At 40.8% G+C, this 144,179-nt stretch overlaps 1 protein-coding gene across 3 annotated transcripts; it reads right to left on the minus strand.

Annotated features, from left to right (window-relative positions):
• Positions 1-19,213: 19,213 nt before the first annotated feature.
• Positions 19,214-81,177, minus strand: pcdh17 (protocadherin 17). 3 transcript variants are annotated; one of them, XM_061741384.1, is made up of 5 exons: positions 80,434-81,177; positions 76,913-79,708; positions 54,720-54,778; positions 54,252-54,421; positions 19,214-23,200 (listed from the first exon to the last, which is right to left on the minus strand). In XM_061741384.1, exons 2-5 carry the CDS (start codon positions 79,406-79,408, stop codon positions 22,503-22,505), a joined length of 3,423 nt encoding a protein of 1,140 aa, XP_061597368.1. In that variant the 5' UTR covers positions 79,409-79,708; positions 80,434-81,177; the 3' UTR covers positions 19,214-22,502. The 3 variants fall into 3 exon arrangements, with proteins under 3 accessions (XP_061597368.1, XP_061597377.1, XP_061597360.1); XM_061741393.1 differs by having other exon boundaries at positions 54,252-54,424; positions 77,123-79,708; positions 80,434-81,176; XM_061741376.1 differs by having other exon boundaries at positions 54,252-54,424; positions 80,434-81,176.
• Between the last annotated feature and the right edge of the window lie 63,002 nt (positions 81,178-144,179).

A 144,179-nucleotide genomic window follows, 5' to 3' on the forward strand; every position in this document is an offset into this window, starting at 1 on the left:
ATCTATGATGAATTGAAGTAATCCAAGGATTAATTGCCAAGATTTTTGGTTTCATTTAAATATAAAGTAGGCTGGATTTTTTTTTATCATATTCTTATTGTGTTTTCAGATAATTTCATACATGTATAAAAATGATGAAATGGATAATAAATGTTGAGAGACAATGCAGCAGGGGAATTGTTATGGCCAGTGAAACAACAGAAACGGCACAGAGTCGGCTTCTGCTGCTTCTTGTCTTCTGACAGTGATAGTCAGAAGTGGTAAAACAACTCAAGGATACAGTAGCTTCAGGGCTGGATCTGTCTGAAATATGCTCATACTTAGATTCAAGAACAAAAAAGAAACCACTAGTAAACTATTGATGGCTAAAGTTTGCTCAAATGTAAATTTAGCCGCTTAAAGAGATGACAAACAAGAGAGTCTGCAGAGATGCAGAGCAAGAATGAGACAGCAAAACAGGGGGAAAAAGTCTAATTAGGGCAAATGAGTCTGAAAGACGGTGCCAGCTAACAGATTTGTGTTACAGGGGTGCTATACTTCAGCAATGAACGGACGGTTGGCAACAGAGGAAAAGCCATAATGATTGGGCTGTTGTGAAAGTATAAAACCCTGAGTGGGAGTCAGAATCTCCAGCTTTTAGCTGCCTGTGGAAGCTGTTACAGCAGCTCGTCTTGTTAAGTCAACATTACAAAAAAATCATGTGGAATAAAAAGACCCTCACAGCTGTACTTGGATAATATATTGTCGCTATGAATCCATAATTTGTTATTCTTAATGTCACCTTGACTGATTTTTTTCCCCTTTTTTCGTGTAACATAGTGAAAATGACATTAGATGTGAGCAGCCTACCGATTTACCTTCATTTTGCATCTTGAAAGTCACAGCGATGTGTTATTACAGTTTTGTCAGGCCGATGGAGGCGGGATTGATGGGGCCGCTGAGCTGTTGCAGAATGCGCATACGATAATAGAGGTTACAGTCTTTTTCTCATCAGCGGCTATGACACCCTGATGAGGGGATGCTTGTAGTTTTGACTGACAACTAAATGCGGAGGCCTGCCTCATACTTATATTTGGATAAGAGATGCAACGCGCAACTCTAATTTCAGGAACACATTACAAGTCATGAAGAAGAGCGAGTTGCAGTCGCAGAGTTGTACGAGGAGGGGAGATGTGAAGGAAGAAGGAAGGAGCAGAGCAGACTTGAGTGAGAAGTGAGCAAAACGGCTTCAAGATGAGAGGAGCAGAGATGAATAATAATTAAAAAATGGATGTAATAACCAGATTGAAGGAAAGTAGGATGAGCGTGGTGAATCACTTTATCAGCTTTGTAATGTTTAGTCGGCCTTATTTTGAACAAGAGTAGACAAAGGTCTTGAAAAAGCCAAATGAACTCTCAAATTGTGTAAGCCCGGCGTGGATACCCAACTGACTCAGATGAAAAGAGGTGAACAGTAACCGGTGCTGGAAAAGGTTTTGTTGGGAAGAAATGAGACATGATGACTGGCACAGTAGTGAGTGCCTGCTGGAAAATTGGACTTTCATGGCACAGCGCGTGCCTTGTTCCAGGTTAACATTAAATTATTACTTTTTCAGTTTTTCCTACTGAAGAGAACGAAAACATCCAATCTACAAATAAAGAAATAATATGCAGTAATCACTACACTGGTTGTTAGCCATGTTGGTCACAAAATGTTAGTGCCAGTTTTGCAGAGAGGCCAACGTAGCCTGACCCTTCTCAATGTCATATTGTTCATCTGTTCTAGCATCTGTTCATGGACAAAACAGCAAAGCCAGAAACAAGAATTAGGACTTTTGAGGCTGACTGGTTGACAATCTGCCCTCTCCCTCTCCCTGCCCTTCCAATTTGTTTACATGGGGGGCTTATGATGACCTCTGTGAGTGGTACAGTGAGCAGCATGACACCTTATCTAAAGGGGGGGTTACACCAGCATATGGACAACACGATCCTTTCACACATCTTAACCATGTAATCCGTTTCCCTATCCCTCAGTCAAGTTAAATCTTCATGCATGGGTGCCTGTTCTCCAGTCGCTTTTAAAGCAGACATCATCCTGTAGTTTATCTGACACCACAGCCCTCCTTCATCACAGCTCACCACCAGCTGTTACAGCAGACATCCATCCAGCCAGCACACTGAGGGTAGAAGAAATTCAGTCCAACAGAGTTTCTCGGGTACATCTGCAACACTTCAAGCCCTCCCAGGAAGCGGGGAAACAGAAGCAAAGGGAGCTTTGCCTCTCCCCTGTGGCTCACAGTGTGCAAAGATAGTTATTATCAGTGGGAGGAGGTGAGCGAGCACCTTATGAGGCAATGAGGTGTCGAATAAATGCATCTCTTTCTTCCAGCTCTTTCTTCTTTCTCTTTGTATCTACCCAACAGGGCTTCTCTCTTCCGATGCCGCTCTATTCACCTTTCCTCTCTTGGTGCCTCCTGCACTGCTTCTGTTGCACACAGCTGACACCAACACAGGTAATTCTGACTAATGTGACAAATAAACTCTTCTAATCTCAACAAAGCGGCTGTTGCTTCCTCCTGCATATTCGCCTGCGTTTAAATGAAAGGTTTTATGCAAATGCAGGTTTTTATGGAGTACTTTTCATCCAAATAAGCAGCTGTATCAGGTTGTAAGCTGGACAGGTTTGAATTTACGATGTAAACAAGTGTCAGGCTTCATGCTGAAATGCAAACTTCCCCAGCGTTTCCCTGTCAAGATGAGTATTTATTTATTTTTCAAAGTTACACCTTTTCTAACGAAGAAACACCTACCGCAGAGGTTTAAGGTTTTAATCAAGCGTGTGATTCACCTTTTTTTTTCTTAACCTTGAAGAGCTGACCTTAAAGAGCTTAGTAGACTTCACCACTTCCACCTCAAAGTCTTTCTGTATCTGCACAGCTTTATGCTGTCACCTATGCAAACTAGATAAATAATCTTAGTAAAGGCTAAGATGAGGGTTTAGCGCAAACTTCACGCGATGACGTGCCATATTTGCAGGGCTGTGGAGATGAATCGGTCATGTTCCAACTTCTGCCTCCCAAACTTTCAAACACCTTATTTTTCATTCCTACATCTCATCCTTGTGAGGAAGTACATTACTAGGCTTTGTATCGGCACGGCAGTAAAAGCATTTAAACATTAACAACAATACATCAGAATATATGGGGCCTGTCAGGCTGTGTGCTGTGTGTACGACTGGGAAGCACATTGCACAAAGCACAGCTGTCTTGTAAGTGAGGGTTAGGTTCAGTGCAGCAGAAAGACAAAGCGTCCCCCTGCAGTATTTATGAGCAGTTTTTAGGTGGTGGTGCTGAGTGCTCTCCTTTGTACTCACCAGTCTACACATCCTCTCCAACATAACCTATGTGTGACAACAAGCAGTCAGTCGAGTGCAGCCCGCTCTCCAAAGGAAAGTTGTTGTAGGTCCTTCTCTGTTTAATGTGCAAAACAAATGATTCATTGGTATACAGGTGCACAGAGAAAAGCTGCAGCTATTGTCAGTTCACCCATATCACAAATAAACATAATCCCCAGCATTGTAAAAGTATTATCTAACCATGCAGAGAGCTGGGATGTGTCAAGGTTCAGAGATCTCTGCCAATGAGAATTATGGTGCCAAGCCATTACAGAGGAGATCTGTGGAATTTGGTTGTGGTCTAAAAAAAAAAAAAGATAGCCTGCATGGCTTTCCAGATGTAAATTATTTTAGGTTGCAGGGTGTGTCATTGTATCTTCAGTTGTGGCTCACGTTATTTGCACATATAAGTAAAGGTAATCACTGTCATATCTGTTGGTTTTGCAGGCTTGGGCCGTTTCTTCAGTTTACCCTTTTCAGTCGTCATTGGGAATCATCGTGTGCCCCTGTGGTCCTAGATGATGCCATCAGGAATGGATGTGGTCTGTGTACCACACAGTCCTCTCAGTACCTGCCAGATGCAGCTATGCCACCCGTGGCACCATCTCAACCTTTGAAATTTAATGGTTCATGTACTTCAGGGCAGAACCATCTGGCTCTCTAAAGAGTTTTCGCCCGTCAAAATGACTTTGGAGATGATAAATGGACAATCCAAGAGGTGCAAAATATGCATTATTTACCACATGTATTTCTTGATCAAATTACTTTGCTGTATCATACATCTTTTAAACATTATACACTGTTGTATTATAGAACAGGCATGAGAGAAGAAACCTGCTGTCCCCGAAGTGTTGTGGTAATAGAGAACGAACAATCTCCTTTTTAAGTACGCTGTACCTCCACCCGTGTCATTGTGGTGACCTATTTTACATGAATAGTTCCTTTCACATCTTAATAATGTAAAACCTGCTACGTGATTTTCAGCCTCCATGAGGTGTGTTATCATTAATGCCAGTTTTACCCATATTTATCTTGTCATTAGAAAAAAACAACAGTTATGGTCTGATCTGCCGCCTCAATGATAACAATCTTCCTGCTCAGGGTACTTGTGGGCTTATGGGATAGATCGCTTTCATAGAGTTTATGTGTTAGGGACACAAAATAACAATGTCATGCTGATGCTCCTGTTTTTCTGGTCTCATTTTTAACAAATGTACATGCCTGTCCTTTGCCACTGAAATATTGATGTGTCTCGGTTGCAAATGTAGAATAGAACTTGGGTATATGATGCTGGTGTGAAAGAAATCAATACTTCTATCAATAGCGTAATCTGTTGAGCAGGTTATTGATTAGTGCATCGATTCATCAGTCAGTAAAGATTTACACAAGTTTTCAGGCGCAAAATAAGTGGTTTGACAGGATTAATTTGCCCAAGCTCATATCCTCCGTCGTACAACTTGACACGTCTTTGTTAACTGGTGACAGGTACATTGTGTCACACGGCAGATCTGAGACAGCAAGTCACCGTCCTTCTGCCGCTCGACAGACACTTGAAAGCAGAGTGTTCAGATGTGTGCTGGGCTGTGATCTGAGCTGTAACACTAGCTTGGATGCACAAAGCATGCAGAGTTTCTCACGTCACATGCTGATGGTCTAGGTGGTCCGAAGAAAGAGGGAGACAAAGAGAGGCAGAAAGAGCAGTATATCTGAACGGTGAAACATTAGAAGGGCATCTCTAATGTTTTCCATTAAGGTAACAGAGATGTGAGGGCTGGGATGTTTGACCAGATAAGAACAAGAGAAGACGTAGATGGAAATGTATCCCCGTTTTTGCTCCAGGATGACCCCAGACTAGTGGGATTTAAGTGTGACTTCAAGTGTTTATCTTGAGGCAGTACTTCAGAGTTAATCTTTCTCTCATTGTGAAGATGAATTACAGCCCAAATTCAGGCAAAATATGTGAATGCATTATGCATGGTATGGACAATATCCTCACTAAGTACCAGACCAGAACTGTGTTGTGGCGCATCAGGCAGAGACTATCGCTGCTGAGCCAAATTGGAGATTTCTTAAAGGTAATTTCACAGCAGTTGGTTAAGTAAATGTCAGATAGCATTCAAACAAGTCAAACATCCAAACCAGGGAATCTTTGTGTTATGTGGCACATATCTCTGGGGAGTGCCTGTTATTTACAACCTCTCATCCTTTCTAGGTTGACGCCGTGTGAAAGCATCACGTTCTCACTTTGTTGTAGATCAGCTTTAGACTGCTTTAACTGTCAGCTGCAGCCCTTTAAATCCCTTAAGGCCCATTTTACTTGCAGTAGCCATTAGCTGAGGAGAAGGCCTCTGTCTGTCTGTTACCCAGCTTATTTAGCAAGCCTTTGTTTGTTTTTCCCTTGCTGATTTGTTTGTGATGGTTCCGTTTCTCACTCGCCATTAAACCAGAATTCATTTTTTTCGCTTGCGTTTCATTGGATAATTTGTGGGAATTGTTGTTCAGGCAGGGGTGAGTGTATGGGTTCAAAAGCTTCAGAAACATGGTCTAATCATACGCAAACAAGCTGTCAGAGGTTTTAATCGCCTCTGTCAGCTGAGTTCAGAGAGAGCCCAACATCATTTCATGACACCCGCTGCTTTGCTCATAGAGGTCCATGAAGTTTGGATAACAAAGGGAAGAAGGCGAAGACTCCACGCTTTGATAGAGCCATAAGTTGCAAATTGCCATTGTTGCACATGCTATATCACCCTAAAGATCCCTAAAGCCATGGTTTAACCACAGCAGAGCCTTTGAAAATATACCAGCAGCCACATTTTTCCCTAATTTGCACTGGTCAACTGACTCTGAGGACCAAAGTCTCCAGTTCTAATAATATTTGAATAATTTCCAGAGGAAGATTAAATATTGCAATAGTATGTAAGTTAGTAGGTCAACGATCCTTACTGCGCATAGATGTATGGACAGCAACAAAACAGTGACGCGAAAGATTGATGAAATGCCAGCTGACAGCACACACTAAAGATGCACTGGAAAACAATGTGAAAGTAATCCAGGTGTGATAAGAAGTTGAATTTTGTGTCATTTGAGCTGTTCATACACAAAAAAATCAAAAACAAAAAACAATCAGATATGTGGGAATAAACCACACCCCAAAAACTGTGAAGTTGAAACATGCACAAGCACCTTTTCACACATTGCAGATTACACATATCTTTGCACATTTAAGTATTACACATTCCTTTCAAATTCAACTTGCTCTTTGTAATTATTGTAACTTTAATATTTTTGCTCTTCTCACTTTGCTTTTTAATTAAATTTTTCATATATATATATATATATATACTGTGTATATATATATATATATATATATATATATACTGTATATATACTGTGTATATATATATATATATATATATATATATATATATATATATATATATATATATATATATATATATATATATATATGATGAAAACAGTATTCTGCTTATTCAGTTACTTACAATACAAAATCAGAGAGGACTTCAATCATCACTGACATGTTTTCTGGCTAAAAGCATCCATCATACAAGCGGATTCTCAGACTCTTTTTTTTCCTTGCATTTTTTTTAAAGAGCAAGATTATCAATATATATCTATGGATTATCTATACTACTTTACACGCAGCATATTCTTGCTGATATCTCAACTTAAACGTTTTTTTTATTTAGATTTACAGTGAATTATAAAAGGGAAATAAAACTACTCATCTACGGTTATGTTATGTTATGTATGGAACCCTCTTTAATGCTGCGACCTCCACACACAACAGTTAACATAAGCTGTTTGAGGACACTGCTGATGAGAAGTGCTAAACAGACAGCCTGCACTCCTGGCATTGAATCTCAGCCAGTAATTGTTGGAAATGTCATTCGTGTTGTTATTTTAACAAAGTAAGCAACTATGGCAGATAAAGAGCACAAGCTATTACGATAAATGTAATAATTTGTCCCAGTAATTTATTTTTCCCAATCACTCTGATTTATTATGAAGCAAATATAATTGGAGAGTGCAAGGGTACTCTACTACGTCTACTTTTACTTTCACCTGCATATATGGAGCTCAGCATATATAGCAAACTTCATTGTCAAAATGACATTGTGGAAAAGCTCAGTTAATGATGGCATGACTAATTGATATTAGAGCAAAGGATCAATGGTGCGACTCTGTCAAAGGAGAAAAGCTTCAGCGGGAAGAACTTTGTCCCCAAAGTCATATTCTGTTACTGTAATATTGACCTTCCTGTTCACTCCTTCCATTCGGTTCAAAGCACATCCTGTTGTAATCGCCCCCCCATTAGGCTATCTGTCTTTTCTTTCATTCAATACATCCTTTCTGTGATGGCCTTCGTGGTGAGCTATCAACAAAGTCTAATAGGGAATTTTCATGCTCTATTGATTGTAAAAATAACTGATACGAAAATATAAGTTAGAAAAAAAAACTCTCATCAAGCTCTAGATTAACATGTTGGTCACGATGTGGTGAAAGAGGTTCCAAACACAGTAGCACACAGGAGGCAGCCAGATAAAGTACAAAAAAGAGACTTTCCTGCAAGAACAAAAGCTGAAGATGTTGTAAAGAATAAATGCACACAAACTAAGATGCAAAAAAACCCAACATAAACCAAGAAGCCTGAATGGACCTCAAATAAAACAAGTTACAATGATCTGCAAAGGACAAAGAAATCTGTGCAGCACGCATATGGAAGAAGGTAATCACTTGAAAGAAACCAATGAACAACAGGTGGAAACAATCAGGAAAGTGAAACCAAGAGAGAAGGGGTGGGAATCAAAACTCAGCTGAATTCACAGATAAGAGGCGGTTTCAAAATAAGGCAGGAAATAAGGCAAATCTAACACAGAGCAGGAGCTTTTGGAAAGCAATGTATGGAATAAGCCCAGAATGAATCGAACAAAACCGCGAGAACTCGGAATGCCGGAAAGACCACGGAAAAATATAGCATGGTATTTTTGCTTTTTACGTTTGGCTGTTTATGTATATTTAAAACTAAAACAAACTGATATATAATAAGCAACAATTACTTGTACAAAAATATCAAAGAAAATAACCTTGATAAATCTCTAGTGGCAAGAAACGCTGGAGATAACTCCCTTATCTCAAGCGTCATTAGAAATACCTAAAGATGAAAAAGATACCAATAACAAGAGCCAAAATAGTGCATGGAATAGTATTAAAAGTCCATGTGGCATTTAGTGAAAGGTCCCTTTAGCACTTGAGTGTCTTACACACAAGTCATTGGATATTTATGAATTGATTCAGCAATGTCAGTCAGTTCTGCACTTAGCCAGAGGCACTAATCCATGTGATGGAACTCATTCGTCTACTTCATATTAAGTTTCCTGTGCTGCTTATTGACCTTTTCATCTAACATTTTTTCCCCCACTGATGTTGAACTGGTCCTTTCACAGAAACTGTCTGGAGCCAAAATATGTGGTTGCTTTCCATTCTACTTCAGGTGAGAAACACCTGAATGCTCTCCACAAATGTGAATAGACATGAAAGAAAACTTACCAAGGTTTCTGGAGTGGTTGAATCTAATGAATATGAGCTCATTTTTGTTCAAACTCTTCATCACACCTTTAAGGTACAGTAATTATTTTCAGTTTCTCCGTAAGTATAAATAACAAATTGAACAATGGGAGGAAATATGATGAGAGGAAAGGTCAGACAGCGGTGCAGCTTCAGCTTTAAAAATGCTACATGGCTTTTAAAAATAAGATTTTATAAATAGAGTATACAAATGGTTTCCAGTTGGTCAATACCAAAACAAATTCAATAGGGCACAAAGAGCTTCACAATACAGCATCCTAAAAAGTAGTTTTTTCTTTTCTTTGATCAAGGCAATCCTTTTAAACACTCTTTGAGGCACTGCTAGCATAGATATATTTGTATTTCACAATTACCATGACCAAGAACCAAGAATTTAAGTTCCAAGTGGTGTATCCAAGTGGCAAAATAAATTAACCTGGGAAATGACTCACAACAACATGTAATGTTTTTCATTGTGACCGATGATATGTACCCTTCTTTCAGAGGATTTGAGAGGATAGGTTCCAGCCAGTTGCTGCTAATCATCATTGATGAACTGATGATCAGCAGGTCTGCAGACCTAAAACCAGAAATGTTAATGGTTTGCTGGTTTGAATATTCACAAGTGTGTTAACACAATGCCAAGAGGTAAGACTCAGGTAATGGTTTTCTATAAGCAACTGTTGCATGAAATCAGTTTGGAAGTGTTCAACAGTGAGAATGATTTATCACAAGTGATTAAACACAGTTCTCAGTCTAGGTGTGGGCATACCATCACATTCATAACCAGTCAGACCATGCAATATGAAGAAAGATCCCAGAGCTACATCTCAGATGCTTAGCCAGTCTTTGTCAAGGACAGTACAATAAGAAGCTGGAACAAGTATGGTTTATCGTGAAGGATTGTCATGAGAAAGCTGATTCCTTTTGAAAAGAACATGGAAACACAACTGATTGTAAACTGCATCTGAGTAAACCAAAAGCCTTCTGGAACGTTTTGTGGAAAAAAAAAAAAAAAATTGAATTTTTCAGCCTTAACGTCCAGTGCCATGTTTGGAAAAGGCCAAACAACATTTCAGCAGAAACCCCTGACCTACTGCCACAAATGGCAGTGGAGGAATGATGGTGTTGGGTTGTTGTTCAGCCACCCAGTCATCCCAGTCATCTTGCAGTCACTGATTCAACCATGACCTCTGCGTTATAGTCCAGGGGCAACAGCCAAATTCATCAATTAAAACTTGATTTAAATGTGGCCGTGCACCAAATAAAAATAATAAAATATAAAATTCACATCACACAGGCTGGGAAAAAAGAGATTTTGATGATTTGAGAAAAAAAAAAACCCTTGTAAAAGACTACACTTTGTCACAACTGAAATGTTGTGGCAGGATCTTAAGAGAGTTGGGGATAAAAGAAAAAAGAAAATGACAAAACATCTCAATGAAGTGATGTCATAAAGTTAAATGGTCTAAAATTCAACCCTAACCATGTGAGAAACTGACAAAGTCATTCAAGAAATGACTAAAATTATTGTGGAAAAGTGTAAAATAACCTGAGCAAGACAGCATTTATTTACATTTAAGAACAACCTTTTCTTAACCTTAGCAGAAATGAGTCTGCATGTTAACTGTGAGGGGCCTGCACGTTGCACACCTACCACCCAGCCCTGCCGCTGGTGGCTGACTCCACCAAACCACATTTATGTGCTTGAGAAAGCCTAATAGAGAAAGCAGTTTAGTTATATATGAACATAATTTATTTGGAGACAAGGTTGTGTTATTCGACTTGTGTTCATAATTCCATTAGCGCTCATCTTTCTTGCGCACACACGCATACACGCACACACTCAATGTCACAGTCACACTGCTTGTATCGTAATTTGCGGTACCCTCCTGAACACTATCACAAATGAAAGGAGGATCCTTGTCCTCTAACAATATGGTATAATGAATGTCTTGTCTCCCTCCCGTTGAAAAATCCTTTCTTAATTTGCACTTTTAGCCAGCTCAGTGCAGAGCAGTACTTGATTAGATCTCATCAGTACAGTATTTGGATCAAGGACCTTGATTATAATGAAAAAAATATGATTTTTCTAAAGAGAGTTGAGGTTCACTCTCATCAAAGATTAAACAACTAAATGAGGGATAGACTCACTTAGCTGTTTACACACCAAGCTTTATGCAAAATATTGCAAAAAAAATTTTTTTTACAAATAAACATGCATACTGTCTATGATGTTTTCATCATAATTACATCAGCTTTTTGTTATTTTTGTTTTCAATTGACCCTTTGTTAGCCTTCTGATTGGTCCCTGACTGACCAATCAGAAAAAATCATTCTCCTTGACTGACCAATCAGGAAAATCATTCTCCGTTGCTACTTCCGGGCAGAATATCCGGTTGGACAAAACAGCCGTCTCTCTCGTTCACAACAATGGAAAAAGCGTCGTTTTTACTTGCCTTGTATTCAAATCACTGGGAATATTTTTTTAAAACTTTGTATTAGGAACACTTCGGAGCACACTGCACACACAGGGACGGACTGGGACTAAAAAACGGCCCTGGAGTTTGACTAGGCCCAGCCCAAAGCAATCAGCGCGCGGAAACTCAACAAAAACAACATTAACGCCTGGCATGAGTGTCACAATACTTAATTCTGGCTCATGATACTATACAATCCAAATTATAGCAATAGCACTGATGTTGACTAGATGTGTTAAGAGCATAGTATTCTAGTTTAACTTGAATACTGTCACATAGAAATTAAGGTCTCACTGCAGTTATGATAAATCACAATGTAAAGAGGCTGTAAATATACAGTTTAACTTGAATACTCACATAGAAATGAAGGTTGAATACTAACCTATAAAAACAAACCAGCAATGTCATTTTTCTCAATGTTTAGGGATAAGGAGTTTCTTCAACAGGTCCCTTTTTTCTGCAACTCTGTCATTGTCAAGGGACATGAGGATGTCTTTCTCTGTGGTCATAAGCATGAATTCTTCCAGGTGTTCTTGTGACTGTGTGCTCCCCCCTCACAAAAGAAAAACAGAGAAACATATTTTCTCATCAACAAAACATGTTATTTAATTGTCTGAAAGATTTTTCAAATGTTATTTCATTGTCTGAAAAATGGTTCAAATGTTATTTTATTGTCCGAAAAATGGTTCAAATATGTTATTTTGTTACTTGGAAAATTTTAAATATGTTTTGTTGATGAGAAAATATGTTTCTCTATTTTTCTTATTTTTGTGAGGGGGGATAGACTATTGTTTTTTTTCAGCACTACCTTGTTCTCTATAGCTGATATTACATGAATTACTCCTATGTGGGATCAATAAAGCTCTTATTTTTGCCATCTGAGAAAATTAAATATATTATATTTGGTGCCTAACTGTTTCCCAAGTATATTAGTGCGTGTGTGAATGAATAAATGAGACGTAAAACTAGGGCTGAACGATTTTTGAAAATAATCTAATTGCGATTTTTTTCCTCAATATTGCGATTGCGATTTAATATGCTATTATTTTTTCAAGGCCCTGTTCTCATGTATTTTTCATCTAAACAAGCCACAAATCAATCTGTTTTATAATAAACAATGTCAGATTTATTTAAAGCACAGATTACAACAATAAAGAAAACAAATCTGTGGCTTTACCTCTTTAACACGTCTACACACGTCTGTACACACGAGTGTTATGGGTCGTTCTCTCTGAACCGAATCACACGACCCCAAACCGGGTTAAACTTTAGACAAAACGAGGCGTAGTTTAATAGAAAAACATAGAAAAACTCCCACAGGGAACTCAGAACTTCTTCACAAATAACTTAAAAATCACAGAGAGGAAAAAACACCAGCAAACTAACAAACAAACCAACAAAGCTCACAGAGTTAACAAAACGAGCAATGAACAACTGGCATCCCCATTCGTTAACTTCTCCTCCTGATAAACTGAAGGGCTGCAGGTGTGGTTTAAGGCTGATTTATAGTTCCGCATTAAATCGACGCAGAGCCTACGCCGTAGGGTACGCGGTACGCGCACCGTACGGCGCGCGTGGCCGCGTAACCTACGCCGTAGTTCTGCGTCGGTCCAACGCGGAACCATAAATCAAGCTTCACAGCGCGACTCACTGCCACCGGCGCGCGCCCGGCTCATGCTCGTCGCCGCGCAGCTTCTCGCCACGCCGACTCCACGCTCATATATTTAATACATGTATAAAGCCCATATATTTATAAAGCCCCGCCTGGCCGAGCCCTAACACTGAGGCCATGTTAGATAGGTACACAGCACGCGGACCGTCCTGGACTACCGGCCGTTCAGATCCAGATCACACAGATGGCCAGTCCGCCCCTGTGCACACAGTGTAGTGAGGATGCAGCGTATTTTTATCCCCAAACTGGCAGAAATCCGATCCGTACTGCCAAAACAAAGTCGGCTCGCAAGCAGGCTACAACCGAGAAAGCGTTTATTTATTTATCTTAAAATGGTTAAGCGGTGTGTTTGGGGCACTTGTAAAAGTGACACGTAAGCCAGAGAGAAAAACAGCAATACATTTCACCACAAAACCAACGGTAGATTACGACAAATGTCTGCTTTGGATAAAGCTATGTGAACGGCCGTGCTCGCAGTTCAACCCTTCCATCAGCTAAACTGATCAAAAGATCTTGTTTTCACCGAAAACCTAGGTTTTTTAAACTCACTACACGGTACCTGAAGTGTTCCTTTTTATTTATATCTAGTTGATGTTGATTTTCTTTGGTCCAATAATTAGAAAGTGATGTAAAACCCTGTGTTTACAATGGAAGTGTATGGGAGAGATGATAGTTTTGTCCGACCTAGCAACAGGGGCGGGGCTTGACAAAGAGTCAATTGACTGCATTTTCTGAAACGGGATGTGTTGCACGACACATGCAGTAGATCTATGCCCACCTATGCATCTATGTCTTACTGGTTTTGTTTTAAAGGGGACCTATTATGAAAAACAAGTTTTTTCTTGTTTTAACATATATAAAGTGGTCTCCCCTCACCCTGCCAACACAGGGGAGATGAAATCCCATGAATTTCTGCAGGGTCTGTATCCCCCGCCCGAATGAATCTTCCAGTGTCATGTGACTTTTTTGAGCCGTTCAGATTCTGCTCCCGTCGTTACGTAACGACGGGAGCAGATTTCCATAGGTCGGCCTCCGCTGCTGAAACCACGCCCACCACTCTCTCCGCCGGCTGGAGCTCCGCCATTGTTTAGAAGCGGTGGCTGTTTCCACAGCGAGGGAGAGTTAAAATGAGGTTTTGCATCGACATTTACTCTCATAAAAAGGATCAGTTCCCACAGTACGGACCCGGAAACTGCACACAAGTCAGCGGTAAGTGACGTTATTTTTTTATGTTATTTATATTTGTCTAAAAGTTTGTTTTTGCATGGGCTAAGTATTTAGCTTAGCTCCGGAGCACCGGGGCCGCTCACCGGTCCGGTTCGTGAGCAGCTCCGGAGCTGCCGGAGCTGCTCACGGACCGGACCGGTGAGGAGCCCCGGGCCCCGGCGGCTCCAGTGTTCCCCTAACGGAGCCACTCACTCGTTAGGTAAATTAGTAATACATTTTTTTTCTCTGTCTGGTTTCAGATCTTCCAAGCAATGCACCTGAAGCTGTTCAACGATACCTTCAGAAAACACACGGTCCTTCCTTGAGCCAGCAATAGTGCATAAATGTTATTTATATACAACTCATGTTTTATTTTTTTAACAATAAAGTTGCCATTTGTGAAAATTCAGTGTTGTGATTTCTTTACAGTTAACATGATTCATTTGTCTTGTAACAAAAGAAATGATGAGAAATCTTCCTGTGTGAAGACGAGGTGACTAAAGGCTGATTTATGGTTCCGCGTTACACCAACGCAGAGCCTACGGCGTAGGGTATGCGTCGATTTAACGCAGAACCGTAAATCAGGCTTTAAGATCCGTGTAACTGCATGAGAGCGTCCGACTATCATGTCGAGCTGCGTGACATCGGACGCTCTCTGTCCACACTGAAACCGTTAAACTCGCGGCCAGTTAGGACAGTCTAATACAAAAAAAAAAAAAGCCATGGAAATGATTTTGTCGCAGAAGCTTCTTGCATGGGAGACGTTTTGTGTACGCAGCCGCTACTCTTCTGCCCGGAGCGACGCTTATTCTCCTCCCCTCCTACACGTCATTCAAGCAGCCAATCAGCACAGAGCCTCATTATCATAGCCTCGCCTCCCCTCAGAATGAAGCACAGAAAAAGACTTCAGAAGCGGTAAAACTAGAGACATGGCCCACAGGCTGAATTTCTGATTTTCTGATGTAGAAAAAACAAGCTTTAGATTGTTTAAAATATACATTAAATGCCATAATATGTCCCTGTTAACTTAACTTGCTGCTACCTTGGACGCAGTCCTCTGCAGGGTAAATATTCCATGCATTTTTTGCAGTCTCAGTGGCAAGTTGTGTGATTTGTAAAGTTCTGCACTGAAGTTAATGGACATGAACAAAAAGATGGCCTGTTGTGTGCTTGAAGGTACGCTGCAAGTTTAAAGAAAACTGTCACCACTAGGCAAAACAAATTGACCCTGTAAGAACCTGCTGCAGTCCTAGAAGTGTTTTTTTTTCTGTGTGAGAGTGCATCGGCTATCTTTTTAATTAATATCTGCCTTGAGGCGACTTGTTACATACAGACAGATAAAAGCCTTGCTGCATACCAATGGTCTGTGTATCGAGTATGGTGTAAAAGATTCTCTGAAATTAAAATTAATTTGATTGAGTCTTCTTCAAATCATATATGATGCATGGATATTGTATCTTGATGTATTTGAATGAGATATTTCAGCAATAGATTTTTGTCCAAAAAACATTAGTTTGAATTAAAATGAATCTACCACCAACATTTTTTATCTATTCAAAACTAAGACAAATATGGTTGTATCATATATATACATTTACATATACATACATATACACACACACACATATATATATATATATATATATATATATATATATATATATATATATATAAAAAACATAGGTTCACTTCAACTATGAGAGACAGAATGGGGGGAAAGAATCCAGGAAATCACATTCATTCAGGCTGGGAAGACTGAATCTGCAATAGGTAAGCAGCTTGGTTGAAGAAATCAACTGTGAGAGCAATTATTATAAAATGGAAGACATACAAGACCACTGATAATCTCCCTCGATCTGGAGCTCCACTAAAGATCTCACCCCGTGGGGTAAAAATGATCACAAGAACGGTGATTAAAAATCCCAGAACCACACAGGGCTGTGAATGACCTGCAGAGAGCTGGGACCAAAGTAACAAAGGTACCATCAGTAACACACTACGCTCCCAGGGATTCAGATCCTGCTGTACCAGACGTGTCTCCCTGCTTAAGCCAGTACATGTCCAGGCCCGTCTGAAGTTTGCTAGAGAGCATTTGGATGATGCAGAAGAGGATTGGGAGAATGTTATATGGTCAGATGAAACCAAAAGAGAACTTTTTGGTAGAAACATAACTTGTCGTGTTTGGAGGAGAAAGAAAGCTGAGTTGCATCCAAAGAACACCATACCTACTGTGAAGCATGGCGGTGGACACATCATGCTTTGGGGACCCCCGGTCATCCCGTTGCTGCTTCCACCTGCCTGCTGTGTGCTGTTGACGTCCCCTACCCCCAGTCTGGCCCTCGGCAGGAGGGTCCCCCCTTATGAGCCTGGTCCTGCTCAAGGTTTCTTCCCTCCTATAGGGGAGTTTTTCCTTGCCACTGTTTGGCTTAAGGCTTTTCTCCCACTATGGGAGTTTTTACCTGCCATTGTTTATGTAATAATTTGCTCAGGGGTTTATGTTCTGGGTCTCTGGAAAACGTCTAGAGACAACTTTTGTTGTATTAGACGCTATATAAATAAAATTGATTTGAATTGAATGTTTTTCTGCAAAGGGACCTGGACGACTGATCAGTGTAAGGGAAAGAATGAACGGGCCCATGTATCGTGAGATTTTGAGTGAAAACCTCCTTCCATCAGCAAGGGCATTGAAGATGAAACGTGGGTCTTTCAGCATGACAATGATCCCAAACACATCACCCGGGCAACGAAGGAGTGGCTTCATAAGAAACATTTCAAGGTCCTGGAATGGCCTAGCCAGTCTCCAGATCTCAACCCCAAAGAAAATCTTTGGAGGGAGTTGAAAGTCTGTGTTGCCCAGCGACAGCCCCGAAACATCACTGCTCTAGAGGAGATCTGCATGGAGGAATGGGCCAAAATACCAGAAACAGTGTGTGAAAACCTTGTGAAGACTTACAGAAAACATTTGACCTCTGTCATTGCCAACAAAGGGTATGTAACAAAGTATTGAGCTGAACATTTGTTTTTCACCAAATACTTATTCTCCACTATAATTTGCAAATACATTCTTTAAAAATCAGACAATGTAATTTTTTTTTCATTTTGTGTCTAATAGTTGAGATATACCTGTGATGAAAATTACAGACCTCTCTTATCTTTTTAAGTGGGAGAACTTGCACAACTGGCATCTGATTAAATACTTTTTTGCCCCACTGTATATATATATATATGCATATGTATATTTCCCCGATCCTCAATTCTTTTCCCTATCAAAGGTTTTAAGCAATTAATGGCTGTTTGGAAGTGTGAAGATGGTCAAGGGTTTAAATGGCCAACAGTCTGGGAAATTATTAACTTTAATTCTTGGTAGATTGATGTGTGGAGTCACAAATTATCGTGCACCTGAACAATTAAGCAGATATGATGGAACCATTTTTCTTACATAAATGCAACACTGAAAATCAGACTAAGTTGTCATTTTGCATGATGAAATACCACACTAAACTATTACAAACCACTTTTAACACAATCACTCTTCAGGTTTGTGTCAGTTTTAACCTATTATCAGTTATAATTTAAGAAAACCAAATCTGACTGAGCAGACTGGAAGCGTCAGCCTGCCGAAGAGATTTCTTTTCGGCCTCCGAATGGTTCAAATGAAAAATCTGTTTTTGAGAAGCACTGGTTCGCATAATTTAAAGCCCCAATTTATTTGCCTCAGAGCAATTAGAGAAAAGGCATGGGCTGTAATCTTATGTGCAGCCAAAATGTAAACTAATATGATGTATGAAGAATAATTTGCCCAAAGCAAGTCGCTGTCCGGGTGTGTCTGTGTGAACGGGTGCACATGCATGTGTATGCAGGATCTCATTGGAGGTACTTGTACATATGCATTCAACTACAAATTAAAAATCAACAACTCTGTTTAATCATAGTGGAGGTATGCTGGAAACAAACATTGCAGTCCTGTTGGATGAGAAAAAATTGTCCGTTTAGCTGCTTGAGGGAAGAGAAAGTATGGGATGAGCTTATCTCTGAGGAGAAATCAAATCAGAACCATGACTAACCATTCTTCAACCAACTCATACAAGTACAAGAGAAAACATTATTAGCAATTGCCTTTTTATTAGATCTTTTGAGGGTTTTTTTGTTGGTTTTTTTTTCAGATAGATCACAATGAACACAGCCTTTAGACAATAGCAGTTGAAATAATCCATACAAATTAATGTCTCTGGTCTTTGCACCAGTTGCCCATTTTAGCGTTGATCCTATGCTATCAGCGTGGGCCTGGGGGTGAGGGGGGACAACACTGACAAACATCGGGTGCTTGTTTTGACTAACCAAAAAGGCATATTGCCTCTATGTGTGGATGAAGCAGTGACTGTCTGAGTCTGTGCACTTGCATCAGCGTGAGTAATAGACCAGAGGTGGTTAGTCGCATTCAACAAGGCCTTTCCTAATCACTTGGTAAAGCCAACAGTCTCAAGTGGGCAAAAAATATCCCACTCTAGACTTGAGTAATCCACTGCCAACAGTGTATGATGCCAGTATGTAATTAGACAATAATGAGAGGCCTCACATTATACTCAATCTCTAAACTTCTGAGGCCAAACCATGTGTGGTCTTAACAGCAGCCTCTGCTCTATTAAACAGCAAATAGCCTGAGAAAAAAGGCCATGGCTTTCGAGAATTCCTTCAGTCTGCTGGACCCGACTCATTTCCTTACCCTCAGATAGTGAGTGTAAGTGCGGCCGGGTCCAGGGAACACCATTAGAGGGGACAGCACTTTGAACTGTGACAGTGACTGTTTGTGGCAGCCAAGTTCTGAGTAAAACAACTGAATCTTGGGATGGCCTCTTCTCTTTGTGGTAATTAATGACAAAATAAGAGACACCATAGAAATAGAGGTTTAATGCGACTTGGAATTAAATCTGTGGGTAACAGAAATTGAAGAAGAAAGGAATTATTTATTAAAAACAAAGAGGACATGAAGGGGACTCAAACACACAAGCACACACACTCAGACACGTTTGTCTCAGTAACTTCGTGGGGACAATAAATTGATAGAATGAAGTAGAGTTTTGCCCTCTCTTTCAGCCTTTATTTTATTTTCACTGGTTATGAATTTAAATGAAAGGCAGTGTGTTGCTGAAATGCCTCAGTGTTTTTGTGAGTGTGTGCCACGGCACTTCTGTCTGGATCAAAGCTGAATGCGCACTTCGAGCAGCTTACTTTAAGTGTTTGTACTGTTTGTAGGATGTGAATGTGAGGCTTGGTTGATTCATCAAGATATCTAAAATGTAACAAAAAAATAAAAAAATCCCATTTTAAAAGAACCATAAATATTTTCCTACTAAGTCAAAGCCTCCAAGCCTTCTCTAAAAACAGCCTCTGCCATCTCCCAGGAAAAGAGCGAGGGTAAACCTAAACCAAATACTTTCCAGATGAAAGAGAGGAGAAAATCCAACAGTTACTTTTCCCCTTAGAGGCAAGAAAGTAAACAGTTGTACCAAAGAGAAGTTAGGAAATGACTAACAAAATACAAAAAAGAAGCCTATAAAATACAGAATGGAACACTGAAAGAAGATACCCCAAACATGCACCACAATAAGGAAAAAAGAAGCAGGAACTGAAATCTCAAATGACTCAGATATGATGAGTACGGGAGACAATGTGTTATATCTGCTGTCGAAATTCCAGTTCAGTCCAGTACGGATGCCACACAGACACCAGTCACTGTTCCCTCTCATGGCTGCGCGTTACATTTGGTGATTGTGGTCACATTTTCCAAAACACATCGAGTCTAGTATCCTACTTTTCTTTGTATTTTAATTGTCAGAGATCATTAGAAAAAAACACCTCCCGCTATTGTTTTCGAGAACGGCTGGAGCGTGCCAAAATTTTCAAAAATAAATGTCTGTATCTGTTTTTTTTTCTCTCATTTTAAGAAAGCCTGAATGCGAAGACACTTGGTCATGTAAACCGTGTATCTAAACAGCTAAGACATCAAATCCAAATAACTTCAGATAGGATTTGAGATGTCAAGTTTTCTCTGCAAAGTATGAGAATTTTAACATGTATTGAGAAGGAGTACATACATTAACAACACAGACTGCTGAAAAAAGAACCTGTATTGGTCCTTTATAGAAAATGCACATTCTGGTGGACCAGGGCTTTATAAGCAGTCACTAAGCTCCACAGATACAACAAGCTCTCTGCAGAGACAGTAAGGCAGTTTTATGATCACCAAGGAAATCAATCCACTTTTCATATGGCAGGTTTCTTTTTTTCCCTTTTTTGTCTTTTTTGGAAGGAAAGTAAAAACATTTGGAACAGAAAATACACAGACTAGTTATTGTTAAAGAAAATAGCTGCCCTGTAAAAATCTGCTCAGTAAAAATATTCAAATTGTTTGCTTGTGGTTGTTGCTTTTTGTTATTGGGTTGAATTGTATTCTAGATATCAGCTGGCTCATTAAGCTTTCAACAGTTATTGTATTTGATCCAGCTGGATCTCGTGGGGTAAAAGGAGGCGACATCTCAAAAGCACTGAAGCCAGCCTGCAGAGATGCATAATAGACATGAAAGAAGAAACACCAACAAAACCCAAACTAAAGCAAACTCACAGAGTTCGACAGCTACTAAGGCAACTTTTGCCAAATACAATATAAGCCCATGTATATTGCAACACAACAATATATTAATTTAATAAAATACACAATATAGCTTTTGTACACATAACAATTTGGCTCAAATGCACAGAAATTGCAGTAAAATCAATAAAAAATATGTCAGATTTTTGATGTAAACACATCTAAATTGAATACATATACACATATAATGATATTATGTATAGTGATAATGTGAAGGGACATTTTGTTTCTTCATATTTTTGGATATTGGTCTTTAAAACAATGGCAGTGTCCTTTTGCAGTTCTTTGAGTTAACACGCTGAACTTGGCCTCAACTCCAGGACACTTTTTTGCTGAGATTACTCATTTCTTTTCTTTTTTTTTCCTTATAAAATGTATGAATATTCTGTTTATATTTGGACACTATACACTGATTCATACATACAGTCATCCATATTATCATATAGATATCATTTTTTCACAGTCGATCAAAAATGTCCCTTTTTATACAACTTGTGATCGCCTTAAGGCATCGCCACACACATGATAACTCACTGTACACGAGGGACTAAAAGCTGATGATGTACATGTAGACGACAGTTCCACAGATAGAGAGTTGTGTGTGAGCACTCTCGTATGCGTTTTGTGTGTGTTTGCGTGTGGTGGGCCATAGGGGCAAGTGTGTGTCAGCTTCTGTATCCGCAAGGTGTAGTGCACCTGTGTAAAGTTGATGTGTGCGACGACATTACTCAGCAACATGGACGTTTAAATAGATGCGTGAGACAGACACAGCTTACACATGTTGTTACAAATGACAGATGAAACATGGTTACACTGTTAATATTTCTCCTTCAGTGGAGCAGTGAAGCAGCTCCAACTCCTGGCCGTACACAATAACCCCCCCACCCACCACCCACCCACCCTCCGGGAGTTACCAATCTCTTCTGGTACAGAATCCATTGCACGTTGAACACCTACAGTGTATTAAATTCAAAAAAAGAAAAGGTGTATTTCAGTCATTCACTGTCCCGGACACATTAGCATTCCATCTCTCTGTCACCGCATCGATTGTCGCGTCTGACCATAAATAGTCCCTTTCCAATTCGGTTTCAATGTCCATAACACGTAACAGAAATTCACCTACACACACGGAGATATGTAGGATTTCACGAAGGACCATGAACAACACACATATGAGCTGGTGGGCACTTAGATAAGAGCTTGCGAGGTGCCAGAGGTATTAAACCTATGCAATTTGCTTAAGAATTCAAAACAAAATGTCTATAAATTCAGTAGAAGTCAGATGTCAGTTTCTTTTTGTTGGTAGGGTTACTTAGCACCGAAACTGGTGCCATGTGACTGACATAAAGCAAATGTCTGATAGTCCAGTGTTGGTACTTTTCTACAACAAATACAGGGAAAAAGAGCCCCATTTATAAGAGCCATTTAACCTTTTAACTTTGTTTTGGTGACAGTTTTGGCATGAGAGTTTTTGGAGTAGAATCCTACCCCTCTCTCTACCTTCCTACTTCGTTATTCTTGCAGTCCTTTGTGTCACTTTCTCAGTGTGCCGCTGGCTTCCTTTCCTCTGCAGTCCTGTAAGAGTTTGTCGATGTCTCTCACCACCTGGTCAGCGTCCATTCCGTCCCGGCTTGCGTCTGGCTCCACCTGCTCCAGGACACACTCCATTTCACCGGCCGCCTCCTGACTGATCCGCGAGCGGGCCTCCGCGAGCACCTTGGCCACCGGGTCTGAGGGAGGCAAGGACGGGTAAATCCCCTGGTCTCTGGTTTGTTTGGTCGGGGACAGGTACTGACCATCAGGAGGCCCGTAGTGGCCAGAGCAGGAGGCAGGAGGAGGTTTGCCCTCAGCCCCGTCTGCTGGGCTTTTGACCGAGGAGCAGGGAGACATGGTGGAGCAGCCCTTGCTGGGACTGCTGGAGGCTGAAGGTACCTCTTGGAGCAGCGGGCTCAGGGCCCGTTTCGCTTTCAGGTAGGGCTTTACGTTGGCAACCAGGATGGTATGGTCACGTCTCTCTTTGCCAAAAGTGCAGAATGTTTTCTTGCCATTGGGGTTGACAGTCTCATAGGTCTCAGTCTCAGGAACAGTCTCCATCCCCGCTGGCACGAACATATTGTTGCGGTAGTCAATACCCTCTGCTTGGTTTCCACCCGCCGGGAACTGAGGCATCCAGCAGCGGTCAGAATGACCCAGCACTCTGCACTCTTCTGTGCAATTCACACAATCCTCATCTGCAGAAAAAAGGGAGGGGATGGATGGAGAAGAAAGTAATATTCATGTCAGTACTGTGCATGAAATAGAATAAAACCACACAGTGAGAGGGTAATTGAATCATACTGCTATTAATACACTGAACCAAACTGAAGGTGTCGAAGCCTTAAGCTATAGAAGTAGGCCATAGGCTAAAATACAACCTATAAAAAAAGGACAGCCTACTAAAGATGTCCCATTCTTAATAAAGCACATTTCAATATATGCAAGTTTACACATATAGATGTACAGAGCCTTCCAGGGTGAAACAGGGGGGCACCTGCTTGCATTTTCCAATGGTCTGATCAAGGGGATGGCAGAGTGTACAGAAAAGATGGGGAGAGAGGAAGAGAAAAACAACAACAGTTGAGGTTTGGCAAAGGCATAGTCCTGTTATCATAAATTCATGTCAGTGGGCTTTGAAGCCCTCCCTAGATAGAGAGGCTATGCCAAATGGCTTTTGCTTCTTCCCTGTGTGTCTGTGCCTGTTTTTTTTTTTTGTGTGGCCGCCTTAATGTTAGCGCGTGTGCTCATGTGTTTGAGTGGGTGTGTGTGTGTATCCTCCCCTTTCATCTCTATTCAGAAGGATGCACACTCTGGCTGATTATGGGAGTGTTCATGCCTGTGTCAAATAAATCCAGGACTTGGTTTGCAAAAAAAAAAGAAAAAGAAAAGTACTTTTTTTCTCCTCTTTTTGGATTTGAGCAGTTGTGGTAAAAAAAAACCCAAGTATTTAAATCAAAACAGGACATACAGAAAGACTGGATTCAGTAGTGACGATATGCAGGAGAATTGAACAATGCATTTCAGCCAGATCAAACAGGTTTACTATGCACAGGTTTCTAAAAAGAACTCTTCAAACATGATCTTTTCAGTTTATTTCAATGTAATGTAAACCTAAAGAGAAAAGGTTCAGTCCTAGTTAGATGAGTGTGATTTCTGTGTGGGTTGTCCAGAGTCAATACAGCATATCTCATCAAAATTTGACTTCATATAATCAAATCCATAAGATTTTCTAGAGCGCAGTAAAGCTTTTTGTCACTTCTTGTGCTTCTTGTGCTAAAGCTGATGATGAATTTTCATCTGTTTACACTCAAATGTGTGATCCTGGGGTGTAGTTTTGAGGGATTTGTTAACACAGGGCTTCAGTTGTTTTCTACAGCTTTGTTTTACTGGAAACTTTTAATGGAGAAAGAATGAGAAAACTCATAGTTGTGCAGCATTTCCACGATTATTCTCATCTAAATGCAGGTTGACAACATTACTGCTAATAGCTGTAAAGCGACCCCATCAGTTCCGTTATGCAATGCATGAACGTTCACAGCATGGTGAGAGTGCTGCTTTGAAGTCCACAAACTTGGGACTAATACAATCTTTCGCTGATCCGAGTGAGCAGGCAGAATGGATGTGCTTGAGTGCACTTGGCTTGGCCGTCTTCGGTGTGTTGCGGGTCAACAGCATAGATTCCTGAGAGACTGCCCTTCTAAGCTGTGGAGATGAGCCTAACACTTCACAAATGTTTGAAGAAGCCAAACAGCGCTAGCGAGGAGAACCTGACATTTCCCATGTCGAGGCAGTCATCTGAAGAGGAAATAAGGTGAGCTGGAAAGCAGAGGCTAGACCAATATGAAATAGACTACATTTAAATGGTGTAAGGGCCAGTAAATGTTTCTGCAAAGACTGTGGAGGGGTTTGTTCATCTTGTAAAAAAAAAAAAAAAAAAAGATATATATATATATATATATATATATATATATATATACATATATATAAAAATATATAAAAAAATTATATATATATATATATATATATATATATATATATATATATATATATATATATATATATATATATATACACATATATATATATATATATATATATATGTATAAAAATATAAATAATTTAAATGAATTAACATGTCAAAGCAAAATGATCGATGATTTTGTTGAAAGATTGTACAGGAAGAAATACAAACCTGAATACAATTTCCAACCAGAACACACTATTACTGTAATCCATCACCAAGGTTCAAAATGTGGAACCGAAATCTAACCACGCTTACCGGCAGACAACCGCTGCCTTTCACAAACCCAGCTTCCATGATTTCCACACATAAACAATTAACTTTGCCCCCACAACATCTTCATGCTCTCAGAGGCGATTGTCCATTCAGCATGTGCATATTAAAGCATAAATAATCCATGCAGACATATTTCCCTCTATTTAGTCGAAGGAAACCTCTGATAGATTATTCATGTCTCTGCTGCACGTACAACCTTGAGGCGTTCTCCTCATATCTATGGCTAACAATATGACATATGAGAGCAGGGGTGACATTCTTCTCCCTCTCTCGCGCTCTCTCTCTGTTTCTCCATCGTTGCTGCAGCAGCTCTCTGGGATGGGCAGTAGAGGCCTCAAACAAGGACACATTTGCGATTGTGATTATTTGGTTACCGAGCCCACTCCGACTCTCCCGCTGCAGTTTCTCTCATCATTGTGTGAGGTCCAAGATGAATTACACCGATATACACAATAAAATATGCAATCAGCTGTGATAATTTGATTCACCTCAAGGCCAATGATTTGGTTCAGTTCTGCAATAGATCTGGCAGCTAATGTGCATTATTTACTGTATTTTCAGGTCCCAGAAAATGATGGATAATAGAATCCCATTGCTATCTTGGTTTCAGGTGTATTGCTTTTTCTGCTGAAACGAACAGCAAAGAAAAGTTTTGAAAGTGGAGTCTTTAGGTCATTTCTTATTATTTTATTCTTATATAGTATATCTTTTATATAGTGTCACCGTGTGTGTAAGAAACCATAAAAACAAAACTGTGCATGTGCAAAGAGCTCATTCGTGCGACTCCTCTCTGCCGCTGAGTGAGAGCAGTGGCGGGGATATGTTTCGCTACATTTGTCACAGTGCGCTCCTTTTTATTTTTTTCTGAAAAAAGAGGTCTGAATAGACAAAGCCACTAAGTTGACAACAATAAGGGAACTGAAGCGTGATGTTCCCTCTTCTGAGTGGGAAGAGGGACGTGAGGGAGGCGAAGCGCCATGATAAATATTTCAACATTTTTAGGAACAAAGGCAAAAAAGAATTCAAAAAGCAAAAAATAAACATTGATCCAGAAAATAAATAGACAACTTTTTGTGCTCAATCATCTGTCCATCATTTTAGACCTGCATATGTTGCTCAGTCTTGTGTTTGTAGATATTTCCCCTCAAAAAATCTGTAATTGTCAAGTTCGATCTCTTAAGTTGTTCTAAATATTAAACCTCATGAGAGCTGGAATTTGGAGATCTTCAATTAAGAAGTTCTACCTTTTGTGTTCATTCATTATCAAGTATACAATAAAGCACTGGCCCTTGATTAGGCTGGTTGGTGAAGGTGCTATACACATGTGTACTTCAAATTTATGTCAAGGACATATATTACAAAATGACCCTAAACTTTTAACAGCACTGATTACCAAAGGAACTTAGATATCCAAAACGTGAGCTTGCCTGATCAAGAGTTAAGCAGTTCCTGCTTCTATCTTTGCAGCTCTACTGAAAACACTTGACCTGGATCTCTGACTGAAATCAAATATTACATTTCCATTGTCAACAAAAAGGTCTAATTAAACTCTATACGCTCTTTGGTAATTGTGCATGCTTTCTTAACAGCGAGCAGCCGGAGCTATCTTACTACCTCTGGCAGGGGTAATTACATTGCTTTTGGGGGGGATTTTAAAGACCGGGTAATAATGACTTAGATAGGGCGGCTCTGTAGCTGCCAGTTATCTTTAATGCTAAAACCACAGGAAACCGATATCAAAGTAGCAAAGCTGCAGTCAGAAATCGTTGACTCTTTAATTCTGCTAGATCGCAAAAAGAAGTAACATAAATTAATGTTTGCGGTTTACTGTTTATCAGAGTCAGATGTTACTGTGCGATGTTCGAAACCAAGGGTGAATTAGGCCTCTCCAAGTAAATAGAAAGATGAATCAAGACTTAATTACTATTTGCTCTCTGAATCAATAAGGCACAAATGCAAATATGCAAACATATGTCCCAACATCTGTACACAGAAGCTGATCCGTCGGGATAAATTGCTTTTAAAAAACAGAGCAGAGCATCAACATGTCTGCCCAATATAAAAGTAAGCTAGGAGACGAGATCAGTTAATGGAGCCTACTCTGCTTGTAGAAATCTGCACATGTCCGGGACTGAAAGTATGATGAATATGTGAATATACACTGCTCACTGAATGGCAACAAAACAAATAACCAAGATTTAAAATTCATCTGCTCAACTTAGTTGATCGACCTGATCTCAAGGGCAAAGAGCACTGAGTCTTTGTTGTGCATTTAAAGTGAACTTGCATCCCATACAGGGTATCCACTATCACAGCTCCACTTGCCATATAAAAAAACTCTCATTTCAAATTTAAGGCAGAACTAAGTTGGTTTATAACAAAGAAATCCATCTCCTATTACCCACTGATGTTACAAATAAATGCTAAAGTGAATAAAAACTCAGAAAGCTGAAACCCAGTTGACCACTAATTTGATGCCTTGTAAGTAATAATGTAACACTAAACAACATTTTATCACCGTCTTACATATTCAGTTATCAGTATCACATTAAACTCCACCATCCATTTCATCTTCACAGCAACAGTGAATAATTTTCATCTCTGTCCAAACAATGTTTAAAAAAAAGGCCCTTTTTTATCCTCCGAAAGAAAGTAAAATGACTAAATAAACACAATGTTAATGCATGCAAAACCACATGACATATGCAAGTGGGCAGCAAGACCCAACAGTGACTAACAGCTAGCAGCTAGTCAGTTCGATTTAAATTACGAGGTGTTGTTACTTGTTTTTCTTTCTTTTTTTTTTGAGCTTTCAGGGTGGAAGTTTACAGTATGGTGTGAAGTGTGTATATTGAAACCTGTGAGTGTAAAAGTGCTCTTGTGTATCAGTGTGTGTCATAAACCATGGTGTGATTTCCCTAAACAGCCTTTTCTCCCTCCAGACGCCTGCCCCCCTGGCCCTACATGCCCATCCCTCCTCGCTTTTTTATTACCCAGCCCTGTGATTAATGTCCCTCTGTCACTTGTGTGGTTCCTGAGGAGGGAGGAATGAACAGAGAGAGAGCGAGAGATAGAGGGAGCCGCGCTCACAGGCTAATGCTAGAGAAGCGACAGGAGCAAGCTGAACAGTGGGCAGACCCATGTGCTTCCAAGTCCAAAAACCAGGTGAAGGGCTACAAACAGACAGCAGTGGTGCTGAATCATCTCTCCATCCTGCACACCTGGGTAATCATTAGACAGCTCAATGAGCTACTAACGCAGTCTGTGAGACTGGGGGAATGATCTGAGGTAGCACGTGTGTGTGTGTGTGTGTGTGTGTGTGTGTGTGTGTGTGTGTGTGTGTGTGTGTGTGTGTGTGTGTGTGTGTGTGTGTGTGTGTGTGTAGTTGTGAGTTGAGTTTGTGTTGTGGTGAATATCTCCCAACCCACCAAAGGTGGACAGGAGGCGTGGCAGATGACGAATTGAGCAGAGCATCTGTGGCAGACCATGACTGCACCTGTTCACCTGAGGGAGCTCACAGTGTGTGTTTAGATGTGTATGAGTGTGTGTGCGTTATTTTCTTTTTAATCTCCTCTCCTACTGCTATCTAGCTCAGCTGATGCCCCTTCCCCACATTCTCAGCCAATCAGGTTAAGTAAATATTTGAACTGCTTAGATGAGAGAGTCTCTACTCTGACCGAGCCTAATGTTTAGCAAATACCTTACGACTACATGGGTAGCCACTCAACCAAACAACTATTTCAAACCTTGCAGATCAGTGTAAGGGCTGTGCATCACAAATGTCATATTTGCTCTTTTTTAAATACAAAAAAAGAAGAGGTCATAATATAATTACTTATCCAGTTTATTCTCAAGGTCTTCTAGAACAGATTTATATTCTTTAATGTGAAAAGAAAATACAAAAACCTCATGCTGTCCAATGCTTGTCACCTCCAGACACTGGAGTGCATCAGAGCTACTCATTCTTTTTGGGTGACGTCATTGATGAAAATATAAAACCTGGGCTGAAGGCAAAAAAAAAACTTGACAGCTCAGGAATTCTTTCTTCTGAGGGAGAGAATATCTACATTTTTTATTCAGAATTGGCTTTGTAACTTGGTAGACCTGTAAAAGCAATTTATCCCTCAGAAAGTACACTAAACCCCCCAAATAAACTATATTATACAAAGCAAAAATAAGCCAAGTATTATCAACCAAATGGTCTTACTGTTGAGCAAGCTTTTAGTTCTGACACTCCCTGACTTTGTGAGAATGAAGTAATATGAAAACAGGCAGTTTGATATTGAAATATTTATAGGAAAGACCAAGGTAATTGTTCTATAAGGATAATATAATTGCTGTGTTCAGCTGCGTTACACCAGTGAATTTCTGCAATTGTTTTGAATCTAAACTGATCTGTGCTGAGGAAGTCGGCCGGTTTCTACAGTTGGCTAGCCTGTTTTGCCAACATTTAAAGAGGCTGGAATACAAAGGCATTTCCATGAAAGCACTGTGGATGTGTTCATCACAGTTTGTTGTGGGGCATGCATTTCATGCAGGTTTGCTGCTCTGCTTGAAACCTACATATGATGGTAAATTGAGCCCATGATGTGAATTAAAATGATGGTTCAGAGCAAACTGTCCCTCTAAACATTATTTCTGTTTTCGTTATTCACATTTCTATTAATTTGACATTTAAGGCACCAGATATTTTGTTCAAAATAATCCAAATCAGATATAAATGACTGGAAACAGTTATCGATCCAAAGTTCTGCTGTGAGTGTTGAGTGACTTGTGGGTCTGGATTGCTTTGTGCAGTTGGTGGCTAAACAGAATGAGAAGAACACTTCTCTCTAATGTGATAGATTTTATCAGTGGGAAGCAGAAGAATACTGATGCATAGCAGGAAATGTTTGGCAGCAGTGGCGGAGTGTAGTGCTGGCTCGCAATGCACAGTCTGAGTCAGGGACATGTATCTCTGGATCAAACACATCCTCTCTTAAGGCATTTCCCCGCAAACCCCAGTCCCCTTTGTCAGCTAATGCCAGGGGAAGTTGCATAAATAACGCCCCTGAGGAGAAAGTGTTTATGCATAGGAGGGAGGTGGAAGAAAACCATAGAGGGCCATAAACTGCTATTCAAACAAAAACAAAGCGTAATCAATGATGAGCAAGCATAGCAGTGTGCCATAGGTAGAAAGGGGATCTATGGTTTGTAGAGAAGAAAATCATCTGGTCACTCAGGTGGAAGTTCTCAAACAGCAACTTCCTATTACCACAAAGGAAAGAAAGGCCTTGAACTGTAAAATGTTGGAATTAAAATGACAAATGTATCTGGAACTGACCTACTGGTGATATAGAATATGAACTTGCAGATATGATTGCTTGTACTGTATGTTTGTGTGTGTGTTTGTGTAAACAAGTTTGGTTGACATTGTCTAAATGGACTTGACACTTAGGTTAGGGTTAGGATTGACATTAATTTCATTTTTTGCTAATATCACCTATACATGTTTGGTTCAAATATGAATAGTTTATGGGGTTTTTTTTCCCCAGAATTCACAGTGTTTTTACATACGCTTTAAACTTTTCCAGACAGCTGAACTGAGAGCTGTCTGCTATCAACTTGATAAGGAAAGATGTGTACCTGCTCTTAACTGTTGGTTAAGGTCAGCCTGGAAACAACTGTGGGAAAGTGCTCTTAACGTTTCCCTCTTATCTGCTGACAATCAGGTCTGAGACTAGATAAAAAATAGGGGTGAAAAAAACAACCAACCAAACAGGTTCAACAGTAATGAGCAGCCATGGGAACCTATCCAAGGCCAAAAAGTGCTGAGAACAGCCAAGCAGATGTTTATCTGTGACAACATTCTCACTGCAAACTGAGCAAATACGTGTGTGTACACACACACACACACACACACACACACACACACACACACACACACACACACACACACACACACACACACACATATATATATATATATATATATATATATATATATATATATATATATATATTAGACTAACTCTTTACATGTTTCTGGGGACCAGGGATTAGGGGGGAGAGATTGTGGTGGTTGACAAACTCCAGAAGAGAAACATATAGGTGTACCAATAGGTGTACCAATACCAAGACAAAAAATATCAAGAAAAAGCAACACAAGAAGCAACTTGAGGTTGTAGTTGTAGAAACACCAAGGTTTGAGGGAAGAAATGAAAAAGATGTGGAAGGTGATGTTTTTTTTTTTAATTTGTGCGTGCTGTAGCCCTGAGCTATCAATGTTGACAGCACTCAGAGACACTCAATATGTTGTGCAAGGTCAGTGGAGGAAGATTTTTGCTTCAGCCAATAAAGATTCCTGAGCTCTTTTTCCAACCTGTGACTTAAGACCTTCTGCAATTCCACATTTCCTCTTAGTATAGATGATTCTATTCTTTCAACCTTTAAGTGTTTTAATGGTAGAGCATTTGGAGGAGAGCAGCTGCAGGCAAGCTATTAGATATAGATGTCTGAGAGGAACAAGCCCTTACATCATTCCTGCCATCACCAGCCTCATTATACCTAGAACACTGCAAAGAGCTCAAAGAAAAATAATTAATTATAGTTGCAACGCAGAAACGAATCAGGGACCAATTAGATGCACATCTGATGGTGTAGTGGACACTCAAAGCATTTAAAGTGACTGAAACTGCACAGTCTTGGTAAAGCTTTACTTGCTAATGCATACTAACAGAGGAGGAGAGAATTAGGCAAGCCATATACAAACAGAAACGTGTGAAACACAAAAAGAATCGAATTTCCATATATTACTAATATGAAGAAGAACAAGAAGATGAACAAGAAGAAGAAGAAGGTTACAGAACTCACTATTAGGAAGCTGCAACGAGGAATAGAAAGTTAAAGGTCAATCTTATTTTGCTACCTTTACCTAAAAGAGACATGGAGGATGGCACAAAGGGTGGCAAGGAAACAAGAAGGAGACTTATAAGAAGATGAGGCGAGAAGTGTGGTGAATCGGTGGCTAATCCCCCGTTTCCTCTAATCCTGTGTAATTAGGACATGGGGGATATTGCACCATGACTGTGAATGCTCCTGGACTCTGTTTCTTTTTTTCCTTTCTCTTTTGTTTATTTCTTCTCTCCTTAGAGTTGTTTTGTGGCACTTTATCATCTAAATATAACATACTTGTGTGTTCCCTGTTTTTTATTGTTTCTGATTCACAGCTTGTTCGCTCATAAGCAACACAAACAGACTCAGCATGCCAGTACCATGTTTCACTTGTACTCACCACTGTTTGCAGATGTGAGGAGATTGCACTCTTTATTTACACTTTGGTTGCTGTGTGGCACTCTCAGATTATGTTCAGTCACATTTCAGGAATTCACATGGGCTGTATTTAGTCTGATAGCACTTCTTCTACCGCACAAAACCAGCAAACAAACAAAGACATTGTGTTTTTTGAAGGATTGTGAAGATCCTTATGGCAAAGATAAAGTTCATAATATGGCTAAGACGTTAGATCAGAGTGGAGGCTGATCAGCATCGTTCTGTCTGTTAATAGCTTTAATCCACTTCCTTCCCCCAGTAGATGGCAAAGAAAGTTGCCTTGGCCCATTTAGAGAGACGGCAAGCAAAAAAAAAAAAAGTGAAAAAGAGGAAAAGATAGGGGGGAAGGAATAGAAAAAAAAAACAAAAAAACAAAAGATATTCTGGCTCACCAGCTCATTACAAAAATCCTGTTACCATCCAAGGAGAAAGCCAGTTTAGAACAGACCATTAAAGTCTTCATTCCGCTAAATCTTTACCTTTTAGCTGTGCTACTTTAGCAAAACCATTACCGTCATTCAAGAACAGAGGAAACATTTCTCGGCCTGATTGGATTTAATATTCTGTCTTGATAAACCGACTAAAACAACAGGGCATGAGGCAAGAAAGGAGTAATGTGAAGGCTTCATACATACAATCCTTACAATAACAGGATCCACCACACGTTCGGTACTGTCACATTTACAGAATAAAATCACTTTTCTTCATTGTCTCCCTCTCTCTGTTTGTTGCTCTCTTTTGAACAAAGGGATTTGAACAACTCAGAGTGTCATGGCTTTGTGCAAGTAATCATTCCCATGTGCACTGCTTTAGCAGGATTAGGGAAAGTGCTTCTGATTCCCTCTCTCAACAGAACCTTCTCTGCAACATAACACAGCACATATAGCCTACCGTACAAAAAAAAAGAAAGAAACCCAACCTATTATATTTGAGTCCTGTGGTATCAAATTGCTGTAATCATTTTAGTGTAGAGGTTCCTGTGCTTAATACAGCTCTGATCCGGATGGAGAGAAGTTGCAATGGAAAAAAATGGAAATTTGTGTAAGCCTAATGGATATTTGACAGCGAGATGCCACTACCAATTTTTTTCTTCTTAGTGGCTAGAATAGCTCAAAGATAAAGTAGGTAGGTGTCACATGTTGAGAAGCTTGACAATCGTATTACTGTATTAAAAAAACAGAAGAAAAAATAATAATTACTGCACACATATACAGTGGGGCAAAACAATATTTAGTCAGCCACCAATTGTGCAAGTTCTCCCACTTAAAAAGATGAGAGAAGTCTGTAATTTTCATCATAGGTACACTTCAACTATGAGAGACAGAATGGGGGGAGGGAATACAGGAAATCACATTGTAGGTAAAATAAGTATTTGTTCACCTACAAACAAGCAAGATTTCTGGCTTTCACAGACCTGTAACATCTTCTTTAAGACGTTCCTCTATGGAGCTAAAACACACTCAAAAGTCACAAATGCCCACGCCAATCCACAAATGCACAGGACAAGAGTCACAAATGCACGGGATGATTTGCAAATGCACAGAACAATTCACACGTGCGTAGGACAAGATACACAAATTTATTTTTTTATGCACACACAAATATAACATGATTTACAAATGGTTTGTGATCTATGGGCTGTGCTGCATGCGTTTTTTTAAACACGGAAGGATCTGCAACCAATCAGATATCTTCCTTTGTTTCAGCCAATCATAAGGGCGCACCCCACGTGGGGGACAATTTACTTACATTTTTTTGCCCCACTGTAAGTATACATATATAAAAGAATATCTAAGTGCTTTGGAAATCATAATGCAGAAACATCAAATGCATACATTTCCAGCTCAAACCATGGTTTTTGCTAGATGCCTAGCTAGAATATTGTTGGATGATGAGGGGGAAACCAGTGATTCACTCTGTGATTCACTTCTGTTCATCTTCAGTTCAGCAGAGTAGAATTCCATCACCAGAAGCTTTATTTGCCAGTGACATTTGCAGATATCTCACAAATTCATCTGAGCTAACAGCATCAACACATCGGCAGAAATAATGTGACTTTAAGCACAGAATTGATATGAATCAAATCTGGTGTTTTACGAGCAAATTTGGTGTGACAGATGAATAATGCTTATATTTCCAGTTTGACTAAATAGAGCAAATAAAATGGGTTTGGTACTATTCTCATTCCACAACACGGTGTGGGGAGATTTAAGTAATCAGTCATACGGGAGCGTCCAAGAGCCACTAGGGCAGCAAAAATACTAATAAAACCTTGGATCAGCAGGTTTTTGAACAGTCATTCATCGCTATTCCTAATCCACTGCACACCATTTTGATGTCTTTTGTTGATACTTATCTGTTTGTCAGTATGGCTACATCACATGTTTCTCTGACTGGTTGTATCCCTGTCCACAAGTGTCCAGATTCGATTTCTTCTGCATTGGGACCGCTACCTGAGCCTCCAATCCAGAACAACCAGACTAACTCTTTACATGGAAAAAGAGAGGAATTGGGAGCCTAGCTTGCCAGGTTAAGTGGACAATGCTAGCAAGAATACAACGTAGTAATTGTTGGGGATTATTTCAACCATTTTCTTAGGTTTTGTATGTTTACTTTTTTTGGACAACAGTAGAATATCATTTCCACAGTGCCACTAAACACTTGACCAAAGTAGTTTAGGTGCATTCTTATTTTGTTGGTTAGTTGTTGTTCAGTGTATCATTGCCACCTTGGGGTTGTGCTAAGCAATGTTAGTTGAATTTTGTGATAAAACAAATGTGAAATATGCTTTAGGCCAAGCAAATAGGTGCACAAACTGCTTCCCTTTCCAATTGCTCTAAAATCACAACCCATCCCTTCATGTAATTTGGCAAACAAAGACTTTGTTGAATGTTATCCATTGGTGATGGTGTCCATTGTTAATGTAGTCAATTTTGTTTTACTTCATACCAAACATGATTTACTGCATATGAGTGAAATAAATTGTCTGTGTGTGGATGGATCTGCCCAAAGAGGAAAGTGAGCATAAAGTCACAGCATCTACCTGCCACCTACACACCACCAAACTACTATAAATTTGTCCTCCAGCACATGTACTGATGAAACTAATGAGTCTAATGGAAAAAATGTAAACTTTGGCGTGAAGGCATTTGATCAATTGTGCCAATGAAGAGCAGTAGAAGTCCCCTGAGGATATTGGCGGGTGTTGAACAGAGGATAAGTGGAAAGGTGAAGTGAGGTGGGCTAAGTCGATGGTGTTGGCTTTCTCAGCCCCGAGGCCTAAAACATTTAGAGAGCTAACTGACACACTTTGGATATATTAGCCATGGTGAGCGCTGCCAACTTTTACTCTATTTCTCCTGCACCTCCTCCTCTTCCTATCGCTGTCTGTCTTGTACCACAATCTACCCTCCATGCAAAAACTGAAGAACATGCCTATTGTTTCATCAGCATTGCTTTAGCATTGATGTTCCTCTGTGCCCACGCCAAATTGGTGTTTGCCGTCTAGACACAGGTTGCTTATGTCTCTGTTTGGATAAATATACAGACACACTAACGCTATCACTCATCTGTTTATAACTATGATTAGATTAAAAGAAACTGACGGAAATGCAATAACAGTCTATTAGTATACCCATCAGGGGGAGATAATCCTTTTAAACAGAAATGCGTTTTCCATCTCAGTATCTAATTTATACTTTCTTTGCTCCTCTATCTCTTTTACTCCCGAGACTGGTGAGTTATGAGCACAGGGCTTTGAAACAGGCTGGGTTCAAGTCCAGGCTCCTGCAATAAGACAAAAATAAATAGAAAAATATAGCAATAAGCACCTTTCAGACTCAGCTCGTGAGACAGAAAACCCAAAGGCTAGAGGGCTGCACTTCCCTCTGACAAATGTATGCATTGAAATTGGAGGTGGGCGAAACAACTCTCCTCAATCCACACTGCCCTATTCTATTCAGCGGGATAAGATTAGGGTCAAAGATTACAAGGCTTACATGAGATAAGAACGGGATTAAAAGAGCTCAAAGATGTAAAATTACAGATCAGACAACTCCCGAAAACATACCTGAATTGTAAACAAACTTAAAATACGTCAGCCACCTGTCCTACTGGACAGCACCAGCGTCATGTGGGGAAAGCAAAACAATGGATTCCTGATGGGAAAAAGAGAAGGGAAGCATCCAATATTCCAAAGATGGCATTCACCACACATCAAAGGCTGCCTCTGCAGAATGTCTGTTAGATTTGGGATTAATGGACTCCAAAGGGGCCTGAACACACACACATACACACGCACGCGCACGCGCACACGCACACGCACACACACACACACACACACACACACACACACACACACACACACACACACACACACACACACACACACACACACACACACAAACAATTCTGCCTGATAAGATTCACTACCCAGCTAGCAAAGCACTGCAGTGCAGAGTGAGTATTTATCCAAGTAACTCCACAGTAGGCTTTTCTACTGCAGTATGATAAAGTGTAACAACCAGTTTCAAGTCTGTAAAGGTAGTTAGTTTAATTTATTTACATTTCAGTAAATTCTGGACAAAATGAAAAAAAATATGTTCACCTCTTAGATTTCCATGGATGTGCTGCAGGTTGTTCAAACCATGTTTACTCAATTATTTGGACCAGGTTTTGATTTTGTTTGTCAAATTATCAAACCCATGCCCAGACACGCACACATGCCTGCATGCATATGTGCACATATGACTGTAAGTTGCCTTCAAGCTCCAGTGAGTTCATGCAAATAGCAAATATGCAAATGTGTGGTGGTACGGCTCAGCTGTCCTGTGATGCATTTTTTGAGGAAAGCACAACAAAAAAGCAGAAACTCACTATGAATCTATTTTCTTTAATCTCAGCCGACACAATGACAGACTAATCCCAACTCTGACTGCCTTTCCACCCCAGTGCCCTGCTTCTCCCCCATTCCGCCACCCCCCTTCTACCATCCTCTGCCCTCTGGGTTAAAACCACAGGTGCAAGCAAATGCAAACCACTGGGTGGAAAATGCTCGTTGACGGCAGTCTGGTGTGTTCGCGATTGGTCAGTGAACAATGAGGGAGTTTCCTGAACCAGTTGGGGTGCTGATGGAACAGCTGGACACCAACACCAGACGCACACCAGGGTGGGAAGAAACCATGTGGAACAACAGGGAATTTAAGACTAAAATGAGATTGAGCAGAGCTTAATCTCACTCATTTCCCAAATTCTAAGAAGAAAAACAAAAGAACACAAACAGGACTATGTCAAAGTCATTTCGAGAAAATCCTTTGTTTTGATCTGCAAATGATTTTCAAAACAACAAGGGTGCTATAAGAATTACAGCCATGCGTAAAAACAATAAAAACCAATGGAAACTTCTGCCTTTTTTATTATATTTTAAGGACCAAAAACGTAATGCTCTTTGTAATACAGTCTATAGTAAAAGATGGTATTGTTGAAATATGGCTTGAAAAGTTAAAAAAAACTGATAGATTGAGGGTTTAGACAGTGAGCATGTAGACATAAACCAGAACCTTTGAAATAATGTCTTCCATGCTAAAACCATGGAAGAAGTACCAGCTCCCTAACATTTCTGCATTGTACAAACAATGATCTACAGATAATATCAATTTCAAACAACTGCCCATTCATCCAGGACTCACAGCCTCTGCGAATAAAGCCAAGAAAAATACGAGTTAATACAAAAAAAATTCTCAAAGAAGCAAAACAGATTCTGCAGACTAGTTGTTGGTATTCAATTGCAATTGTCTACAATCAGAGATGAAACATTTTAAATATTTTCTCTGTTTGGAAAGGCATACCACAAAAAAACTGTTTGGTCAGAAAGCGTTATTGGAACAAAACTAGAGTTTAACAATATACATATAGAAAAATACCAGATCCTTGTGTGAATGTGCTTTTACAACAAGCAAATCAAAGCAAAAACCTTTTATGGCCGTAGGAAAACATTTGGTGCAGGTCACAGATGGCTTTTCAGGGGTGGAACCTCATACCAAGCGTAAAGTATGGTGGAAATGATCTGGTTCAGGGTTACTTCGCTGCCTCTGGGACTGGGCAGCTTGCAGTCACTGATTCAACTATGAATTCTGCATCGTATCAAAGAGTGCTTGAAGATAATGTGAGGCCATCTGTCCGAAAACTGAAATTGAACTGGAAATGAACCTTTCAACAGGATAATGAGCCTCTCCACGCTTGCTAAACTACCAAAGAAGGATTGGAAAAGAAGAAATGAAGGGTTATGAAAAGGCCATGTTACAGCCTAGATTAGAAGTGTTGAGGCAGTACATACTCTCAAATATCGTTCAGTCTTAACCAGCAGTGACCTCAGATGGGGCTCAAACTCAGTTGATTAGCAATAGGCAATTTCAGCCAATTTCAAGTCCCTCCTTACTTGCTATAGGCATTTTGAACATGTTATAGGTGTACAATAAGACTTTTTATCCAGTTCTGGGTAAGACAAAATATATGTGTTACAATCTGAAAAGAAAAACATATGCATAAAACATTTTTTGAGCCTTGAAAGCATTGTGCCATTATGGTTTTGCTCTGTGGGACAGTGCATTAAAACCCTTTAAACTCCAGCTTATTTTCAATGCCCATCTGCTTCTCTGCAGTAGGGTCTCCCAACTGGGGGAACCTGGAGTGGAATGGTTAATTACATAATCATAAGTGAAACTCTGTTCACATATTGATCGGATGTTAATTTGTCCAAACATACCTAAATACCCAATATATTCTGTCTATATTCCTGTTCACAGTATGATTTGTTGTTTGACATTCATGTGCATTCGAAGAAGAGATAGTGGTATTTTATTATTTAAAACTGAAGAAGGAGGATGTTTAAACATGAAGACAGAAGATGCAACCACTTGCTGTTCAAAATGCTATCAAATCTGATTTGGTTTCCTGAAAACAGCAATAACAAGAATGTACTTTCAAACAGCCTACGTGTACTGATTCACTCTGCTTTTGTCTGCCTTTTCTCTTTTGAGCACCAATGCATGCAAGTGCAAAACCACAGTGATCACGCCCAGGCCCGCTCTCGTCCACATGATCATCCTGAGCAGCATTATCACAATCTAGGGAACTAGATTATCCCCAGGCTCAAAACTTCATCCTCTTTGATCCTCACTTGGGAGGGGATGAGAGGCAGCGCAGGGGACCATCACCATCAGATTTCCCACTTGTTAATCAGGGCAGATTTGTATCACCTTCGGGGACAGATGGACAACTGTTTTTGAAAAGTCACCACAGAATGGGCATTATGTTGTCAAGGAAACTTCTTCAAGCAACAACAACACCCTATAAATGCTGCTGAGATCCTTTAAGACTATCAGAAGTGCTTATTTTCTAAAACTGAAATAGACATATGATGCTTTTTTTTGGTGCTCCTCGAAATGCAAACATTCAAGAAAAATGCAATGAATGAATGAATACTACTATAATAAACTGAAATCATTGGCCTATGTGGAACAACATGTATATTTACAGAAAAAAAACCTTACATCTGCAACACATTCATCAGTCTGCCTCCCAATGATCTGAATTTCAATGAAGTGTGATTATCTGAACAAAAAGAGGAGGTGCAAATGCCTATGTGAACTGTAAAACGATCCATCACACTTAGTTGTTTACACTACAAGCCCTCCAAATCTCCATAACAGATCTTTGTTGTGGTTTGAGGTGGGATGGTGAGGTCAGCTGTTAATTGGCTGCTAGTAATTACAGATGCATCTTCAGAGCTTGCTGACAACATCCATGGGGCTTTGCAGGCCGTTGCAACTAATTCACAGCAGAAACAACTGCAAAGTACAGAAAATTGCCCACATCTCATTAATGCAAATTGAAGCAGCAATGAAAACTCCTCATGTCAAGTCTAATCTGGTGTTGACCCTGTCATAGTGTAACTGTAGTCATTAAATATTAGGTTTATAATGCATTAAGAGGCTTACATTATATTTAGAAGGAGTGCTACACAGTTTTTTTTTCACACATTTAAGATAAAATTGCCCTGTATTTGCCCCACCCTTATTCATTGTATAGTTCAAATGTATCATTCTTAAGCTCTTATATCCTTCCCCCACAGCCACGAGAACCCCACACCCCCCTCTATAAGGCTGCTTCCTGCAGAAGGCAGTCAACGCAGGGACAATTGCAGCCACCCAATTAAAGCTGTGTTGGCCTCGCAATTCCTCAAGGTATTGCCATGTGACAGTTTAATTAACCAAGTCTGTTATCTTAATTTAGCAGGATCAAAAAGTAACAAACTGAGGTTATCGGGGAAAAACACCCCCAGTTGCCATCCTCACATACTCAGAAAGACGCATGTACGTGCATGCTTTCCACCTCTGTCAAAATTGGAGCTCTTCAGTGGCACACGTGTGACACGGATATTTAATAAAACTATCATCTAGCATGGATTAGTATTCACAGAAGCATTGCAATTCTCTCTTTATGGCACAAATGGTTTTGCAAATATTAAGATTATCTGCAGTAATGACAGTCTCTTTAACAATGCATGCAGATATGACTTGAGGAGTGACTGGTCTCAGGCACGTCTTAGCAGGGTATGTGTTTACTTTGACGGGTTTTTCTTTTGGATTTGAGCTGGCGGCTTGGTAACCGTTGGGTGCCAGGCACCACGCTACTTAAGCCAGTCTCCCACGGAGCTTGCCTGCTGTCCTGCCCATCTTCATCCATCCATCCATACATCCATGGGCTCTTTCTTTTCCTCTTCATCTGACCCTGTTTCTGAGGTTTCTAGATTTTCAAACCACTTTTGAAGATGTATACCTTCCAAACATAACAACCCCCAAGGCTACCACTATCATTTTCTGAACATCCCAAATTTTCTGTCCTCCTCTGACAACTCTGATCCTCCCATCTTCTGTCATCTTATAAACCCCCTCCTCGCTCTTTGTTTTAGCATTTCCTCTTCTTCAAATACTCCATTATCTGTAGCACTGCAGGCAGTGGATGAAAGGACATTGCTAGTTATGGTTGAACAGACAAGAAGTCTTGATGCCTTGGACAGGCCAAGGCCATTTCTCTCTCTGGTTCCTGATGCAGTGTAACATGGCGAAGTAATGCCCCAGGGCACCACAAATATTCACTTGCATCAGCCGTGAAAACAGCTCAGACAGAGGGACCCTTGTTTTGAATCTTAGTGATTGAAGTTTTGTTGAATTCGCTGTCTGGGGAAATTTCTACCAGGCAGCTCATTTCCACATAATCAAAGCTGGACAGTTTCCCCACTTTGTAACTGACTGCACAGAATTGATCAAACAATCTATCATTTGATGTTATTGTAATTAATAATGATAAACAATTCAATAAAATATAACTCAGCAACATATATCATATTATACCTCATATCATTTATGTGATACTACAGCATTTTGAGATCCAAATGTCAGAGAAATAAATTAAAAAGTCTGCTGATCATGGCTGCCTCAACAAATCCATACGTGGCTCTATTGTTATAGCAGCATGTTTATGGATGCTGCCTCTAAGCTGGCTTTATATACAGTATGAAGAGGAACCAAACATGCTGCCGTGTGCCAATCAGTCAGCAAACTCAAAACACATATCTAGGTTCACTCAGTCTGTTGATTTCAATCAGTGTTTCAAAAGGAAAAAAAACAACCTGCAACAGTAGCTGCAGTGAATTGAATAAATAAAAATGCAGAAATTTGATCTCTGCATTTACTTACCTCCCATTGTTTTGTTATTAGCTGACCAGAGAATTATCATCTGTATTCATGGAAACTGGGATTGGATATGTCATATCTAACAAATCCCAACTGTCAAGTTTTGAAGATGCATCAATTTAGCATACTTAAGGGGTGAAGTTAAAGGGTACAACAATCAATGGCCCAGTGTGAGAGAATTCCTGTGGGGGCGGGGGGCTCTCCATGAAAAACCCAAGTCCCAGTTTCAGGTATATCGCTGCAAATGATAATATGTAAATAATGATATAAAGAGCTGCTAACTTAGCAATACAGCGGTCTATCCAAATGTGTCCAAAAATATAAGGTGGGCATGGCTCACCACCCGGCAGCCCCTTTAGTGTGACACACAGTAATCCTTTAAAGCGTGTTGAGTCTTAAACAAAGCAGATGGTTTTGTGTTTTGAGACTGCACGCGTTACAAGTCTCATGTTGGCTCATTCTGTGAAGTATTCAATTTAGTGCAAATGAGTCTGAATGGTGGCTGGTGTTTTCTTTTTATTTTAAATTTAATTTAAAGTTCTGTTTGAGTGCTTATATTTGCTCTTTTGTAAGATTTGTTTCTATGTGTAATAAGGAGGAGTCAGAGGGCCTGGATCTCAGTTTCATGCCCAGAACATAACAGTGAAAAATATCAAGTATATAATATCAAGTAAGGTTAGATTAAGATAGCTTTTCATTAAACTTAAATAAGCGTGCCTAATACATTGTGCTCCAGTTGGAGGCTGTAGTTTGAGCCCTACCATAAAGTACCCTTAATCAACCAAGTTAACCTTCACATTGGCTTCGATGTGCTCACTGAAATGTGTTTGTAGAAAATAAAAGTACCACATATTGTACATAGAGAGTATATTTAACAGGAAGCTCTGTATGAGGGCTGAACGACTGAATGAGAAACACACTGTGAAGTACTTTGTAGAACCTGAGCAAAGCTGAAATGAAGCTATATAAGTACGGGCCATTTACCTTTCTAAATATCTTACAGGTAGTTTTATAATTGTGAAATTAATATCTAAATTGCCACATTTTTACTCCCTTTCATAACCAATTCTGAGAGATTCTACTCAGCTGAGGTGGCTTTAGTACTTATTTTATTACTGCTCTGTGACTTTATCACCCTGTCCTCAGTATTTCTTTTTTCCTGAGAGAGAGAGAAAAGCATTTGTTCCTCGCAGTAGGACTGTACTACAGCTGCAAAGGCTGTATCCACTTAGACTGGATAGTTTAAGTAAAAATAACAGTGTAAATCAAAATTCTACTTTATCATTCTGTGCATGCACGAAGCACTTAACATTACCTGAAGGTATTGCTACAGGTCACTGACTCTGACGGGTTACAGAGCCGCTGTAGCGCCAGTTGTACGTTGAGCTGGAGCCGTGGCGCTTCCAATGACATCTAAAGGTCTTTAATGGAGTGCAAGGGAATGGTAATCCCCTCGCTCGTTGCAACATTTTGCACACGTGAATCTACAATTAGAAGCATTTCTTCCAAGGCAGTCCACCATGTTCACAACAAATATATTAAAATGTAGATCAAATTTTAAATCAAGATGCAAAATTGAGAGTGGAAAGACGTGAGAATGATAATGTGTTCGACTGAAAAACGATAGGGAGGAAGCAGAAGAGGCTATCAAAGCATATGTAAAAGAGAGTGGTTAATGTCTAGAATTACATCCAACTCACGCAAACACACGTACACAAATGCACAAATGCCCGGGCTGTCCATAGACAGAGGACAGATGGCCGTGGAGTGGCTCTGATCCAGGCAGTGACGATGTTCTGTATCATTATAATCTGCTCCATAGTTTCCTCCCTACTGCTGTGCAGGACAACATGTTTCACCCACTGAGAGCACACACTGGAACAGTTCTGCTGCTGTTCTGCAAAACACACTCCTCAAGAGGCCTTGGGACAACAAACTTCAGCTTAGATTACAGCACAAATAACAAGCCAAAATATCACTGATCAATTACTTTTTTTGCAGTGCAGAAAAGAAACAAACAATATGTTTTAAACTCATCCATTCAGGATTTTACAAATCCAGCCTGCTCACAAGAGTTACTGCTGTCATTTAATCCATATATCTAGCAGACACACAGATAGAAAACACACCGCTGCACAGCACTGTTTCCCGATCGTCCATTAAGCTTATTTGTTGTTTTCAGTAAAGGCTCACTCGGTGACACTCATAATCTGAGTAACGGCAACACAGCATCTCCACTCCAAATGTAACGCCAGAGCGCCTACGTTTAAAATGTCTCCTCTGCATCAAATGTAGTGATAGCATCGTGAATGTTTGTGTTGGATTCACAAGCTTTTCAGCGAGCACTAACGGTTGAATCAAAAAGGAAAAAAAAAAAGAAAAAGAAAAGTAGGCTGTACTGCCATGGGGCTCAGCCACACAATGTTAATTAATTTCATTAGTAGAACAGACACCACATCTACGAGGTTGTTGATCATGTGATTACAAAGAGAACAACTGGGAGCAGAAACATGCCTGTCACGATGATGGAGCTGATAAATACACTGGTTTACTCCTCCTCCTTCTCCTTTGGGGGAATGTTTAAGTGTGCATAAAATAAGTTGACAGTTTGTTTTTTTTCTTTTTCAGTTAACTCAGCAGAGTGAAATCATATACCCTGCAAGATAACGTATGCTACAAGGACTGTTTACAGTGAGCAAGCCTGTGTACATGTCTAAAGTGTAAACATGAAGTATGCAAACCAATCAAACTGCCCAGCCTCCCTTTCTGACTTCTAACATGCACAGACAAGGTTTTTAAACAAACACATTGGAATTTGTTAGGTGAGGTCCTTTAGAAGAGGAAGAACAAGGGCTCCACATTACCTCTGTAGCTTGAGAGTTTAGCATGACAAAATGTATTTATCAAGGTGTATGTAAGTCTGTTTACTGAAAGACTAAGCATGACTGACAAAAGGGAGAAAAAAAGCAAAAAAAAAAAAACCCCATCAAATCACAGTGGTTTTACGGGACAAGACGGTGGATGAAGCTTTAACAATATGGCCGAATGATGATTACCTTTTAATCTCCATGACTCCGGACTAATCCTCATACTGAGTGCACATACATTTTCAGCAGGCTTTGAACAACATTTCCACAGTGTTATAATAGCTTTATGTGCTTTTTTTCCTTCTTTTTTGTAGCATGAATGGGTACATACTTGGATTAATACCCCGCCATGTTCTTATTACAGCTAGGATTGGTACGAGGACAGATGCATCTGTAACAATTCCTGCTCCAAAGCTCTTGCTTCAAATTCAGGTAAAAAACGGGATGCTAAATGGGATCTTATCCAGACGTTTAAAAGTGGAAATTTTAATCAGGTTATGCTGAGATTTATATTGGCCCTAGGAGTGAAAAAGGAGACCTGTTCTTTCACAGTGCTTCCATAAGCATACCGTAATTATTCGCTGTGGCTAGCAGGGTGAAGGAATAATGTCAGAGATTTACAGCCCAAGTGATAAGAGTCAAAGATATTCATCAATCCTCTCCAACACTGTGGTGGTACATGAGCTGAATGAGGATCAAGGGGTGATCCGCCATGCAGGCGAGCTGAAGTTTAGATGCGGGAGTCCCATCCAGCAGCCAGACCAGCCCAATAACCCACCTCCTCAAGCACATGAGGAATGACACAAGAATGCACATTACCCTTCATGAACCCAAGTCATAACAATGGAATTTAATAAAACTTTGTGTGGTGAAGAAAATAGAATAATCCCTTTAAATCTTCCATAATGAGAGAGAAGAAATCATCATACTGTGATAGTTCCCCTCCCTTCACCCCATAAGATTTTAGGCTTTCCAAAGGATTCCACTAGCTTAGCCGCAAATCGCCTCACTGCCGTGCGATACCGCCACATCCTCTAAGAATGGGGTGAGACACACACAATCTGGCACATGTGTATGAGCAAAAAAACCCTCACAAATCTTATTTGACTTTGAATAATGCATCTGGACAACTCCAGATTGTTGATGGCTTTTATTTTCTCCACCAAGAAAAGTACGCTGGTGATGTAGCCATGAATCAGGCTATCAGCCCATCCAGGGATGGGCCATGGAAAGCCGAGGAGATGAGGGACAGGAAAGGATGAAAGTCTCAGAGACAAATCCTCTCTGCCCCGATGGCTTGCATGAGGAGGAGGGAGAAGAAGCATGAACACCCAGCTGCTTTTTTTTTGTTTTCCTAATCTACTCTCTTAGACCAAGCTAACTTTTAAACAGACTCTTAAGTGAACTGATACAAAATCCAAACAAAATACTTTGTAAGAAGACTAAAGCTCATCCCAAATTTGACATTGATTGCTGATGAAAAGTATTAACAGGCAGAGAGAAGCTTTGGAAAACATCAAATTCTGCTCATGCAAGTGCAAGAATGCTCACTGGAATGACGCACTTAGCTATCTCAATTCGAACAATGGCTGTAAATACACCATGATGGCCTGAATTAATCATGTTTAAACAGACGGATGTGATGGCATCACATGAAACCATGACTCTTCCATATGCTACCTGCTTAGACTATCGGTTGTAAAATGACTAATTACAATTCTCTCAGATGAAGGTTCTCTCTCGGCAGCTGTTTGTCTATTAACCTGTAGAACAACTACTTTAACATCATGTGAAGTATCCCACATTAATATTAACTGCAATGGAGACTTCAAAAAGTAAAGTTGTTGCATTCAGTGCTAAAAACACACTGGTTCATTAAAGGGTACAAGTTAATACAGTATGTCAGCCACTGTCTTTTGAAATATTACTATTATTTTAATCATTGATGGCGTTTTCAACATGTTACAGAGGAGTCACAGTTACTGTGATGGACTGGTGACACGGCCTGTGAAGTGATCGCATTCCACATGGTGTGGATCACGTTATAGTCTTTGAGCCTGTCTTCAATAAAGTAAGTTTCTTGAACTTTTCTTCTCCCAGCAGCACAATGGGATGTTAAATATGTTTCGCATGTGTCATCATTCATGACACATTACCTATTTGCCCTGTTGATTTTGCTTCTTTATGTAACAGTGCCAACACACTGTTATGTCCACCACCCTTGATTCATCATCAATAAGGTGCTTTATGGTTCTACATTGAACTGATGATTTTAAGCTGTCCTTCCTGAGGACCCTGCATAGTCACTTCTATTGTACATTGATGTGCAACCACCCCCGAAATGTACAATAATTATGCACTAGTTGGATGTGAACAGTCATGCTGACAACAAAACCAAGTGTTCCCATTCTGGCAACTATGCCCTGCTCTACATGTGTACCACTACTGCTTGCCATCCAAGCTCTCACTGCTTTAAAGTTGTTTTTATTTTAATTTTACAATCAGAAAGATCGATCCGCAGCTCACGGGATCCGTTCCAGCCCTACTGACAGCCTGTCTGGGGTGAACCCCTGCGTTTTCCGCAGAGAGCTCGGATAGGCTCCAGCAGGTTCCTGTGACTCTGAATATGAAAAGGCTGGTTCAATAATGGATGGATCAAATCTATGAACTATTGCGATAAAGCTTCTTACTCGCAGTGTAAAAAGGTATAAAAATATAAATGTGACATGTGATGTAAAACCACGGTATGAATTGATCAAAGGTAGCATGTATTAATGGTAATATTAAACAGAAACTGTCTAATCAAATATCACAGACCCATCAGTCTCCAGACCCTCTCTGCAGCCATAACTGTTGCTTTTCAAGTTTTCATCTGATAAATAAATGTAAAAAAAAAAAAGAATAAAAAAAAAAACCACAACAGCTTTTCCTATCCATGTGACGTGACTGAGTCACATCCTGGCAGTGACACCGCTTCATCATGCCACTTTAAATTCAAAGCCCTCTGGAAATGTTTCAAAAGGCGTGTCTTCAAGCAGCTTATACTGCAGCAACCACATTTTGTGTGGTTGTGTTCATTTGTTATTTTTGAGTTCACGTGTGAGTTGTCTGAACTCACCTCCATTTTGAATTTGGAAGTACTTGTTTTTTAAAAAACAAATAATTCTAAAGTGTAACATCAATAAATAATTAGAAACATAAACTACTGTTGCAACTCAAATGCAGATATAAATGAAGAGATCCTGCAGTCACTAACGTAATGCTGTATGTTTACAGGTTTCCCTTTACTGACAACATTGTTGAGCTAAAATGAAACCCTCATCTATTTCAATAAGATAATTCAATTATAAATATCTCAAAATGACATATGCATGCATTTTTAATTGCAACCAGTGTTGTGATATATGCCTAATCCTGTGTACGCCATTGCCTCAAACGGGTAGGTGCCGATAATGAACCCATAACATGGTGATTGTGATTTTCTTTTAAATACAAATTCAGAAGCATTCAATTTTTAGATGTATTACGCATCCAACCATCCCGAGAAAAATATTTTCTGCATTAAATATGAAATATGAATGATGTTGAATGGAATGCCCTTTTCAAAGAGGCTGATAAAGGTTTATTGAAGGCCAGAGTAAGCAGGATAGAGGTTGCCATAGCTACAAGTGTGAAAAGGGCATCAGATCTGACTTCTGACCAGTCAATTAATCTTGCGACTGCAATCTTTTTTCGTCAAAGGTTCACCCATGATTTGAAATTAATTGGTCTGAATAAAAAGAAAAAAAAGAAGGAAATACTAAGATTGTGAGGACTCAATGCACTTTAGAAAATCACAGTAATGCTAGAGTCTTAAGATTAAGACTGCCACAAGGGAAGAGGGGTTAACATTTAAGATGGATTAAAGTCTGGAGATTTAGTTTGTTTTGTCTCAAAGTGGACTGAAAGTGAAAATCTATTATTCAATAAAGTTACATATAAGAACTTCATTTTCCCCTGATTTTACAGATGAGCAAAGGCAAAGCTGCAGCCTCCTTTGGGCTTGAATTACCACGATGCCATGATGACAAAATGCAATGTATAAAACCTCTTTTTAAACAAAATATTGTAATTCGCTTGGACATGTAAGGGGACATGATACTTGGTACCCACTGAAGCATATTCATATAAAATATTCAGACAACAAAACACCCAATTTAAGATTCAGTTGATGAAAATACAATTTATAAAGAAGTTCAGTTTTTTCTTTTGTCTATTAAACCTTTGAGACCATAAAACAAAGTCCTGCTCAACAGATAACAGATAAGAGCATGTGAAAATGCAGTTTCATGCCAATGTTTCTCTTAAGTCTAAAACAAAGAGCTAAACCGTAAATTAAATATGTGATGTAAAAACATTTTTAAAATTGCATGTTTATTATATAACGTGTATTGGAGTTGCATTCTCCGGACCATAAATTATTAAACACCAACAAAGAATACAAGCAATATGGGATTCTAGTCCTGCATAAATCTGTGTCCCTTTACAACTTTGTTAAAATGTGCCTGCGTGAGTTAAAACAGTGTATTAAATATTTCCCTAAGATTTCTCTTATTCATGCTATACATATCTGGTGGATAATGTTGGGATGGAACATCTATAACCAAGGCACAAGTAACATAGAAAAGTCAATTCCCCTGCTGTTTACCATGCGGTCATTGGAACACATCATGCTTTCTCCTCACCATAACCACACTGTCCTTGTAGTATCACATTATCCTCCCACCTCCCTCCTCCTCAGTCCCACTGATCCCTCCTTTTCCAAAACAAGGCAGGAGGCGGTGTGATTATCATAATCCAGTTGCGGCTAATTAGGATAGGTCAGGTGGTATACTCAAACAGCGTCCATCCCTCTCCATCCCCCTTCTTCAATCATCTCTCCCTCCCTGTTCATTTGCTAGGACAGCCCTATCAGTGGGTAGCATCTCCCTACACCACTGCTGCCTGTCTGTTCACGATAGCGGCTGTGGCAGTCATCTCCACAGAGGCGAGCGATGTGCTGCCAGCCACTCCAACAGAGCCAGACAAGACCGTATTAATGTCTGCTGGAGGCGTGTTGGAGCATCAATTAATTGCTGTTTAAAACTGGCAAAAAATGCATTTAATATACTTAAGCTTAATTAATATATTGCAACCGATTTTGCAAGGCTAATTAATCAATTTGAGACTGATCTGCTGTGCTAAAATATCCAGATTATGTACTATGGAAGGACAGCATGAAGAACTACTTTCTGTGAAGCCACATATTTGTTCTGCTAATGCAGATGACAGAAATTAAGAAAGTTATATAAAAAATGACAAGAAAAAGAGGAAAAGGGTTCAATTAGCAATTTAAAAAGAGAGAAAAAAAACCTAAAACTAGTCCAAACAAAAAGCCACAATCCAATAACTTAAAGGAGCTTGAGGCTCCTTTTAAGAAATGAGACTCTCTAGCGCCACCCTTCACCACGACGGCCGTTGGGGGTACTGCAGCCAACAGTGAAGCCAGCACGGGAAAATAATGCAGCTCTGTCAGTTTTTGGCAGCGTTTACTTAAAAAATGTGCCACTGAATAAGCTGTGTAGACTTGCAGGGTGCTGTTGCATAAAAGACCTGGGTCTGGCCTTCTTTACCTCCACCTTATTTTCCCTCGAGCCACGTCAAATAATGATGTATTTGCTATACCTCAGGTGAAAATTGTTTTTTTTCTTGCTTTCGTGCTTTGATATTAAAGGAGCATGAGGCTCCTTTTAAGAAATGAGATTCATTAGCGCCACCCTTCGCCACGACGGCCGTCGGGGGTACTGCAGCCAACAGCGGAGCCGGCACGGGAGAACGGGGAGAACGCGCATGCTGCGTCATGTGACGTCACATCCACAGGACAGCGCGGGAAATTCCGGTCACCATTGCAGCACATTTTGCAGCACACGTTCAAGGCAACGGAGAGATACACTAGAGGGCTCATTCTTTTTGGTTTGGAACGCTTCATCTGACATTATTACTAGAAAACTTAAAACATATACGAATTTTTTTCATAAATCCTGCCTCAAGCTCCTTTAACAGTAAATTTTCATTGGCAGTAATGTACTTCACTTAAGATAGAAATTAGATAACAAGCTTCCCAACAACCAGCTGGTGGTTAGGTCGCATCAGCTTTCCTATCTGTTGTTCTGTGTTTTCTTAACCTAGTAAGCTGGGAAACTTCAAAGCATGACTCGCAAAACTGTATGAAAGGGGAGTTACTAACAACTGTTACAAACAACTAAACTGCAGATAAGGAAACTGACAGTTTGAGAATAAAATTGCCAGTGAAGAATTGTGTGGGTGTGGTAGTATGAGCTTGGTTTGCTGTGTGTATTCTTAGGTTATGTATGGTATATCCTCACAGACAGTAATAATGTATAATTTTCAACCAAACTCGCATTGACATTGTGTAGCACATAACAGTAACACTAACCCCAAAAGACGCAAAGCAAGTGGAGTTGAATGGCTCACTACAGCAGCCGTTAAACCAGCTGCTATGAACACAGATTGAAGGAAACGCCTGTAGTACCCTATCTCTGTGGGATTTGAACCGAATCACCTCAATGACATCTTGCTGAGACCTCTGGAAATTGTGTCAACTTGTTAAAACCAGCATACGATGTCTCCTTTAAAGCTAAGAACCTGAAAAAGGTTGGGGATTGATTGGGACTTTAAGTACATGCTTTGCGCACTTGTAGTTCTGTTTATACTGAGCCACTGAAAGGAAAGAGGCTGTAGTGTTCTGGCCGGAAAGCAGAGAGGGATACACAGTAATTGGACAAGCTATGCTTGGAGGAAAAACAGCAGACTTAAGATAGGATGAAGGAGAGAGGGAAGGGGAAGGTTGGTGGTGTGGCGGCGGTAGAGAACGACCTATGAAGTAGATGGTAAGTGCTGAGAAGTGAAGAAAATAAGCCTGTACGAAAACGACCCCAGGGACAGTGACCAGTGAACAGCAACAAGCTTCCTTTTTTTTTCTATCAGGTAATAGACAGAACCGGGTGTTTCCATGTACAATATATGGTTTACGTGTGAGCACAAAAGCAGCTTTATTTAAAGATAGAAATACCTGATTGCAGAGCAGTACTTAAAGCCATGCGTCAGTTTCCTCAATTTACTTCACTCTTTTTATTCAGCCTCATTAATTGGTAATATAAAAACTATATTACCTTCACATGAGCGGGTCAGTTCGGACAAAGCAGCAGAGGGAAACCAGTCTGGAGGTAAGTGGCAACAAAGTACCCATCTTATGGTTCATCTTAAACAGCAGGAGGACATAAAACCAGCAGCGGACAGTGTGGCTTGAGAGAAGAAAGATAGCATCATCGGGTCTTTTTCTCGTAAAATCCTACTGCGAGGCTTTTGAGCATTCAACTGCTATTTTTGCAAGTTAATAAAAATGCATTGGATCAGTGCCAGAAAGATGTTCACCACCTTTCACTCCTCATCACTGCTTTTGCACCATGCCTTGGCTTCCAGCCCCTGTACTCCCCCACAGCTTAGCTAAGCTCCTGTGTTATTGTCTAAACACAGCCAGCTGCAGTCAGTTAACTGTCTAATCTCACATCAGATGAGTTCCCCAAACAAAGAGACGTAGAGAAGTGAAACTAAAGTTTCGGAGGAGGTGTGGAGGAAAAATTATTAAGCGCAGATCACAGGCTTTCAGTGAGATATGAGCATTCTGGTCTTGCACATCTCTGTGACTGATTTCTTTCTGCCACTCATAAATGATGCTGCATGACAACAACACACAGAAAAAGTGCACAGACGGTCTTCAGGTGGCGCTGGAGTCAAAAGTAGATGCACATACCCAAAGTTGCATTGGGACACTTTTTCCTGACTGACTTTGTCATGTATCCCATGTGTATAAATGTGATACTTTTCGGTCCCTCGCGGACAATTAAATTAGAACATTTTCAAAATGAGAAACATATGGAGCTTTTTAATTGGCCAATTTCTCTTGCCATCATGTGTGGCTGATTTTCATTCTAAAAACCAATGAAAAGGAAAAAAAAAAAGCTATCTAGTCAGACATGCATATTGCAGCACAGAGTGTTGCACAAATTGTCATTGTCTTTCCGCACGGAGTAAAACAGCCCTTCTGTTGCTGGATTGATAGCGCCATTAAAGTGAATCCATGTTCGGTATACAAGACGATTCTTCTTGATCCTGTCAGTGAGATACAAAGTTTATAGTGTAGATATTTTAGTACATTTATGCTTCTGTGGGAATATCTGTTTTGCCAGGCAGGTGCTGGCACACGCCGGAGCACATCTGTGGTTTAAGATGCAATGAGAATTTTAGCATATCTCATATCCTATTACTCCTCTGCACCTACAGTACATATAATCTTCCCTCTCTTGCCTCCCCTGACCCAGTGCTAATCATGTGATGTGGCTGGGGGTGACTGCAACAACTCATATCTGGGGAGTTATTGTTCTACACATGTCATGTGTAATCTGCCCGACCCACAGCGCTTAGAATAATTATTCATATTTAATCACCACACCACGAGGCTACATCATCTGCCGCTCACTAAGTCATTTTCCATGTTCCATTATCAAAGTTTCAGAGACGGGAGCTCAGGGAAGTGGGACTAAATGGAGAGGCTGAAGTAGTTGGGCTTATAAAAACATAATGGGCTTGTCTGCTTTGATAAACTGAGGACGTGTACAGAATGCACACACACACACACACAGACACACACGCACACACGCACACACAAACACCCGCCCAAACACACACCAAATGCACTTCAAATGAAAAAGTGCAGAACAAAAAGTTGGGGGGGAAATAAAGTAGCTAAAGATAAGTTCAGAATGTGAGCGTTGAGGCAAGTCAAAAACTTTCCATCATTTATACAAGTCACCGCTGCACGCGGAAATAAGCGATGAGCTGTCGTTTGGCTCAAGCACGTTGCCTCAGACTGCATCGTTCATCTCTCATCCACTCAATTTTGCCAGTGGGGCCTCACCTTGCTCCAAAGGTGGTGGTTTCACACCCACGGCCTTCAACTTGAGGGCTTCTTTTGCAGACATATCACAGCAGGAGCCTTTGTTGGTGTCTTGGTCACTGTCAGCCTGGTCGCTGTCACCATGACCACTGTCCCTGAGGCTTGCTCGCTCCGGGTCTTTGAATGTTGAACTACTAGAAAACACGAAGAAAAGAAACAACTGCGTTTGTATGCAGAGTGTGGCTGTGTTGCTTCTTTACAGACAAGAGAAAACAAAAGAATCTTTTGCACAATAATAAATGTTTTTGTATTATAGGGAATGCTGTTAGTGACCACTTTTAAGCCCAATTAAATGTACATGCGCAACCCTCTCCTTGTTATTACTCAGGACAATTAATAGTCACTACAGTTACAGTTGTTCCTGGACTGTTGGAGAAGTGAAAACAAAGATATCCAGTGTAGTTATTGGTTATAGATTCTAACGCTTACCTTTGAACAAACTGTTGTCTGCTACCCATATAATTAGGCTCAGTGGGGAAATTATCCGTCTGTGGAGAAGACAGAAGAAAATACGTAGTAAGTTCAACAGAAACGATTCCTGCTGTGAAACGTGAAACAGCACTTCCTGGTGACATGACTAATTATGTCGGAAGAAAGAATTTAAGGGAGAAGACAGATTAGGGGTAAAAAAATATACACATTGAAAAACTTTACATTGCTATGATTTGAGCTTTTCTTTAACCATATGAGGCAGGCTAATTAGCCATTGGAGGGTAACACGCAGAGTCAAACACCATATCTGGCAGGCGTCTGATGATCAATGATGCCTAGGACAAAGGTTTTGATGAAAAGCAGAAAACTTTGCAAGTTGCTGTGCTGAAACAGTTTTCTTGACTTGTAGTAATGCCATTACAGCATGATTTTATAGAAATTAAAAAGCAATTTACTCCGTGTCCCTGTTAGAACCTACAAACTATTTGAAATTCAACACTGTTTTCACAATTTTCACACACACCCACACACACACACACACACACACACACACACACACACACACACACACACACACACACACGCACACACACAGATTTCATTATCAGTGACTGGGGTTTGGATGTGAGGCAGTTCGATGATCCATGGGGTGGTCGAACTGATTGCAAAAATAAGTTTATATATTGGTTCTTATTAGAATAATCTGTGGCAATATGCCATCAGTGAATTATGTCAGCACTGGTGCCAGATACAGATAGTGGACTGGATCAGTACCATCTGTATTTTTCTTTCCCCTTTTTTTTTTTTTTAATTGATTTTTACTTACCAATGCAAAAAGAGACACTAAACACAAACTGTTTGTTTCATCCAGAATATTATAAGAATATAAACAACATTCCTGTCCCATAAAGCAAGGGATGATGTGAACAAATGTCTTAAAGAGAAACTGCTTTCGTGCTGCAGCAGTAGCATTCATCACAGCAACTCAAATAATTACCCTGTGTTGTGCACAACTCGCTGTCTTGAATTCCTAATGGTAAAATGTCATGTTTAGTGAGTAATGTTGGTTGTGCCAGGGTTTTTCACATGCACAGCTTGTCTCACAGTCGATCAAGTATTTCAATGTCACCCGTGCACTGCGGTGGCTCAGTATGAAAAAAGGGTGTGTGAAGGTCAAACAGGCCACCTCCGTACTGTGGCCTTCCATGCTTTTGCAAACACCTTTATTTCAAACCCTCAACATTTCATTCTTCTTTGGCCTTCACCAGCATTGGAAGAAAACACCCACGGAACATGTACAGTATAAAGCGATAGAATCTGACCATAAAGTAGGAAAACAATCTACGACAACAGACTCTTTTCCTAGGTTTAGCCAGACTAGACTTTCATGTAAGCTATTTTTGTAGGGAAATAAATGGGAAAAAATATGATCTATAGGATACTATTTAAAAACTAGTTTGTCTTGCCAAGAAAAAAAAATGCAGCCACACTTAAAGTAGCGTGGATCTCATCCCCCCTACAAGCCAATAAAAAACTCATTAGTCCACATCATAGAAACCTCTTTCCTGCCAGTTAAAAGTCCAGACTCATCCTGAGCCTCCATCTCTTCCTGTCGGTCTATACCGCCCAGGCCTTTCACTACAATGGGCCACTTTGAAATTAATGGGTTGATAAGGGGCAGGGTGGACTGCTTCGTACTGATCCAGTCAAAACCCACAATGAATACAGGATCATTTAAAGAAGGATTAAAAACTGTATCATGCAGGGTATAAATTCATTTGTTTATTTATTTTTTTAACAACACTACTTGTGCAACTTCTTGAAGGCAACTAAACTTGACTAAGTAAACTCGCTCATTTATTGACCGAAGACATGAGCTTTTGACTTTACCGATGTAACCTATTCAATACAAGATGTATCCAGCCATTCTGTGTTCATAAGCATTCTGCAGGTATCAGCTGAGGTTCTTTTGTTCGGTTCTGTTGGGTGCAACATCTGAAAGCATGTAACTCAGGTACAGTAAATAATGTGTTGTATCTAGTTCATGAGGCAAGGCCACAGAGGTCAGACGTACTGAGTACGGTAAGGCAGAGTAAGTGTAGAAAGCTGCACTCTATTCTGTATTCCCACTGAGGCCCTAAGACTGACCGCTCAGACAGCAGGCCGATTGAGACAAATGGGACGAGAATATCGGAGTGCTGTTCTGCTCGCGGGGCATGGTGGTGCATTTTGGGGCACAGTTTATTTCTGTGGGGCTATGTTAGTGTTAAGCTGTCTTTGCCTCTGTATGTGTGTGCATGCATGCGTGTTTTTGATATCTTACGTGGGGATGGCGAACAAGGACAAATTGCGGCTTCTCTTTCACACATCATTGGACAGCTCTCTTTTATTCACAGGAACAAGAGAACACCCCTCCCTCTACCTTTTTTCTGCTTGCTATCATACATGCATTTGTCCCTTACTGACCTCCACAAAACACACAACACTCCGTTTTGAGTGAATGTGCGACCACATGTAATTCTTCAGATCAGGTGGATTAACATATTCCTAATAAACATTAAGCCAAAAATACTCTTGGACCAATAAATTGCACGTGTTTTGTGCGCCTGCATGTGAACGGTGTTCCCACCAAGGGAGGTCCGGAAAGCTGTCAGAGTGATATCGGGAAAGATCAGGAACAGCCAAACAGGAATAAGGGATAAATGCACAGAGTAAATAGAGTTTACAAGACATTTAAAAGAAAAAAAAGTTGGCGAGGAGGAAGGGAGCACAATAAAAGACTAAAACCTCAAAAAGAAGGGGCAGAAGAGCAAAGTGAGGGAATGGTAAAAGAGGTAAGGAAAAGGGGGAGGGGAAACAAGACAATAATTAGACTGCATTGATTATCTGATGGTTGAGGGGCATTTTTAAGTGTTGAGATCTAATTAGCATTGAAACATTTTCCTGGAGATAAGAGACTATTCAATCAATGCATTAAAGTGAACTTAAAGCCAACACACTGTATGCTAAGTATCTTTTGCTGCCGTCCAAACGAGGGATCCGGGCTAAAGGAATTTTCTGACAAGGGCGGCAGCACTGCAGGTGCCAGTAAACACAAAACCATTACTGATTTAAGATCAGTAATTACTGATTTAAGGTCCAAAGAAGATATGATCTTAAGAAATGTGTGAATTTTAGGGTGACTTGGAATTTTATTAAAATAGCAACTTATTCAGGAGGATTATATGCAGTTAAATTACTTTGAAAGTCTTCTACAAAATAATTATTAGGTGACTTCGGTACAATGAAGAATCAACATTTTCACAGAGTCAAAAAAAAAAAAAAGACCGAACAGCCATGCAAGTTCACACTCTCTACTACAAACAATTAAAAACCACCAATCACCCTCATATTCATTGACTGTGGGAGGAAGTCAGAGCAATGAGAAAGAAAAAAAAGCACAACGGCACAGGGAAAACACGCAAACTCCACATGGAAACGCTCCCGGCTCAGAGTCAAACCGGGGACCTTTTCGGCTAAGGCCACAGTGTGAATCACCACATCACGTTCCTTGCTGACCTTTCTGTAATCGACCCTAAAAAATAATAATAACACTAATAAAAAGGTCTCAAGTAGCCTCTTTCACACAACATGTTCAAGGCGGTTGTGTGCCTTTGTTTGCTCCTTCCCATTCTGTTCTTAAAGCCACTTTCAGGCCAGAGATAAACAACATTAATGGGCTCATAAATCTCTTAACCTATTCAGTGCCCTCTGAGCATGGGAACTGTAATACCCATCAGGTCTTAATGGTTAAATCCAGCAGTATTCTGTCATTCAGATGTTGGTCACACTAATGTAAATCCTCCTCACGGCTTTGTGATGTGTGCACACAATTTTTGCCATTTGTGGAAGACAGAACGATGATTTAAATGCACTTATATGAGAGTCACCGTTAACTACATTGAAGGATACTGTAGCAGAGATTTTATTTCTACTAGGCTCTAGAGCTATGAAAATAAACACTTGAGTTCTGTACCAAATAAAAATAGGGTAAGCTACTGAGCAGAAAAGTTTGGACAGTGCTGTTCTTTACTTTTAATAACTTTGGATGTCCAATCCCTTTGAAAAGCAGATGTGTCAGATTAAGAATAACTGCTGCGGGCATATCTAGCTGTTTATGTGCCTGCATGAATTTTAGACTTGTATAATGTTAAAAGTAATACAGAAATGTTCCAAGTCTGATCTATGCAAGTTACTGTTGCAAACTGAGATAGAGGAGCACCAGAGTGATCAGTGACACAATAGATTAATAGAAAGCACTGCATATCTGAGAGGGGCTTTAGATAAAGGCAGACATTTTTTGGAGCACACATTGGACTGGAACAATGGGGCATTCGTTTTTCCACGCAAATAAAGACCAAAAATGAGCAACAGCACCAACAAATCGATATCTTCTTGAAGTGATTACAGTGCAATCTTACAATAAGAAGGTTATAACTGTTTATGTTTGTTAGCACAGCCTTTAATACTTCTTAAATTAAAGTTATTGTGAAAACAGTTAAAAAAAAAGTGAATCTTAAAATAATTGTTAGAAATTAAACCAGCAGAGAATTATACTAAGCCCCCCCGTTTGTTTGTAAGACGGCAGAGAGATTCAGGCACAACCTCTAGCAAACTCAAAGGTGCAGGGGTGAGCTGTGCTGTTAGAAAAGATTCAAAACAGCAGTTAAACTTGTGTCTCCCAAGTGTGAACATGTGCGGCTGCATAAATTATATGAAGTGCAACCAAAAAGCATACATGCATGCTCAGCAAACTTCTGAGTAAAGTTAAGAAAACACTTTTTTCTTTTTTTTTAACATGCTGGAAGCCATTGATGAGGGATTTACACTCACTCGGTTGTGTTATTTATCTGAATCACAACATGTTATAATCTCTCCTTTTGTAAATCAGTTCACAGTATTTGTAGCTCACAATTAAATATTTAGTACTTTTCGATAAAAAATAGAAGAAATTCACATATTTGCACAGGTGTTAATTTCTTAATGAGCTACAGACCAAATATTGTACACTGAGATGCAGGTGCCAGTTACTGGTGTCTACTGGATATAACATTAATGTGCAGCTTGTCTAACACTATTACCTGTACCCTTCCATTCCAAAGTGAGTTTTTTGATCCATTGAAATGGTAAACTAATGTGTTATTTTTACTGTAGGCATCTTTCTTTCTTTCTTTCTTTCTTTCTTTCTTTCTTTCTTTCTTTCTTTCTTTCTTTCTTTCTTTCTTTCTTTCTTTCTTTCTTTCTTTCTTTCTTTCTTTCTTTCTTTCTTTCTTTCTTTCTTTCTTTCTTTCTTTCTTTCTTTCTTATTAAATCGACAGCTGAAGCTCTGTGATGGACTGGTGACCTGCCCAGGGTCTTCCTCTGCCTTTCACCGACTGACAGCTTGGATAGACTCCAATAGACCCCCATGACCCTGAATAGGATTGAAGCAGGTATGGATGGATGGATGGATGGATGGATGAATGGATGGATGGATGTCTTTTTGTTCCAAAAAGTTTTTGTTTTTTTAATTTCTACAAGAAAGAAGCAAATACAGCAAGAAAAAAGGCTGTTTAAACCATTGCCAGTGTAATGCTTACATACCACAAGAGTAGTCTGTTATTACTTACTGACAGTCTCTTTTTGGCTCCCAATTTCTAATTATAGTGAGCTCTTCCTCAACACAACAAATCTAATACAATTCAGTTTATTTATGTTGCTCACATTATGTGTGTGTTCCTGCAGCTGCTGCTCTGAAATATAACTGTGTGCCCCCCTCCCCCCTTTTTTTTTTTTTTTTTGAAATAGAGCTACTAGAGGGGATTTCTGTAAAACTGCTGGTTCATTATGAAGCTGGTAACTCGAGCAGGTCTAATCCAACTAAATAGTCTCATCTTGGTAATGAGATATTCATAATTCAAACAAGACCTGCATTTCTTTTTGTTCTTTTTTCTTTGTTTTCATGGGGGCGTTCGTGCTCACTTGCTGGGAAATGTTTCTATTTCCTTCATTAAATACAGATAAGTAGCACTCTAGAGGCTTTTATTTAGAGTTGCATTAACAGCATGACCTCTCCTTTGGTTATTCATTGCTCACCAGCAAAGATATAATATTCATGATTAATATACTACTGCTCTCATTGATTTACTTCGTATTTGGTTGACCACAGAGTGTCATTAGAGCTGTCATGTATGAGGCCAGACCAACATCAATAAATCTTAGTGGCACATATTTTATCATGAACACCCTCAAATAATATAAAACAGAAGGAAAACATTGTTTTTTTTAAAGCCAACTTGACCTTTCTAAGCACACTGATTAGAGGAGTACATTAATGATAGGTTAAAAGCAAAAAGAGGAGACAACCTGTGTGGTTGTTGATAATCTATTATTTTATTTGATGAAGGGCCTTAAAAAGTTTTCCTCCATCTACAAATAATTTCTGAAGTAGTGTTCTTAGAGCTCAGACAGCAGCACCTGCCTTGAACAGTGACAGCATTGAAGCTGCAGCAGTTTTAAGAGCATTTTCTATAAAGCACATTTATCTACTTGCAAAAAAGTTTGTCATTCCATCTTGGAGACTTTTAAAGAGCATGAAGAGAACACTCCAAGGGGCAAAGACAAATTGAGTCTGAGAGATGGTCAACAAAGCATTGCTAAACTTATTCTTGAGCCTATCACTGTTATCGTGAGAATCAACTCATGTAGAATATAATAAAAAGCAAACATCCAGAGAGAGTGTGCATACTCTAACTTGTTTTTCTCTCTCCCTCTCTTACATAACCTTACACACTCTATTAAAGCTACTGGAGATCTTACAACCTGGTCTATTTTATAATGTATGAAAAACTCAATGATGGGGCAAACTAAATTTTGCCTCAACAAAATGCCTCAAAAACCATTTATGTAAATATTAAGTAATACAGAATTAGCCGTGCACCACTAATTACAAATAAGTATTTTTTTTAAAAACAACCTCCCCCCGTGTAGGATGAATTTATTCAAGGGATGATTAGATTCTTACTAAACAAATCCATCCTTATCTAACAGAAAAAGAACAACATTACCCATAAAGCATAATGTTGACCAGCATCCCCTTGGGTAAAGATTACAATAAGCTGCCACATTGGAAACAAACAACTGAAGCTCTATATGGAGAACTGTCAACATCTATTTTTGCTCAAAGGAGGCAAATAAAACAAATTTTTCTGTGCACCATTCCTACAGAGTGACTGGAGGGCCTGCACCCTGCTGTCGAAAATCACCATACATGCTAAATACGCTTTCCTAATGTTCCTCGGGAACGTCGCATGGTACTGGCATCGCCTCACACAAAGATTTGTCTATAAAGACGGTTTTCGTTTGTGCTTTGTGGTTGCAAAAAATCCACCAAATGCTGTCAGATCAGGGGTGTCCCCCTCTACCTTAAAAAAATCTCTCAAACACTCGTACACTGATATTGCAAGTTTCGTTTTCTGTATTTGCTCCACCTGTGGTCTCGATCACACAGACTGTAACATCATGCAGAACTGTGATATGCTCAACAGCCAAATATATTTGATATTATTATCAAGTCCTGTGATTCCAGGTTTTTTAAAAACAAACCAGCGTTTTCAAGATAATCAGAGAGAGATCTCACGTTCTGGGAGACCCAGGTGATTGAAGTGACTCAACTATGTAGGTGAGTCACTTCAATTACCTGAAATTGATCGATTCCTGAGTGCTATTACTCTGTACTCTGACGAATAAATGGTGTTTTAAAAGGATAAAAGCCTGCTTGAGTGAAAGAACCCTAAACATATTGGAAATGTACAGGAAACACAAAAAAATCTAAGGTGAATGTTGTAGTTTAAAAAAAAACACCATTATGAAATAAACAGATATTTCTGAAGCACATATTGTTTTAATTGTAAACCCTTTTGAGGCATGCACTCGTTTCCATGAATGAGATGGTAACTGAGCATGCAGGCTCAGGGCTCCAGACTAACTTTTTTCACTAGGAGCACAGTAGCCCCTAACTGAAAATGTTTAGGGGCACAATCAGAAATTTTAGGAGCGCACATCGTTTATCGACACGCTAACCAAATTTTTACATTTCTACTACATTTCAGTGTATTAGTAATACGTATTTCATAATAGATTAATGAATTCAGGGATTAAAGCAAAAAAAATATTTTTGACTGAAAAAAAAAATTCAGGCCAGTTCATATTCCCCCGCCATCTCTGCTGCACCACACTTTAAGAATGGCCCCCTTTTTGCCGTGCGGTCGCTTCCCAAAGGTTTCAAGTAAAAAAGTTAAATTCTGTATTAGCTCTTCTGTTTTCTGTTTTTTATCACCATTTGATTCGATCCGATATTAATGTGGGTTAGTGTTATTAAAAATGTTTTTTGAGCTGTTGCCTGAATTATACGACTGTAAAATAACTAGTGAAATAATAATTTCACAATAATTATTGTGAAATAACGAAAACATAAATAACTCATATGGGTCTTTCAATATCCATTAAAAGTGCAAAAAAGAAGGAAATATCAACAGCTCATGCAGTAAACAAATAATTTTAGCTTGTCTAATTTATTCTGTCACCAGACACACAGCTTGCCATGAAGCATCAGGGATTTTTCAGGTATGTCATGACAAACTGTGTGTCCAATAACAGAAGAAACCAAACAAACTATGAACTTCATTGAATTTATATAACATTTTGAAATTGAAGCTGAAATATCCAAAACACTGAACACTGGTTTTGCACGGGTGGGGGTGTGTATGAGTGTGTATGAGTGTGTATGAGTGTGTATGAGTGTGTCCTTGTCTGTGTGTAACGTGCCTGGCGATTCAATGATCTGCAAGTTTTGCCCGCACACAGTTGACTGGACACGAAAAGATACATTCGAAAAAAGATAATTTACTTTAACGGAAACGTCTGTAGTAGGTTTAATAATCATAATTTTGTATTACAGTACGAGCCGCTCTCCTCACGTGCTGCGCGACTGAGGTCCGTTTACAACGCAGGTGGTTGTCTGTGTGAGCGGAGATTAACGCTTAACGCACATGGCAGCATAAACACAGGCTCAATAAGCAAGTAATTTCCAGCAGTAACAGTGCTGCTCAGCCCGCTGTTTGTAAACTGTGGTTCTGTATTTTCTGCGCTGGTTTCTCAGGCGGCCGCTTCCACGTTTGTTTTGTTCACGAGGGCAGCGGGGGCGGGCGGGGGAAAGAAGCGTGCAGTGTCCCCGGCTCTTAGTGACCCTTTTTTTCAGCATTTTTTCAAAAGAAAACTTAATTTAGTTCGAGTTTTAAAAACCAGCGCTTTGTTAACGCTACCGCTGCTCTTTGACGCCGTGTTCATTGTTTGATAGTTTCACACCACGCACATATGTGAATTAAATGACGTGACTACTGGTCCCCCAGTCTCTGACAAGTCAGTCTTCCCTGAGGGACGGGGGCGAACCCGCCCTCCTCTGTTTCTGATTGGCTGATACCAAGGCTCTGGCTAGCTTTATTGGTTTACAACGGCGTCAGTTTAATGTCCAACATGATTTAATTGGATAGTCTAACGGCTGATTTATGGTTCCGCGTTACACCAACGCAGAGCCTACGGCGACACACTGGCAAATTTACTGGTCGCACGTGTGCGAGTGGACATGAAATTCAGTCGCACATACTCAAATTTTGGTCGCAAAATGCGAGCATTTGGTCGCAGTCTGGAGCCCTGAGGCTCTACGTCTGAATGACAATCTTAGGAGCTTGGACCTGGCAAAAATTTACTCTGTGTTTTACACATTAAGGGATATAAATGCACAAATTAGTGGTGGGTTAACGTGGCATATGATCTGTGTTTAAAGGAATCTGACAGTGCATAAACTGAATTAATTAAAATTGGGGGGAAATTACAAAAACAAAGGGGGTGCAGGCCCTACTTTTTGATGCATACACAGCAGTATGCAAAAAGCAAGTGGTGCATGCACGGAGGCCATATCAAGTTAAAAAGTAGTGCATTTTTCCTTTTGTTGACAACGAGGCAAGGCAGACTTATTTAATCGCATCGTCTTTACAGAAACACATTCAAGGGCTAATCTAATTCATAAACTGTATGTTTTGCACAATGTCAACTTCTTAGGCCAACGCCAGCATAACAATTTGTTGCACGAAAACTCTGACCTCATGCATCATAAGCTGCTTAATGTACTAGTCTGTTTTGCACAAATGCGGAAATTTTCATAGGTGCTGTGGCACTCTCTGCAGCAAAATAAGGAATAATACCATGCAAGTGAACTTTGTCTGAATGACAAAATGCTATCACTTTACAAGACTGATAAAGCCAGTAATGTTGCGATGCTGCTTTATTTTCCTGTGCACAAAAGATAACCATTGTGTATTTGCAGTGTGTAGTACAAACAAGATGCTTTCCACATCATGAGCATCACTTTGCCATTTTGTGTCTGATTTCCACAGCTCAAACCATCTAAAAATACACAGTAATTTAATTCTACTAAATTCTAATTTGCATTAAAAAAAAAAGCCCCCTAAGATACAATATTGAAAATCTGCACTGCCTCCCAAGCCGCTGTATGTTTGTCTTCAGGCAAGCAGACTGTGGGATCACCAACATGCCATGCCAGTGGGTTATTCAAGCAAAAAAGAAAAGAGAAAAAAAAATTAATTCCAGTTTCATCTGTGTGGCATTGGCACAATTCACATCCTAACAAGCACCAAACGAAATTCAAATTGAGTGAATTCATAGGACTGACCCTGGGGTTTTGGGCTGAGTGAGAGGTCTGCCATAATCCTCTTCAGCCAGACCAGGGAATTGGTGTCTACAAGTGCGAGGGGATCTGTGTACGTGTGTGCGAGAATGTGCATGTGGGTACTTGTATTATTCATACTGCATGGAAATAAATCTGTTTACACAGTCATGTTGTGAAGACCCACCTCTCTTTTGGGGGCAAAAAGCTTTGAAAAAAAAAAAATATGCATCACAGTTCCGGGCTGACTTCTTTCACGGGTGTGAATATGTCTGGGTTAATGTTAGGGTCTAAATGTTTGGGTTAGGCTATGTCTACTGTAAATAAATGCAATCAAGGTTGTATGTGTGTATCGTGTTATGAAGATACATTTGTTTATATGAATAATCTGGAATAGCATCTCTTATTTTCACCTACAAAAAAACAGTACATGTGCATTTAATTGTCTAAGCATGCAATATGAATGTGACCGAGAATACGTGAGCATGTGTGTGGTTGTTTGTGCCAATGTTTTTTCTTAGCCTATATTATAAAATGCTCTCACAGTATATTCAGGTGTTTGCAGTGAACAACACCAACCCAGAAAATGAAATGAAAATATTGGATCAGATCTTGAAACAGAAGGTGCAAATCATAGCAATGCATATAAAAATGTTGCATTGCAAGAGGCTGGGAATGAAATAAAAATCAAAAAAGGCTTTTCTCTTGCATTCCTTTTTTTGTTTCGAGCTAAACTTGGAAAAAAATTATTTCTTACCATTTATTTTTCAAAAATAAAAAAATATATAAAGAGAGATAAATAAATCTATTGCAAATGTCCAATTGTCAAAATTGTGCAGTAGATGGAATATCGGCTGTCATCGGCCCTAAGGAAACTTTTCTGTCCAGAGACAAAGAGAAAACAGAGGTAACGCAACATGCCTCGTGCAATGTCTACCCCTATCAGCACAGTTTAACCCCAAGAGCTGATGATATATGTAGCTTTTGAAATAGATATGTATTCATTACAACATGTACAGGCAAAAACAAAAAAGAATCAATTGCAGCAGTTTGTCTGCACATTAAAATACTGTAGCATTGCTGTTTTCCTTCATAGTTGAGCATGTTTCAAATTTTACGAGCTGGTCTGAGTAACTTACAGCTGGGGACCTTTCTTATGGTTATTGATAAAGAAAAAATGGGAGCTAAAAATGTAGGCTTTCTGGTGCTGTAGAATTGTACACGATATAACTTTAAAAAGGTACATGAGCTACTTATCATTCTGTACTTGCTCATCAATAGTTATCAGAGCTTTGTGGTGAAATCTTGAGTCAGCATTGAACTTGCTTCACCTTCATTAATCCAAAGCCGACTCAGCCCAAAAGTTCAAAGCTTTCAGAAGCAACACACTCCGCACATACAGAAGGACTGTGTATAAGACCACGAACACGAACACGAAGCATTAGTGGATCTACTATAAAGGCCGAGCAGGAAGTAACCACTCTAAACAACACTCAGCTTGGTAAATATTCACTTTGTTATTGGGTGTTCAGGCTATTGAAACTACTTGCGTAAAATTTCTGGTAAGAAGAAAACTTTACTGCTTGGACACATTAAAGAACATCTAGGCATTGAGGTTAAAAGTGTAAACTTTCAAAAGGGGCCAAAGCAACGTGAATGGAAGCAGTTTTGAGTGGGAACGGAATAGTTAGAAGCTAAATGACAACTGACCTATCGGTAAAACCTGTTTCACCCACACAGGTCCACAGGGACCAGAGCTCGGACACCTGTACCTTTTTAACTTCTACAGAAAAACACTGGAAGAGCCCGAACTCTCTTCTGTTTTGTGAAATTTATGCCACTTGTTGTAAATTTGTCTAGGGAACTTTGTAGGTATTCTGAAAGGAAGAGCAATGCCGTTTATTTTATCCCATGTCCAAAATCCAAACAAAACCGACCTAAATGTCTTGTTTGGCTGAAGCCAGCCAACTTAACGTCCAGATTATCAACAACGATGTTGATCATCTGGAGCAACAATGCCAACGTTACTTAAAGTTGTTTAATTGTAATCACCATGTAGCAACACAGCCTTTGGCTTGGATAAGTCAGCTTGTTTGTGCTACGATTAGCTTACGTTAATCGTCACTAGCGTCACTGGCGAGCACCAGGCTCAAAGTTATAACTTTGTTCATCACTCTTTCCTACCTTTCCTACCTGGCGTCGAGGCAGACACTCACCCTTCCTGGGCCCTGGTTCTGCTGGATGTTTCTTCCTGTTAAACGGGAAGTTTTACTTTCCAATGTCCTTCATCACCCCATGAACGCTCAAGATGTAGGACTGAATTAAAGTGTAAATTCAAACCACTCTCTTAACTTCCTTTAATGGGCTGCTTTTTCATTTTTCTTTCAAATAAATTTGCATTATATGATTACAATTACAATTAACTTTTTTGAATTAGAAAGAACAGAATTACAAACAAATAATGAATTGAATTTAATGTAATCACAGTTGATCTGAATTGGACTGTATTTAATTGTAAGTGTATTGAATTTGATTGATTTTTGTCTGTGAGCCACTCTGAGATGACTCCTTTTGTCAGTTGGCAATAAACAAGTAAACAGAATTAAAGTTAATTGATAAAGCCTAAAAAAAGAATTCCTATTGTGATTCCCGGGGCTATAAAATATGCACAGCCTTAGAACTAATTTTGTTTTTCTAATTATGTTTCCCTATGCACACCATCAAAATAAATAAATACATACTTCAGTAATTTGGTTTCACTAAAAAGTACCAATTATACCAATTATAATGCAAAATTGAATTTAAAGAAAAAAATGAATTCCTCTTTTTTATCTACATTGTTTTTTCCCTTTCAGAACATGGCGATTTATACATGCAATTATAAAACGACTACATAATGGAACGCCATAAAAAATTAAACTAAAGCAAAAAGACATCCCTTGAATGAACTCAAGAAACATTCATGTCCTTTAATGTTTACATTAATACTGCATCTTAATAAACATGTTGCTAGCATGTTATTATTTACTATACCTACATTCATTTTTTTCCAGAACAACAAAGGTATTGTGATTTAGTAGTAAAAAAGCCCTGAACCAAGGCCAGCCTCAGATATATAAACACACAAATGCAGACGCAGGCTGAACACATGTGTCCAGTATCAACACACCCATGAGTGCGCACGTGTACACACACACGAGCGCATGGACGGACACACACACAAACCTGGGCTCTCCCTTTCTGTGTCTTCCGTACACACACACAGCAGATGGACCATATTTCATATCAAGGTGACCCATCTATAGTATATGTATCAGATCAATGTGGTGAGGTAACTAAGCGAAGGACGAGCCAGAACACTAAGGAATTGAAAGGAGGACAGAAATAGTGTATACACCTGGGCATAAACTGAAAGAACAAGCTTTAAGATAATACTCCGTTGTCAAAGTATTGGAAGCCAGTTCCTCTCAGTCTCTTTTATGTGTGTCTATAGTGCATTTAGAATCTGCCAGAGCAGCTTTAGCATTAATCAGCTAGCCCACAGAAGAAACAATCACACATAATCTCGAGCGCTAAACCCTGCTGACCTTCTCTTCAAATGCATGGATAAACTCCCCTTCAAACCTCAGTCTTTCTCAGACACACACAGGCCCTGACTCTTGCACTGGCAATTTGTTTCTTACCCACTCTCCCTTTCCCTTGGTTACAGTTTTTACAATTGTTTCCGTCCACAGTGGCATTCATGTCTCTCTTCCTGCGAGCATGACGACTCAGCATGTCAGTGTGACATGGGATTGTAGAGGAGAGGAGAGGAGAGGAGGAATCAAGGCAGGATAAAAAAAAGCACAAAAAAGTTCCATTCATCATCTCAGCAGTAAGTGTATAAATAGCAAGCTCTGTTCAGAGTTATCACAGAGCAAACACTTCCATGGAGGTACTTCATTTATTAGAACTGTGTGCAGATCAATACAGAAGACATATACACCCTGTACTGTTGACAAGATAATCTCATCATTATGAATTTGGCTCGTCAAAAGCATGAGCTACTACAACGGTTATCTAAGATGACAAGAGAGAGAGAGAGAGAGAAAGAAAGAAAGAAAGAAAGAAAGAAAGAAAGAAAGAAAGACAGAAAGAAAGAAAGAAAGAAAGAAAGAAAGAAAGAAAGAAAGAAAGAAAGAAAGAAAGAAAGAAAGAAAGAAAGAAAGAAAGAAAGAAAGAAAGAAAGAAAGAAAGAAAGTCCAAATAAGCAAAAGAGAAGAGTAAAGAGAAGACCAACACTTCAATTAACTAGAAGAGCTCAGGAGGAGGAGGACCAAGCACTATCTTATTTTTTAACTTAACAATGCTCAGAGCAATAGATACAAAGAAAATAACAAAATAAACTGTATTTCAGTACCAACCAGAGCACAAATCAATAAGGAAAAAGCACAAACCACCAATTGATCCAAATGTTCAAGGGCCCAAAAAGATTTCTTTTTAAGACATAAAGCCAGTGAGGGGACAATTGACTACATGTGTGAATTAAAATAGAAGATGAGACTGGTCAAATAGACAATTTTCAATATACCATTAGTCCTCAGCTATGCCAACTGCTACCCCTGAAAACAGAGACAGTCAACGTTTGACGACAAATCTTATGTGGACGCCACTTAGCGGGCTTTTTGTTTAGGCAATAACATCTGAGAGTGCAGAGTCTTGCCACTGTTGCCACAAACACATAACAGTCACTGCAAAAACACAGTGGCTGTCAATTCCCCTCGGACACATACGGAGCTTTAGAAATGGGGGTATGATTTCAAACTGTGCTACAGATATGGGGAGCAACAAAAAGATGGCAGGATCACTCCTATTAAATGTGTCAGATTCTCAGTGCAAACAGATATTGGATTACACATTTATGAAAAATACTCCTCCAATTGTGAAGCAAATCATAATTTCCTAATTGTAACCTGACAGTAATGTACTCTTCTGGTTGCATGAGTGAGAAAGAGTCAATACATAACATCGTTTTGACATGCAGCCAGGTAAAATAATAGTAAATGATGGTAAACAAGATCTATCCCTCCGAACAATGAATCACATAACTGATGAAGCTGAAGAAGAGCTGAACTGTGAAAGGCAAGGGCAAGGAGAAAGACTCAGGCAGCGGGGAATAAATAATTTCTCTTATACTAATGAGATAGAAGGTGAGAGCGGATTCACATAACTCATTCTTTGAACTGTGTGTTGTTTCTGCAGTACATGTCTAGGGGGCACAGTGAAAGAAAATGTGGCAGAAATAGAAGCTCTCCCATCCTGGACGGGTGCCAAGACAGCGCAGCAAGCTCTACTTTGTTTGACTTTGAAAGTGTTTGATTTACAGCAAGGAGACCCAGCTGCTGGCAGTTCAAAGAATACATCACCATGCCATGTTTCACCTGTGCGCCCTTTCTGTGTGACAAGCATTTTGCTGCACATTACCGTGTGGTCACTCCTATCTATACCCATCGTATGCCGTGTCTGAGGCCTCCCTGCAGCTTAAAACGTTAAGTCGAAAGACCCCAGGAGGGATTTAAACCCTTCAGGGGGCAGGCGGCCTCAACAGGGAAACCCATTTCAATCTGAGAGAACCAGCAAGACCTGCGCTCAGAGCACAGTTGGTGGTAGCCCCAGTGCAGGTTTGCGTGTGCACAGACGTACATGTGTGTACACATGCAGAAACATGGGAGCTGTATCATAGAAGCCTCCACTGTAAAGGTTATTTTGTTCTCCTGTCGTTTTATCAACCTGCATTAATTCCAGGTTGATTGCTTGTGCGTGACTGGTAGCACCAAGGTAACTAGGAGCTTTAAAATCTTTGTTTGCTAAATGGAAATATCATATAACGAGTGGGGGTCATAATAAGGAGAAAAAATGCATTACTACAGAATAGTTGTCAGGTGCAAAACGCACAGACCCATCCTGCGTAGGCGTGCACCTGCAGCGTAACAGAAAGGCAACTGGCACTATCAACAAGGTCAGGAAAACAAGATGAACGGTCACCAATAAAAAAGAGAAAAACATTGACAGTCATCTAGAGAAACAGCAGTCATTCTCTCAGTAGCCAGAAAAGAAAATTAATTAGTAAGTCTCACAGGACTTTCCCGCCTGCTAACAGAAAGCGAACCAAGCAAATCAATGCTTGCTACAGACATGATATTTTGAAGCTCTGGCATCGTTGAGTTAGACAGAGGAGTCCTGATCGTCCACTTCGCCTCTATTACAAACACACTCAGGCATACACATATACACAATAATGCGAGAGTGAATGTCTACTGACAAGCCACAGTTTTATTATCATGCCCATGTCATCTCCCATCGGCTGCTTCCTACTGAACCAAGAAAATTGGATTAATGTGTCCAGCCAATGTGGCTATCATGGAGGTCAACTTGTGTTGTCATTTCCTGTCTCTTTCTCTGTACTTGATTAAAAAGAAAATTCCCTTGTTGTCGTCCACTGCCCTTGTTCGGAGGTAAGTTAAACTGGGGAAATTATGCGGCACGGCTACATGCAGAGTCCACATTAAATGGACAACAGTGAGTTGAAAGGAGATTCGGTGGGTGACCAATCCACGTCTGTCTACTGTTTGACGCTGCTGGAGTTTGATTTATGTTACAGGCGGAAAGTAGTGAGCCTAGTCAGGAGGCCAGATATCAATTTTTTAACAGGGTTTCTTGGATTTCTGAAAACTTGTGATAAATAAAACATTCATTTCCACAACTGCAAACTTTCTCCGCACTCATAACATCTATGTAAGTAATGAACTGTTAATTGCATACACTTTGAACAATTGCACATTCTTAGCCTCAGTCTGTTTAACATTTTTCATGTAAATACTGAAATATGAAAACATTCAAAATGAGAGGGAAGATAAAAGACACTAGTAGTAGTGTGCATTGCAATCAGACCTGATTTCCTTAGTTGTTATCTTTTATAAAACTTAAAATGTTTGTGTCTCACCGGGAAGTGAAAATGAATAGGTTATTTGAGAGTTTACTACAGTTGAATCCACTGCCCCTATTGCTGTCTCGCAATACACACAGAAACTCAAATTCTGCTTATATCAGACAGTCCACAGCTTATTTCCCCCACTTACCCTGTGTTTTGCCGTCCTTTTCCACTCCTGCTCATAAATATTCAGCTAGAGACCTCTAATGTTTATCGTGACATCTTCCGCTTTCCCTCTGATTTGTTAAATGTTATGATTTATTAATGAAAGGGGATGCAAATATAGCTTGTACTCGGCTTAACACAGCTTCTACGGCTTCAAGACACTGTGACAGTAAGCGCCTCTGCAAACACCGCAAATAAAATAAAGGTGATGGTTGTTAACAAACACAACATTAAATGTCTATGGTCTGGTTAAAGACAGGTAAAACAATTTACTGTTAGTCCCTGAAGTGAGCCACTGTGGTCTGGCTGAACTTCCTCTCAGTTGTATCTATCATATCTGCTTTGTGGGGGGGGGGGGCAGAGAAGAATAATAGAGCCGATTAATAATTTAGGATTTCAGTGTGATGTGTTATGAACAGTGGGGTTTATTTGAGAAGATATGAAAATATACCCTTAAGCGATATAATATTTCTGTATGTACTGAAGGGCTCAAAAAAATATGACCTACTGACTCAGAAGCTCCACAGGGGGACCAAAGTAAACAAATCACAGAGGGTTTCTTCAACTAGCCCTCACTCCTTTCAACAACTCTTTGTGCACCTAGTTGCTTAAGTGCAAAGTCCTGTCTGCAAACTGGTTTCAATACATACAGGTTTAGCAAATTTGTTCCATAGGAAGCTCCAGCGGAAAGCAGTTATCTAAAGATGAAAGGAGGGAAATGAAATAAATAGTGCTTTTCTATTCATTGGCTCAGTGGCCACTGAAGTGTGGGAGCAATTTCAATACAATATACAGCTGAGGCTTTGATAAGTCTTTTTTCGGTGGAATTCTGAAAACAGCCCAACATGTGCATCTCTGTGCTTTGTGTGCACAAGTGTGTGTGTGTGAGTTTCTTGGAGGAAGGGTGTTTCAAGGTTCGGACAAACGCAAGATTGTCACGCTCATAAAAGAGAGGGGCTCTGTCACGGAGCCTGCCAGCTAAGGGCTTAAATCACATGCCTGGAATACACAATGACGTTAACCCCCCCCCCCCACACACACACACACACACACATACACTGACTGACTCACACAAGCACGTGAACACATACACACACTCAATCTCACTAAATTATGCAGAGTAAGACCATTCCTCAAAGCCGCCATTCTCAACATCTGCTCCAGCTAAATTGTTTGTATGCATATTTTCAACCTAAACAGATCAAAAGAGTGAATATCTCCTGTATTAGAAACATGCTGCTTAAATGATCACACTCACACCTCTTAACAGTTTTTCCCCAGCAATCGTTATATTCAATGAATAGGATTAAGGATACCAGTCATTTTGAGGGACCGTTCCAAAACCATGTTGTATTGTAAGTAGTTATGATGTTTTGTCTAATTCATATGTAGCATTAAAAGAACTGTCAGCACCATGGTTTCTTAGTCATTATGAATTCACTTATTGTCATTCAAAACTGTTGTGGTAAAATCCTGTGACGGAGGCAATTCCTGGAAAAACATGCCATATTTCATGTCTCCGTGTCTGGCATTTTTCATTAGAGCAGAAGGGGCCCTCTTACAAAGTGACAAGTGACAATGTCAAGTCAGCAGGGACTGGAGCCCGCTTTGTCCTTGCCACTCTTATTTCAATGCCACCCTAAACAAGGCAAAATGATGCCACCTAAAGGCAGCTTTTATAGCCATGTACACAGCCTTGTTGTCATCGTACCAATGCTTTCTTATTAATATGGGTGGTCTCCTGCAAACACAGGATTCTGATTGATTTGGTTGGATTAAAGAGGCAAAAATATATATATATATATTTTTTTTTTACATAAAATAATATTTTAAAACATATCAAAACTTCTCTTTACCTCAATCTGTGACTCTTTTCAAAGCTTTGACGATGAAATGAAATCTTTGAATGTATGGTCTGATAAGGGAGGCTGCCAGAAAGACAAAGATAAACCAGAGGGGTAACTTCTTAACGAGTCACTGAGCTCTGGTTTTCCTAAAAAAAAAGTTAACTATAATTCTCAAGTAATTCTACAGCATATTCAAGACATGTTCAGCACAGGTTAAAACTATGGAGTGAAAGGCTGCACCTCTTTCATCCTGAACTCTGGGAAATTTTCATGCAGATTGGTGTTAATATTGATTCCACACAGAGTAATTCCCCTCAGCATCTTAAGTGGAATTAGGCATCTTTAAGTATTATCCATGTCCTTATCCCAGGAATTCTCTTTACTAATCAAAAGATGCTTTCCACTTGGCCAGGTCCCAGCATGGTTGCAACAGTGATGAGTCCAGCAGAGGTCTACTGATATGTTCATATTATTCCCCTCTCCATGCTAGAGTGTGAGCTCTGTCTGTCAGCCAACGCACTACTATAAAACATCATTAGAGGCTTACAGCTGTAAGGAGTACGACTACAAGTTGCAGACAGTCATAGCTGGTCCACAAGGCACGAGTTAATACACTAAGGTGCCCTTGTAAGATTGTCTGAGCAAGTGATATGTTCTCCCTTTTTTTGTATATATTTCCTATTTAGCATCTCCACCATGACAACTGCAGTGACAGATAGGCTTAGAGGCCTTGGGATCAATGGAAGGGGAATGCTGTCTTTATTTCCTGACATGTTTCCTAGATACACTCTCCTGACTCAGGTTACTTACTGTCCACATGGAGAGAGAATGACAGACATGGAAACAGGGAGAAAAGTGATACGTCTCTGCACGGCTTCTGAAGAAACTTAATGCCTCAGGCCATATTCCTCAACATAAGTTTGTGTTGAATAGCACAACAGAGGACCCATGCATGCCTGATGGGAGGGAGGGAGGGGTCCCTTTGTAAACATGACAAGGATTGTGTTGTTGTTGGTCCTGCTTGTTTTTTTTTTTGTGTGTTTAATTTTTCTTTAAAGGGGAAGAAAAAAAGGAAGTGTACAAATGGAAATTGTGACAGCCTAATTCAGCCTAATTCATCCTTGCCATATTAGCAGAGAAACGCCTGTGGAATGGACCAGCAATTATTTAGTCTCTCTGATTAGGAGGCCTTAACGGTCTTTGCGCTGACCCATGCCCTATGCAGCTGGTTCATAATAGAAGCAGGGCAAAGACTGATAGTGAGAGCAACAGACATTTGCCTTCCTCCCTGGTGGGAACACGTCACATCTGATCACTGTCACCATCACATCCAGGTCCGGTGAAAATAGTGCAGTACAAAAAGGCAGCAGACAGCTTAATCTGGACACTAAAAGTTGATGTCCATTGAGTTGTAATTCGAAAGAAGGTTTTTTCTCTGATTGCGCCAAACAACGTGAAAATAATCTTTGATTAAATTATTAATTTTATATCTCTGATATTCCTTTCAAATTCTATCAGGCTCATAAAATCTGTTAACTATGCAGTTTATCGAGAGAAACCCAATAATTTACCTTTAACTAATCACTTGGTGACAGTGGGAAAAAAAACATAACATGAGGAAAAACTATCTTTTTAACAGAAAAAAACAAGGTTCCTCTCTGTCCCAAGTGGAACAAAAGGAGCACAACAGAATAATGGCTATGTTTTCCATGACTTGTGTTACATAGCACTGTCCAAAACTGACTTTAATCCTCATCTGCCATGACAGACTTTTAATGAGCTTAAGGCCAAAGACACAGAGAAGTTATCACGTTAGAGGATTATATACCCAAGTACTCTGCACAGAGAGGTATAAAGTAGCCGTGAAAATAAGTACAATCTCCTAATCTATAGGAATTAAACATGCAAAAATAAATCTGTAAAAGGATCTATAGAATTTCAACCACATCAATCATTCTACACCAGTCAGTGCTTGAAGTGATGTTCATCTTACAGTATTATAAACTATCTTTATTTACAGTGAGTGACGACATGATATGTTGAACAAAATTTGTTTTAAAAATCTAGTATTCAGAGAAAGCTAAATATATATTTTTTCTCCATATGAATTAAATGACAACAATTAAATGACAAATCAAAAATGTGTAATGAAGCTGTTTTCAAAAACTTGCCATGACATATTTCAAAGTGATTTGTGTTTATGTCACCAGCTCTGTTCTAGGAGATCACCAGAGTGGCTGTTTAATCCCTCTAATGCTCACCCCTCCCTTTCGTCTCTTTCTTTCAGTGCTCCTGGGCCTCTCCGCTATTGCCTGTCCTTGATGTCTTTTTCTTTCATTTTACAAAACACGGGGCAAATGCTGAAGTAGGAAATGGGAGCTTCGTGAGGGTTGTGATGTGAAAATGGTGGCACAACTGTGAGGGAAAAGGGTGCAATTTCTCTTACCTGTATGATGGACATGCGGTTAGTAGGTGTGTCTGTAGTGCTGGTGACTGGGCCTGTGAAGCTGGTGTGGCATCCCATGTGGCCTTGGGGCACGCTGAGGTTATTGGCAGTGGGCTTGAGGTACATAACCTCTGACCTTGGTGAGCTGAGTGGCAGGCGTGTCTGGTAGTCAAAGTACATGGGAGAGGTGGCCAAGGAAGGGCTGCTTACCACATTCATCACATTCATGGCATCCCGCTCCTCCACCTCGCTCTGCACCAGCATGATGTCGTTCTTGTTAATCTTCTTCTTCTTGCCTTTCCCCAGCTGAGGGTGCGAGTATTCAGCAATGCGACAATTGTAGGTGCGGATCTCTTTGTTTTCCCGCTTGCACTTGATTGCTATGGTCACCATGGCAGCCAAAAGCATGATAGATATGATGCTGAGAGTTATAATAAGAGGAAGAGACATGTCCCAGTTCTGGCTGTCTTCTATGTGTGGCAGTCCATCTGGAGGACGTCCATTGGACGCCTTGATGATGAGTCTGGCAGAAGCAGTTAGAGTTGGCTTGCCATGGTCTGACACTCGAATGATCAGCTCCACATTGGGGTTTACATCCTCCCAGAATGGGTGGGCTGTTCGCACCTCCCCTGTAATAGGATCAATCTCAAAGAGGTGTTCATCATTGCCATCTGAGATCTCATATGTGAGCCTTCCACTCTCGCCGTAGTCATTATCCACTGCCCTCACTGTGGTAACAATGTAACCAACACCAACATTTCGGGGAACATGGATTTCAGCTGTGTCATTTTGGAGAAGTGGCAAAACTATGACTGGGATGTTGTCATTGACATCCAGAACACTAATGCGCACTGTAGCGTTACTCTCTAGATGTGGAGATCCTGCATCTTTAGCAAGAACCTTGAAGTCAAAATACTTTATTTGCTCATAGTTAAAAGATCTTACAGCGTAGATGGCTCCATTAGCTGCATTAACATTCACATAGGTGTTGACATCACCCCCACTCACATTGGAGTTAATAATACTGTAGTACACTGTGCCGTTCTGACCAAGGTCTGGGTCGTGTGCCAAAACTGAACCTAGGTACTCTCCAGGGATGTTGTTCTCAGGAATCTGAAGAAGATACACTGACTTGCTGAACCGGGGCACATTGTCATTTTCATCCAAAATCTTGACAGTGAAAGATTTTGTGGAGTTTAGGGGAGGATTACCATTGTCTTTAGCCACAATGGTGACATTGTACTCATCCTGCACCTCCCTGTCCAGTGGCCTGTCCGTCACCACTGTGTAGAAGTTATCATAGTTCTCCTCAAGTTTAAAAGGGACATTACCTAGCACTCTGCACTGAAGCTGTCCATTTCTTCCTGAGTCCTTGTCCGTGACACGCACAAGAGCAATGACAGTGCTTGGGGGTGCTGCTTCACTGATGGCTCCTTGTCTGACAGACACAAAGCCTATAGATGGCCAATTATCATTCCTGTCAAGCACTTTAACAGTGACTTTACAATGGCCTGGGATTGGATTGGGACCCAGATCCTTTGCCTGGACGTCAATCTCAATAACTGGGTTCTCTTCGTAGTCAATTTCACCCTGAATCTTTATGACCCCTGTTCTTGAATCTATGGAGAAGAGCTCCCGTATTCTCTCTGGGGCATAGCCACTAAAGGAATAGACTACTTGACCGTTGTTTCCCTCATCAGGATCAGTGGCATTTAAATCAATCAAGACTTTTCCAGGAGGTGAATTTTCAGGAATTTCCACAACATACGAGGGCTGATCAAAGATGGGGCTGTTGTCATTGGAATCAATAACTTTGACATTTATCTGCATGGTTCCAGACCTAGGATATTCCCCGCCATCAGTCGCTGATAGAATAAGGGTGTGATGGCTTCGTTCTTCTCGGTCCAATGGTCGCTGAATAACTAATTCTGGGAATTTGGTCCCGTCTCCTCGGGACTTAACCTCCAAGGAAAAGAGATTGTAGTCATCGCGTGTTATTTGATAGGTTTTCAGGCCATTTTCCCCCGCATCTGGGTCATGTGCACTGGTCAGGGGAAAACGCGTCCCAGGGACTGCATTTTCAGAAATGTCAATATCAATCTGATCCGAGGGGAAAGCAGGTGAGTTGTCATTAATGTCCTGAATGTCTATTTTTATCATACATATCTCCTTGTCATTGGCAAATACCTCCATAGAAAGCTGGCACTTGGGGTTTCTCTTACACAATGTTTCCCTGTCGATGCGCTGCTTTGTGTACAGCAGTCCACTTTGAGGATCCACATCGATGAGATGAGGGGCTGAGTTCTCCAACACCCTGAAGTTGGCTTTCTTACCCTGTCCTCCCTGCCCAGTTTGATCAAGTCCAAGCCTGGCATCTTTGGCAATATTCCCAATCACTGTTCCTGGACCCTGTTCCTCCGGGACAGAGTAATTCAAGTTTTTCAATGTCAGGGCTTGAGCCCACAAGAGGAGGAAAAAGAAAATAGAAAGATGCATCTCCACTCAGTAAAAGCTGCTGATATCTGTCCTGTGGTTACACTTCCTATGACCTGTTGATATTTTTTTCAGATTTGGTATTTCTATTATTTCGGATCAAATAAAGAGTCCTGTTCATCATGTGAGGCCTTGACATTTGTCTTTGTAGATTGTCTTGGCTTTGTTGCTCTCCTCCCCTGCAAGCAATATGTGGTGCTGAACACCTAATTTATATTCAGCTGAGCACCCAGACTCATCTGAACAATAATCGCGATCCAGTCTCCAAACAGAATACTCATCGTAAGTATTCACTCGAACCACCTAAGAAAGAAAGCAAAAAAAAAATGTTATATATGAAATAATTAGTGAATCAAATTAAAACAGAATGAGCTACACAAGCTGCCAGTAAGAAATCAGATCCACTGCCAAGTGAAAAAAATGAAACTAGGGTCATGTGTAATTCATCTCCACAATTAAGGGGGAAGCTTGTCAATTAGTTAACCTTGAGAAGACATTTGGCAGCCCAGAAACATGAGCAAATAATGATTCTCCGTGTAGCTTCTTCCCCACATATAACATACAATACTATGAGCACAATATTTAATCTCTCTTTCTCTGGATACAATCTGCCCCTTACGGGAAAATGCCACTTTCACAAGCTGAGTACGGAAACTGTAATAAGGCAACTTTAATAATGTGGTAAGACCTCGGGCGTAAAACTGAGGACAGCCCATTGTGACGGCTATTTGAGTAAGTGAGTATAAAATGAGCCCCTTGCACGCATTAACAAATCCGCATAATCCTGATATTTAAAATGAGCCTTGCAAAAAAAAAAAAAAAAAAAAATCTTAAATGAGCTGCCAACATCTCAGTGCAGCCGTGTAATTCTTTCAACTGAGGCTCCCTGTCTTTCTCTCTTTCTCTGAGACTCAACAGTCCTTGGAAAAAGCTGTTGCATCCGTATGCATGGGGAAAGGCTTTGAAATAACAGTCAGGGCTTGTAGTTGCAAAACTGTGAAAATAAAAAATATAAAACATCATCTTACCGGTAGAAACTGCTCCTTTAGGTCAGAAATATAACAGTTCAAATCAAAACAGTCAGTTCCAGCGGGTTTCAGGGAGAGTTTTATCCCCTATAACCACTTCAGCAGGTACCACCCGTATCCTCGGTGCAGTAAGGAAAAGCCACAAACCCCCGGTGCATACGCAGGCTACGATGCAGCGCAATGGATATTAAAAAATAAATAAATTAAAAAAAAGGAAGGGGGGGGGGGGGGGTTGCTTCAAAGTATGACTGTAATGTCAATGAGCTGAAGTCCTCTCCGCTGTGTGATTAGAATGCAGCGGCTCGCCTTCTGCAGTGAGTCACCGTTCTCAGGATGCAAAACTCTCAGGAAAAACACTCTATAAGGGGGAGAAAAAAAATCCAGATGTGTGATAAGGTAGTATCCAAAGTGAATTTTTAACGGGCGATCATTTGGCTTTCTCCCAGTCCCAGAGAGCAGAGAGTTAGTGATTCCCGTTGTGGCATTTTTGTCCTTGTGCGTCGTCCCCCGTCAGGTCCGCGCGGAGGGACAGATGCTGCTGAGAGGTTCAGCAACAGTGCCGCATCCTGGAATCTGTCTCTCAGTAGCTGTCAGTGGGGAAAAATAGTACTTCTTTCTTACTTTTATGTAATATAAACAAGCAGAGCCGATGCTTACTTATTTCCAGCACGTAACTCACTCCTAACCACTGAGAGCGCTTCCGCTCACTGACTGAAGTCCGGACACCGCATGGTGCATTAAACACTGTCGCTGCTGCTGTGGCAGCCAATGAGTTTGAAGAGGTGGGGAGAGAGGGAGGGATTCAAAAGCCGCTGTGGGCACAGACTACAAATGATTGGTGGCTCCTGGTTCGCCGGTAGAGGATCTGTCTTTTTTCAAATATCACACTTTGTTTAGCTTCCAATAAAGGAAAGGAATGAGCGTTGGACACGGTCACCAACGGATTTAGTCCCCCTGGGAGCATGCAGTTCTGAAGGGGTTTGAAATGACAAGCATACAGCCTCACATACAGCATACAGCATCGAGCATACACTGATACAAATACATCTAAGCGCATGTAAATACAGTATAACATGTTTAAATCTGTGATATTAACAATTAAAAATGAAGTATGTTGCTTTACATGAATACATCTAGTTTTGAACTTAATCTGCATTTTTTCAAAAAACAAGACATTGTTGCATTTTTTCCTTAACAAGCAGTATTTATGTAATCCCAGGCATTTCTTTCATTTACACGCAAACAACAAGCAATGATCTTGTTGTATTTACCTTTCCTTTAATCTGTTGGGCAGATTGACCAACGTTTAGATGAAACATGCTTTATTTGTTTAAGTAGAACACCACAGTAAAAAATATCTTGCTTGATCTACTTTAAAAAAATTAAGGCGACTTTTTCGCATGACATTTTTATGTAGATCAAGAAAGACTAGTCTTTGTATAAACTACTCAATTTTTAGTATGTACAAAATTCATTTGCAAGTAAAGTCAACTTAATTTTTTCCTTTTTTTCTCTTTTCCTTTTTTTCTTCCTTTTTTTCTTTTTTTTCTTTTATTTTCTTTTTAAAGTCAACTTAATTTTGATAAATAAAGTAAACTTAACACAATTAAGTTGACTGTACTTGCAAAATGTATTATTTACATACATAAAATTAAGTAGTTTATACAAAGACTAGACTTTCTTGATCTACATAATAATCTCATGCAAAAAGTTGACTTTTTTTTAAGTAGATCAATCACAATATTTGTATCATTGTACAGTTTCATCCTAAATGAACATGTGTACTGTGTAAATGTGTACTGATTAACTGAATATAAGATTTTAACCTTTTATTTTGGATTCCATTATTTATTTATATATTTATTTATTATCCTTTATTTAACCAGGTGTAGGTCTCGTTGAGATTTAAATCTTTCTTTCAAGAGAGACCTAACCAAGAAGGCAGCATATAGTTAAAACAATGTCAGAAAAAAACCAAAGCAACAAACAATCAACAGGGACAGAATAAATCAATTAAATCAGGTACATCCATTGAAACGTTTAATTCAATAAACACATACAAAATGACTTGCAGTTGTAAGTGTTAATCTTAAAACTGAACATGTATAGATAGAAGGAACGCTGCATTTTGAAGAATTGAACTTTGGCTCAAATTTCGAGTTGTGTCATAATAAATATGTTTTTCTTATCCCGTGTTTTTGGGAGAAAGACAGGAAACAAATTAACAATAATGTGTCCCTGCCAAGTTATGAAGCCTAGACTAATATATGACTTGTTACCCATCTTGGAAGGAGAAGTTGCCTTAAGGTTTGCTGCTAAATACCAAGAACACAGTGTGGTGGAACATTTTCAAGGCAGGGATTTTAAATGGCTATCCACTGCAGTCACACAGGAGTTTCTGAAACTACAGAAAGCATAATCTATTGATTAATGCTCTTGGGCACAAGTTTTTCTTTTTCATGAACAAGACCACAAAAATAATTACATAACAGAATCTAGCCTTCTGGCTTTTCCTGAAATTGTGATGAAATAACTTTCTTTTTTGTCTTCCAATTACAAAAACAAAACAAGTTTTTTTTTTTTTAGAAATGAAAACTAGTTGGTCTGGATTTGGAAAGTTTCATTCTTTCCCTCAACATAGACCTTCAACATAATGTCCAGTAGGCTACACGTCAAAAATATATTTTCCATATTTTCCATCCTTTTTTGAAAATGAATCCGGTCCCATATGCAAGTGATACAAAATTAGAAAAACATAGGCTGTCTCCTATTTGACTTGGAAGTCATGAGCTGGGAATGACAACCAACTCATGTTTACTGCACTCCAGTTGCAATTTTGAAAACTAGTTGGGGTTTCTTATTGACAAGGCTAGCTATTATTGCAATAGTAGTGGATAACGAGATACTGTACTGTACTTTGTGCACATTAACACTACATCAACACAGGAACATTTAGTGGCAGGATATGATCAACTGGTTTAATAAAGCTGACAGAAGTGCTATTAAACACTTTATGACTGCAACTAACAACCCTAATTAAACACAAGGTAGCCACTTTGCCTTTTAGGTGGGGAGGTTCTGCGAATTTGACTTTGGGAAAAGTGCTAATTGATTTTTGATTTTGACTTTTGTCCAAAGGCAGAAAAAATCATACAACACTTCTCTCTCCACAGGATGACAACATCCTCTTTTGGTTGAAAACAGATGCTGTAAAACTGCAGATTGTAAGTTTCAAGTGACATCATGCTAGAAAGTTCCTGGTTTGCATTTTGCATATGAATCCATCCATCCATCCATCCATTATTCGATGGATGGATATACATCGAATAACCACTAATTCCTATTTGGGGTCACATGGTTTTGCTGGAACCTATCTCAGCTGTCTTTGGGTGAGAGGTGGGGTACCCCACCAAGGGCCACATATAGAGCGACAACCACATAGCGTTCTACAGTCAATCTAGAATCAGCAGTCAGCCAGGTATATTTATGGACTGTACGATGGAAGTAACCAGAGAAAACCCACACAAGCATGGAAAGAACATGCTAATGCTGGACAGAAAGGCTGCAGCTGGAATTAAAACCAGGAGACATTCTTCAATGGCTTTATTAAAAAGTTTTTCCTTTTTTCACTGATTTTTGACCGATGGCCAAATGATATGAGCACAAAACAACAAAGCATTACTGTCATTGTATTACTATTTGTAAACAACTGAAGGAGGAGGGACATTGGGCAAAGTACTTGGAAATATTGCTCTCATCTATAACTTCCAAGTTCAAATGGAAGGCACCAATATATATTTTGTGTTTTTCCTTTCTCGGTTTACTTTGAGACTGGTTGGAACAAAAAGGTATTTTTTCCCCCGAAAGAAAATTAGAGCTGAATCTTAATTGGAATCTTCATATACAATTAAATTGATAGTGAAGTGAAAATCTGTGTTTTTGAATGTGTTAGGAAATAAAGGTATCCAAAGACATCAAGCTTGTAAAAATAAGATAGACGGTCCTTTTTCTACAATTTGTCTTTTCGTTTCTTTTTGTAATTAGTCTGCCATATTTCACTGCATAATCAATTGTAGATGTTTAATTAATTAAAGTTGTTATAATTGCAGGCAGAAGCTGAAGTTTGGAAAGGTGACTGAAAACATGCATATATGCAAAGGAAATCAAAACCAGCTAATCAGCTCAATTATTTAGCATTTAAAAGTATAATTGAGGACTTATCTGTATAGTTCAGCTTTTTTTTCTCCTTTTTATTCTTTGACTGACCATTACTTCATCACAGAGCTGCATTTTGGGCAGACTTATGCAAACCTTTCATGCTATTTCAGTATGTCAGCTTTCCTCAGTATAATCACCTATAAACATGGGTCTCAACCTCTGACTTTCCCACTGACCTTTCCCTCTGACAGGAACGAATGACAAGAGTGTCGGATTCGTTCAGGCAGATAGCGACCAAAGCTCATTATCAAACAGCAGGTTTGATGTACTAATGTCAAGATGTTGATAACTGATGAAGGTAAATGTCACATCACCGGCTCTATCAATCCCGTACGTGTGTGTGTGTCCATTTAAATGTGATGCTCATTCACTGTGCCTTCCTCTTCATTTCCAGAATTAGAAGATGAGCTGCAGACCTGTGACAAGCCAAATGTTTTCTTAAAAAAGTGATTTTGTAAGTATAATTAGCAGCATGCATGTAAATAACTTAAGAAAATATTCATTCTGCTCTTACTTATGTTTCTCAGTACTATTTGTTCCTAGCATTGTTTTTCATAATTTGCCCAAGTAGAATGTGGGCTTTTTTTCCTCCCCCTTTTTTGTCCTAACTATGAAATGCACTCAGCTTAAACAATGCCTGGAAAATTACCTGGCTTTGATGAAATGTCACCAGTGCTTCCAGAGATAAACCCAGCCATTAGCAGCTTTCTTCATTAGCCCAATTAAATGGGCCTCAGGAAATGCACTGACAGAAAGTGTATTTGGAATGGGCTGCTGGTGAACAGCTGCATTAAAACCCTATTTCCTAAATTAAATTTCAATCTAATGGCAATGGCCTTTCTTCAGGTGGTAATAAGAGAGAGGAGTCCTCTTCCTGCCAACTCTATTTAACCCATTCCTGAATTCGTTTTTCGTTCTCTCCTTCGCTTCTCTTCCCCCCAGTAATTAAACGTCTCACACTCCTGCACCAAACAGAATTATACACCTTGAAAATGGAAAATGTAGAGTATTTTTATGTCTCTGGTGCTTCTGTGAGGGGAAAAAAGAAAAGAAAATCAGAGTTGACTTTTATACGTGGAGAAATTTCCACCAACAAACCCTGTCACCTCTTTCACAGCTACTTTTTACTTGCCTGTGCTTTGCCTCCCACATGCGCTTTTTTCATGTTCCCATCAGAATCAAATCCTCTGTTCTTCCTCACTCCTTTGCAATGTCATATGAAGTGAGGAGGTGTGTCACATTTGTGTGGACTTGGCTTTTGTTTCAAATGCACCTGCTTTTAATATTATCAGTCCATCTGATGTCTGTTATTCGATGAGTGTTGTGAGTAAATCTTTGTCTTGCTTATTTTCTGCCTTACAATATATTCATAGAATTTCAGATTTTTTAAATCTTTTTAGGAAAATGTGCTTTTTTGGAAGTTCCCTGACTGGAATCTCAGTTGACACTTTTCTTTTGCAGAATGTGTATGTTCCCCTGAGGGTTTTCTCCAGGTACTCCAGCTAATTCACGTGTTCCAAAATCACTCATCTCCGACTGATTGTTGACTCTAAATTGACCAACAGAACAGCTGTGACTGTACGGAGTTGTTTGCCTGTCTCTGTGTGGCACAATGATGGACTGGTGACCTACAGAGGATGTACACCACCTCCCACTGGATGACAGCCGGGTTAGACTTCAGGCCCTCTGCGACCCTGAACGAGATGACGCACGTGTAGAAAATGAATGAATGACATAAGAACAGTAAAGCTCCCCACATAATGTGTCTGACTGCTCTTAGCTATGATATTAATCTTTTTGTCAGAGATTACCTTCACATGACCTGCCTTACTAAGAATTAGTTGAACTGGCATTTTACCCCACACACTGCATATCCTACAGGTTAATCATCAGCATTTAAAAAGAGACTTCAGAAGCCGTTGTTTCGTGTCATGTAATCACGGATCATGCCACAAAACTGAATTAAAAAAAACAAACCCCCCCCCCCCCAAAAAAAAACAAAATGTATTTGCATACACAGGTAACATGAAATTGTATCTGTTTTTTTTCCTCTTTGTCTCTTTACCCAGGGGGAGTTATTAGTAGTTAGTAAATTAACAACAATTATTGCTCTCTGACCCCCTGACCTTTAATGGGATGACATCAGGTTTTGCTGAACTGAAATGAGGGTGGGTTGTATCAGTTCGGAAAAGTTCAACGCCGGTGTCAGCCAATGAAACTGTGGCTAAACTGCTAATGCCAGTCATTAAAATTGTACATGGGGGAAGGACAGGTGTCAAAGCACCTAGCGTACTTGTGTACCGAGCGGGAAGAAAGTCGATTGGTCATCAGAAACAGCCACCGTCAAGAATTGGCACAATGCTGCTGTGTCAGCAGCTGTTAGCCTAGCGCTCTATCAGAATTTCTCCCCGATTCTTCAAACTGAGAGTGCTATGACCACTGTCCACTACAGGTAAGACGTTAGGCGTTTTTAGATTGGATCCCGCTAATATCACCAGATGATGAACGCGTGTTGGTAATGTAAACACAATGCATGTTATTTGACACCGTGGGCCTGAAGGCGAGTTGAGGAGGGAAGGTGAGTCGGGAGGCGTTGTCCGCTAAACAAAACGTAACCTGTGTGGGTGCATGACGTATTGTCCCTACATCAACAAGATTTATACGCCGTCAGACAAGTGTAATTTTGAAAATGAAGATGGATGAACATTAGGATGAGCGTTTTTTTGGCAAGATTTTGCTTCTTGCAACCCCCCGGTTTGTCATTTTTGTGCCACTTGTTCAAATAATGGACCATCCTTTGTGGTTCCGGACATACACTGGTTTATTGCGTCCTCGGCTCTGAGGCTGAGTAGCTCGCAGATCTCCATGTCTTCCCAGTTACTCATCTTGCAAATATAGGCCCTACCTGTGACTTCCTGCTGTTGTTACTCTCATCAACTGTTTCCTTATTTTATAAAATAATAATAAATAAATAAAAGCTTTGCTTCAACAAACATCTCCCACAACCCGCCACCCCACGTTAGTTCTTTTTACATTAGACTTGACCTGCGGTTAAAACTACCCTTGGAGGCGAATTATTCGCAGGCAGCTCAACACGCCACCCCATGTCGGTCGATGTAAAAGGGGCATACGACTCGCTATATCTGGGCGTTAAACACGGGGTATTCGTCAATGTGAAAGGGGCTACTAACTATTCATAAGTACTTAAACTCCACTTCAAAAAAAGCCATATACGTATAATTCAATTCAATTCAATTCAATTTTATTTATATAGCGTCTAATACAACAGAGTTGTCTCTAGACGCTTTCCAGAGACCCATACCCAGAACATGACCCCCGAGCAGTTATTACATAAACAATGGCAGGTAAAAACTCCCCTAGTGGGAGAAAAACCTTAAGCCAAACAGTGGCAAGGAAAAAACTCCCCTTTACGAGGGAAGAAACCTTGAGCAGGACCAGGCTCATAAGGGGGGACCCTCCTGCCGAAGGCCAGACCGGGGGAGTCAGGGACGGCAACAGCACAGCAGGCAGGTGGAAGCAGCAACGGGATGACCAGGGGTGGGGAACGCAGGCCAGCATGCAGCTCCCGAAGCTCCGGCCCAATCATCAAGTCCCAGGATGGGGTGCAGGGTCAGGGAAAGGTTGAGAAGGGGCAGGGCCAGGGAGAGGAGTCTTGAGGGACAAACCTTCTCCCCCGCCCGAAGGGGCCGTTACCCTGCCCCTCTCACTCCCACGCTGCAGGTTCCGGTGTCCGGCAGAGGATGCTGCAGCATGGACAAAAGAGAAAAAAGGGAGGAGAAGGGGGGGCCAGCACAAGAAACTTTAAGGCAAGTATCACATACAAGAGAAGGAGAGAGATAAAATAAGAGTAAAAATTATGTTTTAAAAGAAAAATCTAGAAATGTTGGTAATTTTTTTTTTTTTTTTTTTGAAGATATTTGGAGAGTTTGTGTTGTACATATGAGGAGTAGCAGACGTGTAGCACATAGCAGAGACTGTTTAAATATTGGGAAACTGCAAGGTATGAAGGCTTACATTTTTATGAAGGTCTTTTAAACCTTTCAAATAGTTTTTTTCAAACACAAAAGCTGAACTGTGTCCACACCGCATTTAAAACTGTCGTGTCAGGAGGAGAGTTCGGAGGCTAAGTCAAATGTCAGGGCATTGATCCATTAACAACAATAGTCAATGCAAGTTTAACCCACTTAACAATAGTTTGTGCCATGGGAATCTATCTGTGCACTTCGAATCACCTTGCTTTTGAATTGTGCTGTACAAATGAACTTGCTTTGCCTTGTGTTCCCTTTGCAGCTTGTCTTTACAACAAAACAGCTTCCTCACATGTTGTGACGCATTTCATCAAATCTTTATTTGAATGGGTTGATTGACAAAATGCTTCACTTCACCACCTTTTTAAAGTGCATTGTGTCAGTACAGTAACATGTCAATATGTTGATTCTAATTGATCTTAAAGTCTGCTGGTAATTAATGCTTCTTTCACTGAGATTTTGAAATTGTATGTAATAAAGAATAATCTGGATCTGATTTTTTCCATTTTCTAAATCTGGTTTATGACATTCTAAGAAATGGTTTTTTTTCTGATTAATGTTAACTTTGCATCAGACTCTAATCCACCAGTGAGAATGTCTCCTTTGTGAAATGTTATATGTTGATTTGTTTATACACAGCAGTGCAAATAAGAACAATTACTAAAGCATGGTTTTTCACATGCAGATAACAAAGCTGTTTTGTTTTTTTCTGAAAAAAAACAGCAAATGAAAAAGTGATGTTTCAGGAACATGGTTGCTTTTAGTGGGATAATGTTCAAAAGTAATTGCAATTATCCCCTATGGTTTCCTACCATCAGCTATTGTTCATGAAGAGCTCAATTCAGTCAGCTGAGATAACCAGCAAGGCAAGGCATGTCCATGGTTTTAGATAGGAAATGATTTTTATTCACCCTGAAGTGCAAATAATTACCTTTTGCTGGGCCGGATGCCGTGCTGAGACAAGAAAATAAAGCCAATGGTCTTTGGCATGGATCAGGTTCTGAATGTTAGGCCAACAGCACATACTGTATACTGTATACTGAGCAAGAGTTTTCCATTGTGCATCTCCATCTCCAACAATTTCTAAATCCGGCGAAGGAGTAACACGAGGTACCTAACGGTACTGACCTGAAGACTGTTTCATTTCAAGAGGCAAATCTTCCACAACCCCCCGCCCCCCACACACAAGGCTCACAATTTTATGTTTTTCAGCCTGAAAGAAATCTTTCATGTGTTCATTTGTTAATTTGAATTATGCATACCCAAGTACACAAGTATCGATTTAGATGATGAGGACAAAAAAGAAAGAAAAGAAGCATGAAATAAATATAATTAAAATAATAGGCCAAGTAATCAAAAAAAGATAACTCTGACTTAAAAAGTATTAAATGGTATTAAAATGGTGATTGAGCCTTTAACTGGTCAAAAGTAAAAACTTATGAAAGTGACAAATATTACTTGAACTGATCACATTTTCATGTTTCAATCCATCCATCCATACATTTGTATTTATAGATCAACCATAACTTTCAAAAGCAGTTTGCAGCACAATTAAAAAGAACTGTAAAAAAAGAGAAGTGAATGAATAATATATGAACATTGTAAAGTGACCTTGGGTTCCTTGAAAGGCATTATATAAATCGAATTATTATTATTATTATTATTATATAAAAGGGAAAGTTAAAAGAACATTGAAGCTAAATTTTATAGGAAACGAAAACCACCCAAGATAAGGATTTATAGTAAAGGAAACCAAAGTTGTTCAACCGCAAAAGACCCTGAGCAAAATGTACTTTACTGAAGTGGTGCAGCACTGTTGTAGTCTGCAGCCACAGCTGCATAAATATGAGCTCCATGGGGGTTTTGAAACTAAAAAAGAAAAAGAAAAAAAACAATTAAAAAAAATCCTGGATCATGATCACAAAATTCAAAGTCAGAATTTCAAATATGAACATCACAACAATTTTCAGATTCTTTGGATACAAGTGCTGTAGACAGATGATGAAATAGATCATTTTGGACTGCAATGAGTAAAACGTATGTCTGAAGAACAAAAATTCAGAATTTATCAAATGGGAACATCTGTCTATAAACATGAAGCTGAGTTTATCATGATTTCACCTCATATTGCAACCAGTGGCATGAGCAAGATAAAATAATAGTACATTTTTAATGATCTAAATACATCAACACCATTGAAAACCCACAGTGGGCTACAGTACCTCAAGAGGGAAAGCTGTAATATGTGAAGTAATCAACTTTAACATCTGTGAAAATCTGTTGACAGACCGCAAAAGAGCAGTGAACACAGGATAGTATAGAAGAAAAAAGGACTAGCAAAAGTAGATTTTTATTTATTCATTTACCGTAGTTGAAATGGGCCAAAATGTCTAAAAAAGAAAAGAAATAAATAAATACTCAAACACTCATAGCTGACTCGAATGTGGTCCTGTCAAAATGAGCATTAATAAACACAAACAGTCATGGGGGAAAAAATGTATTTCATTTAAGAGAAAAAAAGAACAGCTCTATCTTTAATTTAACATTTGGACATCAGCTCAACTTTGACTTGCTTGCGCATACGTAGCACAGAAGATATTTTGACAAAGTATGAGCCCAGAGGACACTTGCATGGACTCCTGCCAGCATGTGCAGGCAAAAGTCCATACAAAAACAGTTATGAGAAGTTTAACCATAACAACTGCAATGCTAATGAAACCCGCAGCCTCCCAGACCTTGTCCCTCAAGTGACTGGCATCATATCTCCTCAATCTGAAACATACCATCTGCTCTGTTCATAATATGTCTGAGCAGATGAAGTGAAAGCTTTCCAAGAATACTAAACAGTAAACACGGTAAAATGCTTTTAATGTTGGCAACTAAATTTAGTTATCTGCATAAATTGTGGAGGATGGTTTCATCTGTCAAGACAAAGCTGAACAACTGTTTTTGATATCATTGGATAAGCAGATCATCTGCTTAGCCACAAACATATACTGTACATGCTTCCTCTGATAATTGTTATTATTTTGGAGTCTTTAATCATTTAATAGACCTGCCACTCATGAGTTATTGAGATAGTTAAAAGAGAGCAGAACAACAACTTCACATTTCCAGATGCAACTCAAAACCATAATTTGTTAAAAACCCAATCTCACTCTCCGCTCTCCACTGCTAATAATAACATTTGTTTAGACTGTAGGATTTCACTTGGCTCTGACATGAGGACAATATTATGTGGAAACAACAAAGGATAACATTTTTACTGCGCTATGTCCAGACCTGTTCATATTTTCCATCGGCACCATTCCTTTATGAGATAAAGGACAGAAACAAGAACAAGGACTACTTTATATCAAAATAGGTCAATGTGATTTTCTACAGAGGAGATAAAATCACATGGGTCACTGCATTATTTCTGGCGATTGAGAAAGAATAAGAGTTGTAACACTGTTAAAAATTACCAACCATTTTTATATAGGTGACCCAGTAGTGAGTCTATATTTGTCCTGCTGTGGGTTTATTGTATGTGAAAGCAATAGATTTGTCTCTCAGTCTGCTCTATGTCCCGTGTGACTTCATCAGAACTTCATCACCTTTGTTTCATGTCACTGTTATAGTTGCAGTGAGGCTGCTCCTTTCTGCCAAAGCTAAACTGCTGAGAAACCAATAAAGTCATTTATTTGTTTTATATTTTTGAATTGTTCAAACATCAGATGTCTTAATGTAATAGTTCATGTCTTTCGTTTAGAGTACCGGTATTAGGTAGCTATGATAGACCTCTCAGCGGTGATTGACACTAAACCACGATTCTTAGATTTATCCTTAAAATTTTGACCATTCAGTTTGACATGAACAAGATTCCTGAGTAGTTCTGTATTTCTGATTTTAAAACTGTAGATGTGAAAACAGGATTTGAAAGTTCCTCTTTCGCATTTGGCCTGAGTTGGACTCATCCGGGTCGACTCAGTTTGTGATGTTTAAAGCAATTTTGACTCTCAGGATGGTCGCAGACTCAGTCTTCGCAGCTTAGCATGCCTGTATCCCCCCGACAAACATCCTCAACAGTAATATCCTTCATTCTATCTGTGCACTACATCGGCCACTCCTCTGTCTCTTTCCCTCTCTGTGACCTCTGTCTCAGTCACCCTGTAGTGAACAGGTGTATCTGTCTCTCTCCTGATGAGTATATTACTCAGAAGTGGCTCTGTAGTCCCCGTGGACCCCTGCCACCTAATACGCTTAGCTCTCACAGCTTATGTCAGCCAGAGTGGGTGGTCTGATAACGCTCCACTTGATCAAGCCATCCCCATCAGGGTCCATCTGGTTCCCAGTCAATTCAGTCATCTTCTATGTCAAGCAGTTGATGCACAGACAGACAAGCATCCGCACAGAATAACCCTATTCTGCCATTAAAGGTGATAGGAGTGATGCAGCAGTTTGGTTTCACTGTGGCCAGCGTTCCAGTAATCGGATACATTATTTGACATCTTTATTTCATCAGTGAAGATTAATGCAGAGTGACTCAGCCGGATTTTTTATGAAGATGTTGTGTTCTTAAGAAGGATCAAAATGAATTTTATCTCACATCTAGTACAGGATGTAAATGGATGAATTCTCAGTTTGCTGAAATAAAGCATTTACATTTGTATTATTGGTTTAAATAGACAAAAGTGTAGATATTATGAAAGTATGTCATGTCGCGTTGCATGTAGGAAAATGAGCACTGTTGGACACTCACATTTCACCATTGTTTCTTGGTTAGCTTTGAATGAGTTTGGGGGAAAATAATTGTTAAAATTGAACAATGGGGGGCTAATGGAGTAGGTCGCGGGTTGGGTGTGCTCTGCAGAAATGTAACTTATTTTTTTGGTGCCCAACACCAACAATAAGATGCAAAAAACTCATCTAAAGCACCACCTAATGTTTTCAGCAGGCTTCCACTGTTTCCCTGTAAATGGCGAGTAACCTGCGTAAATACAGGTACACGGGGAAGGCAGCTGCTAGCAAGACAGGCACTGATGCACCTAGCAACATGTCAAAGAGACCTTGAAAATGGAGAAAGAAGATTGACGGATCCCATCGGACTCTCCAGCCAAAGATATCAGACGGCAAACCCAGAGCCATAATCACAAAGCTGCATTACTATCAGGACTGCGTTGAGATCCTCCGCCGGGCCAGAGAAGCCGGTCCCCTGCAGTACAACAGAGCCACTATCTTCATGTTCCCCGACTACCCACCAAGCGTTGCCCGAGCAAGATCAGTGTTTAACGAGGTCAGAAAACTGCTTCGAGGATGGGACAACGTCCGCTACGGCATCCTTCACCCGGCCTAGCTACGCCTTACGCACAACAGGACTGAGAAACTGCTCCAGGATGCGGCTAAGGCTATGGCATATGTGAAAGCAAACATCCTCTGAGAACGGCTCTATTCTCAGTGAGCCACGGAAGGGATCTAAAAAACACTATATTGTGAGTTTTCCCTCCTTTGATTTATTTGTCCCTCTCCATGACCTTCATCTGAATGTAGAATTACCAAGAAACGCCCAAGGGTGCTGGATTTCTTTTTTTAATTAAATTTTTTAGATGTTTTCTTATACTCATGATAAGGGTCTGTTTTCAGTGTGTTATGGTAGAGCTGGGAACACACCTTACATTTTTTGTGAACATATAATATATATATATATATTTGTTTCCATGACCCTCATTTGATCAGTTAAAGATCAATTTGACTTTTGCGTATGTGGAAAGGGGAGATAAGTGTAAACACCACTTGTTGCTGATAATGACAATAATTTGTCATATTAACAGTTTGAATTAGTGGTCATTTCTGTTTTATAATTGTACTCAGGGATATAGAATGATCAAAAAATGCCAGGGGATGCTTGGTTGTTTTAATTGGGGCCATAATTTTTGTTTTTTATACTTTAAAATTACTTGTTGAATTTATATAAGAGCCGAGCAATCTGTAGTGTTTCCTCGCACAAGCACTTAATGTGTGAATATTTTTGCGGGGGGTTTAGTAGTCACCATGCTCCTCTAGGTGACAGGGAAAGGGAAACCATTGCACCAAACCTTTACTGTATGCTTTTCTCTTCTCTTGTTTTTTTCAGTTTCGTCTGTTAATTTGTTAGTAGAGGGGTCTCTCTTTATACATGCTCAACTAAACAAGACCATCATACACTACTGTATCTCGAAACATATGCTCTCTGCAACAGACTATGGCTAGGCTGCATCTGAATGCTAATGTGAATAAATCAGGAGGTTGTCAGGTCACTTTTTCTAGTTGGAACGTTAAATCCTTAAACCATCCAGTAAAACGTAAGAAAGTAATCTCAAATCTGAATAAAGTCAATATAGGGATTGCCTTCCTCCAAGAAACCCATTTGAACACCTTTGATAATTTTAGACTGAGAGTAGGATGGGTGGGTGGGTCAATTTTACCATTCCAATTTTCACTCCAAATCTAGAGGAACTGCGATTCTTATCAATAACAATGTCCCATTTGTTATGTCCAGTGTTGAGGCAGATTCTGCTGGTCGCTATATAATAGTGGTAGGCAAAATAAATAACACCCCTGTCATACTGGCAAATCTGTACGCACCAAATTGGGATGACAGCACTTTTTTACATGTTTTTTTTTCGTGTCTACCCAATATAGACACGCATCACTTCATATTAGGAGGTGATATGAACTGTGTGTTATCACCCACTCTGGATCGCAGCTCACCCAGAACTACAACCTCATCTAAAGCAGCCCAGGCAATTAATATTTCTTAACTTATACAGCATGGCTGACACCTGGGCTTCCGAAACCCTACACGTAGAGGCTACTCTCACTATTCATCAGTACACAAAACATATTCACGCATAGATTATTTTTTCTTACACAGTGAATTACTTCCATTAGTCAGGGAATGTGACTATCAGGCCATAGTGATCGGACCATGCCCCATTAGTGATGACCTTATGCATACCAACTACACACGCTAGTTATTGCCCATGGCGTTTCAACACATTACTTCTCTGATACTAGATTTGTCAAGTTTATTTCAAATATCTAGTGCGTAATCAAACCCCAGGAATGTCCTCTTCTGTAATTTAGGAATCAATGAAAGCCTATCTTAGGGGACAAATCATATCATACAGCATTAATCCTCAACTGGCGGACCGCGATCCGGTCGCGGACCGCCGGCCTCCTCTGTCCGGACCGGCGGACCCCAGGCAAATTATATATATTAAAAAAAAAAAAAAAAAAAAAAAAAAATTATTTAATACTTTTTAAATATTAATGGACCATAATGTGCGCAGTTACCGCGACCATTATTTTGTTAAACTTTGCATGCATGAGCAGCACCGTAGCTTGTGTGTGCAGCGTGACTGTCTGCAATTCTCTCGCCGCACAGAGAGAGCCTGCATGGGGCTTGTGTTTACTGTGTGTGTGTGCGCGTGTGTGAGAGAGAGAGCGTAATGGCCGTCGATTGGCTGAGCTGGGCATGTCAGCGAGAACGCTGCGCTGATTGGCTGTTCTGATTCTGAACGAAAGCTATGGACACCATGGATGTATTATGATGGACACACTGATGCATTAGCATGCGTCTGCTACAATACACACTGACACGCATTGGAAACAAACGCATGCGCGACGTGACGGTGTGCCCACACCTTCCGTTCAGAACAGCTGAACGCCCACAGACAACAACACCAGACGAGTCGCGCGAAGTTTCAATTCTCCTCTGTTTTGCTCAATTCTACCGCACCGTGGCACATTGCAGCTGTTTTACACGAGTACATGACTACATGTTGAATTTCTGCACCTTAATGCCTGTGAAATGAGGGTTTTATTTGTTTTGTTAAGTGGATATTATTGAATTATTATTTTTTCTCTGCTCAATTGTGTCATGTTAAAATGGTTCTTAATTCCTCCAGATATATAGGTATGTTTAACCTTGGATGTTGGATTCCTGGAGTGGGTGTGAAGAATATTTGGATTTTCATGTTTAGTATTTATTTTAGTAAAAGGAATTATTTTATTTTGTTTTTGTTAAATTAGGGCACAGACAAGTCAAAGGTGTCATTTCTCTAAAAGTGTCTACCAGTATTTCCATTAAGCACAATAAGCAGGCACAGCTGAAAAAATAAAATGGTTATTTGTGCCTCAACATACCTTTCATTATTTCCTGTGGACTAGTAAAGTGAATAATTGTATTTTCATGCACTCCATTATTGGTAACGGTTGGTTGGGAGGGGATATGATTTGTATAAGCTAGGCTTGACCATACTAAATGGGAATGTAGCCCTGCTCGCGATGGCTGTCGTGCATGGGAGCGGACCTTGGACTGATTCAAAAAATATTTGTGGACCTCCAGCATTTGTAGTTGGGGACCCCTGTCATACAGTATAGTGCCCATATAAAAAAAAAACAACTAAATGAACGCCTTGAAAAACTAACTAAAGATATCCTTCTACTTGATGAGACATTGGCCCACACTCCATCACCTGATTTGTTTAAACAGCGAAAATCTGGCTAAATAAATCAAGCCATAAGACATACGAATATGGTGAAAAGACTGGCAAGATTTTGGCTCACCAGCTACGTCAAGAAAAATGCTGGTTGAGCTATAACTGCGATAAACGTTAAACTTACAGATCCTTTAGAGATGAATCAATGTTTCCACATGTTTCAAAGCTTTATACAACAGAATATAGTAATGATGAATCTCTGTTTGACTCTTTTTTTGACAACCTTAATACTCCCACAATTGATGAGGAAACGGCCACCAATTTAGAAAACCCATTTTCTCCCCGATTTCAGCTATATTGCATTATGGGCATTGCTGTTCTTTGCTTCGTGTTGCGTTCCGTGAAGAGTTTTGGTTTTATTATGATCGTAAGGGTTTGTGAATGTTTATGGGCAGCGTTAGTGCATCATTACACTCTGCTTTTCTTGTTTGTATTTTAAGAACCGACACCAGAACTTAAGTTTGTGGGACGAAAAACGGCTCCTCATTCCGCTTTATTGTCACGCGTATTATATACTGACGGATTAAGACCAATGTACACGTGTATTGAGTCTTACACATTGTGGATGTCCGCGATCACCTCTCTCATAAGTATAACAATGTGAATAATATACATTTATATTTAAAACATGAAGCATCACGATCTGATTCCTCCGCTGCAGAAAGACAACTTGTGCCAATGGGATTATCGAGGTGAAAACGTGAGAAATAAAGAGCAAAGTCGCTGTAACTCGGGGTGTTGCATCCGCAGGAGGAGAAACCGGTCTAGATCCCGGTCCATCACCGGAGAAACATTTTCCTGCAGCACCTGCAGCTGACTCGATATGAGACTCTGAAAGTTGCCTAAACATTCAATAAAAACTTTATTCATCATTGCTGAATCTCATCAGTTCGTAAAACCAACCTTTTCGTGACATCTTAGTTTTATTTTAAAAGACAATTTTACAGAACCGGCATTTCGCTGCAAAATGTATTTTAATGTTTTTCTGTCCAGACACAGTTATGGGATGTTTTAGGATCTGGCTTTTATCTCGAGTAGTCGTCCCATATGGTCGTCATGGTTACAGAGAGATGTCCGACCTGTCAGCAGCTCCAGCTGAAAGCATCATGTTGGTCCGAACCGGAGCAGCTGGGTCCAGTTCAGGGCAGAGATCCAGAAGGATCCTCTTGGTGACCTAAACCAGCTGATGGTCCAGTCTTCATCCTGGACCAGCAGGTCGGTGTGATCTGATGCATCAGCAGGTTCCTCTAACGGAGCCAAGGCTGCCATCGGGATTTGCGGGTTCCATCGTTGAGCTCCTGCCTTTAGTTGTATGTTCAGATCATATGGTTGATTGTGAGATTGTTGCAGCTCCACTCTTGTGTAACTTATCTGGTAATGTGGGGACTGTCGTGTCCTTCATGTAGTTGTGAACCTATTGCTGACGTCACGTTTCCTCATTCTGCACTTCACTGCATCACCCATGTCGCCAACGGACAAAACCTCAGAAAAGTGCGTACGCCAGCCTTGGTGTGTGCGTGAAAGACCGCAACTTTCTACGTTCAAATACATTTTTGTATATCCAACCGTGAGCGTAGTAAGTGGCGTACGCACGTTTTTTGGGCGCTGCACGTTTTGTGCGTTTTGAGGCACCAGATCTCTTGGTCACAAATACTGTATGTTTAATTACTTTCACTATGGCCAAGAATCCAAACTTACAACTTATACAGTACAAAGTTCTGGAACAAAGGATGTTCCAGATGGGTTTTGCGACCTCTAATATCTGCTCACAGTGCACAGAGAACACCTCTGATAATTATATGCATGCTTTATGGTTTTGTGCACTGGTACGGAAGTTCTGGATGGAGATATGTGAGGATTTATCCACATGGCTTAATTACAGAATTCCAGCGTGCCCCACACTATGCATACTAGGTCACTTGGGAGACATCCACATGGAATCTAACCTGGTTCACTTGGTTCTCACTGCCTTATGTATCGCAAAGAAAACCATCCTAATGAACTGGAAAGAAAAGTCCAATCTATGTATTAATCAATTTAGGAATCTTCTGTCAGATCATATTAGTAATGAGATAATGTCTGCATCCACTAAACATCATTCGGCAGAACTGCATTCTCTCTGGTCCCCGCTTATAGGCTTCATTACCTAGTGGGGGCGGGTGGGTGGTGATCCCGTAGCCCTTGGGGTTGGGGGCCGGCTTGGGGTGCGGGCCTCTGGAGGGGTCTTTGGAGGGGGGGGGTCATTGTCAAATATGATACCCTGACCTCCCACTCCCTGTTTTTATTGCATTAGCCGTCTTCGGTCCCCCCCGCTGCCCGTGCAGCGGGGCGCTCCTTTGGTTCTGGAGGGCTGCTTTCGTAGGGGCGGGTGCACCTGCCTGCGTGTGGGCCTCCTGGCTGCATGTCCTGCCCATCCCGGGTGGTTGGTGTTTGCCTGGGTCCCGGTCCATCACCGTGGGTTCCCTGGCTGCCTCTTCCCGTGGTCATGGGGGCCCCGCCCGTGGGTTCCCTTGGTCGCCACTGGGGGGGGGGGGGGGGTATTTCTTGCAGATTTCCAGGGCTCGTGTGTTCGTTGTGCGTTTCCATGTGTTTTTTTCACGTCTTGGACTAGCAGCAGATGTCACCCCTCAGCCCCTCCACATTCTAGAATTTTATATTGAATGTTGACAGTAAATTGCTTGCCAAAATGTTAGCCCTCCATTTAGAAAATGTTTTACCCTCTGTAGTTTCTGATGATCAGACCGGATTTATTAAAAATCGTCAGTCATTTTTTAAATTTACATAGATTAATTAATATCCTTTATGATCCCACTCCACCCGACACTGCTGAGGTGCTTCTATCCCTTGATGCTGAGAAGGCATTTGATCGGGTGGAGTGGGATTACCTCTTTTACGCTCTAAAAATATTTGGATTCGGTGCAAAGTTCACTTCTTGGATTCACGTTCTCTACTCTCTTCCCTTAGCAGCAATTCTCACAAATAATAACTTGTCCCCCTACTTCTCACTGCGTCGTGGGACCAGGCAAGGTTGCCCTTTATCCCCACTCCTATTCACTTTGGCAATTGAACCACTAGCGATTGCCCTACGTGACAATAGCTCGATTAAAGGCATACAGATGATCACAAAGCCAATCATGAGGAGGAATAGATCAAGGACCACTACGTCGCCCGGATCGGCGTCACCGGGGCCCCTCCCTGTTTGTGTCTACAGGCCGAACAGCAGTGCGGAGTACCCGGCCTTCTTCGGTACCCTGGGAGGAGTACTGGATAGTGCTCCAACTGGGGACTCCATTGTTCTACTGGGGGACTTCAACACTCAGTGACAGTGATACCTGGAGAGGCGTGATTGGGAGGAACGGCCTCCCTGATCTGAACCCGAGCAGTGTTTTGTTGTTGGACTTCTGTGCTAGTCACAGTCTGTCCATAACGAACACCATGTTCAAACATAAGGGTGTCCATCAGTGCACGTGGCACTAGGACACCCTAGGCCGGAGGTCAATGATCGACTTTGTTGTCTTTTCATCTGACCTTCGGCCGCATGTCTTGGACACTCGGGTGAAGAGAGGGGCTGAGCTGTCAACTGATCACCACCTGGTGGTGAGTTGGATGCGCTGGCGGAGGAGGAGGTTGGACAGACCGAGCAGACCCAAACAGATTGTGAGGGTCTGTTGCGAACATCTGGCCGAGCCCTCTGTCAGGGACATCTTCAACTCTCACCTCCGAGAGAACTTCTCTCGGATCCCAGGGGAGGCGGGGGACATCGAGTCTGAGTGGACCATGTTCTCTGCCTCCATTGTCGACGCGGCGGCTCCGGTGCCTCCGGTGCCTGTCGTGGCGGCAATCCTAGAACCCGGTGGTGGACACCGGAAGTACAGGATGCCATCAGACTGAAGAAGAAGTCCTTCGGGCTATGTTGGCCTGTGGGACTCCTGACACAGTAGATAGGTACCGGCAGGCAAAGCGAGCCGCGGCTCGGCCAGTCCTGGAGGCAAAAACTCGGGTCTGGGAGGAGTTCGGAGAGGCCATGGAGGAAGACTTTCGGTCGGCCCTGAGGAAGATCTGGAGGACCGATTGGCGCCTCAGAAGGGGGAAGCAGTACTCTGCCGGCACCATTTACGGTGTGGGTGCGGAGCTGTTGACCTCGACTGGGGACATTGTCGGACGGTGGAAGGAATACTTCGAGGATCTCCTCAACCCGACTGACATGCCTTCCACTGAGGAAGCAGAGAGTGGGCACTCGGAGACGTGCTCATCCATCACCCATGCCGAGGTCACTGAGGTAGTTCATAAGCTCCTCAGTGGCAGGGCACCGGGGGTGGATGAGATTCGCCCTGAGTACCTCAAGTCTCTGGATGTCGTAGGGCTGTCTTGGTTGACACGCCTCTGCGACATTGCATGGAGGAAGGGGACAGTACCGCTGGAGTGGCAAACCGGGGTGGTAGTCCCTCTTTTTAAAAAGTAGTCCAACTTTCCTTATTTTATTCAGAACACTTTTTTTTATTATCCTCTTCGGCGTGGGCCCCCACGGAGCAGTGGGCCCGGGGCGTCCGCTCCCCCTGCCCCCCCGCCTGCTCTGCTGTTGGCTCTACGTTACATTGGCTAAACCCATCACAAGATAGCGGCCCAAAATTGTTACAGTTAGAAAATTTATCATGTGGACCTGCCTATTTACATGCTTTACTTTGCTCCAAGCTCCCATTACCAGATACCTATATATACCAGATACCTATATCCAGATATTCTGAGAATCTAGTAGTTAAGCACTCCCTGAAGGTTTGGGCACAGTTCAGACGAGCATTTTCACTTAATATGTTGATTAATGCCCCTATATCAAAGGACAATATGTTTAATCCCTCCATTATAGACAGATCCCTTGATATCTGGACCAGAAGTGGATTACCCACTTTGGAAGATTTATATATTGATGATAATTTTGCATCATTCGAGCAGCTGAGCTTAAAATATAAAATCCCCAATTCCCACTTCTTCAAGTGTCTGCAACTTCTCAGCTTTGTATCTTCACAATCAGATCGATTTCCAACGATACCACCCAGCCCCCTCCTAGATTGTCTTTTAAAACTTAGCTTCGAACATAAAGGGCTCATTGGAATAATTTACATGTCACTCAATTCTCATAATTTAGAAACTGACAGGTTTAAAAAGCCAATGGGAAGAATAATTAGGCATAGAACTTACTGAGGATGTATGGGACTCCACATTAGATAAGATACATTCATCCTCAATTTGCTTAAGACATAATACAGTTCAAGATTGTACACAGCCTACATTGGTCTAAATCGAGATTGGCAAAGATAACAGCAAACATTGATCCTAACTGTGATCGCTGTGGAACAGCAACAGCCACTTTATCACATATGTTCTGGCTCAGCCCAAAATTAACCACGTTTTGGCAAACTATATTCAAATTCTCTTCTGACCTGCTAGGAATACCATAGAACCTCTTGCAATAATAGCAGTATTTGGTGTAGTACCGCAGGACTTCTGCCCCACTCATCATGGCAAAAACATGATAGCCTTTGCCATGTAACTAGCTAGAAGGCTCATATTGATTAAATGGAAAGACAGATCTCCTCCAACTTTCAGTCCATGGATCAGAGATCTTCTGCACCATCTGACTTTAGAAAAGGTCTGATATGTTACAAAAGGCTGTGCCCTCAACTTCTATTCTATATGACAACCAATTCTAGATCAGGTTGAAAATATAGATGCCTCAGACATTTCCAATGTATATATATATATATATATATATATATATATATATATATATATATATATATATATATATATATATATATAAGCCTTCCTTCTCTTTCCTTTCCTTTCCCTTTTTTCCCTTCTTGTTTATGTGTGTTTTTGTTTGTTTTAACTTAATTTGTTCCTTTCTTTGTTTAAAAAAAAAAAATCAAATATCACATTTACTGCTGAACCTGTGATGTAATGTGGAATTGTGGTGGTGCAAGGGGGTGGGGTTGTCTGTGAGGTGGGATTGTGTTGAAATGTATTGAAATGCATGTCAAATTGTACAATTTCACTTGTACAATTTAAAAAACAAATAAAAATACTTTGAACAACAATTGTACAATGGATGGCTGTAGATGAAGAAATTAAAAAAAGGAAATAAAGATATTACCAAGAGACACTGAATTGCACTGCATAGTAATGACATTTACACAATCCCTGATGTAATACCGCCACTTGATATTGCACAACAACATTTTTTAACTGAATGGATGTACTAAAAAGTTAAATATGTTAAAGTTGGAAATCCCAGGAGCTCACAAGCAATTTTTCTCTGATTTTTTTATGTTTTATTTAGAGATTTGCAAGCTGATAGCCAGATTTGCCTAAATCAGTTTCTTGCTAAATCTGGCCATCCTCTTACCCTGCGTTCACACTGAAAGAGTCACAGGCGTCCCGACGCCAGCATCTCGCCGCTTGGTGCATTCACACTGAAAGCGTCAGTGCCTGCAGCGAGGCGGGGGTGGGCGGGGCTAAAGCTGCGCTGCAGAACTGAAGGGAACAGTGGGAACAGCCTACACATCTTCAGTTTCCTATTTCACCATAGATCACACTTTGGGACGCCTTCTTTATATTTTAGCGTTATTTCCGCGTAGATAAGAGTGAGTTTGATGCTCCTTTAACAAGTTTGGTCCGTGGATTCAACATCAACCGCCAGATCCCACTCCCGGTGAACCATAAATCCGCCTAGGATGATTTATGGTTCCGCGTCACACCAACGCAGAACTACGGCGTAGTGTACGCGGCGACGCACACCGCACCGCGTCCCTACGCCGACGGCTACGCCGTCGATTTAACGCGGAACCATAAATCAGGTGAAGCTGCAGTCTGTCTGCGCTGATACTGACGCACCGGGTCGGAGCGGATTTGGTCATGATGTTTAAACTGTGTTTTGTGATTAATAAGCACGGGTTTTAATTATTTTTCGTTGTATCAATGTAGCAAATAAAATCGTTGGGACCATCCAGCTCCTCAACCCTCAGTTACGTGTTTAACGTGAGCAGTTCAGGTAAAAACGGCAGTCAAACCAGCAAAATGTCATTTTGCTGGATGAAATATATTAATTCTTGATAAAATAAGTTTGTTAGTGCACAGCTCTGCTCCTGTACGCATGTGAATCAGTGTACGTTTGTGTGAACATGAAAGTACAATCTGCATTGAGAGTTCTCGCTTCGGGAATCCCGGTGTGTGATTGGACGACGCCTCGGCGTCGCCGCTGCTCATTTGCATAAAGTTCAGATTTTTCAACTTTCAAATTGACGCGCCGCGCCCGCCGCCAGACGCTCCCGCCGGTCCCGCCGCCCCCGCCGCCTCTCAACGCCCGTTTTTCATAGATAATGAATGGCAGCCAGACGCCTATGACGCCCGTGACGCTTTCAGTGTGAACGGGGGGTTACTTCCATTCAATTAAAATTCAGGACATTCTGCCCTGTGTGCACTTTTTGGAGTCAAAGTCGCTGGGCACCACCATATTGTTGTTGTTATAATCTATGAACTTCCTCGATATGTGTTTTAGCGTACTCATTTTGAATTACAATAGCTTCTCACACCAGAGTATATAGCAGCATATTAGTCCACAATGGAAACTATATCACAATAATAGAAAATTGTGAAACTGCTCCACTTCCAGCACTCCAAAAAACAAAACCTTTTCAATTCATTTTCAAGTCTTCAAAAAAAAAGATGCATGCCTACTTTGCACAGTGGACTGTTACACCAGAGACTCAAGCTTGAGATGAACTGATCTAATATCATCAAAGAGCTTTAACATTTTTATCTCTTCTGCCAGTCACAGCTTGTTAAAGTAAGGCTAAATAAATAAATAAATAAATGTTTATGGTTAAATATTTATAAGTAGATGGCTAGAGTTAGAGATGAAAAAAGCTGAAATGTTAACAAATGCATAGTTTCAGCTGTCCGTTCAGTTGCATAAACACTGCGTGAGCAACATGCAGAGCAAAACATTAACAATCCCAAAATTTCTGCATCTTGTGAGGGTGGTTGCTTTTATCCAACCAAGTAGTGACAACAGTGTTAGCGCCTAATTTCTAAAACATGGCAAGTGACGGACCACTAGTGTAGAGAACGCCCCAATGGGTCGTCTTTAGTATGTGGACAATCATATACACTCGCCAGCTACTCTTTAAATACACCTGGTATACCTTATAATGAGTATTTGGATTTGGAAGTGTGCACTTTTAAAAGTAAAATTTCTATTTTTTGTTCATACATTTGTTTTATTTATTTATTTCTGAAATCAAATCAGAGCTCAAATTTTCATCTCACATTCACATCTTAGGCTGTGTGTTTGACTAGTTGAGCAGCAGTAACGTTGTAAATGCCCAACAGATCTATATAAATCAAAAGCCAAAGTTAACTTTATAAACTATCCAGGGAATTCAGAGCAAAATTATATTTTTTTGCTGTTTGTTTTCTGACTACTTAACCTGGGAAAATCTAACATTCACTCTAATTTGAACTGATTTCTTTCACTTTTTAGGAACATATTTTTTTGCTACCTGCTAGTCTGATATTGAGTGCTAAATAAATAGCACGCAGACGATTTTTTAAAATTAAGCTTGAGGCCAGAGGCAGTTACGTACTAGCTACATTGGACGACAGGCAATGAGTTCATTAGAACTACATGCATGAGCTGATGATGCTAAAACTCTTAGGGCCCGATTTACTAAGATCCTAAATAAAGAGTACTAAATTGCGTGTGCACTGACAAGGTTTGCGCGTGCTGTTGTTGTGTGTTTTGCGGGTGATCAACTAAGATTGCGTGCGCAATTGATAACAGGTGCAAACCTCAGTATTTAAATGAGGTGTTGCGCGTCTTACGGTTTGCGGCACAAACTTTGCGCCATGGAGAGTCTGGATGGAAAGCAGGATATAGTCGCAAGCGCAAAATGAAATTTGACGAATTGGAGTTACAGAGATATTAGTGGAAGAGGCAAATTGTTGTATTCAGCACCCCTGCCGTGAAAAGCACCCCCTCATACATTCAATGATAAGTAGACCAAGAAAAAAAAACAACACACTGACACTTCAATATATTTATATATACACACTCACACAAACACATACTTAAGAGTTTATATTATATATATTTACAAATATTATGGAAGACAACACAGTAAGCAGGCTATTAATTAATGACATCAATAACCATTTACCTGATTTTTTTTTTTTGCATGTGGAGATTAGCACCTTCCTTTCGAACGTATTAAATACAGACGCAATCACAATCCACGCAAAAACTTTCAGGCTTGGTAAATCTCATTGCGGGTGGTAAATGGACCAATTTGCATCTTCCCCTCCCAGTATTTAGCGATTTCTGGTGGGTACGCCCCATATTGATTATTCATCAGGGCAAAAGTACTAAATGGATTGCGTATGCTATTTTGCGCATTTGAGAGACGCCGTCCTCTTTGCACGCTGTTAGTAGATCAGCTGGCACTTTGGTTTGCGGGGGCTGTCAAGTTTGCACACGTTTTTACACACGCAAACCTTTAGTAAATCGGGCCCTTAATGTACTGTAGTTCAGTAAAACTGCAGATTTGGAAGATAGATTTCAGGGCCTCATTCTGAAAAAGAACATTGTTTTATTGATATACATAGATACTGAAACATCTTATATAATGGAAATGCTGATTTATATTGTTTTGAAAAAATATTTAGGCCACTGTATAAGATGAAACAGTGTGGCAGAGACCACTGCTGTTGCATGAATGAAGATTACACGTCACCAGATGCAATTACAACCTCTCAAGTTTCATAATGTGGTTTCGCTGATGGAGTTCAATGTTCTATATTTACAATAATAGAGGGATGATCTCACCATCCAGTGTTTTGTATTCAGAGCACTAAAAATAACAGTAAGGTATTGTACTGATCCATTGTGGCTTCTTCTAACAATGATGGACGGCAGAAGCAAAAATAAGGAGATCATACCTTAATTCTTCTTTACTTAACATTGACAAAGACTAATCTCACTCTCCATCTACTTTTCTGCTCACATGTGCTTGCTCCTCTACCTTCCCACCAGGGGGTATCAAAATCCAGAGCCAAACAAAATCTTCAACCTATCCCTATAGAGCAGTGTGGTGCCTGCATTCAGATGTGCATCAGACTAAAGTGAAGCGGCAGATTCCCTCAGAACTGATGCTGTTCTTTGTAGACTTGAGGCCTTGAAGTATGCATATGGATGATGTTCATTAAGAGTACATGTGGCTGCATCAGCCAGAGACAACCTTCTCACTCTACAAAGACCCTGCGGGTGTTGCTAGAATTTCCTGTACATGAAAAATGATATGAAGTACAGTGCACTAATTTGGTGTATAATTGTATGTTTTTGTTTTTGTTGTTGTTTTGTTACCACAGTGGCCTTGCACTCCCATATATATATATATATATATATATATATATATATATATATATATATATATATATATATACACACGTTTTTGCAGTGCTAAGGCTCATTACTCATTCCCTAGGTTTTCTTAAACTATATCATTTTCATAAACTGTAAAAGAGTCAAATTAAAAATACACTCTCTATACTAGGCCTATTCTCTGAAGATGCACACATTTCATGAGGAAAAAAAAGTGAAATGTCTTTTTTTCTTCAGTTTTGCTCTAACTATAGTTTGAAGTTAATCTTAGGTACTTAAAATGTTCCTGATTAATTTATGTGTTTAATCTTAATGCCTGATGTATCGCCATTAGAGTACCCATCTGCTGAGAATAATGAGGCAAACACATTAATGCCATCTAGTGGTGAGTTGAACAGACCTTTTCTGTCCCACTGCGTGATCTCATATGTACAATCTCACATGTGCCAATTTTTATGGTTATCGCTATCTACATGTCACTTTATTCTGTTTACTTCCATTAAAATGTATTAATATTCATACTCTGATATTTTTGATAGAATATTTGTTATCAAATAAATCACTTTCACTTTTTTCTGCAACTTTCTTCACATATCTCCTTTTAAGACACCGCTTCTAAACATGCTCTACATTCCTAATCTGGATAAATCATTTAACAGTTTACAGACTACTAACAAGCCTTTCTTAAGGAAGTTATGACCCCATTTGTAAACCATAAAAAAATAATCTGATTGTGTTTCTAAATGAAAGCCAGTCTACATAGATTTTTTTCTTTTCTTTAATAAGGATGTTCTGCTTTCTGTCGGTATTGATGATGTAGCTAATTGGGAAACTCATTGAGTTTCAGAGATCTACACTACAAGTCAAAAGTTTGGACATATTGGTAGTGTATGTTACAAGTTTTATGTTATACCTAAATAACCTGTCATGATGCTTAGATGGAGCCATCATCTTCGAATGGTGTAAGAAAGAAACAGCTGTGTAAATAAAGATAGAATGCCCTTTTGCAAATAATATAAACCATGTTTTCATGATAGAATGCAAAAAACATGCAACATATTTAAACAGAGGAAAAGTACCATCTTCAGAAAACAATCATTTCAAATATGGTGAAAAAATTGGATTGCAGGCAGGCCAGTTCAGCACCCAGACCCGAATGCCTTGCTTTTGTAGTGGATGTAATTTGTGGTTTAGCATCACCTTGCTGAAAGCGGCAAGGATTTCCCTGAAAAATACATTGTTGGGAGCACATGTTGCTCTAAAAGCTGTATATATACTGCATATCTTTCAGAACTGATATTTCCTCTCCAGATGCACAAGCTGCCCATTGCATAGCTCATATAAAATGCACTCCCATCCATCAGAGATGCTGACTTTCTCAGTGAAAGCCAGACATGCACAAACACACCCCAGACCCCATTTAATCCAGAGAGTGCAGAATCCATGGTTTACAGTGAGTATTTCAATTTTTGATTTATCTGAGCACAGGGCAGCTTTCCATTTTACCTGATCTTTGGCCCAGACGGACAGCAGCATTTGTTGATCATAACCACACATGGCCTCCTCTTTGTACGCCAAAGCTTTAACCTGCCTGTGTGGTTAGTGAACCGTGTTCTTCGTGAATTCCAGTAACTTTTCTTAATTCTTACTGTGTCTTTCTTTACAGGATCATGCCCCTTATTAATACACCTCAGAGCCTGAAGATCTGGTGCATCAAATGTTGATTTTGACTTCTTCCTCAGTACACAGAGATTTCTTGAGTCTGAATTTTTTGGCGGTATGTAATTTACAGTCCTTAGTCACACATAGTCTTGCTGTTTCATCCGACTAACCATAAATATTCTTTATTGAGATACAATCAAAAAACACAGCGATAATATTGTAGGTAGACCAATCAATGACCTGGCTAATAATCAGTTGGTTGATTCGGGGTGTTTTTTTAATAATGTATATTAGTCCTGTGAGAAGAACTCAAAATAATATGTACACAAAACAATACCACATAATATCTGGAACAAAAGGACTGTACAAGCAAAAGTCAGTATTTAGTGCGATCTCCATCAGAACCAAACAAGCAAAACACATTTCATTCAAGCACTTTGAACAATCCAAAATGCAAAAACTTTCATTTTAAAACCTTTTCAAATCCGAACTATTTGGTTTTTACTAAATATTTAGGAGAAATTATTAACAAAAAAGTTTCCATTATGGCAGAGAAAAGTAGAAACTTACACAATAAACTCACTGATAATATATTTGCTTTAATCTACTCAATTTTATTGTGTTCCCTCGCCGGCCTGGGACAGGCGGGTCGCGGTGCCCGGGCCTGGCGGGGCTCGTCGTGCAGCCTGGGGTGCCTTCTGGTGGTTCTGGACCCCCCCGGGGAGGGGTGAACGGTTCGTGAATGTGCGTCCTTGTCGGTGAGAATGCGGTATGGAAGGGTCCTGCCATGGAGGATTTGGGCCTCCATCAGCAGGACAACAACATTTTATAATTTATTAATATTATTACTATACCAAGATGGTTATTAATATTATTGGTATTATTAGGGCCCGAGCACTGACAGTGCGAAGCCCCTATTGTATCTGTAGGAATTGTTATTATTATTTTCCTTCTGACGAAATGAGAGCCTTTTTACGGTTTCGGGCCCAGATACAGGTCACTCCCACTCCGGACAAAAGAGAGCATCATCCAGTTTCATCCCCACCTCAATCCGACTTTTAAACACCTAACCCGTTTTTTGTTTTTTTTTTCCTATTTTTTTTTATAGACCTGTTTCTTTCTTTATCCTATGTAACTTTTTTTTATCCTGTAGCCTATGTGATTGTTTTTAACCCTTGCTACAAGTACTTGTGCAGGAATTTGTTTTTATTATTGTACTGAATGTAAGGATGTGTTGACTGTGATTTTTGCACTTGCACTTTGTCCTCCCGCAACGAAGTTCCTAACGGAAAAATAAAGTACTTTTGAGTTTGAGTTGAGTTGAGTTTTTGCCCCCCTAAACGTGCCCCAAAATTCACCAAGTTTTGCACGCAAGCCAGGCCTGGCATATAATTTGATATTTAATAGTTTGCATTAATGGGCGTGGCAAAATGGCTCAACAGCGCCACCTAGAAAACTTTGTGCCTCAAGCCCCACAATACGTTTTGACGTACATGCACGAAAATCGGTACACACCTGTATCATGTCGCAACTTAAAGAAAAGTCTCCTGGCGCCATGGCCGACACTGAACAGGAAGTTGGCCATTTTGAATTAATCGTGTAATTTTGGCGCAATTTATGCCATTCCTTTGACAGTTAATGCGGCCCGAACCGTAACGTGCACCCAGGTGTGTTATACATCAAAATGTGCATCTAGATCAGGGGTGTCGGACTCCAGCTTCTGCCTCCCGGCCTCTCAGCTGCGGCGCTGCCAGCCCCTCCCGCGCTGCTCCAGCGTGGCGCAGGGGTGGGTCGCTCCACGGCCACGAGCACTTCCAGCCTCGCCAGCTGCTGCTCGCCCTGGTCACGGAGCAGGGCGGCCATGTCCGCCATGGCATGGGCGAGCGCGTATTTTTGCATTAATTCATTTTTGATCAACTTTTGTATCATTACTAAAACTGAATTAATATTGTCTGCGGAGAAGTTTAGACTTTTTTTTTTTTGAGTTAAGTTCGAGTTTTTCCATTTTTGGCCTGGTTCGTATTGTTCATCACACAGCAAGAAGAAATTCTGGGTCTACTCTCGTTTTGCCAACGAGAATCTCCCAGCACTGTCGCCCATCAACCCCACCAGGCTAGACGATAGCCAAACCAGCCGAGATGACAACTGTTAAAAAACATACAAGGAACATTGACTTTTAAGAATATGATCTGCAAAAAAAAAAAAGTATATATATATATATATATATATATATATATATATATATATATATATATATATATATATATATATATATATATATATATATATATATATCACAAAAAAGTGAGATAAACTGATGGCTATGTTTGAACATTTTTGCAAATGTCCCAACCCTAACCCCTACCTATATAGGAGCTTTAAGAATGACAAAATAAGAGCCATTAAAAAATGTGGCTTTATTTCTTGGAGTGTTTAGATTTAAGATAATTTTAAGATATTGGTATCATTTGCATAAGTTAAATAAGTTTTCTTCTCTGTACACTTTTTGCAGAGTACCTGTTCTTGTAGTTTTCTTTGTTTGCTGCAGGTGATTTGTTCCTTTTGAAGACTCCATCACAGCTGCCAACCACTTGAAAGAATGACCTTGATCCCTCCAGCCATATGAGCAAAGTCCTCATTAATCTCCTTAGCTCATCTTCAGGAAAAGGCACAACCCTCTGGTAGATGGCCAGTATGGCGCGTGCAACCTAGTGTACAAAATCCTGGACTGCAATGGTGGGGCATCAAATGCCTCCAGCACCACTCAACGGGAGGTGGAACTCTACAGCTAAACTAAAATAATAACCTCCAGCTCTTTTCAGTGTCTTGATTGTTACTGTGTTCCCTGGCGAGCTGATCAATCTTTTTAATGTATTTTCTTTTAATTTTAATTACCCCTTAAAGGATCAAGGTATCTAAATTGTGGATATTGGCTGCCCTCTAAATGCAGCCAGTGTGAGTCAGAAGGAGGTGTTATCCTTCTCACATTTTCAAAAACAACAAAATATAAGTTTTAAATAGATTTTTTGAAATCATAAACATGTGGCATAACATGTTGCCTTCAGTTAAAGCAGCACAACATAACTCTCAGCTTTTGTTGAGTTTGGCAGCATCTTTTGGACAAAAGCGGTAGTGCTTTACCAGAAAGAACACTACGTTTCCCATGAGCACCAGCGCGTACTGCCGGAAAGATCCTGCCCCGTCGTGTGCATTTGTTTTGATAGCGAATGAAGAAGGGACGGACTTTTCTGTTTCACCAAGTGAACAGACGGAACGCAAAAAAAAGATGTTAAACTGCTGGAAAGGAACTGGAATTTACCGGGATACCTTAAACAAGGAAGCCAGGGAGCAGTATATGGAGAAAATAAGAATTATTAACGGTTTGGGTTCATATGAAATCCCTACTAAAGAATGAAGCTCCTCGTCGGAGCGCCAATCTTTATAAGGGATTTACTGCCGCAGTTCTGCAGAACCCACGTCTCCGGCTGGCTTGTTTAGGAGTGTTTGGCAGCTTCTTTGGTAAATGTTTGACTCGCCATGTGTTTCAATAAATTTGTATAATAGTACAACATACAGACTGCTATATTATGCTGAAGAGGCTCCGAAGAGGCGTGAGCAATATTTTTGTTTTCCTCGTGAGATAATTTTTTTCCTCTGCAGCTACAAATAAACGAGTTAATATTTTTTCCTCAACAAACTAGTTTTATCTGAAGATTGGGGTTAATTGCACCGCAGAGAGCTGGCCAGCAACTGCGTTTAGCTGGCGAAGTGGGGAATAAAACCCGTGTTTTGATCCGACCCGGTCTGTGTGAGTGTTTGTGGTTTACTGTGTGGAAGGTTATGTTTGGTCGTTACAGCCGCGATCCAAGCGAGCCGACGGCTCTTTCACTCTTTTACTCTGTTATCAGATACAGGAAAGCAGTGAAAAGTTAAACCATTAGCGACCTTTTCCCCACGTCTGTTATGTGGAGCTGCTGCAGCCACAACACAGCAACGGGTTACCAGCTTCTCTTGAGGTCTGCGCTCCACGCCCCGCCCATTTTCGTCTCGACTTTGAATCGGGAAGGAGAGGGAAGTGACGTATGCCGTAAAGCAGTCAAAGCCGTAAAAAAAAAAATTGTAGTTTTTTTGTGTGGCAGGGTTCCTACCATGCACCTCAAAGTTACATAGTGCCAGTGAAGGCGATACAGACCCCCTCAGACCATGACAGAGGTATCATTAAACCTTGGAAGTTGATGTACCATCACAAAGTTACATAGTGCCGCTTTAATCCGAGTACATGTAGCTATAGTTCTTGCTGGCTTTGGTTAGAATGATATGTAGTTACTTTGTCGTCATGTTGTTTGGATCTAATTTACCAGCTCAACAGTCTTGTTGTCTGCAACCACCTGTGATGAAACTAGGGTCCCTATCAACATTTTGAAATAAGGCCCCCACTATTACTGGCCCCTATTGAATGATTCAATTCAAAATGTTTATTAATCCACGGAAGGGAAACTGATTGATCTCATGATAGTTTAGTTTAGCACTAACTGGTTGTATGAATGTTTATTACTGTAAATGACATCTCACAAAACATACCACGTTTGATTCAATTGTAAGAGCTGTTCTGAAGCTATGAAAAAAAAGTGAACAATCTTTCTAGAATAACAGTAATAATTAAAGCTGCAAGCAGCGATGAACGGGCCCTCGCACCCTTGTGCACGTTCAGGCGTGCTGCAGGGGAAGCGCTTGTATGCATAGACCAGGGGTCCCCAACTACAAATGCTGGAGGTCCACAAATATTTTTTGAATCAGTCCAAGGTCCGCTCCCATGCACGACAGCCATCGCGAGCAGGGCTACATTCCCATTTAGTATGGTCAAGCCTAGCTTATACAAATCATATCCCCTCCCAACCAACCGTTACCAATAATGGAGTGCATGAAAATACAATTATTCACTTTACTAGTCCACAGGAAATAATGAAAGGTATGTTGAGGCACAAATAACCATTTTATTTTTTCAGCTGTGCCTGCTTATTGTGCTTAATGGAAATACTGGTAGACACTTTTAGAGAAATGACACCTTTGACTTGTCTGTGCCCTAATTTAACAAAAACAAAATAAAATAATTCCTTTTACTAAAATAAATACTAAACATGAAAATCCAAATATTCTTCACACCCACTCCAGGAATCCAACATCCAAGGTTAAACATACCTATATATCTGGAGGAATTAAGAACCATTTTAACATGACACAATTGAGCAGAGAAAAAATAATAATTCAATAATATCCACTTAACAAAACAAATAAAACCCTCATTTCACAGGCATTAAGGTGCAGAAATTCAACATGTAGTCATGTACTCGTGTAAAACAGCTGCAATGTGCCACGGTGCGGTAGAATTGAGCAAAACAGAGGAGAATTGAAACTTCGCGCGACTCGTCTGGTGTTGTTGTCTGTGGGCGTTCAGCTGTTCTGAACGGAAGGTGTGGGCACACCGTCACGTCGCGCATGCGTTTGTTTCCAATGCGTGTCAGTGTGTATTGTAGCAGACGCATGCTAATGCATCAGTGTGTCCATCATAATACATCCATGGTGTCCATAGCTTTCGTTCAGAATCAGAACAGCCAATCAGCGCAGCGTTCTCGCTGACATGCCCAGCTCAGCCAATCGACGGCCATTACGCTCTCTCTCTCACACACGCGCACACACACACAGTAAACACAAGCCCCATGCAGGCTCTCTCTGTGCGGCGAGAGAATTGCAGACAGTCACGCTGCACACACAAGCTACGGTGCTGCTCATGCATGCAAAGTTTAACAAAATAATGGTCGCGGTAACTGCGCACATTATGGTCCATTAATATTTAAAAAGTATTAAATAATTTTTTTTTTTTTTTTTTTTTTTTTTTTAATATATATAATTTGCCTGGGGTCCGCCGGTCCGGACAGAGGAGGCCGGCGGTCCGCGACCGGATCGCGGTCCGCCAGTTGAGGATTAATGGCATAGACGGATTACCGCATGGGCAAAGTGGGCGTGTGCCCAGGGCCCTGGAGCCAATGGGGGCCCTCGGCTTTCAAACATTTTTTTTTTTTTTAATGTGTAAATTAAAATAAATTTACAAGCTCATATGGCCCAATGATAGGGCCCCGTTTTGTGTGATACGTTCATATATATATATATATATATATATATATAATCGTAAATTGTAGGCTATAATTACGATAAAATGTGCATTGTGCGGCCAGTGTAGACTAATTCTTACTTTACAACTGTCCTGAACGCATCAGGGCCGTGAGCCAACGCGGATTGGCTGGAAAGCCTCATTTATGGTTCTGTGTTAAATCGACGCAGAGCCTCCACGCATCGCCACGTACCCTACGCCGTAGGCGCTGCGTTGGTGAAACGCGGACCATAAATCAGCCTTAACAGTTAGAGCCAATTTGCGGCCATGAAGGAGATGAGTGCTAAACTTTAAAAGAGGACTAAGCATGTACAAAGTTTTATGGAAGAGTCAACTACCATTGGTGAGTCAGTGTAACCTTCATAAATAATTTCTTTATCAGAATGTTGTGGTAGCCTTGACCAGCTGCCTATTTGAATGTGCTTTGTGTTGTTGTCAACTAGACCGCCGAGTCTATTCTCTGTCTATCTATCTAAATAGATTGTGTAATGTTTTTTTTTTGTATTTAAGCTGTATCAAAGATGGAACTGAGTCAGTCCGTGAGTTTTCAGCGCCGTGTGATTGACAGCTGTCAGGCCGGTGTGTGTGTGTGTGTGTTCTTCTGAACAAGTTTGTGACTTTACTCTGCTTTCTGTAGCATAGGCCTATAGGCTTGGCTCAATAAAAGTGAGAATAAATGTTGTTTGATGGGTAGGATGATGTTGTTGAACGTTAAAATGACTATCATAAGGGCCCATGGAGAATGCTCCGCCCCCTCTGGACTGAGACCCACGCTCCGCCACTCCGCCATCCACAATCACACGGTGTGATTGTTGATTCTCTGCGCCATTGTGTGACCAAACTGAGTGATTGGGGAGGGCATGCACCGTGCACGTAGGATATTATTGTAGTTAGGGGCCCATAGCTAGTTTGTGTCCAGGGCCCGTGGTCATGATAATCCGTCCTTGCTTGTATGACTTGCATGTAGATGTCTTCAGGCCTGGACATTTAGCGGATGACACCACCCGCGACTCTCTATATCAAACCATTCAAAAGTTATGGCAGAAAGTAGGAACTATCAGATATCAACCAATCAGATGAAGGGGCGGGGCTAATTTGAACTATTTAAGGTGAAGGAGTCAAAACCGAGTCCGATGACACCACCCACGAGTCTGTATGTCAAACCATTCAAAGTTTATGCCAGAAAATAGGGACTATCAAGTACTGACCAATCAGAAGAAGGAGCGGGACTAATTCATGCCAATGAAGGTCAAGTACTCAATACCGAGTCCGATCACACCACCCACATGTCTTTATCACAACCCGTTCAAAAGTTATGGCAGAGAAACGTTTTCTAGGGGCTGCTGTTGAGCCGTTAGGCCACGCCCATTAATGCAAACCATGAAATATCTAATTTATCGCCAGGCCTGGCTTGCGTGCAAAATTTGGTGACTTTTGGAGAACTATCAAATATGGACCAATCAGATGAAGGGGGGGGCGCGCTTTTTTTAGCATCTAGCGTCGCCACGGTAATGCTTTTGAAAAAGAAAAGTAATGCGCGTCGTCACAGGATGGAGACGCATATTTTGATGTATAACACACCTGAGTGCACTTTACGGTTCGGGCCATATTAACTGCCGAAGAAATGGCATAAATTGCGGCAAAATTACACGATTAATTCAAAATGGCCAACTTCCTGTTTGGTTTCGACCATGGCGCCAAGAGACTTTTCTTTAAGTTGCGACATAATACAGGTGTGTACCGATTTTTGTGCATGTACGTCAAACCGTATTGTGGGGCTTGAGGCACAAAGTTTTCTAGGGGGCGCTGTTGAGCCATTTTGCCACGCCCATTAATGCAAACCATGAAATATCGCATTTTTCGCCAGGCCTGGCTTGCGTGCAAAATTTGGTGACTTTTGGGGCACGTTTAGGGGGCAAAAAGGCCCTCCTTTCATCGGAAAAATAAAAATAAAGAAAGAAAAATTCCTACAGATACAATAGGGCCTTCGCACTGTAAGTGCGCGGGCCCTAATAAAATACATTTGTTTTTTGGGCAATATTTGTAGCAAGACCCAAGGAGGAGACAGGGGTGAAGGAGTACACAGAAGAGAATGATAATAACTCAAGGAGCGAAAAAAAAAAGCATCAATGGAAAGCAAAGACTGACTAAATGATGATGCATCAGCAGGGACGGAAGCTAAGGCAGAAGATATAAAGACAAAGTTTGAATTAACATAGGAGTGCACAATCAGGACAGAGGCAGGGATGGGAGGAGCCCGAACCAACCAAGAACCGACTTCTGGTAAAAAGCATTTTTAACTGCTTCAAAGACATTGTACGTTATGACTGAAACTCCTGTATTTTTTTAAGCTTTAGTTAACCTGCTTTATTGGCAGTACTGAAAATAGGAGCAAGCAGCTGCTTCTCTCTACATTGTTTCTTTATTATCTGCTTGTAAGTCATTCTCAATTACATCTGATTTGTATCATGATTTTTCATAATGCTGACTTAAAATGATCGCTAGCTTTTCTGTGATGGTTCGACCTTCCATTATAGGTAGTTAAAGTGAGCACTAGCTTCTGTCAACACACTGCAGGTGATCTGACTGAGATCCAGTACTGTGCTGTTTTGGCAGGCGGACATTTATTACAAAATCTTCCCAGTAAAACATATGGTTGTAGCAAGGGATCAAATCTATTTTCATTCTTGGACAGAGTAAAACAGAAGAGGTCAAACCTAAACCAACAAAGAGATCATGTCAAAATACAACAGTGAGTAAATAAAACCAGCCACAAAAGAAGAGGCTTCTTGAGGGCAAGGGACAACACAAAACATATTGTCTAATATTGGAAAACCTTGACTACACTGCAACAACTCATTTCTAAGTGGGAAAATAACTTGAAGAAAATTAGAAGACTAGTTTACTATATTTAAGAATTTTAGTCCAGAAAAAGATGTATTACCCCATGAGAAATTCAGTTTTGCTTAAAAGACCATTTTGATTATATTTATGGAATATTGTGTTTATTTCTGGAGGGGCTGTTTATGCAGTGTAAACAAAGCAAACACCAATGAAACTAAATGCAGAATGAAGGTTAAAAAAGCAATAGACAAAAAAAAATTAAACTAGAGCCAACAGAAACAATAACACCATCAAAAACAAATCATTGGAGACTAAAATGATGAGATTACGACTCCAACATTATTTTTCCTGTCCTATTGAAACTTAACAATGGCATTGTCTTCTAATGTCTATACCTGCCTATGACAAAGCGATAATTAGACTCAAATCATATTCAAAATAAAACAATGCACTCTCCTTTTCCGTCATTCATGTTCAACGTACTTCTTTTGTGAAAAGTTTAAAGTGTCCCCTTTGACTTTACAAAAATCCTAAAAAGGGTTTTTATGTTGATCCTTCTCTCTGCTTTTCTTTACTCTGACTGTCTGCCAGACAGTTCCTTAGCAACCAAAAACACACATTATCCCTCAGCAGCATGATCCTTCAAACTCCCATTGCAGTCCTCACAAACATAACACCCATGCACCTCTTCAGCATCTGCTTCACCATGTCTTCCAGTAAATAAATCTTCTTTGATCTTGGAACATAATGCGAACAGCGCCATTACCACTGTATACCACAGTGGTAATGAAGTAGAAAGGCCGAAGGGGAGAGCAGGTGTGACCCTTGACTTTTCAATCCTCCTTTGCCTTTTGTAAGACAACCACTTACAATCCCTAGAACATCTCATTAAAGGGCACCTCCAATTATGAATCAGTACTTCAGAGTGTCTGGCTCAAAGCTTGGGTAATTTCAGTCCCACGCTGTATTCATTAACTCTTCTTCTTTCTATCCTTTATTCACATTAATGTTTCTCACTAACAAGAACCCCCACCCACCCCACGCCCTGGTGACTATCCCCCAGGTCCAACAAACAGCCTTTAGATGCAGTGGATAGTCAGTTCCACTCCAAAAAGCCCCTGAATCAGAGATACAAGATAACTTTGAGCATGTATTCAGTAATAATTTTATCAGTACAGATGATATCAGGAGCAATTACAGAATATGTTCAGATGTTTGCCAAAGACAACACCATAATCATGGGGCAAATAACATGCACATATATTTCACCACAACTATGAAAAACTAAACTAAATACCTCTGTAACAGCGGATTCAAAAGCTATCAGTCCACTGAATAGGAATGTATCATGTGTAATCAGAGCCTTGAATGGTGTGAGTAGATGGGATACTTGTCTACCCGGTAGATTTTTGTCATTATTCTTTGGGTTGATAATGGCCCGGTTTCCCAGATCAGTTAAGTAGTTCTTAACAGTTAAGTAGTTCTTTCACAGGCTCCTTAAGATGGTTTGAAAGAAGTCTTTCGCTGTTAAGAACTACTTAACTGATCTGGGAAACCGGGCCAATGGCTTTCCCAGCTACTGCTATTGAAAACGGAAATTAGGCTCAGTAGATGTTTTATCACTAAAACCTAACCCTAACCATCACCCTAAACCTAACCTTAACCTTAACCTTAACCTAAACCCCGAAAAATAGCCCAGGACTGTGTGCATGTTTTTGTGAGGGAACACAAGAACATGCAAACTCCACCCAGAAAGGCCCTTTCGCCAACCCCACCCAGGGTGTGGGCACCAAAGTCATGGGGGAACTAACACGCACTTCAGCACCCACAGCGTCCCCGGCGGGAATCAAACCCAGGACCTTCTTGCTGTGAGACGGTTGCACTACCAGCTCGCCACCATGCGCCCTCCTAACCCTCACCCTAAACCTAACCTTAACCTAAACCCCAAATTCTAACCACATAGAGAAAGCCATTATCAACCCAAAGAATAATGACAAAAATCTACCGGGTAGACAAGTATCCCATCTACTCACACCATTCAAGGCTCTGATTACACATGATACATTCCTATTCAGTGGACTGATAGCATTTGAACCAGGTGCCTGTAACCAAGAGCTGCTCATACAGTCTGTTAACATAAAGGTTATAAATAGAGTTTCATTTAGGAAATTAGCTTATCATATTAAACTATAATAATCAATGAGATGCTGCATAAGGATGCCCAGTTTAAAAATTTAGCAACCTAACATGACCCCTTGGAGCAGGCTTTTTCCAGGCTGGTGCTGGGGGTTCAAGCTCTTGTATTCGTTTCATCAGGACACGCTGGAGAGACTATGTCTCTCAGCTGGCCTGGGAACGTCTCGGACTCCCCTTTGAAGAGCTGGAGGAAGTGTCTGGGGTGAAGGAACTCTGGGCATCTCTGTTGGGACTGCTGCCCCCGCGACCTGGTTCCAGATAAGTGGTGGAAAAATGGATGGATGGATATGTTTCATCCACACTCAAATTGACATTCATTGTCATTTGTTTTGCTTTGTTTAATTCCACACTTAAAAACATCAGTTATGTAAATGCAGTACACAAGTCTAAGCAGAACAGGTGTATAACAAAGATAAAAACAAAAGTGCAACTTAAAGGGAAAGTTCGTTTTTTTACAACCTGGACCTTATTTCTGGCATTTTTTATGGTCGTATACTCACCCAGGCACGTTTGGTGTCATTTGGAGTCCTTCGGAAGATATTAGGGGTTTTTTTGCGAGCCGCTTCTCCATATAACGGTAGTGAACGGGACACAGACGATGCAGCGTCTAAATAACACGTGATTGCCGCGAAACTAGTTCATTTATTTTATGAATCACTAGATCTGCTTCCAGGACCTGTTGTCTACATCCGGGGCTGTGTGTGTAACAAATAAATCAGTTTGTAAACAAGACCTCTGAACTCATGACGTCATCTCAGTGCGCGCATCGCAGACACAGCTCTGTGTACAGCTGGAGTTCGCTACTGTTAGTTATTTGAAACATGTCTGAATATTTGTCAAATTCTGAGGTTGTGGACGACGACTTTGAATATGATGGACGTCCTTACCGTTTTGAGCCAGAGTATACGGCTGAAGAGCTCACTGAAGGGAGGACAGAGTGCGCGCACAGAGATGACGTCATGAGTTCAGAGGTCTTGTTTACAAACTGATTTATTTGTCACACACACAGCCCCGGATGTAGACAACAGGTCCTGGAAGCAGATCTAGTGATTCATAAAATAAATGAACGAGTTTCGCGGCAATCATGTGTTATTTAGACGCTGCATCGTCTGTGTCCCGCTGTGCCCCGTTCACTACCGTTATATGGAGAAGCGGCTCGCAAAAAAACCCCTAATATCTTCCGAAGGACTCCAAATGACACCAAACTTGCCTGGGTGAGTATACGACCATAAAAAATGCCAGAAATAAGGTCCAGGTTGTAAAAAACCGAACTTTCCCTTTAAGGGGGACCTTAACGATATACAGCTTCACCTCCCAAAATTGTTCAAATGTTCAAAATGTGCAGCGCAGAAAAAACGCACGCACGCCACTTTCTACCGTCACGATCGGATGTTCAAAAAGTGACTTGAATTTGAAAAGTTGCAGTCCCTCGCACACACATCAAGGCTGGCATACGTACATTTCTGAGGCTTCGGTGATGAATGGAAGTCCTAAATATGAGGAAATGACCACACATGAAGGACACGACAACCACCACATAACCAAATAAGTTATACATGAGAGGAACTGCAATAATTTCACAATTAACCACATGAACATTAAAGGTAGGCGCAAGATAACGTAACCCTCAGACCACAATGGCAGCCTTGGCTCTTTTAGAGGACACTGCTGATGGCAGGATCAGGATGAACACAGTCTTCAGAGACCACACTGACCTACTGGTCCAGGATGAAGACTGGATCATCAGTGGGTCTAGGTTACCAAGAGGATCCTTCTGGATTGTTGCCCTGAACTTCTCAGCTATGCTCCGTTTCGGACAAACATGATGCTTTCAGCGGAAGCTGCTGACAGGTCACCATGACGACAGTATGGGACAACTACTTGAGATGAAAGCGAGATCCTTAAAGTATCCCATAACTGTCTGACAGGACAAACATTAAAACGTAATTTGCAGCAAAGAACTGGTTCCCTAAAGTGTTCTTTTTAAAATAAAACTAACATGAGTAACAATGTCACAGGGTGTGGCAGGACCTAAATGTAACACAACTCTCAGATAGCAGTAATCTTTCTGTATACTCAAAGCAGGTAAACGGTCAAACAGGCTCAGTATTACCAATCCTTGCAGCAGTACTGATTTGAGTGATTGATACTAGCTTGAAAAGTCAGGTAGAAGGCAGGATTCAAACCCAGTTCTCCTGGGTGGCAAGCAAGTAAGTCACCCCTGGACCAAGGGGGCAGACAGGCTCGAAGATAACAGGCAGGGTCGAGAACCAAGGGACAGGCAGAGAAGCAAACAATTACGGAAAACTCAGACTAATCTCGTGGACAGGAACAGAAGGCAGTAGTGTTTACCGGGGCAGAGACAAGAAGAGAAGACCAGCGGCAAGCCGAGTCGGTACTGGGAAGTCAGTCCACAGGTGAATACTGGAAGGTCAGGCATGAAGCTAAGAGAATCTAGCAGTGAGTGAATGAACTGGAGCTGCTTATAAAGTGGCTGGGCAATGAGATGCAGCTGGGAGACCAGGTGTGGCTGATTGGGCTGATTGGGAGGTGTGGCCAGAAGGTGAGTGAGTGGAATTTTCCACCACAGCAGGAGAACAGCAGAGTGGAGTGTGACAACAAGCAAGCAAATAGATCGTATTACACAGAGCATAACATGTCCAGAGTAAAATTGTAAAGTGTTATAATCCTTTCTAATCTTCAGTAAACAAAAACAGGCATATTTTCTCCTGGTCACAGTCTGGGACCATCAAATGCTGGAGGAAACTGATGAGTATCAATTCCACAATGAATAGACATGTAATTAGTGACAAGGAATCCTTAAAATGTTGTGTATCAAAATGAAAAAGAAATTCTCATTATCATCCAGGCTCAATTAACTATGGATGCAAATGGTGTATTATGTATGCAGGCTTGCTTTCACAACCACGAATCATTTAAAAATCTAAAAATTCAATAGTCCCTGGAATGTGTAACTTAGCTTGATAACCCTCTTTTTCATCAGCAGCATTGATTAATGTCAAATGGAGTTTGTAATAAGTATAAAGTGTAACATCAAAAATGTATAAATCTTAAATACTATTTACTCAAATGCAAACCAAGTTAGGTTTTTTCTTTTTGATTTAAAGTATTACTATAAATGTTAAAAAATAGTCCACTCAGCATCATTATTCCTAAAGATGCCAATGTGAAGAGTTCAAGAATAGGTCATTTAAGGGCTCAATACAATATTTTACATATGCACATATTCCCAACAGCTGGCAAAATTGTGAGATTGAATAAAGCTACCGTATAAAGAAGGGGGCTGACTCTGCAGGGGCAAAGTTGGCACTCCTGTCACATGCTGATTGATTCAGATTTATCTGAAGGGCAGAGCTCACCTCATCAGCTATAAGTTCATGTTTGTGAGCACTCCACTTGGTCTGAGTTGCATTCTAAAACACAACCCCTCCCCACCTGACGCCAAGGCAGAGGTATTTGCATGCAACACTCATACCAACCTCCTGAAGCTCAAACTGACTGACAAGAATAAGCAGGAAGAAGAATTACATCGGTGACAGCACAGACTTGCTTCCATCTCTTCAGTAACTTTAGTGTCTTTATGTTTCTCACTGCACCTGCTGCCATGGGCTAGAGTTTTAATTAGATGACAGAGATGAGCAGGGTAAATACTGACGCATACACAGAGCTGTGGTGGAAGTGCTGCTTTACTCCATATCACTCAACTGCACTGCACACTAAAGTACAATTGCTTGCACATCACTGACAAGTGAGCAGATTAACATTGATCATTTTGTAATAATGTGATGTTCTGCTGGGAAAACTTGGGTTCTGGCATTCAGTGGGATCCTACTTTGACATCCTCCACCCCCCACACACCACTGTTGACATAACAGAGCTCTATGCCAAGGATAATCTTTGATGGTCGAGGCCTCCGAACGGACCATTAACCCCATTGCACTCCAAAAATGTCTGAGGAAGGGATCATGAAAACGACAAAGAGCCTAAGGTATTAGCCTCAGCTCTTAACACCTTACATCCAAATCCTATAAACTGGAATAAGCCCAGTCTTTTGGACCCATAAGATCCGCTGCTAATGTCTTTGTCTCAGACACTATAAGAGGCAAGTCCTACATAGGTCCTGTTCATGACCCGCTAGCTCATAGGTATTTTGGCAGGACAATAAGAGCCTACACAACTTAAATAGGTTGCTTTAATATTACAGACACTGTCTCGTGAGCTTTACAAAAACCGAGTTGGATTTATCATGACATATCGATATCCTGTTACTGTACGTAGCTCTCTACACACAATTCGATAATTCCTCAAGCACAGAGGCAATGGACACAGGCTTTTGAACGGCCTTTTCTAAATAGCTCAGGTGTAGCTGTATCCCATAGATTTGTTAGTGATATATCACCAACAAAATACCCCGCTAGACTTCATAATCCAAAAAAAGATATATAGATAGATTGCAATTCTAAAAATTTAACAATTTACTGAAACAAATGAGTTTTAGACACATAAATATTCCATACACATGTCAAATTTCCTGTCTAGTATTTGATATGAATTTGTAACAGAGTTGTGGCGTATATGGTGTAAATCTCTGATTACATTGCTATAAACCAATCAACAAAACTAAATAATTTAATAATGCCATCAATATGCTCGAGGTGGACGTGTTGTTGACTTTCACTGAGCAGTGCTTATCAAAGTCTGTCACATATCTACAAATCTAACACAGTAACTGTTTAATGGGCTTTTAGCTGCCATACTGCCTGATGGATGTGTGCCACTTGGAAACTACCCTCAAACAGTTTACTGTGAATTCTTTGTCTTAGTATAAATTTGTATTGCAGAAATTCACTTTTACATTTCCAGTGTAGGCTGGAATGGTATGTAAATCAAGAAAGTACATTCACTTCACAAAGGTGAGGTAGTTAATCACTTTGAGAAGTGTTTTTCATTTAATTCAAAATTGTTTTTACATTCTGATAGTTGATATTTGAATAAGTGTTCTGAGATGGATATGAAAAAAACTGTAATCTGTGGAGGAGGTGGATAGGTAGTCAGGAAAAAACTAGAAGCTGCAAGAAGTAAAATGGTGATCCCGTAGCCCTTGGGGTTGGGGGCCGGGTTGGGGTGCTGGGGTGCTGGGGTGCGGGCCTCTGGTGGCCGTTGGGGGCGGGGAGTGGGGGGGGTGGGGGTCGTTGCGATGGGGCTCTGTCCCTGACTGGAGGGGGCCTTGGGGGCCTATGGGGGGGTTACCTTGTGGCGGTGGGTGGAGTGGTTGGGGAGGGCTTGGGTGGGGGCCGTGACCTGGGCGTCTCCGGACCATTCCGGGTGGGCTGGGCTGTGGGCTTGGGGGGTCCCGGCGTCCGCGGGAGCTCTGGGGCTTCTGGGGTGTCCACTGTGGGGGCGCGGGGGGGGGGGGGGGGGGGGGGGTGTCTATGTTATATGTCGTCAGTGTGAATGGAAGGATGTTGTGCCATTTCCCCCTCCGCCTGGGGGCTCCAGCGGCGCCGGGGGCGCTCCTGGGGGTGCGGTGGGGATACACCCGGCATGTCCGGCCCATGCCGGGTGGTCGGGGTTCTTCCTCGTTGGCCTCTGGTCCCTCTGGTCGCGGGGTTATGCCCTCCCTCTCATACCCCCTGGGTCCCGGGTACCTGGGATAGTTGCTGCTTGTGTCTCTGCCTGTTCCCGTGTCTGTTTGTTTTTTCTCTTGCAGATTTCCAGGGCTCGTGTGCTTGTTGTGCGTTTCGAATTGTTTTTCGCGTCTTGGACTAGCAGCGGATGTCACCCCTCACCCCCCCAATATATATATATATATATATATATATATATATATATATATATATATATATATATATATATATATATATATATTGAGATATATATATATATATATATATATATATATATATATATATATATATATATATATATATATATATATATATATATATGTATGTACGAGTACGAGTATTTTAATTTGTGTACTCGATCCGATACTTCTACCTCACCGCTGTCGGCGCGGCTAACACGGCTAACCGGCTAACACGGCTAACACGGCTAACCGGAATGTAACAATGGGATTGTTTATGTTGCACTGTGAGTTACGTGGAGTGTTTAATAAAGTTCCCTGTGAGTAAGGGTAATACTCAACCGTCCAGTTTGTATAATTAAGGAAGATAGAACAAACTGAAACATGGAACAGCTGGCTGAGCAGCGGCGGCTTGGCAGCTGCTCCGCCGCCAGGCTGAACACTCACCCGGGGAGCCCAACGGCTCAACATATCTCCCTAGTGGCGCTAACCAGTAACTACAACAACAATGAAGTATCGGTGCGTGGTATCGGAGAATTTTTGCGAGTTTGAGTCTATGAGGGCAGTATCGGCCCCAATACCGATACCAGTATCGGTATTGGGGCATCCCTATATATATATATATATATATATATATATATATATATATTTATATATATATATATATATTTATATATATATATATATATATATATATATATATATATATATATATATATATATATATATATATATATATATATATGTGACATATTTAAAAATATATCATATATATACATGTATATATATATATAATATATGTGCAGAAAAGAAAAAAAAAGAAGTAATATGTCTGACATTTCCTCGAGACAACTGAAGAGACTGAAGATCAATGCCATGGTGGCCGTATCTGTGCTGGACTGGTAATTGCCGTCTTACCTACATATATTTCAGGTTGGTTGATGTCTTGTCACCTGAATGTTTGGTTTTTGATGACTGTTAGGGGGGGCCTGAGCATTTTGGGCATATACTTTCAGAATTAATCTAGATCTTGCAAAATCTCCTGCTGTTAACTATTCCACCGTTAATGTAACAATAACTCTATTTTTAATCCTATTAAGGTGAGATAACAATGCATTAACATTGGTGGACCGACAATAAATACACAATATTTCCTGTCAAATCTATTTCAGCAGTCAAGGAATTAATACTTACAGTAACTCACAACTAGCAAGTCTTTTTTTTTTTTTCAAGGCCAATGTAAAATACTGGAAATAGGAATAGATTTTTTTTTTTTGCCTGGAAATTTAAAAGAAGAGTGACCTTTCTAAAGTGTTTTTAAAAAGAGACGCTTTCATTAATTGGAAAATGGAGTGAGGTGGGAGATGCAACAAAGTGCAGGAGCTACAAGGCTGTTGAAAGCTTAACACTGTAATATTTCTTTCTTTTGGATCAATACCATTTTTAGCTTAAAGCAGCTGAAAAGCCTTGGTAATATTCACGTACACTGACAATCAACACTTCCAGCATATTTTGAGACATAGCTCATTACAGTAGACAAAAAAAGAGAAAAAATACAAATTGTTGCCTTTGATTATGTTAATCTAACAGTTTTTGTGTGTATGACTGATAGGAGTTCGCTTGTATGATATGGTTGTGCTAAACAAGTGGAAAGTATTTGGAGTTTGTTTTATATATCTTTCCTTTTTTGATAAATTTAGGACAATAATGTCTTAAAAAGCATTAAGTCGTCTCTGGAAATTGATTTGAAGTAGGTGGTGAGTTATGACCTGGAACAGGTAAGAGAGTGTTCATAATAGGATAATTTTGCTCTTAAGTTGGGTTTCAGACAGCATTTTAACTGAAAGGAATGTATATAAACACCACCCACACCCCCGTCAAATGAATGCACTGGGCTTGCACATGACTTGAATTGCAACATAGTACAAGGTGCCTTTATTAAACAGCTTGTTATTCAGTCAAAACAATTAGGACTGTGAATTACAGAAGTGGTATCCAGGCAACTGCATATTGCATTGCGGATATAGGGAGAGACAGGGAGAAAGAGGCCAATGCACGCTGCCATATCTAATTCTTAAATTTGACTTTTTGGCTGCTGATATCCTTATTTACTTTGCATCACTGTTGTCTGGTATGATGCAAGTATGTATGAAGTTTATAATGAGACGATTTGTCCAAGTTCCAAGCAGAGAAACTAGTGTGAGTCCAACCCACAGGCTGTTCATGCAGCCACACAGCACTACAGGGACTTGCTACAAAAGATAATTTAGACAGTGGCTCAAGGGCTTTTTGCTGCAGTTATTTAGTATTTCCACCACATAGAATTGGTTGTGAATATGAAGTACTTGTGCATATGAATGTGCATGTGGAGGCCCTGCCTCCTCCTCCCTCTCCTACACATGCTCATGTGCACTAACCTATACATGTGGTGGTGAAAGCAACACATTTGTGCATGGATGTGAATATACATTTGTATGCATGTGCAAACACAGACAAAAACACACACATGGTAAAATATCCAGTATTATGAGCTTCACAAGAGAAGAGCTTTGTTTTGTTTTTTTGTTGGTTTCTTTGAATGTAAAGTGTTCATGACAATGAAATTAAATTGGAACGTGCTTGTGAGACATCTGTTTATGTTTTGCTGTGCAGCTGATGTTTAAAAAAATAAAAAACAAAACAAAAAAACACACATGGGTAATGGCATATTTTATTTGACAATTTGCTAATTGACACAGGGAAAAACTAACAAAAAGAAAATCCCATCTTGCTGAAGACACATGCGATGGAAACACACTACACCAATCTGTTGAGACCTGACTTCAGACTTCATGAACAACTGTGCCCAAACATCCAAAACACTTGGTCCTTCAGGCTAAAGGACACTGTCTGTTGAGCACAAATGAGAAATCTAATTTGTTATACAACATAAATGGATGGCATGCTCATGAAATGGAAGGAGAGGTGCATGATAAACAACATTATTTGGTCATTATTTCGATTATTCTTGTGTTCTGACCTTTACCAAAGGGTTAAAATAGATTAGATTTATATTAGGAGGTTAATGGACAATGTCTTTATTGCTAAACTAAATGAAAACACATTAAAAATGACTCCCACAGATGTAATAGTGCTCAAGCGCTCAACATGTGCACAGATAGACTCACACACATGCCACTTTAAGATACACATCATTAGCCACAGCAGGTTTTAAAGTGGCAGTTTAGGATGACTTGTCACCCACTCTGTTGCCTCTACCTTGCTAGACTCAAGGCTGCCAGGCCAGTAACAGCCCGCTCAGCGGCCCAGTATGCTAACAACTAAGCAGAATATAAGGTGACATTGACACAGTCATTGCACCAGCACTCCTGCCCATGACGTCAGTGTCCTTCCAGAGGGAGCGCAAAGGATGCGGCCCACGGCCGAATCATGTGATCCACCATCCCTGTCTCTATTTGTCAGCACCTCATCCGTAACGTTCCTACCTGTATATTCAAAAGTTCATTTGATACATGATGCATTGCATAGCACACGCACCTTCCAGAAAGAGAAGGAGAGACCAAGGCAGACAGAGAGAGAAGGGGCGCTGTTTTCTCGTTGTAGTATTTATGCCATCAGTCATGAAGCATCCATAAAGCATGCAGAGATAAGGAAAAGCACCATTTAAAGCATATGGTTATAAATGGCGAACCACGACCTATACGTTCCAAGGGAAGAGAGGAAAAGAAAAAAAAGAGTGGAGTAAGAAGAAAGGAGTCCCAAGTGAAAAGCTGGAGTAATAAATATGAAAAAAAGATCTGAAGGACAAGAAAAGGACAGAAAAGAAGTGTGTTATAAAAGGATGTTAAAGACTTACTGTCCACAGTGAAGTGCAGTGATAAACGGAGTGTCAAATCAATAATAGTGTCTATAAAGAGGTTAATTGGAAGCATAAGCAAGGACAAGAAAAAGGTAAATGAAGAGACAGTTGACTATTCCCTCCATGCAATTTAATTTATTTAAGGATTTTATCAAAAGAATATAACAAGAATATCATATTTTTAATTCAAACCTACAGAATGTAAACATTGTTAAAGAAAGCTAAAAAGAAAATAGGCATTTTTTTCTTCCTATTTGAGTCCAATACAATGTCAAAGCTAATTGAGCTGCAAAGCTGCTTTCACAAGCAGTTGCAACTGGGGGCGTAGGATGAGCTGCTACCATGCTTGTCAATAAAACCACATTAAAATGAGCACATCATAATTACGGCCTCTATTATCCTTCAAGATCGAGGACAGAGGCGCCCATTCGTAATTGGCTGACTAACCGCCCCATATGGGCATGGACAATAGACATAATTGTCCTTGTCTGAGAAGCTGACATGCTAACAGAGTCATATCACAGTTTGTAACTAAAACAATCACTTTCAAGGTTCCCCCCAACCAACATATTCCTGTTAGCATTTATTGACTCTGCACACAGACATGGTGCAAACATTATTAACAAAGCGCTGCATTGTAAAAACAACACAGCATGTTTATAGATTTACTAAGATGGTCTTAATAATTAAAATGAAATGGGCCTCTCAGGATTTGTTATCTTTAAAAGTGAAGTATAGGAGCAGCACCTGTTTATCATTGCAATGAAAAGACCGGCAGCCTGGCAATCAGCAAACGCTAAAGAATTGTTTGGGCTGTTCAAAATACATTATGCACTATATCAATAAAACTCCATCCTCGCATACGGTTGATAAACAAGCAAAAGTGGAGCCTTTCAGATATGTTATTCACTGCAATCTCGCCGCATATATAAGCTGCTTGAGCCGATTTGATTTATTCACCATCTTAACTTTGTGAGTGGTTTTAGCTTAATTTCAACACTCCTGTTCCCTCACACACAAAAAGAAGAGATTAGGACACTAATGCTTTTAGAACAAAGTGAGGATGCCGCTCTGCTCTGAGCTTTGACACAATGCAGTTTTAAATCTGCAGAAATGAAGAGCTTACAGAGGTAAGGATGTAGTAATTCTCTCATCTCCAAAAGGATTTGAAAGCCGTGATGATCAAGGCGAAAATGAATCATTGATTAATGGTTGCGATAGGGCCATGCACACAGATGTAGCAAACATCTTTCTAATCTCTTCCCCCATTTTTTTCATTTTCTTTAACTTGCGTGTGCAGAATAGCATGAAAAGGCGCAATGGATTGGTGGATGTTTGAAGATAGATTGTTTTGGAAGCCAGCTGTGAAAGTGGAATGACGTCCTGAATATGTTACATAGTCGGATCAGAACCCAAAGCTTGCCAAAAAGGATCTGGTTCAATCCCTGATCTTCGCCAGCTTCTAAAAAGATTAGATTAGAGTTTCTTGATATTGAGTGCTCTTTCCTTTCTTTACTTCAAACACAATCTCACTTTTAAGTTTTATCTCCAGGTACTGACCTCTCAACCAGAGATTCTTCTTGTTCCATTTTTATTATTTTTTATCGCCTCAATGACCTGGCCCATCGTTTTAAGTCACAAATGCAAAATCTTTTCTGAATATTCCCCTCTTCTCGAAGAAGCTTTGGATAATCTTTTGATACAATCAAGTAAAAAGGGAGAATGACATTTCCAAATACAGTTTCCTATTTTAAAAAGCTTTTGAAAACATTGAAGTATTTGTAAGAATGTCATGGTGGTCTGTGAAATTACTATAATTGTGTCATGCTGGTAACAGCAAAACGGGAATTTAGTCTGATTTAAACTGTAATTTTGTCCAATTTTGAAGCTCTGCTGTTCATGAAAATATAACAGGGAGTTGGAAATGTTTCCTGTTCTCCATGCTGCTGGAGTCATCATCGATTGAGTGCAGATTGATTAAACCTGGTCTGAAAGGTGGTCGGAATGACTCATCACTATCTTTACCAACAATCAGAGCATTCCCATTCTTCACTCTAAGTATATGCCACTCTCTATTATCAGCTTGTCTTTACAGACAGCTGTGCTCCGCTAAAGGCTTGCCTGAAACAGGTCTGGATAACGATGATATTAATTAGACAGCCAAGATGCACTGCTTTGTATAAACATTTCAATGATCTAATTTTTGAAGTTCTAATTCAGGTATGTGTTTTCCTTTGATTAATGGTTTATTTTCTCACAGGTACGTCATCTACTTTCTATCAACAGACATTGACCTAAAAAGTTTCCAGAACTGTGTGTACTGATTGCAACTTGTGTTTGAATAAAAGGCAGATGCTGTGTGTATATGTCTGTTTGTGTACAGAGTGTTGTTGAGTAAGTGGGTGGCCGTGTGATGGAAGCTCATCAGCAGAGTGATAAACTAATTACTGCTCTCGACTAAGATAGATGAACCCACGTAACAAAATACACATCTTTGTGGGATTTCATTTGTTCTATGAACGCTACACAAATAACTGAGGTCCTTGCAAGAGATAGGAATTTGCATACATGTATAGTTATCGCCACATAAAAATGGGGTCTATTACATAACCCATAACTCTGTCGACGAGAGTCTTATGTCATACAAAGTATGAGATAAATCAAGGGACGTTACTGAAGGATGCGATTAAAAGCGTGACTTTTTGAGACTTACTGGGAAGTGATGACAGATCTGTTGCCTGCCGGTGATGGATATGACGCAACTGTAAGCGTGTTTCTGTGTTTTCTTATTCAGTCACTTCCTATTTGAAAGGTGTAGGAAAGAGCCTTCACGCAAACTGAAGGAAGCAAAAACACATTTGTATTGTATCATTTGCATGCATCATGAGTCTTTGCAAGTGAATCTATGCTGATTGGGAATATGCATAGAAATGATGACTGTTTTGCCCGTGAGAGAAAGTGTCTTCATAACCTCTGACTTCTGCAAGTAGATGGCTGGATGTCCTGTCTCGCAGATATGCATTGCTGACTCACAATCTGAAAGCTGACGGCTTCGACAGTCCAATAATTGGATTCTTTTTTTGATTTTTTTTTTTTTGTAATAAATTGTAACCCAGTAAGGTCATTTTAATCAATTCTTGTAATTACAAATTACAAATCACTGTATGCCCAGGGAGCTTTGTGACTGCTGTAAAATGGTTCCACGGCAGGGGATCAGTCTCCCATCTTTCTCACTATGGTGGAGAAAAATAAGGTTTACTGTGTTTTTGAGTCTATTATGGATCACTTCTCTGACCCGTTGAGGTGTTTAATTAAATTAGACACAGCATAATCGAAAATATTAATGTGAAATAATATTCCGATACCGTATTTTTTCTGATCGGAGAGATGAAGATGACCTCAATGAAGCAACATTTCTTTTTTTAATTTCTTTTATTGTATTGTATGTCATTATATTGTATCTCTGCAGTCACTCTAGCCCAAAGTTAAAGTGTTTTCAGCTGTTTATGATGAAATAACTGATTTTAAAAGCTGTATCTACTACAGCTTTATGCATAATTTCTGGTCTTGAGGACATTTCAATACAATTTTTGAAAACACCAAAAAAAATCTAATTTGTGTTCACATCTAAATAATTGGGTTGCACTATTGTCAAAAATAAATGTAAGTGATATTACCAACTAAACGAGGCCTGCAGGCCTGTTCTTTCTTTTCTCTTTATTCTTTTTTCCACCAGACATTGCCTAGTCTGAGCTTGAGGTAAACTTGCTGGATGTCCACTGTTTGAATGTTTGGAAACCATCTTAAATGTTTTCCATTTCGGAACAATCTTTCTCCCTGTAGGATGACAGATTCCAGATTGTTTGGGAATGGCTTTGTAACCCTTACCAGGCTGATGTGCTTCTCTAAAATCATTGCTGATATCTGTCCTCCTTGGCATTGTGTAAACACAAACCTAAATACTACAGACTAGCAAACTGCCAATACCTGTATTTATGGAGGTGCTCACTCTTGCTGGTGTTTTTTTTAATCCAGTGCATTTGTTCAGGAGCTGATACTTATCCTACAGAAGCAATAAGGATGTAGGCTTATATTTTCACTCACAAAAAACTATGTACATCCCTTTAGCAGAGTCTTTGTGAAAGGTTTAACATAAAACATACACATGTATGCATGCATAAACAAAATCATGCAACACCTGTAGGATAATGTGAACTCTATCAGATCACAAGAATGTCAGAAAAAGTAAAAAAAAAAAAAAAGACCTTAGAAGACCTTAGACATTAGTATGGAGGAAACAGCAGATTCGGGAGCCTTGACTTCACAAATCAACCTTAAAAAAGTAAGGGAAGTAGACTGAATAAGCTTGTAAAGGTTTTAAATTCAAATGGTGATAAAGAGTAACAACAGCCCTGAGTGTTGCCAGATAGGAGACAGACAAAGTGACTGAATTCTTTAGCAAAGTAAAACAAATACAGCATAAGACAAACAGGCAAACTGAACTGGGGCTTTTGGAAGTTATAGTCATTAATTTTCAGTGCAAAGCCTGTTGTACAGTATTTTTTACAAATATGTTTCTGTGCACATGGCAAATAGTTTTAAGAGAGATCTGCCACATCACCACGTTTTATTGACTGGTGCGTCCATAGTTCTTTGAACTTGCACAGCTACACTGTTGATTAATGGTGGTCTTGTTACTTTCAGTCAGGAATACAATACAAATACAAAAAAACAACTAGTTTTTATGAAAACAGAGATTATAAATGAGCCAGAATGATTTGCTTTAAGCATTGGAGTTCTGACACAGAATACCGGATCTCAGTTCTCTTTCTAACTCCGTTCGGTATCTCAGCCTATAGAGCGCTCTCATGCGATCGAACTACGGAAGCTCCAATGACACTCCGTCTGTCGGAGACAAACCAATGACAGCAGTGACAGGAGAGCCCGCCCCTCTCCCTAATATATTCTCTATGCCGCCAGTGCACGACATTCTCGCTTTCTTCCCCACGAGTGTAACTATGAGCTCTCCTCAGCCCGACCAGATTCTGTCTCCTGCTTCAGCTCACAGACGAGCCGTAAAGGACGTCGTCGCCGAGCGCAGGACTTCGGCTCTGCCGTCGGCATTCGCTGAGGAATATTGTGTGTCATTACGCAAGTTCAGACTGGTAAGTCGGCCTGTCAGTCTGCTATTTTTAGCCCGGGTGAAGCTCCCCGGTGCCCGCAGCTTACACCTGCTAACATGAATTTTAGACCGGCTAGTAGCCTTTACCCCCTACTAGCCCGTTTGTCGAGGGGATAAGCTAACGCATCGAGGCGAGCTCATCCCTTCGGTCTAGCAGCTTACACTTGCTAACTCACTCACACTTTCACCGCCGGGAGCCCCATCAGGGCGGCTTTTTTCCCCAGTCTCACGGCGACCGCCTTGGGAACGAGTGCCAGGAAAACTCCTGAATCCTCATCCCGCCCTTGCCCAGCGGCATGTGGCTCTTACATCTTGGGCAGAGACGGTCACCCTCTCTGCATCGCGTGCATGGGAGTTGGCCACGCTAAGAATGCTCTCGCTAACCCCGAGTCTCGCGTGACCTGCTCCGGTATGCCAGCTAAAACCCTGGAGAGGAGACCGTTGCCGCCGCTCCTAACCCTGACCCTTCGGACGGGAAGAAGATGCGTGCCACCTGATTCACCTCACCATTCTGGGGGGACTTGGCACCAGCACCTGGAGGTTCCTGTCCTTTTCCCCCTAGGGGCAGATGCACTGACCCTCCCTCCACCCACAAAACGGAGGAGAGCGCCAGATGCTTTAATCTGTCTGCAAAAATACTGCATGGCGGCCTTTTCTGTTCCCCCGACCCGCAGCCACTTATCAGTTCCAGCACACGTACCCCCAGTACTCCCTGTTTCACCCCCCCTCCAGCCCAGTTCTGGCCTGGAAGGAGGGGGGTCCTCACTACCTCAATGTGGCCAACTAGCACCTGTTCACCACAGTGCACACCATTCCCCACATGTTCACATAAAAACTCAGTGGTTGCAACCAAGGGCACGGCTAAAAAATAAAAAAATCGAATATAAGCCTGACCCGGGGCCCCCTACCGTTGTCACAGTTCCCCTCGCCCCCAGTAGAGGGCGCCATTACTCCGCTCACCAGCCGAGTGCAGAGATGGCTAGAGGTCACTGTTCAACAGCCCTGGGTGCTGAAAACAGTGATGAGGGGTTACAGGCTGCAGTTCGCCTCCCAAAACGGCGTGTTGATTTCTGTTGCAAACGGGGACGCTGCTCGAGTGTTGGAGGAGGAGATATTCTCTCTACTGAGCAAGGGGGCGATCAGGGTCGTTCCGGAGGGAGAAACCCAACTGGGTTTCTACTCCAGGTATTTCACGGTCCTGAAGAGAGGGGGGGGCTGAGGACCATCCTGGATCTGCAGGTTCTGAACTCTTATTTGAGAAAACGCCGATTCAACATGTTGAATCGGCTGAAAAGCTCCCGACGGGAGGCCGACCTGTGGCGACGTGCGGGACACACCGGGGAAACTATGCCGACAGACGAGCACCGACGCTCACCGATGGCCCGACAGCCGATTATCGGCTTTGTGTGTCAGGGCCTTAAGGGAGCGTCCAGCCACCCTGCGGAGGAAACTCATTTCGGCCGCTTGTATCCGCGATCTTGTCCTTTCGGTCACTACTCAAAGTTCATGACCATAGGTGAGGGTAGGTGCGTAGATTGACCGGTAAATCGAGAGCTTCGCCTTTCGACTCAGCTCCTTCTTCACCATGACGGTCCAGTACATCGACCGCATAACTGCGGACGCTGCACCGATCCGTCTGTCAATCTCCGGCTCCATCATTCCCTCACTCGTGAATAAGACCCCGAGATACTTAAACTCCTCCACCCGAGGCAGAACTTCTCCACCCACCCGGAGAAGGCACGCCACCCTTTCCCGGTGGAGAACCATGGCCTCGGTTTTGGAGGTGCTGATTCTCATCCCTGCCGCCTCGCACTTGGCCTCAAACCGCCCCAGCACATGCTGAAGGTCCCGGGCCGTTGAAGCCAACAGGACAACGTCATCCACAAAAAGCAGAGACGAAATCCTGTGGTTCCCAAACCGGATCCCCTCCGGCCCCTGGCTGCGCCTAGAAATCCTGTCCATAAAAATTATGAACAGGACCGGTGACAAAGGGCAGCCCTGCCGGAGTCCAACATGCACCGGGAACAAGTCTGATCTACTGCCGGCAATGCGAACCAGACTCCTGCTTCGATCATATAGAGACCGGACAGCCCTTAATAGAGGGCCCCGGACCCCATACTCACTGAGTGCCCCCCACAGAATGGCACGAGGGACACGGTCAAATGCCTTCTCCAGATCCACAAAGCACATGTAGACTGGTTGGGCAAATTCCCACGAACCCTCGAGCACCCTGCGGAGGGTATAGAGCTGGTCCAGTGTTCCGCGACCGGGACGAAAACCGCATTGTTCTTCCTGAATCCAAGGTTCAACTATCAGCCATATTCTCCTCTCCAGTACCTTGGCGTAGACTTTCCCGGGGAGGCTGAGAAGTGTGATCCCCCTATAGTTGGAACACATTCTCTGGTCCCCCTTTTTAAAAAGAGGGACCACCACCCCGGTTTGCCACTCCAGCGGTACTGTCCCCTTCCTCCATGCAATGTCGCAGAGGCGTGTCAACCAAGACAGCCCTACGACATCCAGAGACTTGAGGTACTCAGGGCGCATCTCATCCACCACCGGTGCCCTGCCACTGAGGAGCTTACGAACTACCTCAGTGACCTCGGCTTGGGTGATGGATGAGCACGTCCCGGAGTCCTCACCCTCTGCTTTCTCAGTGGAAGGCATGTCGGTCGGGTCGAGGAGATCTTCGAAGTATTCCTTACACCGTCCGACGATGTCCCCAGTCGAGGTCAACAGCTCCCCACCCGCACCATAAACGGTGCCGGCAGAGTACTGCTTCCCCCTTTTGAGGCGCAGAACGGTCCGCCAGAATTTCCTCGAGGCCGACCGAAAATCTTCCTCCATGGCCTCACCGAATTCCTCCCAGACCCGAGTTTTTGCCTCCAGGACTGCCCGAGCCGCGGCCTGCTTGGTCTGCTGCTACCTATCTACTGTGTCAGGAGTCCCACAGGCCAACATAGCCCGGTAAGACTCCTTCTTCAGTCTGACGGCATCCTGTACTTCCGGTGACCACCACCGGGTTCTAGGATTGCCGCCACGACAGGCACCGGAGACCTTGCGTCCACAACTTCGAGCCGCCGCATCGACAATGGAGGCAGAGAACATGGTCCACTCGGACTCAATGTCCCCCGCTTCCCCCGGGATCTGATTATATAATATGTACCACTTAATTAATTCTAATACTTTCTATCTTATCAATATGTACAACCAAACCAAAGATTGGATACCAGTGCATTGTACAGAAAAAAAACGGTCTTTCACTTCAGATCACAATTAAGATATATTCCCCTTTTGCTTTGATGCAGACAAACAGAAATGGGTTTTGTCAGAAACAGCTCAAACTGCTGGCACAAATGTAACATGCAGGTATGGCATGCAGAGGTCAGGTGAGTGTGGGATTGCTTGCAGAGATAACAGCCAACAGAATTTAATCTTCCTGCTGATTCCCAGTTCTTTAAATCACTAATCTGCAATAGAAGCTGCTTCTTTTCTACACGCCTTTCGCCTATCTCTCAGTTATACAACTTCCTATGTGTTTAATCCCATCATTTAACCCAACTGTATTTGTCAAGTGTGTTGTTGACAGCTTCAGAGAATATAATTCTTACAGTCGAGACAGCAGCTCATCTGTTGTCTTTCGAATATCCACTGCTCATCTTTTCTCCCTTCTTCTCCTGCTCCATCTCTTTCGTTTCTGTGCTGACAGGAGCTCATTTTAGATGGAGTGTCCTTTTGCGTCACGTACCTTTCTCATCAGTGAGAACAAGTTTTTTTTTTCAGATATCCTACAAGGCCCTCTTACCCTCAGATTTATTGTCAGTGTGGAGGCTGAAGTTGACTTCTTCCTCTCTGTGATGTATTTTCATTGATGCCCTGACACTCTGGAGTGTAGAGATGAGCTTTTACCATCAATAAAACACACTTTTGTTGGTGTAGACATAGAGCTAGATCAGTGGGTGCAACAAGACGTGTTCAGACTTGAATAAACAGGAAAAGCTGGGAGCCTTTATTGCTTAATAGTGAATGCAGCAAATATATACAGACGTGTCAGTTTCACAAACCAAGTATGGGACTTTTCTCAGACTCTCCCAACACACATCTATTTTCTTGTCACGAAAAAAAAGAAATACAACTGGTGATGTTCTGGCATTAAAGGGGAGGATAACATAGCACTGTACACGCGAACATGACAAAACAACCAACAGTGAAGATTTCAGATGAATCAGTGGGAGAGCAACAGGAGTGTAGGACGTTATCCACTATAAATGATTGTTAATTCGTTCTTTCATCGACTGCTGTTATCTAAATGTTTACCACTTTTAAATAACTCATGGTAATGATTTAGGAAGGAAGAATTAAATCAATTTGTCAAGGTTCATGTACTGTATGGTTTGCCAGATCCAGAAATCTGTTATAATTTATACCAGTGCATGCTGTCTGAGTAATCCAGTCAGTCGTTCAACAGCAACCTCTTCTCTTTTCATCATGCACAGGAGCAGGCAGGAGTTTGTGAGTTACTATGGTAACACAATCACCTTTTCTCAGCGTTTTACTTTGTGCGTATACAACCTCAAATCAGAAAAAGCAAGGATGATATGCAAAACCTTAAAGCACCTGTAGAACTTTGTTCTGTTTATTTATTCAAAGTTGAAATAAGCAACTATATTTGTTTTTGAGGTATAAACAGAAAATACAGCGATAACATTAGAAGCTGGCTCATTAAACCAATGAAATCTATTGGAAAATGATTGGCCTTTTGTTTTGGCTTCTTTGTTTGTTTGTTTGTTTGTTTGTTTGTTTTTCTACAGCCATAGAAAAACCCATATCAGCTGATCTCAAGATAATATGCAGACAAAATAAAATATAATGCACAATCTTAAGGATAAATTACTCCACATCCAAAAATCATGTTTTAGTTTGATCTCCCTCAGAACCAAAATGATTTATTTACACACATACACACATATATATATATATATATATATATATATATATATATATATATATATATATATATATATATATATATATATATATATATATATATATAGCACCCACACGGATGGATGGATGGATGGATGGACGGATGGACAGTAGCTCAGGTGGCAGAGCGAATGTTGGTGGTGGTCGGAGGGGCCGTTTGGCGCGATATGGCAGCCACGCTTCCATCAGTCTGCCCTAGGGCAGCTGTGGCTACAAATTGTAGCTTACCACCACCAGAGAGAATGTGTATGAATGAATAATGATCTCTGTAAAGCGCTCTGCGTGCCTTGAAGGGTGCTATATAAATCCAAGTCATTATTATTATTATGGATGGATGGATGGATGGATGGATGGATGGATGGATGGATGGATGGATGGATGGATGGATGGATGGATGGATGGATGGATGGATGGATGGATGGATGGATGGATGGATGGATGGATGGATGGATGGGTGTCCGTTGTCTAAACCTGGGTTTGGGGCTCTTTGCTGCTGGGCCTATCCGGGTGGCCCCTTGTCGGGGGGTTCCCTTTGGCTCTGGGGTTCCCGCTTTTGTCGGGGCAGGTATCGGTCCGCCGGCGGCGAAGGGCAGGCTGGCCTCTCACCGGGTGGGGGTTATGGGCCTGGAGAGTGTGGACCTACTGACCGCATGATCGGCCTACGTCGGGTGGCTTGTGCTCGGCTGGGTCCTGGCCTATCACCGTGGGTTCCCTGGCTGCCTCCTCCTGTGGTCATGGGGGCCCTGCCCGGAGATCCCTCTGTGGCCTACAGGGAGGGGGCGGGTTCAGGTAAAGCCTTGTTTTCACTTTGCATACACACAGTTACACAGACATACACATCTGCTCACTCACCTACATACTCACTCCACAGTTTTGGACAGTTAATCGCAGTAGCCTAGTCTTAATTCAGTTTCAGAGACCTGAAATGGGTGTTGTTTGTGTCTCTGTTCTCATGTATTTTTGTTTGTTTGTTTTCTCTCTAGTGGCGGTTGCACCCTGCCCCTACCTGTTCCACGCCCACAGACCTGGCATTTACACAGAACATCTGAACATGTACATCATACACGAACATTACTGCAGGGTCGCTACATTGCCCCCCCTTTCTTACTAAGTCCCTCGCCCCGAGGGGTCGCGTAAAAAGTATCTGAGATGGCCCAGGGCTCTTCTCTGAGGAGTGAACACCAGCGGCTGCACCTGCAGTCTTGGAACATCCAGCTGAAGAAAAGGGAATGAGCTAGGAAGTGGGGGAAAGTGTGGGGAGTCATTAGGGGCCACAGTCAGTGGGTCGGGGGTCTTGACTGCTTGATTTCTCTGAGAAGGTGCTTGAGGTCCAGGGCACTGATGTTGCTGTTCACTGACCCTGTATGGGGCCAGTCTGTCCATATGAAGGGCCACCCGACTCCCCCTAGGTGGCAGCTGGACCCTGTATACCACCTCTCCCAGCTTTTCCAATACTTCACAAGGACCCACCCAGTGACAGTCCAACTTAGGGCACTGTCCCTTCTTCCTTCTTGGACTGTACACCCATACCAGGTCCCCGGTCTTGAAGTCCCCTCCTCTAGCCCTCATGTCATAGTTTCTTTTCTGTCTCATGCCCACCTTCTGAAGCTGGTTGCGAGCAAAGGCATGTGCTGACTCCATTCGATCTTGGAGCCTCCTGGCATATTCCAGTCCCGATTGAACCGTCGGTGCGTCTGTGGGTCTACCAAAAGCCTTTTCTGCCGGTGTCCGCAGCTCTCGGCCCAACATGAGCAGGGTCGGTGTGCATGAGATGCAATCTTGCACAGCTGACCTGTAGGCCCATAGGACGAGAGGGAGGTGCATATCCCAATCACGCTGATGTTCCGCAGTGATGTTTGGCAGATGGAGTGAAGTCAGATCCAGACAAGACAAGAGCTGTCCAAGAGATGGATCCACCCAAGAACGTCAGCGAAGTCAGGAGCTTTCTGGGCATGGTCAATCAGCTCGGCCGCTTCTTGCCAGACCTGGCTGAAAAGGATTGTGGCAGGGTGGAGGAGCTGCAGCCACTCAGGTTGATTAGGGAACAGGTGGCCCCAATCAACCTCTCCACCCTGCCACAAGGATAAAGTGCTAAGAGACCTGTTGTCCAAGAAGAACCACTGGTACTGGGGGACGGAGCAGCAGGCCGCTTTTGATCAGTTGACCTTTTTAAAAAAAAAGCTGTCATCCACACCAAAGCTCACACTATACAACCCAAACAGTGCATTAAAGATCTCTGCTGATGCCTTTCCCTTTGGCCTGGGGGCAGTCCTGCTGCAGAAGAGCGACACCCGGTGGTCACCTGTGGCATATGCGTCCAGGTCAATGGCGCCTACGGAGCAGCGCTATGCACAGGTAGAGAAGGAGGCATTGGCTGCAACGTGGGCTTGTGAAAGATTCAGCTGTTTCATCCTGGGAAGACTATTCAAGCTGGAAACTGACCACAAGCCGTTGGTGAATCTGCTGGGAGAGAAGGCTTTGGATTACCTCCCGCCAAGGATCCAAAGATTTAGGATGCAACCTATGAGATACAACTATACAGTCAATCACGTCCCTGGCAAAAGCCTGTGGACAGCCGACACCTTATCCGCGCCCCTCTGAGAGCTCTTACTGGAGGACACCAACATCTATGTGGACACTGTCATCAGCAACATTCCTGTCAGTGGTGATTATCTGAGCAGTCTACATGAGCACCTGAAAACAGACAGCACATGCTCTGCACTGATGGAGTACTGCACAGGTGGCTGGCCGGACAAAAGTCAACTGCAGGGCGTGCTGAGACATTACTGGGCTGAGAGAGCAGTGCTAACTGTGCATGACGGGCTGCTGCTACGGGGCACAAAACTTGTCATCCCATCTGCGTTACAAGGTGATGTGTTGCAGAGACTACATGAGGGCCACTTGGGAGTGACAAATTGCAGGGGCCGGGCCAAACAGACAGTATGGTGGCCGGGGCTCAGCAGCCAGCTGAATGACATGGTGCTGAAATGTAAAACCTGCATTCAAGAGAGAAAGAACGTCAAAGAGCCCCTTGGCAAACCTTGGGAGCTGACCTGTTCACATTGAAAGGCAAGACCTATCTATTAGTAGTAGATTATTTCTCAATGTATGTGGAAATTGCATTGCTGTCACCCACAAGGTCTACGGATGTGGTGTTGCACCTGAAATCATTGTTTTCTCGTCATGGAATCTGTGTTGAAAAGTGACGATGGACCTAAGTTCTCAGGCGGCAACTTTAAAGCCTTTGCAGCAGAGTATGGCTTTGTGAACATCACCAGCAGCCCCAAGTTCCCCCAGAGCAATGGGGAAGCGGAGCGTGCTGTTCAAACTGTGGAAGATCTGCTAACTGAGGCATCAGACCCATATCTTGCTTTGCTGCCCTACAGAGCAACTCCTTGTACTCCTACAACGCCCTGGGGTCCAAAGAGAGAGAGAAGAGGAGGAAGGGCGCTGAATCATTTGACAAGAGACACGGCACACGAAACCTGGAGAGGAAGTGTGGATCACTGATGCACGAGTTCAGGGCACAGTGCTATCTACACACTACACTCTGTGTGTAGGGGCACACTGAGGAGGAACCAACATCACTTGGTGCCACTGCAGACCAACAGTGGGGTGGTTGATGCTGATGAGCAACCGGTCGGACAAGATTTGCCTACACCTGAGCCAGCTCCACCAACGACATCACCCAGTGGAGAGGCCCCCACCACGGAGACTGTGCGAACCAGGTGTGGGAGAGAGGTTAGAAGGCCGCAGAGACTGGACATATGACACATTGATTTCATGAGAAAAAGAAAAAG

Source organism: Cololabis saira, chromosome 2 (genome assembly GCF_033807715.1).
Source record: "Cololabis saira isolate AMF1-May2022 chromosome 2, fColSai1.1, whole genome shotgun sequence".
Taxonomy (NCBI): Eukaryota; Metazoa; Chordata; class Actinopteri; order Beloniformes; family Belonidae; genus Cololabis; species Cololabis saira.

Excerpts from the sequence above, each read along its gene's own strand:
- pcdh17 (XM_061741376.1), bottom strand. The coding sequence starts at position 79,408 with ATGCATCTTTCTATTTTCTTTTTCCTCCTCTTGTGGGCTCAAGCCCTG. Across the intron at positions 54,425-54,719 it reads AGACAACAGTTTGTTCAAAG|TAGTTCAACATTCAAAGACC; the intron begins GTAAGCGTTAGA and ends CGTGTTTTCTAG. Across the intron at positions 23,201-54,251 it reads ACCACCACCTTTGGAGCAAG|ATGAGGATTGTGTGAATTGC; the intron begins GTGAGGCCCCAC and ends TTTTTTCTGCAG.